Below are 142,054 nucleotides of genomic sequence, written 5' to 3'. Positions count from 1 at the left end.
ACAACATTGTCTTACTCAAGGGCTTAGGCCTTGTGCTATCAGAGCTATAGAGGTCCCTCTTCATGAAGAAGTCATCAATTTGTTTATTTGTGCAAATGGAGCTGGCAAAGTTATCCCATCGTGGTATGTTTTTCCGGAGGCACATGCAATCAAAGGTGGAATAAAAACGTCTACAAGAAGATTGTAAACCATGTTTAGAGTTTCCAGCAGAAGAAAATTATTTCCATCAGAGATGTTTTTCAAATTATCTGAAAACTCATTTTCTTCGGCACACTCTACCGCCGGATCAAAAAAAGTCTGCTCGAGGACGGACATGACCTGTATGAATCTGTTGAAATATTGGAATAGGCAACACAAAACCAAATAACTTTAAATGTTTTTTTTTAAGCGGACGAAACAAGACCATTCAGACATTACAAGTCGATTTTTAAGAGCTTTTGAACGCATGTTTACTGACAACTATAAAACTGGTTTGTCAGGCTCGCAGTTGGAAATATCTGATTGATGCAAAGCTGTTTCAGATGCATTCCAACATGCATGCTAATGCAACAACGTTTGTAACGTTCATTTTGATTAGATAAAGTTACTTTTTAGCTCACCTGGCCCAAAGGGCCAAGTGAGCTTTTCTCATCACTTGGCGTCCGGCGTTAACTTTTACAAAAATCTTCTCCTCTGAAACTACTGGCCAAATTTAACCAAACTTGGCCACAATCATCATTGGGGTATCTAGTTTAAAAATTGTGTCCGGTGACCTGGCCAACCAACCAAGATGGCCGCCATGGCTAAAAATAGAACATAGGGGTAAAATACAGTTTTTGGCTAATAACTCAAAAACCAAAGCATTTAGAGCAAATCTGACATTGAGTAAAATTGTTTATCAGGTCAAGTTCTATCTGCCCTGAAATTTTCAGATGAATCTGACATTCCCTTGTTAGGTTGCTGCCCCTGAATTGGTAATTTTAAGGAATTTTTGCTGTTTTTGGTTATTATCTTGAATATTATTTTAAGATAGAGATAAACTGTAAACAGCAATGATGTTCAGCAAAGTAAGATCTACAAATAAGTCAACATGACCAAAATGGTCAGTTGACCACTTTAGGAGTTATTGCCCTTTAAACTCAATTTTTAACCATTTTTCGTAAATCTTAGTAATTTTTTACAAAAATCTTCTCCTCTGAAACTACTGAGCCAAATTAATTGAAACTTGGCCACAATCATCATTGGGGTATCTAGTTTATAAATTGTGTCCAATGACCTGGCAATCAAACCAAGATGGCCACCATGGCTAAAAATAGAACATGGGGTAAAATGCAGTTTTTGGCTTATAACTCAAAAACCAAAGCATTAAGAGCAAATCTGATCGGAAGTAAAATTGTTGATTAGGTCAAGATCTATCTACCCTGCAATTTTCAGATGAATTGGATAATCGGTTGTTAGGTTGCTGCCCCTGAATTGGTAATTTTGAGGAAATTTTGCTGTTTTTCTGGTATTATCTTGAATATTATTATAGATAGAGATAAACTGTAAACAGCAATAATGTACAACAAAGTAAGAACTAAAAATAATTCAACATGACCAAAATAGTCAATTGACCCCCTAAGGAGTTATTGACCTCCATAGTCAATTTTTAACAATTTTCACAAAATTTGTAGATTTTCACCAACATTTTCCACAGAAACTACTGTTACAGATAGAGATAATTGTAAGCAGCAAAATTGTTTAGTAAAGTAAGATCTACAAACACATCACCATCACTAAAACACAATTTTGTCATGAATCCATCTGTGTACAATGTTTAATATTAACATAGACCAAGGTGAGCGACACAGGCTCTTTAGAGCCTCTAGTTTTACATGGCATCAATTGACAAATGATGCTATGGGACGTACGCGCAAGCAAATTTTTATTTCTTGTTTTAACGTGGTTTTCTGTCAGTTTCATTAGAATGGAGATAACAATATTGTATTTTAAGCTCCGAATGCATCAATTGGGGATTTGATGGTCGCAAATACCCGTTTACTGTCTCCGCTAACGCGTCGCCAGTAAACTTATTTTGCGACCATCAAATCCCCAATTGATGCCGTCGGAGCTTAAAATACAATACAGTTATCTACTAATTTACATTTGAAGAAACTCAACGTACTTTCGGAATGTCCCAAATCTATACCCGATTCACACAAAATGATTTTACATGATTGCACTAGTCTTTCTTACAAAGAACAATCGCTAGTAAGATTTAAACAAAACAAAAATTGTTAACACGATTTTTACCTTTTTGGCAAAGTTGAAAAATATTAAAAATTACGCAATAGTCTGGGACATAGTTAGACATAGTAGATACAATCGTTTTGTATGTAAATAAATTCGGATTCACATCAAATGAAAACGTTTTAGATGGTTTTATTCTGTATGAAAGTTACGTGACGACATGCTTTAAAATATTGTGCACATTATCTTACAGTCATGTCCTTCTGGTTAACCGACATACCTATATCATATGCTAAATATTTAACATATTTTTTTCTAATCGTGACTCCTGTGTTGTATTTACATCCTGTTTATACGTTTAAATGTTCAACTAAAGTACGAAGATGAAGAGCATTTAGGAAGAAATGTTTCGAAAGATTTTGCCAAATGCATCTTTGGTGATCAGTTCCTCGTGTAGACAATCCTAAGCATTTAAAAAAAAATCAAAGTTTTAGAAACAGTTAATTTATAATTATGACCATAGCAATGATAAAGGCATCTCAGTATAGATGTGATGACTACTGGTCTGGCGAATCTTTGTCATAGAGAAAATCTGTACCAGCAGTGGCATCGACTTATTTGTTGTAAAATAGATTCAAAATATTACCAGATCTTAAATTATGTACGCCTGACGTGTGTTTTGTTTACAAAAGACTCACCAGTATCGCTCGAATCAAAGCAGTTAAAAAACACAAATAAAGCACGAAGTTGGAAAGCATTTGGAACCAACAATTCCAAGAAGGTTTCGCCAAATACGGCTTGAATAAATCTATTCTAAAGTAGAAAATCATTAGTATTTTGAAGAAGAAAAAAGTTATGTAAACAATTTATTTATAATTATGACCATAAAATTGATATAGGTTATTCATGTTAACACTTCATGTCAACACCGTGGTCGACATTCTTACTAACTATCTCAAACCAGAAGTATCTTATCATGATCTTCTTGTTTAAATGAAAAGACTAATCAACTTGATATATATGTAGGACTCTAAAGTGCGATGGTCACGCTGAAGTGCAATGGTCTACGTTAAAGTACGATGGTGTCTCACGCTAAAGTGCGATGCTTGTTAATTTGTTTGCTAAAGTACGATGGTATATCATGCTAAAGTGCGATTGACCGAAACGGTAATGTTAAACGGCTTTTAAACGTTGAAGTACCTGGATGTTAAAAATAGTCTTTTTGCAAAAGATAGAATACCATATGTGATGGGCTTTTTAATTTACCGGTAAGCTTAAGTGATTGGTTTCTAAAGTTAAAAGATCGACCACGTAATAATTGTTAAAAAGGTAATTTAGGTGTTCCAAAATACTATATTTCCTGTAAATGAATTTTCTATAATTTGGGCGTATTATATATTGTGATAAATGGTGTAGCTACGTTGTAGTCTATCACTTATGGGAACACATCTGCTAACAATCGTCCTTGTAAATTACAAATTATTGTCGGAATGTGCAATATTTATTTGTCTACCCTTTTAATATAAATGAGAGGAAAGGCGATGTTCGCCGAGCTTAAATATCTCCCTTTTTTGTAGCGACTTCACATTCATGTTATATTTCCCTGCAATGTATAAACTAATGTTTTAGCTGACAATTTATAATTTACGCATGAGAGCATGTACCTTTATTTTTCTGACGTTACTTTTCAATAAAAACGACAACATTTCAAAGGTGACCACAAAGTTAACTGCCACGTATACAATTATTTAAATGCATCCGTCCGCTACCAATAGATAAAGAAAGGCAACAGTAGTATACCGCTGTTCAAAACTCATAAATCCATGGACAAAAAACAAAATCGGGGTAACAAACTAAAACCGAGGGAAACTCATTAAATATAACAGGAGAACAACGGCACAACACTGAAATGTAACACACACATAAACGGACCAAGCATCAGACAAAATCCCACGAGAATAACAAATATAACATCAAAACCAAATACATGAATTTGGGATAGACAAGTACCGTGACACGTCTTATCGCAATGTGAATTTACACTAAACAATAAGAGAAAACAAACGACGCAACGTCAAAATGTAACACACACAGAAACGAACAACAATATAACAATGGTAGACAATAGAAGCAGGATACACGATACCTATGCGTTATTCTATTTTGTATCTATATAGTAAAAAAAGCCAACTGCAGGACACATGCAAGTCCTTCTTCCAGCATCCGAAAAGAATCAACAGGCAGAAGCACGGTTTGGCCTGACATTAAGTCATGGACATTTGGTTTAAAAGTTGTCATAAATTAAATATTCTTAATTTGTTCTCCGGCATGTTCATGTTTAGTTTGTTTAAACGACTGTAAGCGTCAAAATCCAACTACGTTTCTTACGTCTATACTTTCGAATACCATCGGACTTTAGCGTATTGAGAAATCGCACTTTAGCGTCCCCATCGCACCTAAGAGTCCTACATATATATATATACATATTACGGATTACAAAGGTGTCGTGGTTTGTAATTGGATAACAACACAGAGATGTCAGTATATATTCAGGAAACTGCCGGGGTATATACGACGTTTTTATCCCCATTGGAACCTCAAAAACGTCATCATAACCCAGGTTACTATGTGACGTAGTCAAAAGCTATCAGACTATCAGAGGCTCACAGAGGGAAAATAATAACGTGCTCAGTCAATAATGCATTTTTATACAAAATCACGCAATTTACACTTTTGATACTTAAATTTAATAAATTATTACATACACGATAAAATTATGTTCACAGCAAATTAGAAAATCCTTCACGTATGCCGAACATATCAGGTTGGGGGTCTGGGTCAACTTATATATATGTGTTGTCAACAAATACCTGCACTGGAAAATAACATTTAGTTCCTTGGTAATCCGTAATATATGTGTAATTCAGGTATCAGAAAGGGTATATACTGTGATATTCCCGGCTAAGGGCTTATATCCCCTTCGCCTTCGGCTCAGGGGATATAAACCCTAAGCCGGGAATGTCACAGTATATACCCTGTCTGAGACCTGAATAACATATAATATTTGGAAATCTGTGTCAAGTGACACATAACTGTCATTACCAACTGTGGTGTTGACAACTAGGCTGTTGATACCCTCTAGGAGGAAACCTTCATCAGCACTGTCATTCACCCATTGGTTCTAAATAAACTCAGGGTTAAAATTTTGTGTACCAGATGTTCGTTTTGGTGGCAAAAGACACGGCAGTGAAGCTGGAATCAAAGATTTTAAAAAGACCAAATAAAGTACGTAGTTGGAGAGCAAAGAAAACCAACCCAAAATTCCGAAAGGTGTTGCCAAGTACAGCTCTGCATGGTTATCTACTCATTGGGTTGACTATCATTAGTTTCTGAAAAATTCTAAATTTTAAAAGATTGTTGATTTATAATTTTTACCATAGCAATATCAATATATGTTAACACAGCAGTGATACCATCTTGGAGGAAACCTCCATCATCAGTGTCATCGATGCACAAAGAGCAATTTAAAGACAAACTAATAAACACATAATTCATAAGTGCATAAAAACAGTTTAGGAATACCAAACCCAGCTGTCTAACACCATAAATATTTCAAGTAGTCTTCTAGCCGCGCTCGCACGGATTTTTTCTTCTTAATTATAAAGGAAATCACATTGCATTTGCTCTGATGCCGTCATTCTCATTAAGAGATTAATAAAAAGTTTTATAGAACAAAAAAAAGTACTAAAAGTAATATGGGTAACAATGGTTTACATGGTTAAGTAACAAGATAAATCGATCTTCATTATCCTTCTCCACAACGTCATTTGTTATAACCAAACGTGTCCTTTGCAATGTCCTAATTCTCCGCACTTTTTGACCTGCGTTGAAAATATAGAAAGAACTCTTGCCATCTACTAAAGACGACGTTTCTCGGAGAAAATTCATTTTAAATTTTATGTTTACCGTGATATCTTTACAAAGAAGTCATGCAAAACTTCAACATAAATTGAATGACCGATGGTCAAGACACGAAATAAATAGGGATACTTCTTAGAAATAAGTTGCAATCTTTTAATATATTGCGCTGTGGTATAGGCAGTATTCCTTGGCATTGTTATATTGTAACTTTGGGAACAACAGATTTTCTGTGGTTCCATACAGGCCTAAATAATCAAGAATTGTAATCAAACTACATTTTATTTATGTTATTCCAACAATTCAAATTCTGAACCAGAACTGCATTACCGTTACAAGGACATACATGACATACCTGTATAGGTAAATGCTGACATAATTATATTACACATCGTTAACTTAGAATAAACATGCAGATCCCGGATACTTAAATTATTGCGGTCTACTATTTATACATGTTAAATGCATGATAGTAAAAGTGTTAATCAATTATGGTTTATCAACGTGTGCTTTTCATCAAACAAGAAAAAGTAATAGTTTCAGTAAACTTATTTCAATAATACATGTGACTATATCAACATTGCATTTACAATGAGCATGACATTTCTAAGATAAAAGTAAATGAAAGGGTAATCTGATTTATCCTTTTAAAATAATTATCAGGATTATAATTCAGTACGTCAGACGCGCAAGAGGGACGAAAGATACTAGAGGGACAGTAAAACTAACAAATCGACAACAAACTGACAGCACCATGGCTAAAAATGAAAAGAACACACAGACAAACAAAAGTACACATAACACAACATTGAAAACTAGTTTTAGTATTAAACCTCTGCATTCAATTTATGTCATTTTTGGCATAAACGCTTAAAGACAAAGATGTCATTTTTAGCATTACGAGGGTGAATAAAAAAACATTTTGGATCTAGCGATTCAAGACTCTAAATGAACTCACCATGAGTACCAGGATTATAATTGTGTACGACAGGCGCGCAGTTAACAAATGACTCATCAGTGACGCTTGAATAAGAAAAGATTAAAAGGCAAAATAATGAACGAAGTAGAACTGCATTGAGGATTTGAAATAACGAAAGGTTTTATCAAATGTATGTACATTCGTATGTGTTTTTACTTTTAAACAGTAACCATGTGCAGCATACGTGCCAGGATTGATATGCAAAAGTGAAACTGAAATATTTTTCCAGAATTCCCAAAATTTAGGTCTCTTTCTTATTAAAGTATTTAAAGAAATACATTGCCTTCTGAAAAGGTTATGAATAGAGTATTTTTTTCAACAGACTTTCACGTTAGGGTAAAGATTTCTCGCAAAATCCGTTTTACAATTTGTATTTTTTCCACAAAAAGAACATTTGTTATGAAAATTTCGATAATACAACAACACTTGTGCGAGTTAAACTGTATCATATCAGTGGTTTCAAAAACAAAGTCAACGAGCTTTTATGTCACAAGCTTTTTGAGCTAGCACAAATATAACCAATAAGCTATTTGGTCTGCATAATGCATTATAACCAGGAACACTCATTGATATGTGTATGTTCAACATATCCCCACAACTATAGACTATGTCATCCGAAGAAGTCTGCCTTACTACCTATGTCATGTGTTAATAATGTGAGCTTACTCTGTGTTTACTTTAGCATGTATACGGAGGTTATACTCTTCGGAGTTCTAAATGTACATACTGTGTAGCACTATGTGTATGACAAATAAGTAGTTCAGTTAAAAATTAAAAAGCTAGTCTTGGAAATCGTAAATACTAGCCATATAACAGACTCTGTTTCAAAAGGTTTGGGACAACACAAAATGTATGAATTTAAAACTTTTTCGAATGGGTTTGGGCCATCATAATTGTCTAAAAACAATTAAACAACCTTTTTGAGCATCTTCAATACCCCACGCCCCTGCATTGTCACTGGGCAAACTCATAACTTCATTGACTCATTACTCCTACAAAATTCAACTGATAACATTTTTTTAGCTGCACATTCATGTCCTTTTTATTTGCAATGCTTAATAAAATTATGTTTCGTTAAATAGATTCAAGTTCGGGGCCACTGTTATAGAAACATACCCTTCTTTCAATTACATATTTACTTGACAAAACTCTTAAGCTACTTTTGCTGTATTTGGACGTTATTTATATCGATAAAAGATATATAGGGAAAGGGAAACAGTTTATCGACGTTTAGGTCAATACACCAAAAACAGATTTTTATCGGGAAATGGGACAAAATGCCGTTAAACAAGGTAAATTTGAATTTAATAATTTTGTTGTAAACATTTTTTTACAAAATTTATAAATTTGTTGTTCAGAGTACGAGCACAGAAGTGAACATTTATTATCATATCAAATATGGTACAAACTAGAGATAGTGAGACGATATATATCAAAAAATAATTGAACATTGAATTACAGAAATGCGCATCACAAAATGTGTCAATAGCTCATGGCATAACGAAAGTACGATTTGAGAGTCTTTGCAGTTACTGAAAGTTAGTTAAAAGCCAAAAACAATAAACAAAAAAAATAATCATGCATCTGAAACTAAAATCAATTAAACATGTTAAAACAAATCTCAGGAATTCAGTAGTTTAACGCCTTACTAGACAGTTTCAATATCTAGCCTCTTCAGCTGTTGTGATTCATGAATTTCTCATTTAAGGTTTACGACCCCTTCTGTAACCATGTAAATTACGAATTTATCAAACTGCAATAATTGTATCAAAACCGCAAAGATAATGAATAATAGAGATACACCATTTTGTACATAAACCAAGGGGATTTGATTGGATTTTTACGAACCGCATTTAGGTTATATCCTGGCGACCAGATTCTAATGGTGGAGGAAACCGGAGTGCCCGGAGAAAACCACCGACCTTCGATAGTAAAACTGACAATTCTAGCCAATCAAGATGGGAGTCGAGTGCAACCGAACGAGAGGGGTTCGAACTCATTACCCCAGTGTTGACAAGCTGGTGATCACAGTAGTAACTACTTAGACCACTCGGTAACCGAGGCCCCTATACTAAGGAAAAATTTCGTGCAAAGCATTATTATTTATTATAATACTTTACGTAAAAATGCCAGATTTGATTGAATCATACGAGGGAAATAATTTACTCTATCCCATGGACGGGTGGGAGATAATTTTATCAAATGTCGTGCTGACCAATCAAAAACGATAATTCAAAAGACAATGCATTGCATTTACATCCATTATTTTAAAGACAAGATAAAGTTTTACGTTTTTCATTGATCATTGTTGAAGTGAAAAATTATATTTAAACAAATTCATTTGACTAACAGGTCGAACAACTGATGTTCTTTAATCCTGCTGGTGTATATTCAGTATAATAAATTGGATAACATATAGCTGAGAGGATAATCAACAGATAATTATCTCGAAAAAACATAATCAAATTGGGCTTCCCCGCGATTGTCAATGTTTTCACGGGATGATATTTTGCTCTATCATCCAATCAGCTATGTGTTATTTCATATGATTTCATTGCATCTATTAAAAGAAATAGGGAATTTCGTTGCTAATAAAACCAAGGTTTACTTGAATTAGTCCATTGTATAATTCGTTTTAACCTATATCTAAATTATAATAGCAAAGTCAAGTGGGTCACATTGTCCTGATAAATGACGGGCCTGTACTTGCCTAACAAAAGATCCTTTTCATTTATTTCCCTTAGCGTTAAAATGGATTATTTGTATTCCAAGTAATTGGGAGGGATAATGATCATAATACTGACGGAAACGTATCATTGTTACCCTTTCGTAGCAAAAAACTGAAATAACTGAAAACGAATTGTTAGAGGCTTCTTCTGATTTTGCAACATCCGATGACTTTATTCAGGATTTTTACTGATGAACATCTATATGAAATACCTAAAGAATGCGCTGGAATAGCCTTACAAGCAATGCTGTTTTGTGTCTTCTTTAAATTGTACAAAGTTTCCTGATATTTAATTCATATCAGGTTGAGAGAAAAAATCGTTTTACCGTTTAAAGAAATTAAATTCCCAGAAGCCAGGTTCAAGGAAGCACTCTTGTTTTCGTAGAACTATTTTCCTTGTACGTAAACATTCACAACAGGATTTGTATCCAAAAACAATAAGATTAATAACCCTCATTCTAGGCATGTGACTCTCGGTTAAACTATAAGAAGAGACGGTGCTATCTTACCATAATTTATCTCGTGTCAAAGCAGAGTGTATGTAGTTACACAGTTTATCCATGCTATCATAGGTAAGAAAATATACTGTTTTCTAAAGTCAATGATACATTGAGAGACATTGCATGTACAATATTCAACATAATTATGCAATTTGTATTTTTGTTGAAAAACAAATAATTTAAATTTGCACATGGTTTAAATATAAATAAAACAAAATTTCTTGAAAACGTTTTTTCAATTTTTCAAAGTATGTCGATTCAGGTAATAAAATGGATATTAAACAATAAATTTAACGCTGCAAAAGTGTACATGTTGTCTGTAAATAGACAATAACTGTTTAGTGTCTTTAAATATCAGCTGTATTTGTACGAGGCTAGGAACAAGGTGTATGCGAGCTTTTAGCGAGCTACTACACCTGTTTCGAGCCGAGTACAAATACAGCTGATATTTAAAGACAATAAACAGTTATTGTCTTTATCCTGCAATTAATTCTGTAAATTGTTTGTGTTTTGAAAAACACGAAAACTTACATATTTAGCATTTATTTTCGATTTGTAATCCCTTGAGGCCCGCGTAGTAATATCAAAATCACACATTACGCTGAAGATGGATTCGCAAAAAAAGAATCTCGAATGGTCAATAATAATACATCGCTCAAGGTGAATAAATATCTATTTTAACATAACAACTAATTTCAACAGTAAAAATTAAAAACAAAACATTGTCCAATTTGAAACAGAAGTGTACGAGTTGTCCTACGCTTCAGACTTGACTTTCACTAAACATGCATGCTGAAATTGACATGGCTGATTTTGTAACACAATCATACACATTCAAGTTTTGAAATCGACAATTGTCATCGTCATTGGAATGCAAGTGGAATACACATTCTGAGGTCACACAGGTTCAAACAATACTCAGTCCGGCAGTGGGCGGAGCTTAGAAGCGATATCTGTATAGTATACAGATACAGCATAGCGATATCTGTAGGGCTGTATCTGTATAGTAGGACACCCAATTGCAGGATAAAATGGTTTATCCAATCATCATAGATCAAGAATATTATTATTACAATAGTTTTCGTTTGAATTAGAATTCCAATGTTTGATAACACTTAATTTCAATAAAGCAATTATCATGTCAGAACAAGTACAAAGTTAACATAGTATATCCTGAAATCCTTTCCTTTCAAGATGCTATACTATACATGTTATATCTACTGAAAATTCCGACGAACATCTATATAAATTACCTAAAGAATGCACTGGAATAATCAAACAATCAATGTTGTTTTGTGTCTTCTTTAAATTCTTTAAGTAACATAAAAAAATTCACCAAAACTTTGTTTTCGACGCTTTTAAACGTACATATACACACTTGAATAATTATAATTCATTTTTCATATACATGCATCATCTTTTACAATCCCGTCCACTTTTCCAGAATGTGATCTACCAAAGTAAACACATACAATCACTTATATATTTTTACCGACATTCATATGCAGTTAAACATGGTCTAGATGCTTGCAAAAATCATACAGATCTATGCGATCGTACAGTTACAACCTTTCGTTCTAGTCAAAACTGACCAAAGTATTATAAGGACAACACAAACACTTTAGATTTGGGAACTGACGAGAAGAGATGGTAAGAAAAACAGTCCTTACAAAGAAATGTATAAGATGGTGAGGTGAGTCTCAAAATTACAAAAACTGTTCCAGATTATACAAAACCAAAAGGTATATTCACAGAAAAAATAAGAAAACTAGATACTGATTAATTTTCATGTACCATGCTTCCAATATTAATATTTTTTGTTGTTCTTTTCAGGCGATACATTGTTCACAATGATGAATATATTTGGATCCGTTGTTATTTTCCTATCTTTTCATTTTGTAAAACTAGAAATATCGCAAAATTTTGCAAAATGTATTGATGAGTTTTTCTACCAGAAGACTAAACCAATGTTGAAAGGACTAGTCGGTTCAACCCAAATCTGTCAACGACTCGAAAACCGATATTATTACGCTACTGAATATGACACAACTAAGAGAATTCCGCACTATAGCGCATACACATTGTCGTTTGACAAGTGCGGCAGCCGTTTTAAGAAATGGTTTATTGAGCCTCAACTAGCCGACAAAAACAATTCAAATATGCTAGAAATCAACAAAGCAAACAACAATATAGCAACGTTCGGGAGTAAACAAGCAGTAAATATCGATTGCACGGGTAGCGGTTTTGAAGGGGGACATTTAAATCCACAGCTTTACAATTGCGAAACGGAGGTCAGTAGAAAAGCGAAAATACTTTAACCAATATCGCACCTCAAGTCTCCTCATTTAATCAAGGAATATGGAATGTTTTTGAAACCACTCTGTATGACATCACAAAAAGGGAGTGCAATTTTGTAGGAGCAAGACGTTATTTTATCACTGGCGTTCTACCAAGCAATAGTAGGTTCATTAGTAATGGAAGAGTGAATGTACCTGATCATTACTGGACAGCCGTGTGCTGTGATTCCTCACGTGCGAAGGGCGTCCTCTTTACAGAAGGATGGTCGGCAGGATTTATAGGTGAAAACAAAGCTGATCCCTCAGTTTCTATCTATACAATACAGAAGTTTTTACCAAGTTTTTCAATTAAACTCTTTGCAGATTACACGGATGTAAATGGAAACACAGTAGAAAATTGTCTGTTCAACAGTACTAAAGCGGACAATATTATAAACGAGATTGCAAGTACCGACACTCGCTTCATTATAAAATAGACTTCTTTGTTTAGGTAGCAACACACATCTCGTAAAAAAAAACCTTAAAATTGCCACTTATAATTTTTAATCACCCTCTTTTCCTTGCTTTCTAACAAATAATGCTTAATGTGTTATGTATATGGAAAAAAACATCTGCCATATAATTGATTTCCAATAATTAAAATGGTGTAACATGGCATCAATCTGAATGTATTTGATACAAAATAAGTGTTTTTAAAAATGTCCCGAAAGTCCCGAAAATTTGGTACAGAGATTTGTTTTAATTCAAATCCATTGATATCTTTTCTGAAACTATATTACATTTATCTATTAAGATGTCAAAAATAAATCATATACATTTCACTTCATTTTCCATAAAATTTAATTGAATATTTCGAGTGACAATTATTTGTTGAAAAACACTACAATAATTTCTTGACCTATGAGCGGTACGAATGAGCAAAAACGGTCTATAAAACATGCACCAAATAATCTTGAAGGTAACACAAAACCACTTGAAGGCTATAGTATTCTTCAGCTATCTTAATATCAATTTTATTGCAAAAAAACTATTATATCCAAAAGGTTCACCATGGCCAAAACGCCAAACTGAACTTCTCACTGTGAATTGCTACCTTAGGAGTATATATGAATTTATTTACAAGGTAGAATGTATTTTTAAGTGTGTTTGAATAAATATGTTCATTTATGTTCGTCTATTTAAATGTACTTTAAGATGTATTTATGTACTTTTGTTATATTCTCAATAATATGCTTATAGTATATACCTCTTGCGGTTGCATCATAAATGAAAGTAAGCTATCATTTTGTTTTGTTTAAACTAGTTTTTTTTTTTTTTTTTTTTTTTTTTTTTTTTTTTATCATTGCAGTAGGGTTATAATATTTTTCACAACATGTCTGCCATCTCACTGGTTTATATTGTTTACTAGTAAATATTTGTGGTTCCTTCAAAAAATCATTACTGGTCTTGCATTCTGGTACTTGTCGGGTAGTTGTATTATCTTGCCTGCACTTCAGTTGGTATTTGCATTGGTCAATAAAGATGCTTTATGGTAACTACTATACCGGTATGTGATGTTGTAGTATAATTATGCATATGTGTGACATTGTAGTATTTCTAGAAGAATGTAACTAGAGTTCAAATGGTGAAGTTAAAATCATCCCGTCGTAATTTTTACAGTCGCCATCACGAGTTGGTTGACCTTTATGTAATGACCTTTTCACATATGATATCGGATATGTTCCTTACGTCTCAACTTCAATCCCCTTCCCTTTCATGAATGTGACCTACCGAATGAGACTCTTTACCGAGTGTTTTATAACATGAGCAACAAGACGGATGTCACATGTGGAGCATGATCTGCTAACCCTTCCGGAGCACCTGAGATCACCCCCGGTTTTTGTATGGGTTCGTGTTGCTTGTTCTTTAGTTTTCTATGTTGTATCATGTGTAATTTTGTTTGTCTGTTTGTCTTTTACATTTTTAGCCATGGCTTTGTCAGTTTATTTTCGATTTATGAGTTTGGCTGTCCCTCTGGTGTCTTTTGCTCCTCCTGTACACTCCAATAACATGATTAATGAACATCTTATGCGGGTTTGGCATATCAACTAAAATCTTCATGTTTTTGAGAATCATTATTAACGTATTTCTCTATTATGTTAAGATGTACACTTATACTTTGACTTCGTACTTTATTTTTTTCCCCGGTATTTCAATAAAAAAAATCGACAGTCACTGGTGGGTCTTTTATATAAAACTTGTTATATACATTGATTATAATAACTCGTGGTTGTAATAATAAACGTTGTCACTTCCACGTCAATACGACGTCAATGAATATACAATTATGATTTTATTTCAAAAGATGACAGTTACGCAATGTTTGAATTGATTCAAATATTGTACGTAACCCATTACTATGTGAGATGGGATAACTTTAAGTTATATCAAACTAAATGCATGATCATGAGCAATTCCTTTGTGAAATTTTGTCTTGAGCGTTGATTATCAGTTCTTTTTTTTTTATTTTGGTGCTCACAAAATTGTAATAACATTCGCTCATTAAAATGTGGACACAAATATGCTTGACGTGGAAGGTTGTTTCAGAAGCAATCATTGAAATGTTGATTTTTTTCATAGATGTATACCCAACGTTGTCATGTATTCATAATGACAAACACCAATTTGTTCACCACTAAATTTGTTTGCATGTATCATCAGTCATACTTCAAGTTAGATGACAAACTTTGAACAAATGAAACCCAATGACATCTTATACAGAAATTCAGAGGTGTCCTTTGTTTTAAATAAACTCTATTCAAATGCGTACCAACTTGCATATATATTCTAGAGCAATCACACAAATATATAATTGAATTTTTCAATTATGACATGAATTGTAAATTTCCTATCAAAATGCATATACCATGTATACTGTTAACTTACATGTCCTTGTTCTATCAGGAGCCACTTAATTTCGTTTTATGATGTGAGCCGATATGTGCTAAACCTCATCCGGAACTACGACAGTCTCCTTTTGAGCTTCCGGTTGGCGTTTTATATCAATCTGTACGATCTAGATATGAAATCAGATATCAATATATCATGTATATAACATATTCAGTTTTCAAATTTTTGTTTTCCAAACTATTTAAATTATCCATATGCAATATAAAACATTTCTCTAAAAATCATAAAAAAAAATATTTACATTTATTTTGCAGTATTTTAAATTTGTAGGTGTACAGATTGTAAAATGTTTCCGTTTTTTTTTTTATTATTGATATGAGTCATTATGTACCTGATGCAACATTCGGTGTACCAATATTTAATGGTGCGTTTCCGTGTATATTGTCGAAGTCCGGTAAAACCTGTCGTTTGAAGTTGCATTGTAGACATGATCCTCGCCTCTCTTGTTCTCTTTCGACAACTTTCTATCTGTGACAAAAGTAACAGTTTTTAATGAATCTTAACTTGAGAATAGATATAGGAAGATGTGGTATTACGATCCGTAAAATCGATCATAATCCTTACTTTTGATTCACTTTTGATATTTTGGCAATAGCTGAGAGGCACTCCAAAATCATATTCAATTTCCTTGTAAAATACAACAACTATGACTGGATGCATGTGCTATCAGTGACACCCTTAAGGAACTAAATTGTTTGCTTGCGGCAAACAAAAAGTTTGCAGGAACACAGAAAATAGTGTTTGCGGAGGTTTGCCGCTAGCTGCAAACTTCCTGCAAATATTGCAGCTTTTTGTTGCAAGCTTGCGGCAAGTTTGCAGAAACATCAATGTTTGCCGTAAGATTGCCAGAAAGTTTAAGATAATAAAGAATGTTTGCCGCAATATTGCAGAAAACTTTGACCATTCTATATGTTTGCCGCAAGATTGCAGAAAAACTTTGACCATTATATATGTTAGCGAAAACAATGCAAGAATTACACAACATTGACTGGGCATGCCTAGTTGGCACTTCTTGGAAGCTAACAATTTGAAATTGTGACTAGGTCATGTTGGTTGTGTTTGGAAAATGCATTTAACATGTATACAAGAGATCAAGGAGGCATTTTGGTACATTAATATAGAATATGCAGTATGTAATTTTGTAAGCACAAATAATTCATGCATAGAACAGCATGTTTTAGCATATTAATTAACGTCATCATCATACATAATTAAGTATGCAACTATACATACATGTATGTGTGTTTGAAAAACTTTAGCTATTATATAAGTTTGAATTTTGTAACTGATGTACTGTACCATGTTTATTAAAATTATGCTCAGTTCTGTAATGCAATAATAACCTAGCTGACTTCTCTTGAACTGAATTTTAATGTGCGTATTGTTATGCGTTTACTTTTCTACATTGGTTAGAGGTATAGGGGAGGGTTGAGATCTCACAAACATGTTTAACCCTGCCGCATTTTTGCGCCTGTCCCAAGTCAGGAGCCTCTGGCCTTTGTTAGTCTTGTATTATTTTAATTTTAGTTTCTTGTGTACAATTTGGAAATTAGTATGGCGTTCATTATCACTGAACTAGTATATATTTGTGTAGGGGCCAGCCGAAGGACGCCTCCGGGTGCGGGAATTTCTCGCTACATTGAAGACCTGATGGTGACCTTCTGCTGTTGTTTTTTTATTTGGTCGGGTTGTTGTCTCTTTGACACATTCCCCATTTCCATTCTCAATTTTATTATACTCAATACACATTTGAGATTTATCCTTTTTCATTTCTTAATACAGGTATATGAAGTCATTTGAGAATTACCCCTGCCCCCTTTTTCAAAACTGAAATGCATGTATGTATTTCCATACATCTCATATGTTTGCAAGAATTCTTTCAATGACTGTTTGTATACAGACAGGAATTGATTTTTTTAAATGTTGCTGTGTAATTTGAAAGAGATAAATTGAATGTGTCCTTACACATTACATTTGTATATGTGTAGTTCTTGCAAGTTTGCCGGAAGTTTGCAACAAACAATTGCCGCAAGCTTGGGGCAAATCTAATTTGCATAATTATGTTTGCAGCAAGCTTATCGTAACCTTCATTTGCATTGTAAATGGTTGCGGCAAGTGTGCAGCAAATGGTTGCGGCAAGTTTGCACAGATGTTTGCTGCAAGATTGCGGTAATGTTTGCTGCAAACTTGCGGCAAGTGTTTGTCGTAGGGCTTATTTTTCGGTAAGGGCAATGTTGAAATAGTGCATTGAAAAACAAACAAATAGCTTCCGCGCTCCATACAAATTTGTTCGATCAACACTAAGTCTTGTACACCCAAATAAAATTATAAAAAAACCCATTAAATTCTATGAATTTTTATTAGAATCCGTAATTTTGACAACAATCGCGAGGCATTCAAATATATCATATTTTATTTCCGTGTAAACATGATTGGTAAAATACAATATATTTTAAAAATAATGCATTAAAAAAACGAAACCTCTTCTGTGAATCTAAAATTAATGGTTGTAGCATACAAACGAATTATGAGTATGGGTGATTCTTTTTTTTCGAGCCTTCGACTTTTGTCGAAAAAGAGAGACATACCGATTCTACATTCCGTCGTCGTCGTCGTCGTCGTCGTCGGTGGCGTTCACCGAAATATGCACTCTGTGGTTAAAATATTTGAAATTTTACTATTCTCGATTTGTACTAAACTTGGACAGAAGCTTGTTTATGATCATAACATAGTATCCAGTCAAAGTAAATTTTGTAAAAATAAAATCATTTGTATCGGTATTTTACTTATAAATGGACTTTAGTTTTTTTCTGCCAGGACACTATACATATACGTTGGGTAAAGTTTTTAGAATGTTTATTAATTTACTTATATTATCCTGGATTTGTACCAGACTAAGCTTGTTTATGATCTAAAGCTTGACAATGTGTCTAGAAGGAAATTTTGTTTAAATTTTGTACATGTTTATCCGTATTTTACCTATAAATGGACTAAGTTTTTTTCTTCCAATTAATATTACATACAGCCTACATCTGCAGATAAAGTTTTTTTTAACATAGATTCATAAACTATCCTGGATTTTTACCAAACTTGGACAGAAGCTTCTTACAATCAAAGGATGGTATCAAGAGGCCTATTTTGATTGATTTTCCCCTCAATTTTGTTGGGCCTACGATTAACAGCAAAAGTAGACGAGACACGGGTTCCGCGGAAACCGTACGAATGTTTATAACTGTATAGGAATGTTACAGCGTTGATTTCGGGCGCACATCTTTAACAATTGTGCATCGGTCAACGATTTTTACCCGAATAAAAGAATAAGATGTATTTAATTCTTAGAATGTTGCGTTTAACAACTGAAATTTTAAAACAAAAGAAAGTGGCAAAATTAGGTTAATCTAGTTTAGACCATTTTCTTTTATGCAAAAGTGGAAATGGGTGTAGGATTTTGAAAATAAACAACTCAGCCTTGATAATCACAAAAATAATGGTTTGTTCTGTGGTAATTTGAAAATAAAATATAACTTCCAATGTATTGAAAATAAATAACTCGGCAAGTCTGTTAAGCCATTTTGTAAATGCTATTTGTAAGTATGAGGTGGCACGAGATCCTTTATTAAATTCATCTTTTTTTTTCAAAAAAAGAATGTCGGGCACACTTCACAAATCTTTTAATAATAAGAGTATAAATATTATCTAAATATACTTGAAATTTCTGAAAGGAGGTGTCATTTAACTTGAGTTTTATTGTCTCAGTAACACTTAGCTAACTTTTTTCACAGGGACGTAACTTCATTGAGACAAATGACTCATCGACGAAATTTCAAAACCAAAAGCTTGTCTTCATATCAAATTGTTTTTACGTCGATTGTCTTCCAAGAACGAAGAAGCCCCTGTTTTTTTCGGGATTCGTGTTCCTTATTTATATTTTTATGTTTTTTTTTGTCTTTGTAATTTGTTTGTCATTTTAATTGTGTTTTATCTGTTCCAATGTTTGTCTTTTGTTTATTGATTTATCTTCTATGCATTCCTTTTGTAATTTTTTTTTTAGACTTGAGTTTTATTATTTTGTGCACTTTTTTTAGCTAATTTTACAACTTTTAAGTTAAAACTACTTTAAATTGTATCTCAGTTAGTAGCTACATCAAGTTGTAGTTGAAATGAATTATAAAAACTTACTTGACGTAGTTTATCACTGATAATCAGCCACCTCTTATCTTAATTTGAAAAATAACTACATAAGTTACAGGTATAAAATATTAAAATTCTGAAGCTGAAACACAAAAAACAGCAGCCATATATACATCTAATATGTCAATAACACGTTTGCTTAATCCTACATATTGGTCTGTAGATGTTGGTCCTAAAACCTTAAGACTTTTACTGAATCTTTTCCTTTTGCTTTGAGACCAAAATATTGTCAAACATTATCAAAACATAATTTGCGTTTTCATATTAAGAAAGGGTCTAGGAAACGCCAAGAAAGCATTTTGTTCATTTGTTCTAATATAGGTCCTTCAGCAGCTCAAACAGATTTTCATTTATTTCAAGATGTCATAATTATTTAGACTATTTTTTCAGAAATAAAGCTGGGAATTGCAATAATCCATGTACATGATTTTTGAAACAAAATATGTTTTAGTAAATATGCTAAAAAATAATTAACGTTCGTTGTATATTTATTATGTTGTTTTCTTTTGGGTTTAAAACTTATTTTATGTCTAGATGATTCTATGCAGATACAGATATCCCAAGTGACAAAAGTCTGTAAACCGGAAATGTAGCATTTTATTTAGGATAAGCTAAAGACCGAAAAAATCAAGGTAGCGTCATATGGAAATCAACACTCTATCGTTTTGAACACCATAATAACAGTCTAAAAATTCTAAAGAAGATAACTTAGAAGGACCCTTCAAAATGTTTTATGAGCTCCCTTTTGACCATTTGATTTCTAGGAAAGGGTAAGTGAAGAGAATAACAGACTTTGAACTTGTTTTTATTTTATACTAAACCACAGGACTTGTTTAGTGGGTCAGACTGACCCACTATACAAGCCCCAGTGCTTAAGATAACACTAGCAGTATACTGTACAGTATCATTAGGTTAGGAAAGTCTAAATACAAATACCGAAATTATACAAAAAAAAAATTCGTTGTACCATGAGCTGAGCTGTAAAACAAAGTGAGGATGAAGACACAGGAGTTTGAAATCCTATCAGTAAGGGGGTAAAAATATACTAAAGTCAACTATCACAGTAGAGCTTCTCTCGAACCCCCTTACTGATAGGATTTCAAACTCATGTGATGAAGATGAGGACCCACATGACCCAGCAGTTGCAATAATATGAGGCAGGCATTACCTGTAAATGGGGACGAAGTCTGTACGAATTATTTTTTTGTAACTTAAATATTTGTTAAAAAAAGAAACGGAAATACCGTAACGTTTCTGATTTTGGTTCTGTTGTAAGGGATTTTAGTTGTGACGTTAAAAAAGTTATGACGTCATATGCAATGAAAACAAAGAAACGCTATCATCAGGTAACGTTTTTTCATATGAAGGAATTATTAAAAATGAAATTGGTATTGTGTTCCTTCCTATTTATACTGGACTGATAAATATATATTTTACTCAAAGATTCATACAAACAAAACCGGAAAAAGGAAGTTCATTGTAGATTTCTGCGCAGGTCCAGGATTTCAAAACATGACAAAAAAAATTGAACAATTTTGAGTTCATTAGTACAATGAAAAATTCGGGAAATTTTCCCGAATTTTTTTTTTTATTGAATTTTCTGCTGTTATTGGGGACTTCGTCCCCATATTATATGCAGATGTATCAACTCCAACTTCCAAGCACAGGGGCTGGTTTAGGAATCAGGGACCCTTCAACCTGATTCACTTTCGCCCTACTGTTGGCCCTGATATCTGTTTGCCTAGTCCAAATAATTATGACATCTTGAAAGGCTATTATATTTTTTTTCTTTCAACATTGAAATATTACATGTCGAAAATGAAATAAAGAATCATTATGAAAAGAAGTGTGTGAAGTTTTATGCAATATTTGTAAACAAATTCTGAGATACAGAGTGACATGTGACCACCCATTTTTTTCTGTATTTTACTTTTAAATGGACTTAGATTTTTTCCAGTTAACATTACATACAGTCTGCAGTTAAAGTTTTCAAAACATGTATTACATTCATTAACTATCCTAAATTTTTACCAAACTAAGACAGAAGCTTCTTACAATCATAAGATAGTATCAAGAGGAATATTTTTATCGATTTTTTTCCTCATTTTTGTTGAGCCTGCAATTTACAGCAAGAGTAGGCGAGACACTGCGGGTTCCGCGGAACCCTTACAAATTATTTAAATGTCAATAACTCTAAAATTAAATATGGAATCACCACCAAAAGTATACAGATCTTTAGTTTGATATAGGTCAAAAGTGTGTAAAGTTTCAAGCATTAATCATAAATTATTTTAAGATTTGGGGCAACATGTGAAAAATACCACTCCTATCATGCCTGTTTTAATTACAAAGTCCTGTAATTCAAAATGTTTTAATCTTATTTTCACCCAAAAAGTATACTGTAACAGATTATTTGACCATCATGATTATGAGAAACAATTATGTTACATGAAAGTCTTATGAAATTTAGATAAATTTTGTTCTCAAGTTACATGTGTAAGGTGAAACATGTTTACACCAGACAGATGGACAGAAAGACGGAGGCCTGCTATTTTGCCTGACAATTTTGACATGCATATTAAAAAAAAGAAATAAGTATGATTCAATTAACTGGCTTTAATATAGTCCAAAGTAATATCATGAATATTGGCTTCTTGAAAGGTTATTTTATATTTTTACCAAGACACCTTTTCCTGTCGCAGCAAAATAAAAATAGCCTTTCTAGACATCTTAAATTATGAGATGTATTTTATTTTCAAGCTCCAACTATCATGACTATAGTCCCTGTCACATGTGTCACTTATCATGCTTAAATTTACATGTAACAAAGGTACCAGGATTGTAATTTAGTACGTCAGACGTGCATTTCGTCTACATATGATAAGACTCATCATTGACGCTCATATCAAAGTATTTATAAAGCCAAACAAGTACAAAGTTATAGAGCAATGAGGATCCAAAATTCCTAAAAATTGTGCCAAATACAGCTAAGGTAATCTATGCCTGGGATAAGAAAATCCTTTGTTTTTCGAAAAATTCAAAGATTATAAAATTGGCACAGTTTTTGTCAAAAATTATTAAACTACCAGCCACATTCACTCTAGGCGACTTAGTCCTTGACTCATGAACACCTACAACATTTACAAATGTATGTGGACTCATCATCTTAAAACTGATGCGTCCACAGATTCATTCTTTTATTGTAGTTGTATCAAGTTTTAATTTTTCAATTGTTATACAAATGTTAAATTAAACAAATATTTCATACACTTTTTCTTTTTAATTTTTTTTTTTTAAATTCGAAGAAAAAGACATCCATGCTATATCCAGTAAAATATGTGAAATTACAATACACTGTTAAGAAGTTTTCATGGGAGATAATCTAAAATCAGTTATCATTTATAATTATTATCTTCCCTTCTCTCCATTCATGCTATTTTAAACTTCAAAGACATATTTTAAGTGTTTTAGCTTAGTTATTGTAAATGTATTTGTGCCAATAAAATATTATCTTTTGCATACAAAAGCATCATTTTAGAAAAAAATCTTAAACTTGAATGTGGACATTTTTAGCTCATCTGGCACAAAGCATTCAAAGATGTTAATTGTCTGGCAAAAAGTAAAGAGCAGTCAAGCATTTTTACTAAATAAATAAAAGAAATACACTTTGATCTGTTTCAACATGTGGAATATTCATGATATTATTTAAAACACCTTGAATTCTTGTCCATTTCATGCCAACTGCATGATATGATACACAAAGAGTTCTTGAGGAAAATATGGGGGTCCTTAATATTATTTGTATTAAAAACATGACAAAATACTACAATAGGGCGGGACCTTTGCAAATTTTGTTGATCAAATGATAATGACTTAAATCCCTGGAACTCACTCATTTCATTTCCTTTTGAGACTCTACACATGATACATGTTCATGTAAAAATTATCCTTGATTGTTAAAATGAGACAGAAATAAGAAATGTATTAAAGACCAAATTTTAAAATCAATTTGACCAAGTTGGTAGTTTACTTTTTCTGATTCTTCATCAATTTGTCCCTTTCTGCACCCATTGTATAAAAAAAATTAGACAACGTGTGGTTTGTTTGAGCTCAGTACTTCATTGTGACGTTGAATTTTCTTGCTTTCCTCTGAATTTCCTATTGTGACGGCATGAGAAAGGCGACCATGCCTGATGACGTCACATAAAAGAACACATCTTTTTGCAGACATTAGAAAAGAAGGAATAAGTTTGCCTGCATTATGTTAGAAAAATATTAGAGAAACAGATTCCACCACCATACGATATTTATCCACTCTTGACAGTTAAATTTAATTTATTTAAAATTTTCAGGCAAGCCTCGCGTTTTAAATTTGAAAATTTAACTGTCTCGAGTGGATAAATCTCGTATTACACTCGATGCAGTGGTAGAATCTATATACATGATATATATAGGTAGTACAAGATCATCATCTGAATAATGATATATAAATATAATGATTTATCACAATGTAATTTTAAATAGGTGCTGAAACATGGAAGGTAGCTATTCCATTCCTAGTCATGCAGAGGACCTGACGAAATGTATGTATGAATTACAGCAGGATGGGACATTCTGTGATGCAGGCCTTGAGTGTAAAGATGGCGTCATATTTGTTCATAAACTTGTTCTAATGGCATGTAGAAGTCCATATTTGAGGAATCAATTGGCATCTGAAAGTCACGGTACAAGAGTTTATGTCAGTCTTAAGAATTATTCTTTAAAAATAGTTTGCTGTTTGGTGCAGACCCTATATACAGGACAGTCAAATATTTCCCAGGAGAACGAAGTAAATTTTAGACTTTTGTGTGAGACTATAGGGATTGACAATATAAAATCTGCGGCTGAAAATTTAATTCAGGTAGACCAAATTGTTAATGAAGTCGAAAGCATAAATCCATTTTGTGCTGTTCAAGTTGAAGAGGAAATAATAGAATACCAGGATGGAATCACATGTACAGCACGAGTGGCATCAGCCAATCATAGACCAGATGACAACTTCATTGACAGTACAAGCACTGTTGATAATGTAGAGGATCTCAACAATAAAATCAGTGATGTAAATCAAGATTTTGAAGTTGAAATGGAGGCTAACAAATCGTTGGATCTGCCCACAATAAGAGAAACCAGAAGCAACAAGAGAAGAAAAATTTTCCATAATGAGAACCCTTCCCAAGCAAAAGACAATGCCACCTCAGCTAACGTGGCTGAAATATTGACCATTGCAAAACAGTTGTCTGGAATAGATGAAGCCCAGCCATCTAAACCTGTTTCTACTTGTCTAGATCAAACTAAATCCAGTTTATGTTATCTATGTAAAAAAGAATTTGTCAATGAAGGGGAAAATGTTACAGAACCAAGCAAGACAGTGTGTACAGAATGTATGGTTTTATTTAGTGAAGTAACCAATCATGACCAAGAGATGGAAAGTAAACCAGACCAAACACAGAATTATAACAGTGAAGATGCTGGAGAAGACAGCGAAAAGGTATAAACAATGTTAATTTAAACTTTTTCTTATACAATTTTTTTTGAGCCTGCAACTTTTGTTCCAGGCAGCTCGACATAGGGATAGTAATCCCACTGCGGCGTTAGCTAACTTCTTAAAAGCTTTATATTTTTTTTTCATGTTACAAACTTTCCGTCAGTCACATGTCCAATGTCCTTGACATCATTTTTAAGGTTCAGTGCCTACTTGAAAAAAAGTTACATTTTTTTGTAATGTTAAATTCTTTCTTATTATAAGTAATTGGATAACTATATTTGGTATGTGCGTACCTTGCAAGGTCCTCATGCCTGTCAGACAGATTTCACTTGACCTCGACCTCATTTTATGGATCATTGAACGAGGTTAAGTTTTAGTGGTCAAGTCCATATCTCAGATACTATAAGCGATAGGTCTAGTATATATTTGGTGTATGGAAGGACTGTAAGGTGTACATGTCCAACTGGCAGGTGTCATCTGACCTTGACCCCATTTTCATGGTTCAGTGGTTATAGTTAAGTTTTTGTGTTTTGGTCTGTTTTTCTTATACTACAATGTATATATGCAATAGGTCTACAATATTTGATGTATAGAATGATTTTAAGGTGTACATGTCTAGCTGACAGGTGTCATCTGACCATGACCTCATTTTCATGGTTCAGTGGTCAAAGTTAAATTTTGAGTTTTGGTCTATTTTTCGAATACTTTATGCATTAGGTCAACTCTATTTGATTGATTATGGAAATATTTTATGATATATATGTCTGTTAGTCAGGTTTTATTTGACCTTGACCTCACTTTCACGGTCCATTGCTAAGAATTAAGTGTTTGTGTTTTGGTCTTTTTTTCTTAATTTATTAGCAATAAGTCAACTATATTTGTTGTATTGGAGAATTGTTTGCTGTACATGTCTGCCTGGCATGGTTCATCTGACCTTGACCTCATTTTCATGGTTCATTGATCAATGTTTCGTTTTCTTGGTTAATGTTGAGTTTATATGTCAGTTGTAATAAAGCTTTATATTTAGGTCTATCAACATAATATCAATGATTAGTAAAGAAGGCGAGACATTTCAGCGTGTGCACTCTTGTTAAACTTTTTCTTATACAATTTTTATTTAACCACAAAACATTTGCCTTCATCATGTTATCATGAATGTTGCTGTCAGAAGAGGTTAAAATATTTCCGAAGGAACTGTGAGCTTTAGCCCTCACTTGGCATCCTCGTCTGTTGTCATCCGTCTGATGTAAACTATTTCAAACATCTTCTCCTCTGAAACTACTGAACCAATTCCAACCACACTAATAAGCTGAATGATCCTTACACTATCTAGAATAAAGTTTGTGTTTTATTTTCTGTTTCTTCAAAAAACATGGCCACCATGGCTAAAAATAGAACATAAGGCATGTAGGGGTAAAATGCAGATTTTGGCTTATATTTCAAAAACCAAAGCAATTACCAGCAAATCTGACATGTGACAAAAGTAAAAACACAAAAATACTTAACTCCGAGGAAAATTCAAAAAGGAAAATAAAAAATCAAAAGTGTTCATTAGACATGATTAGAACAAGTTTTATCAGCCCTGAAATTATCAGATGCATCTACATTGTAACAACCCATTGTTGTGTTGCTGCCACTAAATTGGTAATATTAAGGAATTTTTGCAGTTTTTGTTTATTCTTGAATATATATTATAATTAACGATAAAGATAAACTGTAAACAACAAAATTTTACCAAAAAGTAAGATCTACATTATACCCCAAAAACAAAAAAAATACAAGAAAATACTAGACACTAAAAAGAAAGATAAATGCCAAATAATCAAGGTGAGGGGTTCAGGTCCTTGAGAGGCTCTTGTATTTAAAAATGTCCTGTACCGAGTCAGGAAATTGGACATTGTTATAATATTGTTCGTTTCTGTGTGTTGCATTTTAGTGTTGTGTTTCTTTGTTTGTAACCTTAAATTGTTTTTTCTTATTTGATTGATGAATTTCAAACAGAGGTATACTTCCTTTATTTATATCAGCCATTTTTATTTTCACCAAACATCTCTCAGACTGTATATATATACATGATATAGAAGCATTATATATGTTAAAGAGGACGTATTGACTGCTTACATGTACATGGGTAATATGGTAATCTTATTTATTAGATGCATCAAAGTAGAACATAAGGAATCTTCTAACAAAACTGGTTGTAACATGGTCTAATGTTTGTGGCCATAATTGAAATTGAATTATTTTTTAAACAATAATATGATTGCAAAAATTGATTTTTTTTTAAAGAATATTGGTATAACGTTGGCGTCATCGTCGTCGTCATCTGAAGACATTTGGTTTTAGCACTATAACTTAAGTATAAGTAAAAATATATCTATGAAATTTAAGCACAAGGTTTATGACCATAAAAGGAAGGATGAGATTTATTTTGGGAGTTTTGGTCCTAACAGTTTAGGAATAAGGGACCAAAAAGGGCCCAAATAAGCATTTTTCTGGGTTTTCGCACAATAACTTTAGTAAAGTAAGCAAAGAAACCTATGGATTTTTTTTTTAAAAATAGTCATGATAGTTTGTTTCCAGTTTTTGGAGAAACAAACAATTTGTTTTATACTCTGTTTATTTTCATCAAAAAATGAATTATTGGTGTTTTTTGATATGATAAATCTAACCGTGTACACTGTAGTTAGATTCCTAATTTTTGGTCCTGTTTTCAAATTGGTCTTAATTCAGGTCGAAAGGGTCCAAAATTAAACATAGTTTGATTTCAACAAAAAAATCAATATATGGGGTTCTTCAACATGTTCAATATGCTGAATCAAATTACCATGTATTTAGATTTTTAATATTTTGGCCTTGTTGTCAAATTAGTTCACACTGAGGTCTAAAGGGTCTTAAATTGAACATTATTTGATTTCATCAAAAAGTGAATTCTTGGGTTTTTATGATACATGTATGCTGAATCTAATCATGTATTTAGATTTTCGATATTGGACCATAATACAATGTAGGTAAATGTCAAATTTTGAAATGTTTCAGTTTAAGTTCTTAGACCACATTCATTCTTCGTCAGAAACCTATGTTTTGTCAACTATTAAATCACAATCCAAATTCAGAGCTTTATCAAGCTTAAATGTTGTGTCCATACATGCCCTAACTGTTAGGTTTCGACCTCTGCGGTCTTATAAAGCTGCGCCCTGTGGAGCATCTGGTTACTACTGCCATAATCCATGTCATCATTATAATAATGAAAGGTAATGAATTGAAGATTATTTTGTTTTCATGATAAATTATCAGGTAGGATCAGTTACATCATGTACATCATTCTACAGTCAAGGGTTTAACTTAAACAAGTAATTATCAGAGATATGTATGTGTTATTACAGACACTTTCATGAGTTGTCTACTCTTTTTTCCTTAACATATGTTTGTTATCAGTTAAATATATATATCATAAATATCTTATCTTTAATGGGCACTTTGGAATTCCTAAAATTTTGCGCAGTAGCTTGATATATTACCTTGATAACTAATTTTCTATTTCCATTAATACAATTTTTATCAACCACGGTAAACCAATGAGACAAGGCTTTTAAGGGCAAACTAAGCTGTGATAACAAGGCTTATAGTTATTACAAGCATAAAACTTACTATATGAGAGTAAATGAGACACTTGAAATCTTACGCAGTGCCTCATTACAAGCTCTGATCATCATTTCTTACAATGAATTGAAATACATTGTTATGCATGTCAGAGCAACGCCTTTACAGAGATACAGAATAGCTTTTTGTTATTGCAGGAATGTAAATATTTTCTGTAATAACATAGGTGTACTTTGCACGATTTGTAAACTATGAGCTGTTATATATACGACCGAAAATTTTGAAAAAATTTTAGTCGTATATTGCTATCACGTTGGCGTCGTCATCGTCGTTGTCGTCGTCGTTGTCGTCGTCGTCCGAATACTTTTAGTTTTCGCACTCTAACTTTAGTAAAAGTGAATAGAAATCTATGAAATTTTAACACAAGGTTAATGACCACAAAAGGAAGGTTGGTATTGATTTTGGGAGTTTTGGTCCCAACATTTTAGGAATTAGGGGCCAAAAAGGGCCCAAATAAGCATTTTCTTCGTTTTCGCGCTATAACTTTAGTTTAAGTTAATAGAAATCTATGAAATTTTGACACAAGGTTATGACCACAAAAGAAAGGTTGGGATTGATTTTGGGAGTTTTGGTTTCAACAGTTTAGGAATTAGGGGCCAAAAAAGGGCCCAAATAAGCATTATTCTTGGTTTTCGCACAATAACTTGAGTTTAAGTTAATAGAAATCAATGAAATTTATACACAATGTTTATGACCACAAAAGGAAGGTTGGTATTGATTTTGGGAGTTAAGGTCCCAACAGTTTAGGAATGAGGGGCCAAAAAGGGACCCAAATAAGCATTTTTCTTGGTTTTCGCACCATAACTTTAGTACAAGTAAATAGAAATCTATGAAATTTAAACACAAGGTTTATGACCATAAAAGGAAGGTTGGTATTGATTTTGGGAGTTTTGGTCCTAACAGTTTAGGAAAAAGGGGCCCAAAGGGTCCAAAATTAAACTTTGTTTGATTTCATCAAGAATTAAATAATTGGGGTTCTTTGATATGCGGAATCTAACTGTGTTTTTAGATTCTTAATTTTTGGTCCATTTTCAAATTGGTCTACATTAAGGTCCAAAGGGTCCAAAATTAAACTTAGTTTGATTTTGACAAAAAATAAATCGGTTGGGTTCTTTGATATGCTGAATCTAAAAATGTATTTAGATTCTTGATTATTAGCCCAGTTTTCAAGTTGGTCCAAATCAAGGTCCAAAATTAAACTTCGTTTGATTTCATTAAAAATTGAATAAATGGGGTTCTTTGATATGCCAAATCTAACTGTGTATGTAGATTCTTCATTTTTAGTCCTGTTTTCAAATTGGTCTACATTAAAGTCCAAAGGGTCCAAAATTAAACTTAGTTTGATTTTAACAAAAATTGAAATCTTGGGGTTCTTTGATATGCTGAATCCAAACATGTACTTAGATTTTTGATTATGGGCCCAGTTTTCAAGTTGGTCCAAATCAGGATCTAAAATATTATATTAAGTATTGTGCAATAGCAAGTCTTTTCAATTGCACAGTATTGCACAATGGCAAGAAATATCTAATTGCACAATATTGTGAAATAGCAATACTTTTTTTTAATTAGAGTTATCTTTCTTTGTCCAGAATAGTAAGCAAGAAATATCTAATTGCACAATATTGTGAAATAGCAATATTTGTTTTTAATTGGAGTTATCTTTCTTTGTCCAGAATCAACTCAAATCTTTGTTATATACAATGTATATTCACTTTTTACTACCAACTGATAAATTAAAATAATCTTTACCATTCAGTGATAACAAGCAGTTTTTTTTACATCTTAATATTTTATGATGTATTTAAATGAGTAGTTATTGTTGCAAACTCCATTAGAAATTTAATTGAGATTAATTTGGAATAAGGGAAAGGGGGATGTGATTAAAAAAATGGGTTCAATTTTCTCATTTGAAATGAAATTTCATAAATAAAATGAAAATTTCTTCAAACATTTTTTTGAGAGGATTAATATTCAACAGCATAGTGAATTTCTCTAAGAGAAAACAAAAATTTTAAGTTCAATAGAACACATTCATTCTGTGTCAGAAACCTATGCTGTGTCAACTATTTAATCACAATACAAATTTAGAGCTGAATCCAGCTTGAATGTTGTGTCCATACTTGCCCCAACCGTTCAGGGTTCAACCTCTGCGGTCGTATAAAGCTACGCCCTGCGGAGCATCTGGTTTTAAGTTAGACCCTTGACTGTTCTAGTAGCAATTGAAAAGTTTTGAAACATGTTTAGTGAACTACGCTAGTGTCTTTATACATGATTTTGGTTGGAGTTTTTTCCCTTTACTTACTTGTTGAAAGGGAATAATCTCATTGCCATACTGGCAATGACTTGTTGACTTTTATGACAAAAAATACACGTTGTACATTTAAAAATATTTTAATGATTTGAACAAATGTACAATATTTACATGCACATGCAAGTCAAATCATTTAAATAAGTCTTTTTCAGTTTGTCATGAAAGGTTTTACACTTGTAATTTTGGGGCCCTTTTTATACGACCGCAAAAATTGTAATTTTTTTGTTGTATATTGCTATCATGTTGGCGCTGCATCTGCTTTGTCGTCGTCCGAAAATACTTTTAGTTTTTCGCACTCTAACTTTAGTAAACATTGGTAAAACAGTCTTCAAACTAAGCCCAAGAATTTGCATCAAAATGATGTTGAATAAAAAGTGAACTTATCTCCTGCACCACTTACAAAACACAATATTTTCAATTAAACTGTCACATCAATTATATTATGTTAGTTCACAGATGCCACATGGCTTCTTTCTCAATTTATAGGTGACAATTGCAAGAAGAGATTAAAATAAATACACAATACCAATCAAGAAATGTATCTTTTTTTTCTTATATATATGTGATTTTGATTTTTTTACAAAATTTATTTTTTTCAATAAATTGCAAGATTAAAATATTAAAAAAAAACATATTTAAAAATAATTGGGTTTTCAAATTAATCTTAAAAGTCAGGATAAACAACATCAAGAACATTTCCAAAAAAAGTTAATTAAACACCAAAAATTAAGAAAAAAGGGGGAGGGTCAACCCCACAAGTGCCTGTGCATTTTTCCTAAACTTTTAAAGTTAACAATTTTGTGTTTCAAACATCTGTTTGTTGTAATAATATCAGTCGCCTTATCAGTATGAAATGACAGATTTATATCACTACTTAACCATTTTATAATTGAGAGAAGATATGAAATTTTCACTTTCTTGTGCATGGATGTTGGACTGAAAAGTGAATAGAAATCTATGAAATTTTAAAACATGGTTTATGACCACAAAAGAAAGGTTGGGATTGATTTTTGGGAGTTTTGATCCCAACATTTTAGGAATAAGGGGCCTTAAAGCCAAATAAGCATTTTCTTGGTTTTCAAACAATAACTTTAGTTTAAGTGAATAGAAATCTATGAAATTTTGACACACGGTTTATGACCACAAAAGGAAGGTTGGGATTGATTTTGGGAGTTTTGGTTCCAACAGTTTAGGAATTAGGGGCCAAAAAAAGGGCCCAAATAAGCATTATCCTTGGTTTTTATACAACAGCAAAATTTGAAAAATTTTCGCCGTATATTGCTATCACATTGGCGACCTCGCCTGCGTCGTCGTCGTCGTCCGAATACTTTTAGTTTTCGCACTCTAACTTAAGTAAAATTTGAATAGAAATCTATGAAATTTTAACACAAGGTTTATGACCAAAAAAGAAAGGTTGGTATTGATTTTGGGAGTTTTGGTTCTAACAGTTTAGGAATTAGGGGCCAAAAAGGGGTTCAAATAAGCAGTTTTCTTGGTTTTCGCACCATAACTTTAGTATAGGTAAATAGAAATCTATGAAATTTAAACACAAGGTTTATGACCACAAAAGAAAGGTTGGTATTGATTTTAGTAGTTTTGGTCCTAACAGTTTAGGCATTAGGGGCCAAAAAGGGGTCCAAATAAGGATTTTTCTTGGTTTTGCACCATTACTTTAGTATAGGTAAATAAAAATCTATGAATTTTAAACACAAGGTTTATGACCATAAAAGGAAGGTTGGTATTAATTTTGGGAGTTTTGGTCCTTACAGTTTAGGAATAAGGGTTTTAACCAATAATGTACTTAGATTTTTTATTATTGGCCCCGTTTTCAAGTTGGTCCAAATGGGGGTCTAAAATTAAACTTTGTTTGTTTTCATCAAAAATTGAATAAATGGGGTTCTTTGATATGCCAAATCTAACTCTGTATGTAGATTCTTAATTTTTGGTCTTGATTTCAAATTGGTCTACATTAAAGTCCAAAGAGTCCAAAATTAAACTTAGTTTGATTTTTACATAAATTGAATTCCTGAGGTTCTTTGATATGCTGAATCCAAACATGTATTTAGATTTTTTATTATGGGCCCAGTTTTCAAGGTGGTCCAAATCAGGATCCAAAACTATTATATTACGTATTGTGCAATAGCAAGAAATTTTCAATTGCTCAGTACTCAGCAATAACAAGAAATCTTCAATTGCACAGTATTGTGCAATAGCAAGAAATTATTAATTGCACAGTATTGCGCAATAGCAAGAAATCTTCAATTACACAGTATTGTGCAACAGCAAGTATTTCCAATTGCACAGTATTGTGCAATAGCAAGAAATTTCAATTGGAGTTATCTTTCTTTGTCCAGAATAGTAGTTGAATCAACCTATATCATTGTTTTATACAATGTATATTCACTTTTACTACCAAATGATAAATTAAAACAATCTTTACCTTTCAGTGACAACAAGCACATTTTTTACATTTTAATATTTTATGATGTATTTAAATGAGTAATTGTTGTTGCAAACTCCATTCAAATATTTGAATTGAGATCGGTTTTGCAATAAAGGAAAGGGGAATTTTAAAAAAAATTGGGGGGGGGGGGGGGGTAAATTTTTCACTTTTGAAATTTCATAAATAAATAGAAAATTTCGTCAAACATTTTTTTGAGAGGATTAATATTCAACAGCATAGTGTATTGCTCAAAGGCAAAACAAAATTTTTAAGTTCATTAGACCACATTCGTTCTGTGTCAGAAACCTATGCTGTGTCAACTATTTAAGCACAATCCAAATTTAGAGCTGAATCGAGCTTGAATGTTGTGTCCATACTTGCCCCAACCGTTTATGGTTCAACCTCTGCGGTCGTATAAAGCATCGCCCTGCGAGGCATCTGGTTAGCTTGTTGTTCTGTGTGAGCCAAGGCTCCGTGCTGAAGTAGATACATTGACTTATAATGGTTTATTTATTTAAAATTGTTATTTGGATGGAGAGTTGTCTCTTTGGCACTCACACCGCATCTTCCAATATCTCTTTAAAATGATTTATCAACCCAGTCAAACTCTCATGATATTTGCTGCTCTGAATATAACATTCATTTAAAAAGGGTTTCAGAAGCTTTTAGCCAATGTTTAGCTAAGAGTACGATTTTTTTCATTTTTCCTGGCCAGAATAAATCCTTTCTGAAATCTTCCAATTTTGCAACCCAAGGAAATTAAGATGTCTTGATTTTTAAAAGCAGGTATATACCTATGAAATACAAATTATCTATAAAAACAACTAGTAAAACACTTTCATAAATTTATTTATGCATGCACTGCCTAAACAGAGTAACACATGCTCCTTGGAGCATCAATTTCATCTTTAATTCAGTTTGAGTTGATTCCGTTTTTCCTCTTTTTAAAAATAAATTTTACCAGTGTTCGATGACATCTGTAATATAAGCATACGGTTTTAAACATTCATTTGTTATTTAAATTGGATAACATCACTAACATTTAAGATCTGCAAAAATAAATATTTGAAATATCAAATAAAACAAAAAGTTGCAATCTGATTATAGGACAGTGTTGATTTGGAAGAGGATTGTTTAAAAAAGACTTGTGAAGAAGAATCACCACTTCCGGACGACTTTTCCTTAGAAGAAGATGACAGTGATCCATTACCATTGTTACAACAACAGATAGTCGATGACATAAACGATGAAATATCTGACAGAAGGTTTAGAAATAAGAGCCAATCAGAAATAGGAAAGGATGAAACAGGTGAGACCAATCAAGAAATGTTATGGCATTGTAAAAAGTGTGAATTTTCAACATGTGATAAGAAGGAACAAGAGAAACACCGAAAACATCACTGTTACCTCGAACGAAAGCTCAGAAAGTCTGAACTATATAAATATCAAAAATACTTTTGTCATTTATGTGGAAATAGATATAAATCAGAAGACGGTTTGCAAAAGCATAAAAAAATCATGCATCCGGACAAGCCATTATGGATATGTAGGCTTAGCGGGTGTGCAGCTCGTTTTATGGAAGAATCTGCATTACAAAAACATTTGTTATGGCACAAATCACAAGGTCTTCTGAAATGTATGAAATGTGCACAGGTATTCATAGTTAAAACTGCACTAAAAAGACATGAGGATTATTGTGTCAAAAAACTAATGTTTAGATGCGACATTTGCAATAAAGTGTATAAAGCTAAAGAGAGTCTTTCAAAACATATGAGAAAAATACATTTTCAGGGAGAAACAGGATTCAATTACAGGGCATCTATAAAGTTTAGAAATAATATTAACAGTATGACATTTGAAAGTGATCAGAATAAAGAAGCAAATTTTCCAGTCGAGAATACATGTTTAAAAACCACAATGGAAGAGTTTAATGCTGATAATTATAATGTTGAGGAATTTGTTGACCGAGTGAATGAAATTTTACTCACTCAACAGAATGAAAAATATTTAAAACAAACTCCAGATGTTTACCGTTGTTCACATTGTGAGTTCTCAACAGAAGATAAGACACAGTATACTAAACATTACAAACACCATTATTACATTATTCGCAAGCAAAAGGATGCTGAACTCCAATCACAAACACCACATGATTTGAAAGAACATGATGGTATCTCTGATAATGTTAATGATATTGACATGGATGAGGATGAGGATGATACTGAGGGTATTGTTAAAACGTTGAATAATGCTATTGATAAGGAACGAAAGTCGAAAGTTTATAAATGTGAGAAATGTGATTTTTCAACGAAAGATAATAAGGATTACGACAAGCATAGACGCCGCCATCTTTATTTAGAACGAAAAGAAACACATCTTATTTGTAGATATTGTGGGTTGCACTACAGTAATAAACAAGCACTGAGACGACATGAGATCGCAACTCATTCCGAACAATCTTTTAAATGTGAGGTTAAAACCTGCAGTTGTGTATTTATGTATAAACATCAATTAGAAAAACACATATTAAATCATAAAAAAAGAGGTCTCCTGAAATGTAAGAAATGTAACAAGAAATTTCTTGTTAAAAGTAAGTTAACACTTCATGAAGACTCGTGCATAAGGAATATGACAACAAATGAACAATATCAGTGTCACTTATGCGGAAAACAGGTCGGGTCCAAATCAGGATTGTTAGGGCACATGAGGAAACATAATGATGGAGTTTTTGATTGCTTTTGTGGAAAAACTTTTGACAGTATTAAAAATCTTAATCAGCATAAAAAATGTCATAATGTTAATACGGTTAAATCATGTTGTGAAAAAGTAGTTTCCGATGAGAGTGAAGAAAGCACCGATTCAGATTCAGATGAAATAGAAGATAGCACATCTGAAAGTTCAAGTGCACTGTTTAATTCGAAAAATAATACAGAAAAGCAAAAAAGTTTTTGAATAATGCAAATTAAGAGTTCGTTATAGAATATGTTAATATCACAGATTGTCACAAAATAACATCCATTGACATGGTCGAATGGTAACAACAAATGCAATGAGGAAGATGTGAGAAAGGAATATGACATGGCGTTTGTGAATAAGGGGGTTAGTTGATATTGAAGAACATGAAGAATACACAAAATGATAGTGATATGCTAAACGCTGGCATGGAATTAATTAATTTCTCCGATGTTGTAAAAGAAAGATATTATTGACTCAACGTAGTCCTGCTAATATATAGACACTCAAAACAATAAAAAAGAAAAGTTCGAAATTTGTGTAAACATGTATTTTTAGCTATAGAAAGATATTATTGACTTAACGTAGTGACATTGAATACTCGGGCTAATATATAGAAACACAAAACAAAAAAAGAAAAGTTCGAATTTTATGTAAAAATGTATTATATTTTTTCTGATGCGTTTGACTGATATTGCAGAAATATCGACATAGGCGATCTGACACAGGCGATGGCAGTCACGTCGGTGTTAGCACACCTCTTTAAAGTTTAGTATTTCAGAAGGTACAAAATGTAGAACATGTAGATGACCAGAATCCATGTTTTGAATATATATGCCTAATGTTTTAAAGTTTCCGTCGGTCATTTGTTCATTGTTCTTGCTCTCATTTTCATGGTTCAGTGATTACTTGAAAAAGTTTTCTTTATTTGTCTCTTTCTATGAGTAATATAGCTATTTGGTATTTGTGTACCTTGTATGACATGACCTCACATGACCTCGACCTCTATTTATCAGACAGTATAGAGTATAGGGGATATGTCTGCTATATTTAATTTGAAGTAAGTGATTATTGTAAGTTGAAACTGCCATAGCCAATTGGCAGGTATAATCTTGATTTTTATGGTTTAGTAGTCATGGTAGATAAAGTTAAGTTTAATGTTTGGGTCTGTTTTTGTCGAGCCTTCGATTGACGTCGTAAAAGCAAGCCGTATTTGGTGTTGGCGTCATCGTCGGAAGCGGAAGCGGAGTCCACAACGATTCACTCTGTGGTTTAAATACTAATTACTTTCTAGAACTATACTGGGTTTCTACCAAACTTTGACAGAAGCTTGTTTATGATCATAAGATAAAATTTGAAGGAAATATTGTTTAGATTTTTACCTGTATATTTTTATTTTACTTCTACTCGTTCTAATGGACTTTTGTCTATTTAACGTTACATACAGTCTGCCGTGAAAGTTTTTGAAACATAAAATTTATAAGTTTCATAAATTATCCTGGATTTCCACTTAACTTGGTCAGTAGCTTTACAATTAAAAGATATATAGTACTAGTATCAGGATGAATATTTTTTTCCCTCGTTTATTTTGAGCTTGAGCAATGGAATGATTGTAAGTTCACATTTGTTTGGCTTTTATCACACAACCATGACTTCATTTTTTAGAATGGTTCATTTTTTTACATAAATAAGGCCGTTAGTTTTCTCGTTTGAATTGTTTTTCATTGTCTTATCGAGGCCTTTTATAGCTGACTATACTGTATGGATTTTGCTCATTGTTGAAGGCCTTACGATTACCTAAAGTTGTTAATGTTTGTGTCATTTTGGTCTTTTTGTGGGTAGTTGTCTCATTGGCAATCATTCCACATCTTCTTTTTTATATTCATTGGTCAATTTGTACACTTTTTTAGTTGACTTGGTTTCCAATATACTACAATGTACTAACAGTCGTATACGTTTCCTATCTCTAAAGCAAGTACTATGTTTTGGGTGTCGGTGCAATTTTTGTGAGAAACACGTTTAAGTTATTTTTTCTCCAAACATCTCCCAAATTGTATATAAGCATCAAAAAGCAAGTATTCACTGCTTACAAATGTGGTAATCTGGTTTAATATCAAACTCAACAAGATATTATAAATGAAATTTTCAAATACAATACTGGTTGAAAAAATAAGTAAAGTGGTCACATTTTGGTGACAGTAGTTGTAACTGAATTATTTCCAGCTTTAACATAATTAGGTAATATATATAAATAGATAGATGATAAAGTATCAAACATGATGAGTTTATTCAACTGTGAATATATAGAATTACTTTTACCGATTTTATGAGACATTTTTATAGTTTGTCTGAAAATACAGATGTCCATTTTGTTTTAGTGGTTGAAGACTATAAACCCTAGTTATTACACACAAAAAAATATAATTTTTCGAAGATATGCATTTGTATCATCCAACTTGAAAGACTGTCGTCAAGAACTTTAAGTAATAAAATAGCTACTCGAACACACCTACCCTTTTTTTGTGATTCATTACATAGGTATTTCACTTGACCAATATATTTCATCTTTTAGAACTGTGATTTTTATGGCCCAACTACGATAGTTGAGGGGCATTATGTTTTCTGGTATGTGCGTCCGTTCGTCCGTCTGTCCCGCTTCAGGTTAAAGTTTTTGGTCAAGGTAAATTTTGATGAAGTTGAAGTCCAATTGACTTCAAACTGGGTACACATGTTCCTTATGATATGATCTTTCTGATTTTAATGCCAAATTAGAGATTTTACCCGAATTTCACGATCCACTGATTATAGAAAATGATAGTGCGAGTGGGGCATTCGTGTACTGAGGACACATTCTTGTTTATGTTATAAAGTCAACCGGGAGCTTTGATATATAAAAATTTGTAAGAGTTCCGCGGAACCCAGTGTCTCGCCTACTTTTGCTGTAACTCCCAGGCTCAACAAAAATGAGGAAAACAATCAATAAAAATATTCCTCTTGATACTATCTTTTGATTGTTAGAAGCTTCTGTCCAAGTTTGGTAAAAATGTCAGGATAGTTTATGAATCAAATAAATGTTTTAAAAACTTTAACTGCAGACTGAATGTAATGTAAACTGGAAGAAAAACTAAGTCCATTTATAAGTGAAATTCAGATACACAGGTACCAAATATTAACAAGATTTCCTTTCTAGATACTAGCTTTTGATCATAAACATTAGCTTCTGTCCAAGTTTGGTACACATTTAAAATAGTATAAGAAAGTTATTATTTTTTTTTAAATTTAACCACAGAGTGAATGTGTTGTTTCCTGGCAGAAAACCTAAGTTCATTTAAAAGTATTAATACCGAAAAAATGGATTTATTTTTTTACAAAGTTTACTTCTGGATACTATCTTATGATCATAAACAAGCTTCTGTCCAAGATTGGTACAAACCCAGGATAGTTAAAGAAAGTTATTAAAATTTAAAAAACTTTAACCACAGAGTGAATGTAATGTTTCCCCGCAGAAAAAACTAAGTCCATTTAGAAGTAAAAAACAAAAAAAAATGGAATTTTATTTTTGCAAACTTTACTTCTGAATACTATCTTATGATCATAAACAAGCTTCTGTCCAAGTTTGGTAGAAATCCAGTATAGTTTAAGAAAGATATTCAAATTTTAAAAACTTTAATCACAGAGTGAATGTTATGTTTCCCCACAGAAAAACTAAGTCCATTTATAAATAAAATACAGAAGAAATAGTATTTTATTTTTACAAAATTCACTTCTGGATACTATGTTATGATCATAAACAAGCTTCTGTCAAAGTTTTGTAGAAATCCAGTATAGTTTAAGAAAGTTATTAAATTTTCAAAAATTTAACCACAGAGTGAATATTTGTGGACGCCGCCGCCGACGACGACGGAATGTAGGTTCGCTTAGTCTCGCTTTTTCGACTAAAGTCGAAGGCTCGACAAAAATGATAGAATCTGAAGCGAGACGATGTATGAAATATTCTTGCTTTGTAAGATACCAAGACAAATTATTCAACTCAAACACGCCCTTATATACAAAGGTGCACTGGATCTTCTCTTTTCGATACAATTGTTACCCATTTTTTTGAATTTTTTCTTGAGTCACATTATGGAAGTGCAGATACGAAAATTACTGAATTAATAGATTGATATGTTTTCCGTCCGTGGTAAATTTTTAAAAAGTCGGAGATTATGCATTTTCTACATCCAACGTGAAAGATATACATGTCGTCGACTTGATATCTAATTGTTCTGCTTACCTATGCACAAGACCAATTGAAAACCTATGCAAATGGTGTTTTAATATAAAACACTTTGTAATTGAGAAGAAAATTGTAATTTTGTTGGTTTCTATTAACTTTTAAAAGTTATCTCACTGTAGTAAACATTACATTAAGCATTTGTCGCCTTCTATAACAAAGAACTTCGATTCTTTTGTTTTATTTCAACCGAGTACCCGACTGAGTATGGTTAGGTTGAGTATATATTTATAAATTTTCGACTGAACTTGAAGCAATAAAATGGCTCAATAAACATTGTATTATATCTTTTGATCTCAATTTTTTTCTGTTTTTATCTGCGACTTCTTACTTTCTGCCATTATCATGATTATGCCGGCAGACAAATATATATATATTTCTATGTACATTTTGAACAATCTCATCGTTAACGTTTTAATCAACTATTTCGGTTATAAATTATTGGCCCTAAATATTCAGCTTTTAGTGTTCCTGAAGAAGGTTGACCCAGAACAGCGCTTCAGTCGTAACTTTAACATTTTGTTTTCATTTTTTATCAATTGCATGACTATCATGTGCACATATTGCCTTGTATCAATGATTTCAGTTCGAAGTATTTGTACGGTAGGATCACACTGAATTCATGGTGTCGCAATGCACGTTGTGCTAGTCATTTTCAAAAGTTTTATATCAGCGATAAATGGTAATCTCTTTGGGAATCTGATATAAAAATATTTTCACTACGGTGCCACTTTTTTTACTTGGATACTTCCAAGAGGGACTTTAATAATGGTACATACAAATATTCTGATCCACAATTCGATGAGAAAAAAATATTCTGTGCAAGTAGAGGTAAAAAAAAAATATTCTGGATCCAGATATTCACCATACCTTAATATAGTGTTAATTTTTTTTCAACTAAATCATGTGATAAATAGCGATGAAAACTTAATAAAATTGTTAGCTCTTGTTATTTGTGCATTTTTAAGTTATCGTACGACAATCAAATGTAAAATCACAAAACTACTGAACTCAGAGGAAAATCAATTCGGAAAGTCCATAATCACATGGCAAAATCAAATACTAGTAACAAAACGCATCAAAAACGAATGTACAAGAACTGTCATATTCCTGACTTGGTACAGGCATTTTCAAATGTAGAAAATGGTGGATTAAACCTGGTTCTATAGCGCTAACCCTCCCACAGTTTAACAGAACACAAAAACATCAACTTTGAGCAAAGAAAAAGAACACAGGTGTGTCCAGTCAGAATGTGCCGTGTAAAAGGAGTGCCACGCTTTTAAGTGCATGAGGAATTTTTCCATTTTTGGCGAAACACCAATGTTGCCCTCGAAAAACCTGTACAAGGTAAAACGCGGATTTTTAAGTCAAGTATTCACTTCTGGAACGCCGCTGAAAACTGGATATTTAACAGTCTAGTAAATATAAGAACCGAAATACTGTGAAAGTACTTTAATTCGTGGGTATCAATTTTCGTGGTTTGAGGAAAATTTACATGTTCGTGGGTTTTTAAATTCGAGGATTTTAGTTTTCAAAAAATGAAAAAAAATAACATTAAAGCCACTGTTCACAAATAGTCTAGATTGAGGAAATTGCAAAGTAAACATTGATCCGTGTAAGTCGTAGTGAAAACACTAATTAACCTATGCTAAAGTGATCAATAAATTACGAACCATTGAAGGTGTTAATTAGGCCTTAAACATGTCACCTACAGAAAACAGTAACATAAACAAATGCTATAAACGTATCTTGAATTGTCAAATAATTTTTATCAAAATCAAACCCAGCATGATATTATAATTTCCTATATGTACGAGCACAACGAGGATATTAAACGAAAACTTTATCATACTAGCATATCAATACTGGAAATCTTACTTTCATCGATCAAAAATATTTTTAAGTAAATGATCAAAAATTGTACAGTTTAGGTATTAAAGTCTTGAAGGATTAAATGGGTATAATCATGCATGCGGTTGTAGTTGTATGACTGCTATTAAAGAATTCTTAGATTTGGCGTTATTTAATATATTCTCTAGATCATATCAGTAATCAAACCTACCGATGGGGATCTTCCCATGTCTTGATTTTCTCACTGGTTGTTTTATTTCGTTGAACACTTGAATTCGTGGATAAAGTCATCCCCGAAAACCACGAAAATTGGTACCCCACGAATAAAAGTACTTTCACAGTAGTTGAAGAGGTTTTTGGCCAAGTGACGATAAACATATCAAAATTCATCTATAAGGGCTACTTTGCCCGAGGGAGTTGATTCCTATAAGTTTCTTTGTAATTTGTATGTGAAACAACCTATTTTAAATAATCGGTTTTTGGTTGCCAATGACATATTTCATGAATTTTCAGTAACAATCTAGCAATAAATGCAACAAAAAGGGATTTTGCTTGTTATTCATAGTGATGAAAACGTAATTTTTCAATTAGTTTTTTGAGGTCTGAAGCTAGCATATGTCAGTAACTGCTAGAATTTTATAAAGTAGTCCTTTGTTAATTTATTATCCTTGTCATTTTGATTACTTTCTTCTGTTCCCTATTCTGACATATAATTTGGATTTCTTTAAAAGTTCGTTTTGCTAGCGTATTGATGGGGGTTTGTTTTTTCTACATTGGCTAGAGGTATTGGGGTAAGATTGTGGTCTAAACATACATGTTTACTCCCGTCGCATTTGGGAGAGATCCGTTTGCGCCAAAATTGCGTCCTTATACCTTTTTTATACGACCGCAAATTTTAAAAAAATTTTCGTCGTATATTGCTATCACGTTGGCGTCGTCGTCGTCGTCGTCGTCGTCGTCGTCGTCGTCGTCGTCCGAATACTTTTAGTTTTCGCACTCTAACTTGAGTAAAAGTGAATAGAAATCTATGAAATTTTAACACAAGGTTAATGACCATAAAAGGAAGGCTGGTATTGATTTTGGGAGTTTTGGTCTCAATATTTTAGGAATTAGGGGCCAAAAAGGGACCAAATAAGCATTTTCTTGGTTTTCGCACTATAACTTAAGTTTAAGTTAATAGAAATCTATGAAATTTTGACACAAGGTTTATGACCACAAAAGAAAGGTTGGGATTGATTTTGGGAGTTTTGGTTTCAACAGTTTAGGAATTAGGGGCCAAAAAGGGACCCAAATAAGCATTTTTCTTGGTTTTCGCACCATAACGTTAGTATAAGTAAATAGAAATCTATGAAATTTAAACACAAGGTTCATGATCATTAAAGGAAGGTTGGTATTGATTTTGGGAGTTTTGGTCCCAATAGTTTAGGAAAAAGGGGCCCAAAGGGTCCAAAATTAAACTTTGTTTGATTTCATCAAAATTGAATAATTGGGGTTCTTTGATATGCCAAATCTAACTGTGTATGTAGATTCTTAACTTTTGGTCATGTTTTCAAATTGGTCTATATTAAGGTCCAAAGGGTCCAAAATTAAACTTAGTTTGATTTTGACAAAAAATGAATCGGTTGGGTTCTTTGATATGTTGAATCTAAAAATATACTTAGATTCTTGATTATAGGCCCAGTTTTCAAGTTGGTCCAAATCTGGGTCCAAAATTAAACTTTATTTGATTTCATCAAAAATTGAATAAATGGGGTTCTTTGAAATGCCAAATCTAACTGTGTATGTAGATTCTTCATTTTTGGTCCCGTTTTCAAATTGGCCTACATTAAGGTCCAAAGGGTCCAAAATTAAACTAAGTTTGATTTTAACAAAAATTAAATTCTTGGGCCTCTTTGATATGCTGAATCTAAACATGTACTTAGATTTTTGATTATGGGCCCAGTTTTCAAGTTGGTCCAAATCAGGATCTAAAATTATTATATTAAGTATTGTGCAATAGCAAGTCTTTTCAATTGCACAGTATTGTGCAATGGCAAGAAATATCTAATTTCACAATATTGTGAAATAGCATTTTTTTTTTATTTAGAGTTATCTTTCTTTGTCCAGAATAGGAAGCAAGAAATATCTTATTGCAAGAATTTTTTTTAATTAGAGTTATCTTTCTTTGTCCAGAATCAACTTAAATCTTTGTTATATACAATATACAATGTATATTCACTTTTTACTACCAACTGATAAATTTAAATAACCTTTACCATTCAGTGATAACAAGCAGTTTTTTTACATCTTAATATTTTATGATGTATTTAAATGAGTAGTTATTGTTGCAAACTCCATTAGAATATTTTAATTGAGATTAGTTTTGGAATAAGGGAAAGGGGGATGTGATTAAAAATTGGGTTCAATTTTTCTCATTTCAAATTTCATAAATAAAAAGAAAATTTCTTCAAACATTTTTTTGAGAGGATTAATATTCAACAGCATAGTGAATTGCTCTAAGAGAAAACAAAAGTTTAAGTTCATTAGAACACATTCATTCTGTGTCAGAAACCTATGCTGTGTCAACTATTAAATCACAATCCAAATTTAGAGCTGAATCCAGCTTGAATGTTGTGTCCATACTTGCCCCAACCGTTCAGGGTTCAACCTCTGCGGTCGTATAAAGCTACGCCCTGCGGAGCATCTGGTCTCCAATGCCACGTTTGCGCCACCTATTTTAAAATTACATGGTATCATTTGCGCCAAACATAAAACATACGATTGCACCAATAAGAAATAAAATGACTTTCCTCCTCCTTTTTTCGGACTTTGAACCGGCAGTTCACAAGGCATTTTTTTTCCTTTTCTGAAACATTCTTTCTACTAACTGCTGTTGCATGGGTATTTCCCAATTTAATGTGTTTAGAAGCTTGTAACTTCACTTTATTGTTCAGTTCATAATAATTCCTTTGGAATGCTTCTGTTCCATTACTGGTTACTGGTACGTGTTCTACTCTATTCTAACATATAGTTACCGCCTTCATCAAATTGAAGATTATGTCACAGGAGAAAACTTATTACAACAAGACATAGATAAAAAAAAATGTACATTTTTTTTTAATACGAAAAATTTAAAAATAAAATGTTTTGTATAATAAGATGCTTTAATTGAGTTAAAAGTGATGCTTTGAAAGAGTCTACTGAAGTGCAATTTACAATTATATCCGGTAGTTTGTTCCAGTCGGTAATATAGTTCTTGGAAAATAGTTCTTTTCTGTGCTGTGATGGAATTTGGACGCTGTTCGAATTAGAATGTCTTGTTTGTCTCTGAATTATTTATCTCACCACTCTAACCTTATATTATTATTAGAGATTTAGATCAACTAATTTGATGCCGGTTTAAATATTTTTTTAATAGATGCACGACTTTAAAATTTCTGAACACTGCTATACCATTTGATGTCTAATATCTATAATACTAAAATTACGAGGTCCAATTTGTCAGCCGTCATCACGTAAAAACGACGAATCAAAGAATTCAACTTTATATATAAATTATATAGTACAAAGGTGTAGATTAAAAATTACACCATTCCAGGCCCTTTTGTTTTCCAAGTACTAGTAATTAATATTGCCAATAATTAAGAAGTTCCGTGTCGAGTCCGATACCGATACCAATAGTATAGTCACCTGTTACCTAATACCTTATCTGTACGTTCCGCATCTGACAGGCGCACCACCAAACGGTGTATTCAGGACTATGCTATTTATACGGGTCATAATCACAGGGTTGACACTACTAAATTTCATCAACGATTGTCAAATTGTTACCTATTGTAGTATGTTTAATTTGATCAGTAAGACTTTCTAAGATAACAATACGAATACTAATCACAGTTCCAGTTCGACGGGGTCAAACAGAAAGATTTGAAAGCAGAGAAAACTCTGTATCTTATAATCAGCATGACTTTATCAGATGACAATAATAATACTGAAATAAGGCTTGCGCATAGTTAAATACTTTTATTCAGTCAACGGACCCGCGATATCACGGGTGTGTTCTAGTGTTTTATAAAAAAAGACGTCTTCTTTTAATTATTTATTTTATATTTAAAAATGATTTTATATAGTTCGTTCTATTTATTCCTGACTAACGATAATTATAAGCAGAGCCGCGTTTACAGGTACGTATACCCTTCTTTTCTCCCCTTTTCTTTTTTTTTGATACATTTTATTTTAATCAAAAATTTAAAAAACCAAACTGTCAAAAAGTGAAATAATCAAAATCCCACGTTAGTTTTAATATGTTCAAAGTTTGGTCAAAATTCTTAACTATCAAAATTAAAAGCGATATTTAGAATTTTAATGTTTCAATTATTTGAATAAAATTTCAAAATTTTAAAGCTGTTACTCAATTTGGAATTTTGATATTTTTAAAACTTTGATCAAATTTCCAAAAATCTAAAATTTCTAAACTTTTTAAAAATTTGAATTGATAAGTGTTACACGGACCATTCTGACGTAGTCGAAGGTAAATGTAGGGATAGTACATAATTTTAGTATAAGTTAAAACTCGTAACAAGTCTAAGGCATAGAAATGTTGAAAAAATGCCGCCCAGGCCTGTGTTCTGACCTTTGAATAGAATAGTAGGGTATATCAACTTTCCATTCCTGGATATAATTTTACCCAAAACTTTTTCGTAAAAGTGTCACAGATTTAGCTGCAAGGTGATTAAAATTGCATTATCTACAGAAATGCAACATATAAACATGTCTGATTTAAATAGCAAGTCATTACTTATCACATATAAATTACCCATATTATACAAAAAAATAATAACTCACTTTCATGTTTATTTCTGAACCCACCTAACCAGAGCGGGCATTTAGTTCTACACTTGTCGTTCGCCTAAACGTCCCAAAATTGGTATCCGTTCAAATTGCTGATTTTTTTCGTTTCCTTTCTCTAATTAAAGTTTTCCTTAAGCAAATGTTATGAAACTTTTCTTCTCTTTACACAAGTACTCCACATTCCAAACTAAAAGACAAATTGAAAGAGTTGGTATTGCTTTGCTTCATAAAAAAGAATGGCCAACGAAGATACAAGTTTCTTGTCTTAGGGAGGAATAAATCCTACTTTAAAAAGGATCACTCTGATTGAAACAAAAAGTTCTCTAAAACTGATATTATCAAGATGCTTCATTTCTTGATTGAGAACATATTTTTCAACAGACTGTCGGTATTCTAATGGGAACAAACTGTGCTCCCCTAATTGCCGACTTATTTCTTTATTATTATAAGGCTGACTTCATGCAGGAACTTTTTAGGAATAAAGATAAGAAGTTAGCAATATCCTTTAACTACTTTCCGCTATATAGATGATGTTCTTTCACTAAGTAATTCAAAATTTGGTGACTATGTGGAACGCATCTATCCCATTGAACTAGAGATAAAGGAAACTACAGATACAGTTAAGTCGGCTTCATATGTTGACTTAAATCTAGAAATTGACAATGAGGGTCGGTTGAAAACAAAACCATACGACAAAAGAGTTGATTTTAGCTTTCCAATTGTGAACTATCAATTTCCAAGTAGCAACATTCCAGCAGCACCTGCATACGGGTAATATATCTCCTAATTGATAAGATATTCCCGTGCTTGCATTTCCTATAATGATTTTCTTGATAGAGGGTTGCTTCTCACAAGGAAGCTATTAAACAAAGAGTTCAAAATGGTGAAGTTGAAATCATCCCTTCGTAAATTTTACGGACGCCATCACGAGTTGGTTGACCGTTATGGAATGACCGTTTCACAAATGATATCGGATATGTTCCTTACGTCGTAACTACAACCCCCTTCCCTTTCATGAATGTGACCTACCGAATTAGACTATTTACCGGATTTGATATCACATAAGCAACACGACGGGTGTCACATGTGGAGCAGGATCTGCTTAACCTTCCGGAGCATCTGAGATCACCCCTAGTTTTTGGTGGGGTTTGTGTTGTTTATTCTTTAGTTTTCTATGTTGTGTTATGTTTACTATTGTTTGTCTGGTTTTTTTTCATTTTTAGCCATGGCGTTGTCAGTTTGTTTAAGATTTATGAGTTTGACTGTCCCTTTGGTATCTTTCGTCCCTCTTTTATAGATAATTCTTGGTACCACAAAACTCAGGTAGCGTTACTTGTAATGTTCTATTATGTCCCTATATAACGTCATTATCAAGCGGGGGCATCCTCTGTGGGAATGGACACATTCCTCATTTATTTGTAATAGACCTCGAGTTGATTCCATATTTTCCACTTTTGAAAATAAGTTTTACCATTAATGACACCTGTTATATAAACATGCCGCCCTTGAATAATGGTGTTGACTTGTCATAAGTTAACACATGAAAAATACTAGTTTAATACCAAGAACAGTATATTTTTTTTATTGTACTGAATGCCTTATTATTCATGTGTATACTATGTTTTAAGAAGGACACTTCTAAAAAGTTATTTAAGTGGTAAATTAAAATAGTTGTGTTCTAACTGTAATGGCTTTAATTGAGCGTGTTTTCTTAACATATTAATAACCTCTTTAAAAAGCATTTGTGTTTGTCGAGTCTTCGGCTTTTGTCGAAAAATCGAGACTAAGCGATCCTACATTACGTCGGCGTCGGCGGCGTCCACAATTATTCACTCTGTGGTTAAAGTTTTTGAAACTTTGACAACTTTCTTAAGCTATACTGGATTTCAACCATGCTTATAAAGAAGCTTGTTTGTGATCATGAGATAGTATCCAGAGGTAAAAATAAAATTCCATTTTTTCCGTATTTTACTTTTAAAAAAACTATCCTGGATTTTTACCAAACATGGACAGAAGCTTCTTACAATCAAAAGATAGTATCAATTAGGAGGAATATTTTGATTGATTGTTTTCCCCTCATTTTGGTTGAGCCTGCGATTTACAGCAAAAGTCGGTGCGAAACAGGGTTTCGTGGAACCCTTACATATTTTTAAGATTGAAAAATGAAAAATCACTTAAAGAGGGAAACTCATAGATTTTTAATAATAACTAACATCGCCATTTCTTTAATTTAAAAGAATATGTAAGGAAAAAATAGTGTACACGAGAAACATCATAGTAAACAAAAAACCTATTAACAAGAACCTCACCCATATTGGGTTGGTCTCAGGTAATCTGAGAGGGTAAGCAGATTCTCGTCCTCCTGTAGAAACCTCCATATTGCTCATATTATTACGAACCTTAAAAGTCTAATTCTAAAACTTTGGCTCTGCAAGAATAAATTGTATTTAAAACTCTAAATGAAAAATAAATAATTTCAATTTAATTATAGGATATTGTCGATTTGGAAGAAGAATGTATAAAAAAGACTGGAAAAGAAGGATCAATACTTCCAGAACGCATTTTCTTAGAAGAAGGTGACACAGATCAATTACCCTGCTCACAAGAACAAATACTCATTGATGAATGTGAAAGCTATCAAATATCTGACAAAAAGCTTAGAAATAAGAGCCAATCAAATAAAGAAAGGAAAGAGTCAGGTGACACCAATCAAGAAAAGTTGTGGCATTGTAAAAAGTGTGAATTTTCAACAGGTGACAAGGAGGAACAGGTGAGACACAGACAACGTCACTGTTACCTTGAACGAAAACTCAGAATGTCTGAACAATGTAAACCTCCAAAATATTCATGTGATGAATGCGGAAAGGAATATGAATTAGAAAACAATTTGATTAAACATCAAGAAATAGTGCATTCGGCTAAGCCTATATTGAGATGTGTACTTGGGGGGTGTAAATCACGTTTCGTGGAAGAATCTGCTTTACAAAAACATTTGTTATGGCATAAATCACAAGGAGTCCTGAAATGTAGAAAATGTACACAGGTATTTGTACTAAAGGATGCACTGAAAAGACACGAGGATTATTGTGTCAAAAGATTAATGTTTCGATGTGACATTTGTAATAAAGTGTATAAAGCCCAAAAAAATCTTTCTGAACATATAAGTAAAATTCATTGTCAGGGGGGTAAAGGTTTCAATTATAAGGAATCTTTAAAGTTAAGCAGAAGTATCAACAGTATGGCTTCTGTAGTTGATAATAATAAAAGAGCCAGTTTAACAGCCGAGAATACTACTACGATGGAAGAGTTTAATGCTGATAATGTTGAGGAATTTGTTGAAAGGATGAATTCAATTTTACACAACCAGAGAAACGAAAACAAATCAAAACAGACACAAGACGTTTATCGTTGTTCACATTGTGAGTTCTCTACAGAAGATAAGACAAAGTATACTAAACATAGAACACACCATGCTTACCTTATTCGCAAGCAAAAGAATGCTGAATCACAATCACATACTTGTGATAAGTGTGAAACAGCACATAAAACTAGGCTTGCCTCGAAAGTTCATACGGAAAAGGTACATTCTTTGGTATTTGAATGCTTAGAGAAAGGTTGTTTTAAATATTTTTCTGATGAACACAAGTTGAAAGAGCATTTATTAGAGCATGAGAAAACTGGGTTAATACAATGTGGGAAATGTGCAAAATCCTACGTTACAAAACATGATTTGATAGAACATGAGGATAGCTGCTTTCCTATGGAAACTGGTGGTGAAACCGATGAAAACAACGACATGAACGACGATGATGTTGATAATGATGATGATGATAATGACGACATTGAGGGTATTGTTAAAATGTTAAATAAGGCTATCAATAAGAAAAGGACAAAGGTTTATAAATGTGATGAATGTAATTTTTCAACGAAAGATTATAAGAAATATAACTACCACAAACGACGCTATCGTCATTTAAATTCGAAGGAAACAAAGGTTTATACTTGTAGATGTTGTGTGTTGACCTTCAAGACCACATCAGGAAGGAGTAAACATGAGCTCACTTTTCATTCGGATCAATTTTATAAATGCAATGTTAAATCCTGCACTAGTGTATTTAAGTATAAACATGAATTAGAAAAACACATATTAAATCATAAAAATAATGGTCTTTTGAAATGCAAGAAATGTAACAAGAAATTTGTTTATAGAAGTAAGTTAACACCACATAAAGATACATGCATAAGGAATATGACAGAAAACGAACAGACTCGGGGTCACTTATGCGGAAATAGTTTAGAAGAAATTCAGCAGGATTATTAGGACAAGTGAGAAAAAATAAAGATGAAATGTTCGATTGCTTTTGTGGACAAATATTTGACAGCATTAAAAATCTCAATTAATATTTAAAAAAATGTCATAATGATCTTATATATGCTTGAACCGTTTTGAGAAAAAGAGATTTTCAAAGAGAGTGACGATAGTACCGATTCAGATTCAGATGAGATGGAAGACAGCACACAAAACCCAAACAAAAACAAAATCGTTTGAACTGAATGTTTTCGTGCATAAACATATGAAGAGTAATCCAGCGGCGGCGTGGACACAGTAGTGTTAACAAGCTTCAAAGGCTTTATTTTTCAGACTTAAAAAATCCTTTATACTTTGTCAAAAATATTTATGTTAGGAAGTGTTCGTCATTCATTTGTCCATTTTCCTTGGCCGTATTTGAATGGTAAAGATCTACCTTATTTAGTATATGAAATAATAGTACGTTGAATGTATGTCCATTTGGCAGGTGTCATCTCCCTTGGCCTTATGTGCAATGGTTCAGGTGTAGAGTGAAGTTTGTATGTGTTAGTTTATTTTCTTATATTGTATGCAATAGGTAAAATATATTTTGTGCATAAAAATATTTTACGATGTACATGTCAGTCTTACATGTTTTTATTATACCGTTTTTGTTTTTTGTTCTTTGATTAATTTCTATTAATTCAATTCTATAGGTATTCTTACTCATCCATCTGTATTTGGTGTATTGAATTGAATGATTGTAAAATTATTTTTTCATTTTTTCACCATTTTTTTTATGATTGAACCAGACAAAATCAAATTCAATTATTTGTTCATATGTCGTTGTCAATGCTCCTTAAAAGAAACTCATATTTATAAATAAAAATGCGGCCTAAAGCAACCAACAATCAATCAATTAATAAATAAAAAAGAAAAATATTTAGTATGCAAATGTTTCAAATGATATACATATATTTAAGGTCAAAATGCAAATTTGATATTGCAACGTATAATTCCTCTTTTGTCATTCATGTTTAATAAGACATAATTATATATGTTATCACAGTTAATATTGTATTGATAATTTGCTTGTTGACACTATGTCTTAAAGCAAGATGATTGCTCTGACACTATTGGTTTTTTCAAACGTTTTTACTGGTGACTATATTTATTTATTTATATTTCTAATATCTAACATGTCTAAGGATTCAGGGGGCAATATCTATATGAGTTAATCATGTAAATAATGTGTATAGTATTACTCAAATACTCGTGGATGAACTAGCACTTGCACTGTAATTTTCATATCCTGTAAACGATAATAGCCTTGCATACATGTGAAATAGTGAGAAAAAATAGATGACTTCAATAATTTGTACATATCAAACTTCAACATGTCCAAGGAAGCTTATGGCGTTGGTTTTCTCGTTTGAATTGTTTTGCATTGTCATTTCCGGGCCTTTGATAGCTGACTATGTGGTATGGACTTTGCTCATTGTTGAAGGCAGTACGGTGACCTGTAGGTGTTAATTTCTGTGTTATTTTGGTCTCTAGTGGGGAGTTGTTTCATTGGCAATCATACCATATCTTCCTTTTTTATATTCTTGAACTTACAAGAAATAAATAATTTCCCTAAGAAATATTGTGACAGAGGGGTGTTTTTATATTTGCGTCGTTTAATGGTATCATGCCGTCTGCGTCGTCGTCCGAAGATGCATTTAGTTTCCGGACAATAACCTTAGTTTTCAGCGCATGGATCTCTTTAAATTTTCACCAGAAGGTTCAATAGCACTAAAGGAAGGTTTGGATTGATTTTGGGGGCTATGGTCCCAATAGTGTCGGAATAAGGGACCTTAAAGAGGGCCCAAAATAAGCATTTTCAAACAACTTGTGTTTAAGTGTATGAATCTCTTTGAAATTATACCACAAGTTTCCATACCATGAAGGGATAGTTAGTATTGACTTTGTTTTTTTGTTTGCTCAATTTTGTTTGGAAATTGGGACTAAAGGGCCCAAAAAGTGGGAAAACAAGTTTTTCTGGTCAATAAACAATTAAGACAATTTAAAAGCAGAGTAAATGAGGTTATTCAAAAACATTTAACTTACAATGTTGGTTATGTTTTGATTTAACTTCCTTACACTACTTGTAAATTATGTATAAAGAAATGTAAGTTTTTGGAATAATTGCAAAAATGGGGGTGGTGGCACTTTTCATTTTTTTTCTTCAAATTTCTCAAATTCCAAATGTTTGAAAAGTTTGAAGAAAAAATATGTAATTGCACAATATTGCGCAATAAATTGTAATATCTTGACATTTGTTTTGTGTCAGAAACTCATATTACGTCAAAATTTGATCACAATCAAAATTTAGAGCTGTACCAAGATTTGACCATACTTGCCCCAAACTGTTTAGGGTTCGATCTCTGCGGTCGTATAATGCTGCGCCCTGCGGAACACCTGGTTATTGTTTATATTGTAGAAGTTGAGTTTCATGTTTTTATTATATTGTTCACTTTATCGTGATACCAACAAAAACTTGTTTAACCATGTTTAATGAAATTGAAAATTTCTAAAATTATCATGTTATTCATAAAAAGGTTTTAGGTTCTGTCCAGGCACTATAGCTTGTTGCCTTGATGTTTTGAAAGTGGTGTTAAACATAAATCAATCAATCAATAGACTTTGAGCCAAAAACCTTCACTCTTGCTGTACCTATAAAAAAGATAAAGAATTCTTTTTTGTTGTTGTAAAAAGACCTATATTTTTATCACTGTGGCATATACTCTTTGTATATCTTATTTACCTATAATCTTTATCTCAAAACACTATATTGAGCTTTTGTATGTTATAGTAAAAATGTTTCATTTATAATGTTTATATATCTATAAAAAGGGTAAGATGATATTGAAATATTGAATGGAATTGAAAAGTGACATTGTATTTTTAAGGATTTTGATTTTTTTTACAAATGTATAAGGAATACGAGTACAAATGAACCGACTCAATTTGACGTATGTGGAATCGTTTTGTTTTGCAGCATTTATTATTTACACAAGGAAACAAAGGGATCTTAATAATCGTGTGCTCTAATCATATTGAAAAAGAAAAGACATTTTCAAGGAAAATGAAGACATTACAAATTTTGATGATGACGAGGAAAGTACACAGTATTCATTTATTATATAATTACAAGTTCCGGGTCGAATCTGTTAGTGATACAATAGGATACATACAATAACTCCCTCCTTTAAAAGAAGCACCACCGTTGATTATGATGTAAAGGAGGACTTTAACAAAAGAGGGACGAAGGATGCCAAAGGGACAGTCAAACTCATAAATCTAAAACAAACTGACAACGCCATGGCTAAATATGAAAAAGGCAAACAGAAAAACAATAGTACACATGACACATTATAGAAAACTAAAGAATAAACAACACAAACCCCACCAAAAACTAGGAGTGATCCCAGGTGCTCCGGAAGGGTAAGCAGATCCTGCTCCACATGCGGCACCCGTCGTGTGGCTTATGTGATTACAAATCCGGTAAATAGTCTAATTCGGTAGGTCGAATTCATGAAAGGGAAGGGGATTGTAGTTACGACGTAAGGAACATATTCGATATCATTTGTGAAACGGTTATTCCATAACGGTCAACCAACTCGTGATGGCGTCCGTAAAATTTACGAAGGGATGATTTCAACTTCACCATTTGGAACTCTTGGTTGAATAGCTTCCTTGTGAGCAGCAACCCTCTATCAAGAAAATCATGATAGGAAATGCAAGCACGGGAATATCGTATCAATTGGGAGATATATACCCCGTATGCAGGTGCTGCTGGAATGTTGCTACTTAGAAATGGAAAGTTCACATTTGGAAAGCTGAAATCATCTCTTTTGTCGTAAAGTTTTGTCTTCAACCGACCCTCGTTGTCAATTTCTAGATGTAAGTCAAGATATGAAGCCGACTTAGCTGAATCTGTATTATCCTTTATCTCTAATTCGATGGGATAGATGCGTTCCACATAGTCACCAAATTTTGAATTGTTTAGTGGAAGAACGTCATCTATATAGCGGAAAGTAGAGTTAAAAGATATTGCTTACTTCTTATCTTTCTTCCTAAGAAGTTCCTGCATGAAGTCAGCCTCATAATAATAAAGAAACAAGTCAGCAAGTAGAGGAGCACAGTTTCCTTTTGGGATGCCGACAGTCTGTTGAAAAACACGTCCTCCGAACGTAACAAATATGTTGTCAATCAATAAATCAAGCATCTTGATAATATCGGTTTCAGAGAATTTTTTGTTTGAAATAGAGTGATTCTTTACAAAGTAGGCTTATTCCTCCCTAAGACAAGTTACTTGTAGCTATGTTGGCCATTCTTTTTTATGAAGCAAAGTAATACCAACTCTTTTAATTTGTCTTTTAGTTTGGAATGTGGAATACTTGTGTAAAGAGTAGAAAATTCAAATGTTTTAATACTGTTACAAGATGAAAGAGAGTTAGATTGTATGTACTCTAAAAGATCTTTGGAATTTTTAGGTATCCACATCTGATTCACGCCACCTCTAGAATAGGCAGTTTCACAATAACTTTGAAGCCCGTCTTTGATTGCTGATAAAATATATGTTAATAACTTAGAAAGGGGTTTCGTGGAGCACTTGGAATACCCAGCAATATACCGTTGTTTGTAAGGACACTTATGTAGTTTTGGTATCCAATACAATGATGGAAGATCCAGTTCTTCATCTTTGGTTGAAATACCAAAGGAACCAACAACAGACCTATGATTATCTAGGATTTCCTCTTTGGTAAGTGTCGTGAGGGTATATGTTGAGTTTCCAAGTGATTTGTCTATACCTAATTCGTTTATCAAGCAATTAATGTAATGACTTTAAAAGACAAAAACGATGTTATTTTGGGGCTTTGTCTGCGGGGACAACAACATATTTATCATGGAGGTCGAATAGATGTTTAGCAACATTTGGCTCTTTGAAGATTGACTTAGCATGGGCATTGATGGACCCATTCAGTTTCTTAACAAACTGCATAGATACATATTAATGTTAGTATTAGCCTAACCAATTTCCCAGGGTTGCTGTAACGGGTCTTACTACAAGAGAGTTAACCTCCCCCAAAAAATATGTGCAATTAAAAAAAACCACATACAATCACAAATTCAGCTGATTCACTTATCCTCAAAACATATAAAACTACAAATAAAGCAATTATATGCAAAATAAGAGATAGGGCCACCATAAAGCCGCACAAATACAATGGCACTAACAGAAAACCAGTAGGGACATACTTAAATTACGGCTAAAAGTAAGAAAACCAGGACTTATTGAAATAGAAAGATTTTAAAAGCAGAGAAAACTGAACGCCTTACAATCAACATGCCTTTATCAGATGACAATACGAGTACTAATAATCCAGTCTTAAAAAGAAGCCGCGCAGGTATAAAGTAGCAATTAAAATTGAGAATGGAAATGGGGAATGTGTCAAAGAGACAACAACCCGACCATAAAGCAGACAACAGCCAAAAGGCCACCAATGGGTTTTCAATGCAGCGAGAAACTCCCGCACCCGGAGAAGTCCTTAAGCTGGCCCCTAAACAATTAGCAATACACAGTTAGGAAGTTGGTTTTGAAATTCCGACCCGGTGAATTTGTCTAATAAGAAAGTTGGTGGACAATACAATTCATTGTTATATATATATATGCAGCTGAAGGATAATGAAACGTTCAAAGGGCTTTGTATGAACATGAAGATTGATTATTGCTTCCGGTTTGTCTGTTCTCAGAGTAAAATTTGTGGACAGATTTAAATGCCAATTTTTGCCAAAGGTTATAATGAACCTGAAGACAAACAGTGTCTGTTCATTTACATGAAAACGCTTTGACGAAATCTGTTAAAATTTAGAAATGTTTCCTGAGACTAAATGACGGTCAAGTTCAATTTTCACTACTTTAGCTTGTTTTTGTTGTTGTTGTTGAGTTGCAAAATGTAATTTAACTATATAAACTTGAACATGTTGAATTATTTTTCCTTTGAAAATATTATTTTATTATATAAATCTGATTTATTTACCTTTGAGCAAAATTAATAAATAAATTTCTTTTGCTTATGTTTATTTTGAGTTTATCCCTTTGAACAGTTATTAAATGATTTTTAAGTAATTATAAAAAAATGAATTCTTGGGTTCCTTTGATATTGTGTGTCTAACGATGTCCTTGCAGATATTGGAACATAATTATTCTAGTAAGGTAAATGTCTAATTTCATTTTTTTTTCAGTTTTCTTTGACCACATTTTGTGTCACATATCTATACTGTGTCAAATATTCAAATACAAAACAAATGGAGAGCTGTTTTTCAGCTTATATGTTGTGTCCATATTTGCGCAACTTTTCAGGGTGATCTCTCTAGGGAAATCCAGTTTGCTGTCACTCTTTCAGCATCTTGTTTATGAATGTGATTACGAAATGGAATGCATCACATTTCCTTTTTTTTCACGTGAAACTTTGGCTTTATAAGTCGATTATTTTCCTTATTTCAAAAACATCTAAATCGTATATCTTTGGAATCAGTGAAAAGAAAACTGATTAAAAGTCAATTGAAATTCGAACTGACTATTTCAAACCAGAAGTATCTTATCATGATCTTCTTGTTTATATGAAAAGACTAATCAATTTAATATATAATTTTTGGGAATCCGTGTCAATGCAAGTTAGTTATCTCCGGTAAAGGTTTTTGTTTTTGAATGTTTTTTTTTGTAATTAAAATGTTGTTCTTTGTCTATAAAAAAAGTTTGTTGAAAATTGTGTTGGAGGATTTTGGGGGAAAAATAATCTAGAATAATATAAGTAGATTATATAAACTAACAAGCAGATTTGAATTTCTCGACTCATAAATGCTACCTGTAACATTTTCCGATAGGCAGATGCTGTTCAACGAATTATTTATGCATGAAATTCAGATATTTGCTCCAATAGCGTATACTTTGCATTAAGAAAGATTATCGTGTGTTTAATTTTGATATAACTATTCTGTAGGGAAAAGAAGAAGACGAAATAGAGATGAACTATGAAGAAAAAATGATACTTGCATACGAGGCAGTTGTTTCAAAGAGAATGTCCTTTTAGGAAGCATGTACGAAATTCGAGATTCCTGATAGCACACTACACGATAGAGTGAAAAAAGGAAATCCTACGAAAGGGAGAAGAGGACAAAATACAACCAAAGCGTAAGCATGATAAATCAGTCACAAAACATTGGTTTTATTAATTTGTTGTGTGATAATTTCCAAAAGCTGAAAGAATTGAGGGTTAAACTTGCACAAATGGATAGAACCCAATCACGGTTTCAAGTTTTTTTTTCATATTTGTCTTCTTTAGTGAACAAACATGACTTATCAGATAAGCTCTACAGAATTGTCTTACTCGTGGCCTTATGCAATCAGAGAGGTCCCTTCTCATGAAGAAGCCGTCACTTTGTTTATTTGTGCAAATGGAGCTGGCAAAGTTATCACACCGTGGCATGTTTTCCCGAGGCACAATCAAAGGTGGATATAAAAAGTCTACAAGATGATTGTAAACCAGGTTTCGGTTTCCAGCAGAAGAACAATTGTTTCCATCAGAGATATTTTTAAAATATCTGAGGACTCAATTCCTTCGACACATCCTGCCACGGGATTAGAACATTCTTCTCGTGGACGGACATGACCTGTATGTATCTGTTGAATATTGGAATGGGCAGAACAAAACCAAATAACTAACTTTCTCCCTGCAGATGAAAACAAAACCATTCATCCATTACATGTTGATTGTTCAAGTGCGTTGGAACGTATGTTTACGGATAACTGTAAAGCTAGCGTGTCAGGTTCACAGTTGGAAAGATCTACTTTATGTAAAGCTGTTTTAGATGCATACCAACATGCATTCAAATTTGAAGAAATTCAGCGTTTTTTCAGACATGATTTGACAGAATTGCACTTTCTGTAGGCAATATCATATACAATCGCTGTTAAGAATTAAAACTAAAACTTGTAAAGACTAAGATACATTGAAGAAATGTCAGTGTATTCACAAAAGAAGGAATTTAATATGTTTGATAAAGAAAGAAACGTATTAAAAATACACAAAGTTCTGGGATCAATTTACAAAATATTTAAAGCCAAGACATAATTCCACTTGGACAGTAATTAGTAAAACATTGTATGTTGAAATCATTTTGTATGTAAAGAAATTTGTAATCCTCAGCAAATGATAACGTTTTTAGAATGGTGTATCCTGTATGGAAGTTACCTGGCGACATATTTTGCACATTATCTGACAGTTATGGCCCTCTGGTCAACCGACATACATTTATATTATGAATTAAAAATTGAAAATAATGTCTTTTCTCATGTTTGTCCACATAAGAATATATTTTTTTTCTATTCTTGACGACTTTATTTTATTTATATCCTTCTTGGAAGAAAAGGTCTGTTCTTGTTTATTCATGTCCACCCTATTATTTTTATGCCCCATTTATGGGCATTATGTTTTGCTGGTCTGTGCGTCTGTTCGTCTGTTGTACCGTCTGTCCGTTCGTTCGTCCGTCCGTCTGTCCCACTTCAGGTTATAGTTTTTGGTCGAGGTAGTTTTTAATGAAGTTGAAGTCCAATCACTTTGAAACTTAGTACACATGTGCCTTATGATATATCTTTCTAATTCTTATGCCAAATTAGAGTTTTGAACCCAATTTCACGGTCCACTGAACATGGAAAATGAAAGTGAGATTGGGGCATCCGTGTACTATGGACACATTCTTGTCTTTTGTAGCTTTTCTTTTATTTTCCCTTAAAATAACTACAAAAATTAGTATGATGTTTTAAATAATTATATGAACGAAGAAGAAACTTTAATGAGCAATCAACTACTACTAAAATCTGACAATATGGCCAAAATGAAAATCTACGAAAAGACAGAAAATAACAGACAAAACAATATTGCCTGTATAACTAAAGATTGAACAACGTAAACCCGTCAAACAAAACTGGGTTGTGTATATCTGAGGCTTCTCTACTAGTGGAAGTTGTTGTGTTTTTCAGTAAAAGATGAAAAATGTTGTCCTGCATTTTTCGTTGTAGACTCCGTTCTGCCTTTTTATTTTAATTTGAAAATGAAAAAGTTTTGTGTCCCGCCTTGACGTAGACAAAACACGAGACATCGGTATGCTGTTTCCGACGTCGGCGTCGTCAACAATGTATCAGTTGGTGACAACGTATAGTTTATGGTGAACCACAAGTGGTAGGTCATTCATAGTTGGTATGCAGTTGTATTAGCATCGGCCCTCTCATTTACATGAAAAATATGTTGTTATGACAACTCAATAATGGTCTATTGACTGAAACTTTTGCTTATTTTACATGTATTAGTTTGTGATTAAGTCCGTTTAAGAGGAACCACTAGTGGTAGATCAGTGATATTTGGTATGCATTTGCATAAGTAATGGCATATATTATTTCCATGAAGATTATTTAGCTCCATCTCCTTAGTCATGGTTTATTGACTTTGCTAATTTTGCTAAATTAACATGTATTAGTTTTTGATTAGTTCAAGGGGAACCATTTGGAATTTGATGCGACTGTCATACAAGTGAGAGGTTTAGCGCTATAAAACCAGGTTCAATCCACCATTTTCTACATTTGAAAATGCCTGTACCTAGTGATTTTACTTTTTAGTGGAAGACCAAAGTTAATTGATAGTCAGTTGTATAATCATTAGCACATCTCATTTCCATGGAGAATATTTGGCCCCTACCTCTCAGTCAGGGTCTATCGACATAGAAACGTTTGCTGAGTTTACCTGTATTAGTTTGTGATTATATCAGCTTAACATGAACTGTTAAACTAATGTTAAGTCAATGAAATTTTGTATGCATATTTAGTACCATTTGCAAGTATCGATTCCATGGAGATTATATAGCCCCACAACCTTTTCAGGTTCATCTTGTTCATTGACTTTGAAACTTAACATTACGCTAATATTGTCTGTGTTTAAGTTTCTTTAAAGGGCACGACTTATAATAAGTCAATGGTATTTGGTATGCAGTTGTATCATCATAGGCACATCTCATTTACATGGAGATTATTTAGCCATGTCTCTCAGTAATGGTTCATTGACTTTGAATATCTACATAACTTATGTAACATGCTTAAATATTGCTATTTTAATTTCTAGATTTGCATAATTAAACTAACAAAAAGGCGAGACATATCTCTGTGATAACAGTTTATGGGATGTTGTATCCTGTATGAAAGTTACATAACGACACTCTGTTAAATATTTGGACATTATCTGTCATGACCCTGTGGTTAACCGACATATATATACATGTATTATGTTTTAAAAAGTTAAAATAATTACTTTTTCATGTTTGTCACCTAATAATATCGTGATGGCTTTATTGTATTTACATGCTTTTCTTAAAAGAAGAAATATTCTGTAAATTCATGTCCACCCTCTCATTTACATTTGTAGCTGTTCTTTTAATTTTCTCTTGCAAGTAAAACAAATATATTAATATGATGTTTTGAATAATTATACGAACGATGAAAAACTTTAATGAGCAATCAACTACTACAAGTTGAAGAAAATAACAATATGGCAAAATGAAAATCGACGAAGTAAAAATAACAGACAAGTCAATGTACAGAGAAACTAAAGATTAAACAACTTGAAACCGTCAAACAAAACCGGTTAAGGTATATCTGAGCCTACTCCACTAGTGGAACCTGTCGTGTTTCTCAGTGTAAATACAAAATCGAGTTCGAGTTTGCATTTCGCAATGCCACACACATGAAAAGAAAAATAGTCAGGATATGGGGGAAATATACTCGCATTAAGACATAAAATATATTTTTTTATTAGTTGTAAGTGGCTTTGAACTAGCTGTTAGTAACTTTGAATACTCTCAGCTCAGTATTTGGTGTCTTTTTGTTGTTGGGATATACCCGGCCACGTCCACTCTGTGTTTTGTTAGATGTATTGTTATGTGTATCCATCTGATGAGTTAAGCCTTTTTCAACTGATTTTAATAGTTCTGTGTTTTGTGTTATACTGTTACACCACTGTCCCGGGTTAGGCGGAGGATTCTGTATGTATGTGCCTTTCCCAAATCAGGAGCCTGTAATTCAGTGGTTGTCGCTTGTTGATTTGTTACATATTTGTTTTTCGTTCATTTTTTGTGCATAAATTAGGTCGTTAGTTTTCTCGTTTGAATTGTTTTACATTTGTCATTTCGGGGCCTTTTATAGCTGACTATGCTATATGGGTTTTGCTTATTGTTAAAGTTTCATTGGCAATGAAAACACATCTTTTTTGTATTATGAATGCCGCTTTCCTACTTATTCTTCATAAGTTTTAAAAGAGCTAACTACAGCTAAGTTCATTAGTTCCTGCGGTGGAAAATCCTTTGAATTTCGAAAATTTAAAGTTTGTTTTGTATACAGTTAACTTATAATCATGACCAAAGCAATGATAATTCATGTCAACATAGTTGTTATGACTACTAGGCTGGTGATGCGCTTGTTGAGGAAAAACACGCATGAGCATCGAATTAGTTGTTCTAAATAAACTCATCATAATACCAGGATTCAAATTGTGTACGCCTGACGCGTGATTTTCTACAAAAAAACTCACAAGTAACGCTCTAATCAAAGCAGTTGAAAAAGGCCAAATAAAGTATGAAGTTGGAGAGCATGAGATCACAAAATTCCGAAATGTTTTGCCAAAAGCGGCTTCGTGTTATCTATCCCTAAAGTAAAAAAAACATTATTATTTCGGAATAGAGTTTCGTATTTAAAACAGTTGATTTATAATTATGAGCATAATATTGATACAAGTTGTTTATGTGAACACCAAAGTGACCCATCATAGATACCAAGATTTGAATTTTGAACGCAAGGCGTGCGTTTTGGTTTCAAAATACTCCTCGGTGGAGCGCCAACTAAAGAAGTTGAAAAGGCCAAATAAAGTACGAAGTTGGAGAACAAAGAGGATCCAAAATTCCGAATGGTTTTGCCAAACACATCTCTGGTTATCTATTCCAGGGGTAGAATTTCTTTAGATTCTGAAAAATTCTAAGTTTTGAAAAACAGTCAACTTATGATTATGACCATTACAATGATATTGCACGTCAACACAGAAGATTATATTCACAAATGTGACTCTTTCTTTGAAAAAAGGTGATGATTCTAGGAATACCTCGCATTAGTAAAACACTATAAATGAAAACGAATTATAAACAGTCTTGAAAAAGGCAATGACAATATTCATTATTTTGTCTAAGGAAAATCTGTATTTTAAAAATACATAAAGAACCTGATGAAATAGCGAAAAGAATCAATTTGGTTCAAGTATTCCTTAAACTGTAAGAAGCGTCCCGATATTTAAAACTTTTCAGGTTGAAGAGTACATTTTGTCGTACAAATCGTACTGTTTGAAGAAATTAAATTCCAAGAAGCCATCTTCACCGAAGTCCTTTGTGTTCGTAGAACTATCTTCCTACGTAAATATTCACAACAGAATGCCCCCACAGATTAAGATTAATAACCATCAGTCTATGCATGTGACTATCGGTTAATATATAAAAAGATATGGTGCTTTCTTCACATTATTAGCCTCGTAGCGAAACAAAGTGAATGAAGTGACACAGTTTATCATAGGTAAATAAATTTACTTTTCTCCAAATTTAGAAACAAAACATGTACAATGTTAAAAACAATTATGCAATAAGTATTCTTGTTGAAACGCACTCAAGCGAACATAACTTTTTAAAATAGAGAAAAATACTTAAATTAGTAATCATTTTATCAGATCGCAAAACGTGAAATGTACAGAAGCTGTGAAAAGAGGAAAGTATCTGAGATATAATTTTACCTTTCAAGATATTACCTGCATCACTTCCTCTACGTCTTTAACATGAAGAGACTGTTATAGTGATGTATTCCCAACTTATCTTCTTTTCTTTTTTTAAAAACAACAAAACCAAAATTGACTGTGTACAAAGTACTGAAGATTTAATTAAAATAATAATATAACTAAATACTGATTTATTGTATTTTATGTATCAATGTTCAAAATATCAAATATTCTTATTGGCGGGTTTTTTTTTCAGTCGGACTTTATATTGTACACAATGATACATATATTTGGATTCGTTGTGATTATCCTACCCTTTAATTTTGTGAAATCAGAAGTATCTCCAAATTTTACAAGATGTAAAGATAGATTTTTCTACCAGAATACTGCACCAACATTGAAAGGACTGGTCGGATCAACCCAAATCTGTCAACGACTCGGAAACCAATATTATTACGCTACTGAATATGACACAACTAACAGAATTCCGTACTATAGCGCATACACACTATCCTTTGATAGGATCGGCAGTCGCTATAATGGTTGGTTTGTTGAGCCTCAACTTTCCGACAAAACTGATCCAAGTATGGTAGCCATAAGCATGGCAAACAACAATATAGACACTTTCGGGAGGAGACCAGCAGTAAATGTCGATTACACACGTAGCGGTTATGATAGGGGACATTTGAATCCACAGCTATACCATTGCGAAACTGAAGACTGTAGAAAAGCAACAAATTCTTTAACCAATATTGCACCCCAAGTTCCTGCATTTAATCAAGGAATATGGAATGTTTTTGAAACCACTCTGTATAACATCTCAAAAAAAATATTGTAACTTTGTAGGAGCAAGACGTTATTTCATTACTGGCGTTCTACATAGTAAAAATAAGTCCATCAGTGATGGAAGAGTCAATATACCTAGTCACTACTGGACAGCTGTATGCTGCGATTCCTCAGGTGCGAAGGGCGACCTCCGTAAAGAAGGATGGTCCGCGGGATTTATAGGTGAAAACAAAGCCGATTCCTCAGTTTTTATTTACACAATACAGAATTTTTTACAAACCACCTCATCTACACTTTTTGCAGATTTTACAGATCAAAATGGAAACACAGTGAAAAACTGCCTGTTCAACCCGACCAAAGCGGACAACATTATTAACGAGATTGCTAATACCGACAATCGCTTTATCAAAGGGAAAACCTCAATGTTTAGGCGTGTGTGTAAACTTATTTACGATGGAGTTTGTTACATTCTAGGTTTGTTCGGATAAATCTGTCCAATTATGGATGTTCGCTGCTCTGTTTCAAAATAACAAGCTTTTTAAAAGACTGTTATAAATTGATAGTATATAAATAAAGTAAAGATCTAAAAAATAACAGAAAAAAATGAAGGGTCCATGTGCTTGTTTTCGAGATATTAGCCATATTAAACTATATGTACTAGTAATAAAATTATAAAAAGAAAAGTAGGGATTGCGTGGGAAATTTGTTAATGGCACTACATGAATAAGACCAGAGGATTCAAAGTATCTGGCAAAAATTCAGGAATAAAAGAACCGAACAACCTTATATCAATATATTACCATGTACTTTTAGATATAGTTATGTACTTTTGTTGTATACTTAATAATATTCAAGATACACGTTTTATATATTCCTTGTAGTTGCATTATTAAATAAGCTATTGTTTTGCTTTGTTTGCTTTGAAACTGATGTTGATTATAGGTGAGTCTTGATTCGATCCAATTGATTGAGGGAGCCTTCGTGGCCGAGTGATATAAGTGGTTTATCTATGATTAATACAATAAATACAAATATTGTGTACTTATTTTATATAGAAAATGATAACTGAGATATATTAAAGATTAATCTTTCATGCGGTAATTTGCAATTTCTACTTTACTTAATCATGTAGTCAACATATTATGTCCAGGCTTATCCTTATCAGTTTCATAGAATTAAGATATTCTTCAGTAATTTATTCCTCCCCTAGAGCAATAATCAGTCGGGTTTATTTTCAGAAAGTATTTGATTTTCACTTACATGAATGACCCTATTTTTAAAAGAACATTTTTCCATTTGCAGCAAAACCATTATGGTCCGTGTAACACTTATCAATAATAAAAAAAATATTTTTATCAATGTTTTAAATTATCAAAATTCCAATTTTTTTTTAAAGTTTTGAAATTTTGAAATTTTCACTAAATGATTAATATTTTGAAATTCAAAAAATCGTTTTTTTAAAAATATTTTTGAAATTTTGAAATTTTCACTAAATAATTAAATTTTGAAATTCTAAATATCATTTCTAAATTTAAAAGACTAAGTTAAGATATTTGATCAAACTTAAAAGTGCTAAACTTACTGTGCAGTTTTTATTATTTCGCTTTAAAGTTTGATTTTTTTATTTTTTATTAAAATATCAAAAACAGAAAACTGGCGAAAAGAGGAGTACCTTAAAGTGCGAAACGGAATAAAAGCGGAACGAAACGAACGAAAACGAAAAGAAATGATAATGAAATGAACAGTTACCGTTACTTTAAAGTGAATGTATAAAATAAAACCGAAAGCACAATTGTAAGCGGTGGAAATTGGATAACAAAATAAATATTTCTCAAAAGCGGAAAATTCATTTTAAAACAAAAAACTGGCTCTGATTAAGATCATTCTTAGTTAGGAATAAAAAAGCAAGAAATATATCAAAACATTTTTAATTGCAAAATAAATGATTTTTTGAAATAAATTGGACATCAGTTGTGATAACAGTATCCTGAAGTTTTTAAGGTTTTGCATTTATTGAGTAAAAAATTATTTTAAACCTTTTTAAACCTGCATCAAACAAGTTTATAGACGTTTTAAAAAATCTCTAACATAAGCTTAGCGTTTCAGATAAATAACTCAGAACTAGTTGGGTTTCCCAGTTCCCATTATTAAGGAGTAACAGTGAAAACTGACCAAATAGTATGGTAGGGTTGAGTATGTATATATTTTCCACTGAACTTTAAGCAATAAAATGATTCAAAACACGTGTATTCGATCAAATTTGATTTGATTTTTGTTTTATTTGCTTTACGACTTCATACTATCTGCAATCATGTTGATAGATAAAATCTTTGAATGCACATGTTGAACGATCATCTTTAACCTTTTATCGACTATTTTATGTATTTCGGTATTTATAAATTGTTGGCCTTCAAATATTCGGCTTTAAGCGTTCCTGATGAAGGTCGATCCAGAAAAGCGCTTCGGACACATGTAATTTTTACCGATTTGTTTTAATTTTTTATCGATAGCATGACGACCATTTAAAAAAGGCAAAATAAAGTTAGGCTCGTAGCTACGTTAACGTCAAAACGCCAGGGCGTGCACATGAATTTTTGAGGGGAAAATATATTGATTCAAATATATTAAAGGAACTGTTTAAGTATACAAATCCTTGATATTGTATATTTTGTCATTACCTGTAAAACTTTGAATCTACTGTGAATATTCAAATCAGATTACTATTGTTTAAAGTAATTTTTTGTCTGCTGGGATACAATAAGTGTGGCTTGCATTTTTGTGTGACATCTAACCATCTACGAAAATTCGTGATTTCATGCGTCCATTAACGAAATTTTCCCATAAAAAGGTGTAAAAATAATAAAAAATAAAAATAATTTCTAGAACATGTTTTTTTATATAAAGATGTTTTTAATTTTTGTTGGTCGATTGATTGAATAGCCTAACATCATCGTTTAAGCATACTCCTAAGAAACTGGTTTAGACACAGTGATATTGTTGACTTTTTTCAAAACTACTTCTAACCTTTTTTATTGGGAAAATATGTGTCATTTTTATCAAATTGGGAAATTTATAATAAACCATGAATTTGACTGGAACTTCAATTTGCAGACACCCTTTGAAGAGGTAACCCTCGTTTGAAATAAGACCCCTTATCGCCAGTGATGATACTAAATAGACCCTGAAATCTGCACATATAGTAAATTTAGGCCTGAAAAATGTTTAAATAGTGTTTTTCAGTTTGTATTCATCCACAATTTCTACTGAGGCTGCATTGTTTGGGAAAAAAGTTTTGTTTGGGAATAATTTAATGCCATCTTTTTTTCAAATTGAGATTCTTCTTCAGGGGAAAAGGCCTTTATTATCCGGTAATTTATGGCAAACAATATCACTGAGACATTTTTCTCCGTAACAAAATACCATTAGATTTCAAATCAATACAATGTGATCAACATGAAAAAAAATCCCAAATTATACTTTTAAAGAGAGGCGAAAGGTACATCCAAACTCATCAGTTGAAAACAAACTGAAAATGCCATTTCAAAATTGAATGGTTTTATACTAGTAATTTTGGGGCCTTTTATAGCTTGGTTTGCGATGTGAGCCAAGGCTCCGTGTTGAAGATCGTACTTTGACCTATAATGGTTTACTTTCATAAATTGTGACTTAGATGGAGAGTTGTCTTATTTGCACTCATACCACATCTTCTTATATCTATATACAAAAGATAAAAAACGACGAAAAGATTAACAACAGTACATAAAAGACAGCATAGAAAAGTAATAAGTAGGCAATACGAATCCCACCTAAAACAGGGCTGATTGCAGGTGCTCCAGAAGGGTAAGCAATCCGTTTTCCACATGTGGCACTCGTCGTGTTGCTCATGTCAAGTAAAAACTTTGTGATAAGTCTAATTCGGTAGGTCAAATTCAAGGAAAAGAGAACGGAATTGTGGTAACAAAAATGGAACATGTCAATCGTCATCAGTGAAACAGTCGACCAACTCATGATAGCGATCTTAACTTGAAATTTTCGAAGGGATCATTGGCTTTCAACTTCACCACTTGGAACTCTTGATTTAATAGATTCCTTGTAAGAAGCAACCACACTCAAGGAAATCATGCAGGAAAATAGTTCGGAAATATCGTATCAACTAGGAGATATGTAAGTAGTTCCATATGCAGGTTCTATTGGAATGTTGCTACATAGAAATGGAAAGTTCACAACTGGCTGGGGAAGCTGACATCATCTTTTATGTAGAAAAGTTTTGTTTTCAACCGACCAAGTATGTTTCTAATGATGAATTTTGAATGACGTACATAAATGGTATCTTTTTCAAGATAACACGTGAGGCTCCAGGGGTTTCGTCCTCTACACAGGGGTCATCTGCCGTGAGCATCAGGGTTCATTCAGACCCCTCGTCGAGGTTCGTACTACACTTATAAAAGGCCTTGCTACGCCACTGAAAGTCAAATAAAGTAAACGTTAACATTCTGGTTTATGAAATTTATGAAATAGTTGCCGCTGTACATTAAGCGCCTATATATCCAATTGTAGGTGTCGGCATTTTGAAATCGTGATTTGAAATGAATTTTGACTTGTATGCTCACGAGGGGTTTCTATAATGGTACATTTTTCCGGTACAGATCAATGAATTTGAAATTATGGGGGCGACAATTTAACATCAAGTGGGGTTTGGGGAATGCTTTTTTTTTTTACCAATTTGATGGAGAAAAAAATTCTGAATCAAGATTTTCCCCATACCTTTAACTGTTAAATTTTGAACAAAATAATTTAATTGATAGCATGGAAAAAGAAAAGAAAATTCTTTGAGAAGAAAAAGTTCTGACAAAACAACATCCATTCCAACCCCTTGAAGTTAAATGGATGCTTTCTTAGACATTGTTTGGACTGATGCTTGTAAAACGTATATGCATTTATCAAATATGTAGCTCCATTAGGGGTCCTAAGTCCACGTCTTTTTTTAAATATCGAATATTAATAAGGAAACGGGACTTTTTTGTGATAGTTCCGTATTTTTGAGTTATCGCACGACAATCAACTTTGATCAAAGTACAAGTACGCAGCGAAGTCTAGTCAGAATGAGGCGTGTAGAAAGAGTACCAAGCTCTCTTCACGTTAAGAACCCTGCAGTAACTCGTTGTTTTTATGCAAGGCAACATTTCTGTCCCTATTCAAAATACCCTCATTTGCCAGTGGCAGTTAAATTTGCCGATTTTCATCCTGAACGGACTTTTACAGGACATACGTATTTTATTTATTGTTAATTTGTTATCGTCCTGAACATGCATGACATATTTGCTATTGGCAACCAACAATTAATCATTTAAAATAGTTCGTAAATATACAAATTACAAAAAAACTTAGGTTTAAACTCCCTCGGGCAAAGTAGCCCTTAGGTGGATTTTGATATATTTAACTTTCCTTTTGACCACACACCTCCCAATTGTTTCGGTTCTTATACATACTTGACTTTCAAATATTGAGATTTCAGCGTTCTGTAGGTAAAAGCGCTAGCTTTACTTAAAATTCAGCGTTTTACATTGTCCTCAGTGCGAAAGCCGCGTATTCGTTCTGTACCTCCTTCCATATGACGTAACGGACAGAATATCAGGGCGATAATACCATAGTTCATATAGATGGCTCGCACATCGCAGTCTATCGTGGATTCGTTTATGTCGCGTACGTGTGAATTTTATTTGTTTTTTGAATTAAAAACAGTCAAACTGCGTAATATATTTATTGAATCTCTATGGTAAACTCTTTATTTAGATGACTCTTACTTTTAAGTAACATTTTACATGCGTTATTGACATAAAAATACCTCAAAAAGATTGGCCTACATACTTCACAGACTCCGTCCCAAAAAAAGGCCGGTAAAACCTGCCTCTAAAAATAACTGACACAAATGCATCCTACAGACTCTATAAATATAAAAATTCCAAATATGTGTCATATTGCAGAAGAATGTTTCTATCAACATGATTAATAATCATCTTATACCACCCCCGTGTCTTATACAGATGTGGCATGTTCAGATTATATAAATCCTTGGACTTCGTAATTTATTTGGTATTTTAATTTTTAGTCACCTTTGAGTCTTTCAAAGGCACGCAACTGACGTATAAAATTTTAAGTATGGTATATAAGATGAGTTTATTTACTTATCATTTATAAATTTACTAATTTTGTTTACCTTCTGTGGTTAGCTTATGCTGGCCATACTGTTCCAAATTACAATGTATGCGGAGCTCATTTTGAGGCAGTGTTGCATATGCACAAAAAAATAATGAATTGATTCAAGTTATCGCACATGAAAACGGCTATGTTTTTTTTTTAAGTTCATAATTTATATTTATTACTTTGCTTTGTCTTCGAAAAATTCTAAATAGTGTTATAATCCTGACCATCCATAAACTATTGTTGCCTAAAGTAATACAATAGTACAAACAAAACCGCTTCAGCATATAAAGCCCTATGAGTAATTGTGTTGTTCGTATTGCAAATGAAAACAATGCTTGGTAAACAGTTAATATATTTATGTAATAACAGATACATTTATTTTAAATTTTCATTGTACGATAGGATTACCCCCTGTCAATTTCCCTGCGGAAGGCCGGTGTTTCTTTTTCGGCACTCAGACTTCAATTTGATTGAAACTTACTACTGTTGATAAGAGTTTCGGCTAGATTGAATCGACTTGAATCGATGAAGTCTTCGTGGCATAGTTCACTAATTGGTTCATCTGTTGTTTCGCTTGCATATCAACACCTACGTTTGACTGACTAGAACAACCAGTTCGCCTACATAAGGTTCTCTCCAGGAACTCTTTCCCTTCTTTTAAAAATCGGTTGACTGTTCATACACATATCAAAAGTAAAAATACCGAACTTCGAGGAACATTCAAAACGGAGAGTCCGTAGTAAAATGGCAAAATGAAAAGCTCAAAGACATTTAGCAAATTTCAATATAAAGTGATGATTAACATTATAGAAATAGCAATCAAATGACAGAAAAAATAATTCAACATCTAAGAAAGCAAACAAATTAATAGACACATGTCATTGAATGAATGAATCTTTGTTTCAACTTATAACAAAGAACATGTTAAAATATGTGCATAGCTACAATTCTTAAAATACACGTTATATACATTGAGTTTCATAACTCGTGGTTGTAAAAATAAAATGAATTAATAAACGTTTTATACGTGTAGTTACGTCTTCAATGAATATACATTTATGATTTTCTCAAAATATGACAGTTACGCGCGCATTGCGAGATTTCCAACAATCAATATTTTATTGAAACTCGGTGTTCTGGACACCATTTTGAATGCCTCCTTGTGGTTGTAAAACAGGGTTATTGGCTACGAATCCTGAACTATAATCCTGTTGTGGTTGTTGGGTTGTAGCATTTCCAATAACAGGTTGAGGTTGTACGGATGGTAGATATTGATTTGTGATCTGTGGGAGTTGAACTGCCATCATCGTTGGTTGTTGTTGGAGTTGTGGTACATTCTGTTGTTGTTGAAAATTTGTTGCAGGTTGTTGATTGGTTGTCAAAAATTGTTGTGGCATGTTTTGCTGTAGATTTGGTTGTGCCTGAATCATTGTTGGTTGTTGGACGATTTGTAGTGGTGCTGCTTGTTGTTGAATATTTTGTTGTGGTGGATTGTAACTGTTGGTTACAACAGTTTGAACTGGTTGCCGTTGTTGGTAGGCAACTTGGTTTTGTTGTGGTATATTTGATACGGTGTTGTGGGTTTCCTGGACCATTATTGGTTGGTCAGATGCACGCACATTTTGGTGAACTTCTATGGCATTCCCAGTATCATGGTAATGTGTCCGTTGTTCGCCATTCCGACCATACCTCGGAGTCGTGACATATCTCCTATTACCAGTCTGTCTATATTCAGTACTTACTGGGGGTACCGACTGTTGATCTTCAAAGTTATCATCCATGTAGTTATCTAAAATGGAAGAATATTACATAACTCTAAATTGACAATAGTAAGATATAAATTTTGTTCACTGAACATAAACTTACAGAGCGATTCCCTTAGTAAAAGATTTGCCTTGAACGTACTGATATTCTGCTGTTTTGGGGATCACAAAATTTAAGAAGTTTTCTTACTTTAAAAAAAATCAAATCTCATTTCAAATTCTTTCTTGCTTCTATATTGAAGAACAATCACACGAATTTAGTTTACTTTCAAAATAAATTGTAAATTTCCTATCGAAATTGATTTATTGTTAACTAACATGTCTTTGTTCTACCAGGAGCCACTTGGTTTCGTTTTATATTGTGAGCCGGTATGGGGTAATCCTCATCCGGAACTACGACAGTCTCTTTCCAAGCTTCCGGTTGGCGTTTTATATCTGTGCGATCTATAAAAAAAAGTTAGATATGACGTGTGCAGTTTTCGTTGTTTTTTTTCCCACCCAACCTTTTTAAAGAATTTTGCAACATAAAATATTTCTCTATAAATCATAAAACATATTTGCATTTATTTTCCAGTATTTATTATACAGATTGTATATGTTACTGTATATTGTACTTATATTTGAATGTTGCGTTTCTGTCTCAACTTAAACCTACCGTTTGAAGCATCATAGTAGACCTGGCCCTCGCCTCTCTTGGTCTCCTTCGACAACTTTGTGTCTGTGACGAAAACAATAATGGTTAATAAATGTTAAAAATAAAGTATGACCTAATTATAATCATAGTATAGTATAACAATTACCCAGCATGTATCTTTTTTTTTTATGCGACTGTCATAAAAGTGAGCGGTTTAGCGCTATAAAATCAGGTTCAATCCACAAACTTTTGTACATTTAAAAATGCCTGTACCAAAGTCAGAAATATGACAGTTGTTGTCCATTCGTTTGATGTGTTTTATTCTTTGATTTTGACATTTTATTAGGGACTTTCCGTTTTGAATTTTTCCAGGAGTTCAGTATTTTTGTGATTTTACTTTTTTCATAAGAATCGATCAGAACTCGTACTTTTGATTAGCCGACAATAACTGAGAGTCATTCCAAGAGCATATGTAGTTTACGTATATAATAAAAAGCTTTAACTGTACATGCTATCAGCCGTAACAATTTAAATCATTATACTTCAGGGTAAAATACCACGAGGGTGTTAATTTATTCTATAACATGGCTGAGCGGGTGACAATGAATTGAATGTTACCCTCTCGTTTAGACCAATCAAACCTCTAAATTTTAAGGACAATGAAATGAATTTACATCTAGTAATTAAATACAATGCTAAAGTTCTACTTTTTGGCTCAGATTTTGTTTTTGATGCATTCAAATATCATATTTTATTTCCGTATAAACACGTCACAATGCATAAAAAAAAAAAAACGTCATTCAATTTCATAGTTGTACATGTTGTAGTATACGAAGGAATCATAAGTATTTGTAGTGTCTTTTTATAATTGTATATGTCTGAAATGCGTAACGGTATTAATTTGAAAAAAAAATTATAAAGTTGTGATCAATGGTGATTGTAACGTACCAGGTTCACAATTTCTAAAATTAAAAAAAAAAGAGTGGCATAATTAGGATAATCTAGTTTACACATCCGTCTAATAATGAATCAAGCTAACCATTGAAAATTGTCGCTAATGTGTAATTGACTATTGAACATAAATATTCAGTATGTATATACCATTATTTTTTGTGTCAGCATCATTTTCATTGATGTCTGATATTTTCTGACGTTTTATTTTTCTGCATTTCACGCACACAATGACGATTGTGATAATCAGCAGCAGTATTATAAACGTCTGAACCATAAGAATCACAAACGATCCTTTCCCCTGCTTAAAACTTGGAACATCTGAAAGATAATTTATCAAAATTGAGAATGGAAATAAGGAATTTTTCAATGATATGACAACCCGATTAAAGAGTAGAAAACAGATTAAGGCCACCAATAGTCATCATTTACCGCCATTTTCTTTGTTTGAAATAATATGATTATGAACTGGTGCACGTTAACGTTCATTGACAAATATTACAATGATGTCAGGTCGTTATAGTGTGACGATCGAACCTTCTTGTATTGTACTAGAGTGTCAAGTGCTAGTTAAAGGGGTGAAAGCTTGCAGGAAGATACACAAAAATGTATCGTACATTGGAAAATTTTGGCGAGTGGATATTTTGGCGGTTTTCTATCGAAAGGCATGTGTTTTATATTTGTGTGTGTAAATTTGGTGCTTTATCCAACTGAAATGTTTTAATTTTGGAACAGCAGTAGTAAGCAAGCTTATTCATATTTGCTTTTCTTTATCCGGTTATTCACAAAATATCATTGAATTTCTCAAACTATTAAAACGACAGAGTATGCCACGCTACATGGGCACATAATATGTTCTGACTACTGGTCGACTATTTTGAAGATAGATAGATAGATCGAGATTTTGTTATTTAAAAGTACAATTTGATACATGTAGATGGTTCAACTTCCTACGTAAAATACAATATATTAAGAAATTTGAATAACAAACTTCTAACACTCTTTAGGATCACACAGTACAGCATTCATACGACTTTAAATGTTTGATTACCGGTATATGGTATATATCAAAGATGTAACTGAAGAACGCGATCTTTCTTATTTGTGGAATTCCCTCAGTTATGTTTAGTTTGTATACATACAGGATTTGAGAGAATCAAGCATCGGTAAAATATCGATTCTAATCCAGTTGTAGTTAAATGCAGCTGATGAAGGTTAGTTTTGTATCAATTTTGTTTCTGTTAACCAAATCTCATTTTATTTTTAATTCCGGGCAAAATTATTCAGTATGCCGAGGATCTAGATGGACTATCCTCACTTCTGCATTCTACATTCTTTGATTTTTAATGCTTTTTTTTTATTAATTCTTTATAATTTTCTCTTTAATTCTCTTTTCCTTGATTTCTCCCATTTTATATATATATCTACTTACTGTGGCAGAAACTTGGTGCCCAATCGTTGCAATTGTTGGTGTTGCCATGAAAATTTCCAGTTGAGTAGTCTGCATAACACGACTGGAAGATCGAGCATTTATCACATCTGTACTCAAAAGCATCTTCATACTGAAAAAGACCACTAAAAAAAGTAAATTACCAAACGGCGTTTCTCGGTCTTAGCTTTTTCTCCTTTCATGTATACACTCGTTTTTAAACGAACACACTTTTGTTTTGACGGACATATAATTCTATTTATCAAGATATATTCAAAAATATAATTCTCCCAAAGATGAACTGGCCAGTTGACTGAAAAGGAATCGTTGAGTATACATGCTCATCCAGTAATAATATGTCATGGTTATATGTATATAAATACATGGCAGAAAAATGTATCAACACTTACCAGACATGTTCCTTGATTATTCCAACAAAATGAGTAGTCGTCATCACACATTTCCTGTACGGACTGTTTCGTTTCTTTAGAATTGGAATTTAAAAATGACACAGCTTTCTCTTTTTCCAATGATACTTAAAACAAAAAGAGATGAATAGTATCTTTAGTTTATCTCAAATTGTATTGTCACTTGTCGAAAAATGTACATTGTTTTCGATTTTACAAGAATTGGTCTGTATGACATAAATTCACGATTGTCAAAAACCTTTAGTTGTCTTTCGAATAAAGCATTTAATATGTGATATCTTATTATCAGCAACCTCGCTGTTATTATTATTACTATTGCGAAATTAATCTTTGTCCCGGTGACCCTCTTTGTGGCGTGCAATAGCCAAATATTACAGTGAGCACCAAATATTGAAGAAGCGAACCAAAAACAGCATATTTTTTTTTTTGGCGAAAGAAAGAACTAAGACTTCATAAAAAAAACACTGGTCGGTTTGGAGCAAGGCATTAAAATTAACATAATGTGTCCAGGTAAGGATACATGTGTTCCTGCCAAGTGATACCATATTTAAAGCCGACTCACGGTGCTAGTCTGTCACTTAGTGTAAAATTTTCATATTAATCAAATGTCCATCTGTATTTATCTCTAATGGTGGTTTTTATCAACCCAATGTTCCAAATCATATTATAGTCGTAAGTCGAGCTTTATGCTATCTTGTACAATCGAATTAAAAGTCTTTGATTTAATTGTTTAAATTTTCTTTACTTTTTTTGAAAAGTTGAAAATATTTTGAAAACGGTTGAAATGTGTGGTATGGCCTATTATCATGCAGAACACATTATAACTAAGAACCTCAGCCAGTTGATAAAAGTTAGTATCAGCATCCACAACAAAATAACAAAATTATCGCTAACTTTTGTAATAACATGTACCTGTAGAAGGAATTGTAGTCCCTTCATTCTGTATAATCAATGCCAACAATAGGCAAACTGCACCGAGCTGAAAGAGATGTAAAATGATTACATTCACATCTTATAGATTTTGCTACGTATTAAAAAATCTACACTGTCGCATCCAATGACGAAAACGATGTTTCCTCTATAGCTGGTTTCTACCGTAGATTTTTCAGTCGAACCATGCGAATTTGAAAAGACACCTTTTTCATTGATTTTGCATAATTAGAAGAAATAAATTTAAGTAAATAGATATGGTTTAATTGAGTGCAGCATGTGACATGGTGTATTTTTTCGTTCAAATTTAATTCTCAGACACCAACCCCAAATACTAATATACCTTCATTTATTAAAAGAAAGATAGTTCCGAAAGTTCATAATTAAAATAAATTATTATTTATTTCTTCATTTACATAGAAAACTTTTCAATTTACGGCCCTAGATAAAGATTTATTTATATCTTATATTATAGGTTTTAAGTTAACATTTTGAAGCATTTAAGACGGAACTAAGTTTTTATTGTATTTACTTTGAATCAGGATTGTAGATTCCTTACGGCTTATTTTTAATACTTTTCTAGAATTTTAGCAAATAGTCTTTGTCATGAGATTAACACTTTGACTCAAACCTATTTAGCTTTGGCAGATACAAACTTGTAGACAGAGATTTAATTAAGCTGCTATTGTTATCTGCCTGAAATGTAGGTAATTTCAATTAGCACTTTTGATCAGGGCACGCTATTTTAGGACCGCCCTTATTTTTAAGAAATGACAAATCCCCCCTATTTTTCTAAAAACCTAGAAATCCGATTGGTTAAACAGAAAATAATCCTAGAGGAAATTGAAATACTATTTCTCGGGAACAAATCACTTACTGATTTGTTTCCAATTAATAAACATCTATATTTCAAGTTTCTCTTGGATTGTTTTCAGGTTAGTGAAATTACATTTATTTTATTGTATTATGAAATTCTTTTTATATCTATTTAAAAGAAGTCTTGAGACATAGAAAAAGAGTTAGCTATAATTGTAAATAATGTACACTAGATATATGTATATATAGATCAATTAATTATCCTTCTTTTCATTGCGATTACATGTTCATTTTAATGAAAATTAAGAGTTCAAGCCTATCTATAAATAGCTAGATTAAATCAAGTCCGATAACTCATTTCTGTTATGATAAAAATAGAAAAGGCGCTTTGTAAATGAAAGCAAGTTTTTACTTAGGAAAAGATGTTTAGAATCATGGTAAGACTTGGTTGCCTAAAGCCGATTGGCAGAATTTCTATAATATTATCTATAGCAAGGTTGTCTTAATATTCTATGCGTATAGAATCAGTTTTAATCTAAATATTTGTGTAATAATGTTGGCCCACAGGTAGCCATTGTTTTACTCGTGAACTGAAGCAATAGAAACTGTACTGTTATCAGCTGATATAAGAAAATGAATATACTATTTTATTCCTTCAATGTTTTATCCTGAATAGTTTCCCCTATGACAGATTAAAGAATATTAGTAATTTCATCCCATGTTGAAAATGATTATCTCCCCTTATTTTGTTTGAATTATCAGTTGTAAAAAATTAATCTAGTGTATATAGTGTGTAATGCATTTTTAGTTAAAGAATCAGACTCATATCTATGTTGTTCACAGTGCACAATAACTTACCACCCTTTTAGCAGAATTTATACCTTGCAAGACACCCATGCATAAAAGTATGATTATCTCCCCTTAATTAGAAATGTATCAATTGTCAAATAAGTACTTATCTTATGAATAGAATTTTAACTACTTTACAAATTATAAAATGTAGGTCCACTCTTATCCGAAACTTAATAAAGGAGCTAGTCCCTCCCTTATTTATTATACATGTATTTAAATCCAGATTCTTTATGTTCATAGGTTATCTTTGCAAGGTGTGTCTTTTGTTTGTTTGTTGTAGATAGTTTTTGTTTTTAGTATATTTTTATAATGAGAAATGTTTAGTATTTTAAATACCACCCAGTAAATCTGAAAACTTATATTTTATTAGGTATGCATAAGTATGTTGCATTTGTTTCTGAATTTCACTTTATCGCTTTTTTTTCAGTAGTATTCACTACGTCTTAATGTTGATTGTTTGAGTTTCACAAATTAATGATAATGATGTGTATTACTAGATAGGTTTTGCTTTATACATTACAAATATGTATTTTTATATGTATCATTGATAATATCCATTAACCCATGATTTTAGTTTATAGCCTTTGTATTGTACTTGTATTACTTTTCATATATGAACACTTACTGATTTGTTTCCAATTAATAAACATCTATATTTCAAGTTTCTCTTGGATTGTTTTCAGAACCCCAGTGAAGGATCGCATTCGATTACTGGTATACCCAAGTTAACCCGACACAACACCCTTATCCATACAAACATCAACATCCGCAACAAACAAGCGAATTTCACACTCTGTCAATTGGTGGAGCGACTTAAAGATCCCTAGTGTAAGAGAATATATGTGGACCAGATCCAAAGGACCAATAGACCTACATCACTCGTGGATGATAAGTATGTTTCCAGAAAATGGCACCCCCACAACATCAGATGGAGAAACAAATCTGATACTCCAACAACCAGGAACTTCTGGCCTCCAACAACCAGGAACTTCTGGACTCCAAAACTCAGCAACTTCCAGCCTCCAACAACCAGGAACTTCTGGACTCCAACAACCAGGAACTTCCAGCCTCCAACAACCTGGACCTTCAGGTCACCAAACAGCACCAACAACTAATACTACAACAACAACAGTACCTACAACATCAACAGCAACAGTTCCAACAGTGAGTACTCATGCACCTGTCATTACATATCAACCACCACCTCAACCATCCAACCAACAAATACCTCCAGGTTTCCAGATAGAGCACAAAATTAATGTTCAAATAAAACCGTATGATGGGAAAGTTTCGCCAAGTCAATGGTGGCAAAAGTTTTTAGCTTTTATAACACTTCAGCATATGACAGACAAACAAGCAATATTATCATTACCGTTCCATTTAGAGGACAAACCAAGTGAATGGTTTTCAACCCTAGCTGATGAAGCAAAACAATCATTGGCAACAATCAAGACTGCTTTCATAAGCAGATTTCAACCTCAAGTCAGTTCAAGTATTAACTTGACAAAGTTAAAGCAGTCTCCAACCGAAAATATCGAAGATTATATTCATCGGGCAATTCAATACAATAAGTATAGGAGTGCCTCAGTACCGTTTTTGATAGAACTTGCTATTAATGGAATGAAATCCTCTATTGCCCACATAATTATTCCTCAACAACCACAAACTATTGAAGAGTTAAGGAAAATCGCATCAATAGCTGAAATGACAGTAAATCAAACAAAAACACTAGACGAAACCAACATCAATGACAGTGTCGAAAAATTTGTTGCATCAGCTGAAGCAAGACTCATGGACAATTTGGCAGAAAGATTTTCAAGTACCATCTCTGCAATAAATTCTTCAATGGACGAAAAAATTACCAGCTACAATCCAAATACCTATAAACCGGTTGAAAACAACCAATATGTTCAACCACAATACCAACCACAACTCCAGAATAACTATCAGCCAATCCAGCAATTCCAACAATTCCAACCACGCCAACAATTCCAACCACGTCAACAATTCCAACCACGCCAACAATTCCAACCACGTCAGCAATTCCAACCAAGACAGCAATTCCAGCCACAACAGCAGAATCGAACAAGATATCAACAAACCACGAACCAGACACAGCAATGGTCACCACAAAACCAGACAAACCAAAATACAAATTGTATAGGCTGTGGTAAGTTTTGTATATCAAGGTCCAAATGTCCTGCATTTAATAAGTTTTGTTTAAAATGTGGTAAACAAGGTCATTTTCACTATGTATGCAATCAGGGTAATCAAAACTTTCAACAGTCTGTCAATTTCCAATAGGGGTGCGAGCCTGCTTGTAGGCAACATAGGTCTATAGGTGGGCATAATGACAATCACAATCATAAGGCAATTGTAAATTTGTTGACAACTTTTCATCCTCAAAAGAGTACTACACAAGTTTCTGTTGGTGACACGAGAACTCATGCTTTGTTAGACAGTGGAGCAAATATTTCAGTTATGCATTCTAACTTTCTGAACAAAACTTCATATTCAAAAAACAAACTTCTTCCGCCTGATATACCATCTATAATTGCAGTGAATGGTGATCATGTCAGAATATTAGGCAAAATAAAAATCAAGGTCACAATAGGAGATAGAGACTATCAACAAATGGTCTATGTGCTTAACAAACTTCACCATTCATTGATATTAGGGGTAGATTTTTTGAAAAACTCAAAAGCACATTTGTGCTTTGACACAAACACAGTTACTTTAACAGACAACCCAAGCATATCAACTGTTATAAAAATGGACACAAAATCTGGTTTAGCAAGAGTCAAAAATGCTGTTATAATTCCTAAAATGTCTGAGAAAATCATATCAGTCAAAATTTCAAGACAAAAACATGGTGCAGAGGTTTTACTAGAACCACTTCACAATTTGGCTAGTCAAAACTTACTTGCTGCAAAATGTGTAGTCAAGGTAAACAAAAATAAAGGCTTTATAAAATTGCTAAACCCAACAAACAAAGATGTGCATTTAAGAGCAAACAGGGAATTAGCTACAGTTGAATGTTTACAAGGTGCAGAAATACACTGTTTTGATAAACCACAAGATGATTTGCACAATTTTTCTGTTTCATCTATGAAATCTAGCAACACAAAACAACCTAATGATATTCAATTTGATTTAGCAGATAGTGATTTAACAGAAGGTCAAAAGACAAAGCTAAATGCTTTCCTTAAAGAACATAGAGGTACTTTTGCTGCTGATATGAGTGAATTAGGTCTTACTACATCCTATACACATCACATCGAAACAATCCCAAACTCCCAAACAGTGAGACAAAATTTCTATAGACAATCCCCTCACATGGAGAAAGAAACAAACAAACACATTGATGAAATGTTGCAAAATGACATTATCCAGCACTCCACCTCCAACTGGTCTTCTCCAGTTGTTCTAGTCCGTAAAAAGGCACTTGGTAATGAGTCGGACAAAGTGGAATACAGATTTTGTATAGATTATAGAAAATTGAATCGGATATCTTTCGCACAAAATTTTCCTCTACCCCATCTAGATAGTGTATTCGATTCCATTGGAGAAGCTCAAGCAAAATTTTTCACATCACTCGACATGAGAAGTTCTTTTTGGCAAGTCCCACTAGACCCTGAAAGTCAAATCAAAAGTGCTTTTATCACTCAATCTGGTGTCTATCAATGGAAAAGAATGCCATTTGGTTTAAGAAACAGTAGCATTACTTTTGCTAGCATGATGTCTAACGTCTTAAGAGGGCTTAACTGGAAATCTGTTCTTGTGTATATTGATGACATCCTTATCTTCAGTCGCTCATTTGAGGAACATCTTTCACATATTGGCCAGGTTTTCACTCGGTTGAATGAAGCAAATCTTAAACTTCACCCTTCAAAATGTCATTTTGCAGTAAAACAGTTAAAGTTCTTAGGTCACATTATTTCTAGAGATGGAGTTGAAGTAGACTCAGAGAAAACTAGAGCAGTCAGTGAGTATCCTATCCCAAAAACCCAAAAACAAGTTCGTAGCTTTCTTGGCATGGCAAATTATTACAGGAGGTTCATCAGGAATTACTCCCAGATTGTGAGTCCTTTAAATGCTCTTCTTAGAAAAGATAAATCTTTTGATTGGACTGAGGACTGTGAACAATCTTTTCAAACGATCAAAAATGCCTTAGTCTCAGCACCTGTTCTTTCCTATGCTAATAGCTCTAAACCTTTCATCTTGACATGTGATGCTTCAAATCAAGCCATAAGCTATATTCTAGGTCAAAAAGATGATGAGGGCAAGGAATATGTCATTTGTTATGGAGGTAAATCATTAACCTCAGATGAAAGAAAATGGACAACTTCTGAAAAAGAATGTTATGCTGTGATTAAAGGTATTGAAGCTTATCGTCCCTACTTGGCAGGTACTCATTTCACCATAATTACTGACCATAGAGCACTTGTATGGTTACAAACTGCAAAACACACAGGTCGTTTAGAAAGATGGGCATTAAAAATTCAATATCTTAATTTTGACATAGTCCATAGACCAGGAAAAAGCAATGTTGTAGCCGACTGCCTTAGTCGTCGACCTTATGATGATTCAGACTCTTCTTCTGCTAATGTTTGTTCTCTTCAAAATGATATTCCATGTGATGAAGATGGTTATCAACGTGAGGTCACTTTTGTCTATGCAAATGATTCTGAGGACTCTTTTCCTTCTATTTCTGCTTTAGAGGTTGGTCCTGATATAAATGATATCATAGGTAACAATACATCTCTGTCAGAGCTACAAAAGAACTGTGATGATTTCAAAGAAATCTATGCATATCTATCTGACAAAACTCTTCCAGATGACACAAAAACCATTAGGCATATTATTTCAGAAAGTGCATTCTATTCCATTCAAAATAATGTGTTATACCACTGGTATCAAAGGCGTTGCAGAAATGTCCAAGAAGAGTTGCGTCACATTCTACAAATTGCTTTACCTAAATGTTTAAGGCTTGATGCTCTAAAATCCTATCATGACTCTTTAGCAGGAGGTGGCCATCTTGGCGTTGAAAAATGTAGATCTTCTCTCTTGCAAAATTATTGGTGGCCAGCAATGCATGCAGATGTAGTTGAATATATAAAGTCTTGTGACAGATGTCAAAGAGCAAAAAGAAACTATGATCCAAATAAACCTCCTCGGTCTCCAATGCCACAAGCAGGTAGATTTGACAGATGGCATATAGATGTTCTAGGTCCTATTTATAAAACTGCTGACAACTATGAATTCATTCTTGTAGTCGTTGACGCTTTTACTCGCTGGTGTGAGGCATTTCCCCTTCGAACTCAATCAGCAAAAGAAATAGGTACTGTTCTTTACAATGAGGTAATAACTCGTTACGGAGCACCAAGGTGCCTCACCTCTGATCGTGGAGCTGCTTTTACTTCAAAACTCATACGAGCTATCTGTGAAATATTTGAGGTCACAAAACATTACACAAGTTCTTATCATCCAAATACAAATGGTACGGTTGAGCGTCAAAACAGTACACTTGCTGCCTCTTTGAGAACATATTGCAATAATGATCAGAAAAATTGGCCAGCCTTGATTCCTAGTATAATGATGGCATTTCGTCGTGCCCCATCAAACAACACAACAAAATTCTCACCTTTCTACATGGTCTTTGGTCAAGAGATGAGGTTGCCCTTTGATATTGCATTAGAACCAAAAGATTCTTTGCCTCCAGACAGTAGACACTTTATACAAGAATTTCTATCTAACTTAAAAATGGCTCATGAAATTGGTCTGAAAAATGAAACAGAACAAAAGGCCAAAGATAAAGAGCGCCATGACCTCAAAGCCAAGATACCTGAATTATCCATTGGTGACCAAGTTTTATTGAAAATACAAAAAACACCAAAAGGTCTCTCACGCAAGCTTTATGACAAATCTGAAGGTCCTTATCGTATCATAGAGCTTGGCCCTAACTACACATATAAGCTAAAAAGACTTTCTGATCATCGCATTTATCCTTCCCTTATAAATGCCACAAATTTGAGACGCTATTACCCCCCTGGACCTGTCAGAAGAAAATATGATGACCCACCTGAAGCTGAAATTCCACAAAATAATGACCCACCAGAACAGAATGCAGATATCAATGATGACACACAACAACAAGTAGATGGAGATGTTGCCCTAACTCAGCAGAATCCAAACCCCCCAACTCAACAGAATCCAAAACCCCCAATTCAACAGAATCCAAAACCCCAAACTCTGCCCACTACAGACCCCAGTACAAAATATGTAGTTAAAGATCTATTGAAAGGTCGATACAAAAATGGACACAGACAAACTCGAGTAGAATGGGCAGATAATTCACGTACATGGGAACCAGATACCAGTTTTGACCCAGATATAATAGAAGAAATAGACCGCATATTCACCAAGAAAGGAAAACGCAAAAGGTCACTGTTTAACAAAAAGAATATATCCTTCCTCAGGCCTCAACATAAAAAGTCTGAATTCTCAGATAATTCTTAGGTATGATTAGCCCCCCTTACCCAGAAAGAAAATCTTAGATGTAGTAAGCCCCCCTTCCCCCATACACACAGGTATAGATGATATTGAATCCCCCATTGAACATTGTTTTTCGACCCCCAAACCCACACACCCTTTTACTGCGATAGGCTTAGACTAATACCGCTATGGTGATTTGATGGTCAATAGACACACCGGTTATAAAGACATTTTTCTGATGAGGAACATTGCGCATATCATTTAATTTTTTTCTACCTCGTTCATAGGATAATTCTTATCAGAAATATAAAATTCATTTTAGAATAACATAAATTAAATTTAGAGAGAAAACAGAATATTATGTGTTATGGTCATGTTTGTGTTAGTAGCTGGTTCTACTGTCTTAGTGCTAGATTGTATACTGTGTACAGGTATACTTTCATCGACAATCAACACATAAGTTTTTGTTACAATTAAAACATACTTTTAAATAAAAAAAAAAAAAAAAAGAAAAGATTAAAATATTTTTTTCATATTTTGTAGGTTTCTTGTTCGCTCATCAGAATAGTCTTCTCTACTCCATCATAGTCATATTAAGCCTCATCACAATACTGTTATCCCCCATAAATGGAAAACTCACCCAAAGAATCAACCATGGAAATGAAATTAAAGAACAAATCCAGTCATCTATTACCCAAGAATCATGGTTACCCACTTTCCAGATTGAGTCACCCAAGACCATCGAAGAACAACCCATATTTACACAAAAGTTTGAACCAGAGGCAACATGGCCTGATTCAAACACCATTCTCATTGTTTTTACTACTGGTATCTCCAGAATAGTAATTGTCTTTTGTATTTTCATGTTATGTAAAGTTCGTAAAATGGCAGTAACACTACTTATTTTACAACAGTCACTACAAATACATTCACAAACCATGCCATCATTCATATATCGCAATCCAAATGTCAAGGATAAATCTCCATCTATCATTGAAAAGTTGATGAAACAAGAGTTTTCGTGGAGCCATGTATCTGTTATTTTGAATACCATTGTATTAATATTTCTGATTTTTATCATATACTCTTTGTACAAATCAAAAAATCAAAAGTCAACAAAAGTCATGCTTGAAATAACTTCAGGTGGAAGTTGTGTAACAGTGCCAATACTAAGTTTGTCATTATGTCCATCCTATTACAATTTTCCTGTACCAAAAGTACATGATCTCTCAATTTCTGCATTTCCTCAATCAAAATTATTTGTTTCATGGTCATCATTTATTATTACAAACAGAGTTACTGGACAGACTGTTAAAATACCATCCACTATAGATATTAATATCATTACTCGTTATAAAATTAGTCAGATTATAAACCAACCATTTAATGTGTATGTTTTGATAACCCATCAAGGTTTTGCCTCCACACTGAATCCATCTTGTTTACCACAGTCTAATGATCATGTTGATGATGTTCATGTAAAGGTTGATGAAACAACCTCAATGTATCCAAAGCTTGATTGACTCAACAAATTGCAATATAACTTCTAGTGTAAAAAAAAAAAAAATAAACACTTACTATTTCATTTTTGAGTCTTTTATATATATATTTTAAACATTGATGTTCAATGAGTGTAAACGCGCCCTTGTTACAGTACTTTCATTTAAAAATAACCTTTAAAACAACTTTATGCAAATTGTTTTTATTTTTAAATTGAGTCAATTAGGCTGTTCCATAATTTTTAGAAAAATCAGGACCTTGATTACAAAACTAATCTCTGCATATGTGTTTTCTATATTTTAATTGGTATTGTCTATATTTGTATTATAATTTTTATGCTTTACTTTATATAAGAAAGATACTTCTGTTACTAGTTTGTTTTTTCTACTAATATTTGTGTATTGATATTTTTCAGAAGTGATATTAACATTTTGAAGCTTTGGGGTCCAAAGCAGTTGGGCCAAGGGGGAGTTGACATGGTGTATTTTTTCGTTCAAATTTAATTCTCAGACACCAACCCCAAATACTAATATACCTTCATTTATTAAAAGAAAGATAGTTCCGAAAGTTCATAATTAAAATAAATTATTATTTATTTCTTCATTTACATAGAAAACTTTTCAATTTACGGCCCTAGATAAAGATTTATTTATATCTTATATTATAGGTTTTAAGTTAACATTTTGAAGCATTTAAGACGGAACTAAGTTTTTATTGTATTTACTTTGAATCAGGATTGTAGATTCCTTACGGCTTATTTTTAATACTTTTCTAGAATTTTAGCAAATAGTCTTTGTCATGAGATTAACACTTTGACTCAAACCTATTTAGCTTTGGCAGATACAAACTTGTAGACAGAGATTTAATTAAGCTGCTATTGTTATCTGCCTGAAATGTAGGTAATTTCAATTAGCACTTTTGATCAGGGCACGCTATTTTAGGACCGCCCTTATTTTTAAGAAATGACAAATCCCCCCTATTTTTCTAAAAACCTAGAAATCCGATTGGTTAAACAGAAAATAATCCTAGAGGAAATTGAAATACTATTTCTTGGGAACAAATCACTTACTGATTTGTTTCCAATTAATAAACATCTATATTTCAAGTTTCTCTTGGATTGTTTTCAGGTTAGTGAAATTACATTTATTTTATTGTATTATGAAATTCTTTTTATATCTATTTAAAAGAAGTCTTGAGACATAGAAAAAGAGTTAGCTATAATTGTAAATAATGTACACTAGATATATGTATATATAGATCAATTAATTATCCTTCTTTTCATTGCGATTACATGTTCATTTTAATGAAAATTAAGAGTTCAAGCCTATCTATAAATAGCTAGATTAAATCAAGTCCGATAACTCATTTCTGTTATGATAAAAATAGAAAAGGCGCTTTGTAAATGAAAGCAAGTTTTTACTTAGGAAAAGATGTTTAGAATCATGGTAAGACTTGGTTGCCTAAAGCCGATTGGCAGAATTTCTATAATATTATCTATAGCAAGGTTGTCTTAATATTCTATGCGTATAGAATCAGTTTTAATCTAAATATTTGTGTAATAATGTTGGCCCACAGGTAGCCATTGTTTTACTCGTGAACTGAAGCAATAGAAACTGTACTGTTATCAGCTGATATAAGAAAATGAATATACTATTTTATTCCTTCAATGTTTTATCCTGAATAGTTTCCCCTATGACAGATTAAAGAATATTAGTAATTTCATCCCATGTTGAAAATGATTATCTCCCCTTATTTTGTTTGAATTATCAGTTGTAAAAAATTAATCTAGTGTATATAGTGTGTAATGCATTTTTAGTTAAAGAATCAGACTCATATCTATGTTGTTCACAGTGCACAATAACTTACCACCCTTTTAGCAGAATTTATACCTTGCAAGACACCCATGCATAAAAGTATGATTATCTCCCCTTAATTAGAAATGTATCAATTGTCAAATAAGTACTTATCTTATGAATAGAATTTTAACTACTTTACAAATTATAAAATGTAGGTCCACTCTTATCCGAAACTTAATAAAGGAGCTAGTCCCTCCCTTATTTATTATACATGTATTTAAATCCAGATTCTTTATGTTCATAGGTTATCTTTGCAAGGTGTGTCTTTTGTTTGTTTGTTGTAGATAGTTTTTGTTTTTAGTATATTTTTATAATGAGAAATGTTTAGTATTTTAAATACCACCCAGTAAATCTGAAAACTTATATTTTATTAGGTATGCATAAGTATGTTGCATTTGTTTCTGAATTTCACTTTATCGCTTTTTTTTCAGTAGTATTCACTACGTCTTAATGTTGATTGTTTGAGTTTCACAAATTAATGATAATGATGTGTATTACTAGATAGGTTTTGCTTTATACATTACAAATATGTATTTTTATATGTATCATTGATAATATCCATTAACCCATGATTTTAGTTTATAGCCTTTGTATTGTACTTGTATTACTTTTCATATATGAACACTTACTGATTTGTTTCCAATTAATAAACATCTATATTTCAAGTTTCTCTTGGATTGTTTTCAGAACCCCAGTGAAGGATCGCATTCGATTACTGGTATACCCAAGTTAACCCGACACAACACCCTTATCCATACAAACATCAACATCCGCAACAAACAAGCGAAATTCACACTCTGTCACATGTACAATAATTGTCCTGCCTTTCGAGTGTATTGGACTTTTTTCAAATTACGCATCTCATTACATTTTTTATAATATTGTGTACAGAAAAACGAAGAGTAATTTTCTCGCTAAATGGATTTGAACGAAATTTACCTTGCGTTTGAATTTTACTGACATTGTATATAATATATATACGTTCTTTCCTCTTACTATTAAAGAATCTTTGTTTTGAATCGACAGTTCTTAATTTATAGGTTTTTGAACTATTAACATTGTAAAAAGTTGAACGGTGCATTAGTATTTCTAAATTAACAGGGATCGTATTTCAATATCTAATAAGTAAAGATTTAATAATATGCAAACCCCCAACTGACATATCTTGTATTTGATCAGGGAAGTTGGCAGAACTGGACAGAAATTGATACAAAATAGATGACATCATTGGCTTTTGTGTCCATTGATCTTATATTCATAATGAAACACTAGATCAAATATAAATAAAATTTAATATATTTTATGAATTATGAAATTGAATACAGGTATATCAGATACATTTTTAAAAATGTAGACCAATAATGCCAAAAATAAAGCAGAGGTGAAATTCTAATCAATCTGCAATTTGCAGACTTCCAAATTAAGACTGCAGATGTATTTAACCTTTATTCACTGACAGTAGTCGATCAAATTTTAATTTTGTTGGTTCTTTTTGGCTAGTTATTATAGGTTTAATTGATCCAACGTATTGTGTACTATACATATATGGATATAGTTGTATTCTTTCCGTTTAGTCTGTTTGATTGTTATCTTTTTCTAATACTAGATCATTAGAATCGTTAAAATTCGCGCATCTCTAACTAAATAAGTTTTAAAAAAATCACCAAACCGCTGTTTAACGAACCTATAGTTTCACATCTGTACATTCCGGTTTTACCTAAAACTAAATATTAATATGACAGGTAGACCGGGCTTTTCCACTATTAAACTGCAGATTTTCGGCAAAAATTACAAGTAATCTAGTCCGCTCAAATTCTAGCCTTCTCACAAATTCAATTTCAACGGAAGCCATCGTTCCAATACTAACATAGTTTATCATTTAGATAGATTCGTTAATTTAATATAAAAAGTAGAAGATGTGGAATGAGTGACAATTAGTCACGTCGGCAATATGTATAAAAAGTTTTAACAATTATAGACCCAGCAAAGTAGGCCTTGAACACGGAGCCCGAAGTTTCCTCACACCAAAAAGTAAGCTATAACAATGTAATAAGGGCCCATACAATGACTATTGTAACGACTAATTGAAGTTCGCTTTAGTATGAACAATTAACATGACAACGAAATGATTTAAATGCACAGGAAAAAATGTAAAGGAATGGAGATTATATCAGGGACAATATGTAATATAGCTTATAGCGAAATGTACTCTTTCATGGGGTAATTAGCAATTTCTACTCTGTACCTAATCATCATCGGTTAATCCTCTAGTCATATATATGTCTCTGTTGTAGACAATATATTATGTCTAGGCTTATTCTTATCAGTTTCATAAACTACTCTATTACTAAGATATTCTTCAGTAATTTATTTACCCTTATTATAAATAAGACATATATTAAGCTTGATAAATTTTGCAAAGATTGGTGTCTCAATGTGAATACTAATAAGACAAAGGTGCTGATTTTCAACAAGGCAGGCAGACATGTAAAACAGATATTCACATTTCAGAATATAAATCTGGAATGTGTTTCAAAATACAAATACCTAGGTTTATATTTAAGCTCATCTGGTTCATTCAGTTATGCTCAAAATGAACTATACAAAAAATCCCTGAAAGCTCATATCAAATTAAGGAAAGATCTTTTATCACTTAATCCTGATGTAAAAACAAGTATTCATGTTTTTGACCACACTGTAAAACCTATTTTATTATATGGTAACGAAATATGGGGGATGTTTAATTCTCTTTCCTCTAAATGTAAGAAGGAAGATATATCTTTTGAAAAATTATATTCAGGTTTACCCTGTGAGAAACTTCATATAAAATTTTGTAAATTTATACTTGGGGTACACAAGAAAACAACAAATGCTGCAGTGTTATCTGAACTTGGAAGATTTCCAATATATTTTAATATTATAAAAGGAATGTTATTGTACTGGTATAGATTAGAGAATTTAGGTAATAATTTTCCTCTATTAAAAGAGGCATATACACAATCAAAGACACTACATCACATGAATATAACATCATGGTATGGTTCAATAAATGTTGTTTTTAAAATACTTGGTATTGACTATACAAATGCCATAAATGCTCCATTTTGTGAATCCTTATACAAATTTAAGAAATATATACAAACCAAGCTATCAATATTGTTTATTAGCTGTTGGCAAAAACAAATAGATAAATTTTCAGACAGTAAACTGAAAACCTACCTTTTATATAAAACAAATTTTGGTTTTGAAAAATATCTATCATTGATCAAGAATTTTGAACTTAGAAGAAGTTTTACTAAATTACGTGTATCTTCTCATAGATTACAAATAGAATTAGGTAGATATCAGGGTATTCCCCGAATTAACAGAATATGTAATAAATGTTCTTCCAATACTGTCGAAGATGAGGCTCATTTTCTATTTGATTGTAACAAATTTGAGGATGATAGAAATTGTATGTTAGCTAGAATTGCACAATATAATTCTTATTTTAATCATATGAACAGTCAAAGCAAAATTATTTGGTTATTTAGTGTAGAAAATGTTGAGTTACTTAAAATAATATGTAATTTTATATACAAACATCTTCCTTAGTGAAGATTAGTTAAAGGAAATCTATGTGTGTATATACATTTGATTGGACATAGAAAATTATATTCATCTGAATATCACAAACATACTAGCCGATTAAAAAAAAAAATAATTGTTAAGATATATTATTTATTCAAATGTTCTCATATCCTTGAGGCATCGTCCCCTGGTATCAACTGCATTCAAGTTACCTATGATGCTTCCTTGTTTGCTTTTGATACAGGTAGGAAAGAGACATTTACACACATTTTACATGCCTATGGCCCATAAGGTATCGCCCCCTGGTGTCAGCTGCCTTTAGGAAACCATAATGGTTTCCTATTTGCTGCTGACACAGGATGAGTCATGGACATGTTTAATTTCTACTTTCTTTTTGGCTAATTATTATATATTTAATTGATCCAACTTTTTGTGTACTATACATATGTGGATATCTATTTTTCTTTTTTTTTCTTTTTGGGCTGCTTGTTTGTTACCTATATCAACCACACTTGCAATAAAATGCATTAGTATTAAAAAAAAACATACTATAGATTCTTTATCTACGTATTCTTTAAGAACTTAAATAGTTCTCGTTTAACTTTTTTTTTTTATCTCATTGTTTGTATTGTATTATGAAAAAATTATTGATGTTGTAATGTTTATGCCCTTTGGGGCCCATAATTGGAAATAAAATATCTTATTTTATCTTATCTTATCTTATCTATCTGTATAATACAATTGTATTATAGGAACTTTCTGGTATAGAAAGTCCCTGATGTATCGCACCTGAGACTACTATAATACATTTGACACATATGTGTTATAGTAGTCTCAGCTCGCACGGATAATTTTATAGCAATAACTTGATCAGTCGTTTTTTTTTCAGAAAGTATTTTATTTTCACTGATATGAATGAACCCTATTTATGAAAGAACTTTGTTTTTCATTTGCAGCAAAGCCATTATGGATATATATAATATATATATATGTATGAATCGTGAAATAGATGAACGATGTCCATTACATGAAGAAGAAGAAGAAATTACGGAAACTATCGATGACCGTCTTTGTTTGACACTACAAGAATTTGATTATTTCCGGTAGAATTCGCGGCAAATTTTATAACACACAATTTATTGTTATTGATCTGACAGATTTGTGCAGTATCATTTAAAACCATAAGTCATGGCAGAAACACAAGAAATGGAGACAGAAGAGGCAGTTCCCCAGAAGCCTACTCCAAAAACTACATATGAAATGCCTTGGTAAGACAGAAAATTATGAAATATTACACATAATATTGAAGGCATATTCATATTGTATGAAAAAGTACATGTACCTGGAGATGATCTGTATTCCCCTCTGAAAATTAACCAAGTCTTCACGCTTAACCACGAGTACGACAGCATTGGTTTGCAAAATTTCTTTTAGGCTTGTTAAATTCTCTGAAAGCCTTAAATTGGGATAATCAAACTCAAATGTTAAAAAAAATGAGCGTCTGGCTTGAAGACTCAAGAAATTAAGGCTGCTAACCAGAGGATCAGATAAGATTACCGAAAATATACTTCTTTGCTCCATTCTATTTTCGAATATTATAATACAACAGGAACAAGTACCATATATACATCCCAGGCGGAAATGATTAAATGACATCAGGGCCTTTCATGGGTAGCAATTCCCTTTACCTGTCACGGAATAGAAGTTCCTTCATAATATAAGTTCTAAATGGAAAAACTATTCTGGAATATTATTTCCACAGGAATAAATATTACAGTAGATGTTCCTAACGGAATAAATAGTATAGAATAGTTGTTCCAACAGGTACAGGTATTATGACATTGTTTATAATAAAGTTTCCACTGGAACTTCTGTCAGGTGGAACAAATATACGTTGACATACCGTCAGGTGTCAGACAGCCATTTTCGGCTACAGTTAGGTTAAAATGGTATAAATGTTACTGTCATTAGAAAAAAAACCAATGTGATTGGTCAAAATCAATCAATGTTTTAGCTCACCTGGCCCAAAGATGGAAGAGAAGCACTGTTTAAATAGGTTTAATCAGTGAAAGATCAATATTAGGTAAATATGGTTTGCAGAAATACAAATATTTTTTTTTTTAGGCCTGAAGTAAAAAAATCAACTTAAAATTTGTTCTTTACAAATGAATATACATTATGTACATGAATTACATGTATGACTCATTTTACTAAAATACCTATTGAGCTATTTCTTTTATACAGTTAGTCCAATTTAATTTATTTTACAGGGTTGAAAAATACAGACCAGTCAAATTACACAGCATTGTTGGTAATGATGAAACAATTAGCCGACTAGAAGTATTTGCTAGAGAGGGAAATGTGCCAAACATCATAATAGCGGTAATTTAAGCTTTTAAGTTTTTTAAGTGATGAATAAAAATGTATTGGATGCTAAATATGAAAAAATAAACATTTGGTTATTATCAGTGACAGACTGTGTAAGGGATTGATAGCCAGTGGATTGATAGCCAGTAGAGGTAGTATCAGTGAGTCATTTATCTAAAAAAACAAAAAATATGCATGTACCTACCAAAGATGAACATCTGTTTTTACACAACCATTAACATGCCGCCTGTGACCATGAACCTCCAAACAGTGGGACCATGACAAACAGTAAGCTGTAAAATTGCTCATGATATATAATTTTTTAAAAACACTTGACTTGGTAGTTACTTACATTAACATGTTGATTTTACACTTTCATGATTTGATATGAAATGTTTTCGAAAAAGCTTTCAATTTAATCAATACAATTCTTAGCATTGTCAGTTTATTTCTATTTGCAGGGTCCTCCTGGAACTGGAAAAACAACAAGTATTCTGTGTTTAGCCAGAGCCCTGTTGGGAACCTCATTCAGAGATGCAGTACTTGAACTAAATGCATCTAATGAAAGGTAATGAAGAAAAGGAAGAGTAAATAATTGCCTGTAGTGTCTAAGGAAGTGATTCAAAGAGCTAACCTGTCTTACTGAGAAAAGGACTAAATAATGAAAAGGCAATCCATTTCCCAATCTTTCACTTCTCTTGATTAATGAAATGATGTATAATACAAAAACTAAAGGATATGGGGTATTGTATTCATCCATGACACAAAAAATGTAAAAGCACAGCAAAAAACACACTGAAAGAGAAAGCTTTGATTTTGTTGAGAATCATCAGGCAGAGTTCTCATTTAAATAGATATGGATTCAACAATTGAGTACAAAAGTGTACTAATAAAGACAGGAACATAAAAGTGTACTATTAAAGACTAGGTGTCATTCAATGTTAAAAGTAGTCTAGAAAGTAACCTAAGAATGTTGTAGGGCTACAATAGAGCATTTAGTTGTACATGTTGTATCATTGATCTGGATCTCTAAGTTTGTTTGAACCTTTTCCTACAAAATCTGTGAACATTAAATTCCAAGAATAATAATGCATTGTAATGAATTTATCGTAATATTCTGCACATTTTGCTACATTTTTGTACTTATCTGATTCCCAAGACTATCACAATTTTATTCAGACTTACAAGTTCTTGAAAAACTTTGTTTAGAAATAAGAATGTTGCAATATTGGGAATAAAAGTTGAAAATATTTTGGTGCAGAATTGTAATATACGAACCATATTGTTGGATTGAATCTTCTATATATTTTTTTTTTCTATTAAATTTTTATTTATACATGTTTCTTATTCTACAGAGGTATTGATGTGGTGAGAAACAAAATTAAAATGTTTGCCCAACAGAAAGTAACCTTGCCTAAAGGTCGCCACAAAATAGTCATTTTAGATGAGGCAGACAGGTAAGACTTTTAACAGAAACAGAAAAATTAACTGAAAAGAGAAAAAAATTGTAATAATTTTAGGTTTAATTCAAACTCATCTTGTATTATGTGGTATAAACTCTCCTTTTACAACATTGAAATGATTGTGCGCTCAGTATACCTTCCTTTTACTGTTATAGGACACTTATACAAAATATAAATAAAATGTTGATGGGTTGTATAACATAAAGTAAAAGTTGATTACTCATGAAAAAAGTTTAAGGAGTTGGAAATCTAAATCTAAAGTCATTGATAATAAAAAATATGACTATTATTTACATTAATTGCTTTGGTATGCTCCACATGTACTATGCAGTTTTACAATGTTGATAAACATTGAAACAACTATCTTCAAATGGCTCATTTGAACTGATATAATCTGTCTTCACATTGTTTTGCCCAAACAGTTATACTATGATAAACAAGATGGACTAGATTGATGGCATTTTAGCTTGAAGATAAGTGCCACATGGTTTTCTTGTTTTATTGAATCAAATAAGACCTGAGAAAAGCATATATATGTTATTATATGTTTTCAGTATGACTGATGGTGCCCAGCAAGCTTTAAGAAGAACAATGGAAATTTACTCAAAAACAACTAGATTTGCCTTAGCTTGTAATGCTTCAGATAAAATAATAGGTAATATGTATACTATATCAATCTCATTTTATAAATATGTATAAACTTAATTTATTTTAAAGTTAATTCCAGAAAGTAGTTTTATTATGTTAAATTATTAACAGTGATAAGAATGTCCAGGTAATAATTTTTGGATGCAGAGCAATCTCCCATAGTCATTAAGATTTCTATAACTTTTACAAGTTGGAAAGAAATTTGTTTCCATTCTTGAATTTCTCATGATTACATTGCTCTAATAGAGTGTTTTGTTGTATTTCTTTTAAAGGAATCCTTACTATTTATAAGTATAGTTTCATGGGCACTGGAAATAATTTTGTTAAATTCTGCCTATTTACATGTCTCCACAGAAATTTGTATGGCTTTGTAGTTACTTACCACCTGTGCACACAATATTTCTTTAAGTTCTTGAGGTAAAGGTTTGTACTCTTAAATTTATAAAAAGGAAGTTGGCAGACCAGAAAGAAAAAAAAAATCAGCATGTTTTGAAGGCAAATGTTTTTTGTAGAAGCATAAGGGGAGATATTTCAAGAATTTTAAGATTAATTTAAAGTCCGACAAATTTAGACAAAAAATAGATGTCCAACAAATGATAAAAGTTTTAAAGTAATTAGAGAAAGTTATAAGAGAATGCAAGAAAGCTTCTGTAATAAAAGACTCATTAGCCTCAGCTTTCCAGTTGTTTTTGTTATATTCTCATGGTTATTTTACATTGCTTACAATTACAATTGCTAACAATAACAGAACCAATACAGTCCAGATGTGCAGTACTGAGATATTCCAAACTAACAGACCAACAGGTGCTTAAGAGATTATTAGAAGTGTGTGAAGAAGAAAAAGTCAGCTATACTGATGATGGATTAGAGGCTATTGTGTTTACAGCACAGGGTGATATGAGACAGGTGAGGTTTCCTTCTTAAAATAGAATGTGTTGTATTAACTGCTGGATGGGATGAAGTACCAAACAAATTTGATTATTTTTTTGTAAATGTATCAATGAATTTAGGATTGTATTTCACTTTGTTTCTACATTGTAACATTTATTGTCCTATATTCTCAAATATATAAAGTCTTAAAAGTTAATCATGTGCAACAAGTCCTATCTTGTGAGTCAGTAAAAAAATAGTTGGACCAGTAAAATTTTCCTGAAAAGAGTTCTTGTGGAGAGTTGTCTCATTACAGCAATCATACCACATCTTCTTATATTTACATTTACAACATGTACAAGCCACACAAGGGTACAGAAATTTAAAAAAAGACAGATTTTCTTGCTTATAAGTTAAAAGGTTTTTCATGTGTATTTAGGTCAAGATGCTTAAAAGTCTATTATTTTTTTCTACCTTAAAATCACGGGATTCTGTCTTAGACCCTCATATATATTGTTTAATATTGGCATTGTCCATGTATATTTTCAGTACATCAGTGTAAAGCCAATCAACAGTTAAATCACATGGAAATTCATGATTATAATTAAATAAATATTCTTTCATTACAATATAACAATAAACAGATGTAGTATGATTCATCTATCCATTTTAGTTCAAATAAGAAAGGAAAAAAGCCTTTTAATGTCACCATACAACCTTGAACAATGAGAAGCACTGAATTACATGCTAATATACATTGCAGAAAATATATATCTTCGTTTGACAAAAAATGTTTGAGTTACATTGGTTTAAGGATATACTTAGGTGAGGTTAGGTGAAAATTTGAGAAATTAAAATTGATACTATAAGTTGGTAGAGCATCAATTAAGGATAAAGATTTAAGCTAAAAATATTGATGGGTCAAGGACCTTCTTTTTCCGAGATATATGAGATTTAAAATATGGCGGGAAAAGGCTGACTCAGACTTTACCTTGTATTTGCATCGGTATTATTTGGGTCTCAAGACAAAAGAAAGAAAATCAAGAATCTTCTAAAAACTTGGTAAATGATATTTCATGACCTATTAAGTTTTATATGAAAAAATGAATGGGTGTTATGGGGCAAAATATTTTACATTGTATTGTATGGAAAAACACCAAGGAGTCCAAACATTTGACACAAATTTCAAAACCTCACCTAAGTACATCCTTAACTTATACAGGGAAAACCTTATTTGGAGCAGCAAAATTTAGATATTGAGTAAAATGATTTTACAAGAGAAATTATTATTATGTTTACATATCTTTACAGGCATTAAACAATATACAATCAACATTTCAAGGCTTTGGTCATGTTAATAGTGAAAATGTTTTCAAGGTAAGTGATTTATATATTGAAGGAAGTCTTGGGAGTTTCTTTAATTTGCATGAATAAAAGTCCAATAGACAAAGATACAGGGGAATTTTGGTAACTAGTTTTGAATATTTTAAACAACTTGACAATGGTCTTGGGACAATAAGATTCATTAATAGCGCCACATAAGAATGAAGACCACTGTTACTTGTACAAACAAATCTTAACAAATATAATATTTTATTAATTTATTATATTTTCCTTGTCCTATCAACATTTGAGTACATTATGGATTGAAACGGTATGAGGACACCTCATCATGAAACGACTGAAACATTTCTATTAGCTTATCAAAAAATCGTTTGGCTGTTAAGATGTTTTCACATCAGAAATTATATAAACTTAACTGCCTTAATTCAGGGGTTTCCATCATTTGTGAAAAAGCTGCATATTATAATGTCATAATTTCTGTTTAAATCGTGTGTACTTTCTTATGCAGTTAGAAGACGGTCATTAATCATTATTTTCATGGATAAAATAAAAACACTGTAATCAATCGGGATGTGTAGACAATTATAATAAAAATGTTTCTTTTCAGTTTTTAGAAAAAGTTCTGATATAAGGGTCATTCTATGGTGGTGATAACAAAACCTGGGACATTCATAGCATTTTAAAAAATGAAAGAAAATATGATATCTGTACTTTTTTCTTATAGTTAAACCAATCGATAGTCCAACTTAATTGACAAAAAGATAGTTTAAAGTCGGATATTATTTATTTACCTGTTTTAATGCTAGTCATTATCAGAGTAACGCTTGTTACATGGTTTCCAACAAATACATGTAGTAGTAGCTATTACTATAATTAAGCTTGGTTTTTGAGTGAAAAGTGTTTATCTAGGATCCAGCAACAAGTTTTCTTTTCCTCATATATTGTATTATTGATTTGAGAAAATTTAAAGCGCATTTAATGCACCTGATTTAAAAGTACTCCACGTCCTTACTCTTTTTTCATTGTGTCGCTTTAGCTCTGAATATTTTTATCCCTTGTATAATATTTGTTGATAGAGTATTATCTAAACTAGTATCTTAAAACATCAATCTATTGATTTAATGATTGGAATATATCAAACTTTTTAATTTTCTGAATATGATAACGTATGTTACAGTGGACACGAATAACGAAGGTTACATTAAGTGTCCAAATGATAAGTGAATATACAAGTTTATTTCAATATCTAATCGAATTATTCATAAACCAAATCAAAAATGTAAATGATATAAAAACTGAAAACATGATGAAATATAAAATTGCTTATGTTGAAACCCATTTTTTCATTATTTTTGGACACAATGTAACAATCGTTATCAAAAAACTTTGCTAATTTTTAACCACTATGTAAATAACAGTAATGTTTTGCGAATTTATGAAGTCTGCAAGTGTTCTGCTTAACGTTACAGCGTTTTTATGTGATTTACAAAGAATCATATACACGTTGCAACTATGTTATGTAAATATTTCAATTTTATGTCAGGGTAATGTTCACCATATCCGTTCTTGCCCTTTAGTATGATATTGTGATTCCCTGATATTCATTACAAATATATGTATAGATAGTTTCCTAACTTTAAGCGTTTGTTTTTAATGTACTTTAATCAGAAGAAAAATAAAATATTGATATATAGTTGATTTTTTAATTGTGACATATCCCAAAGTCATGACTGCATTTCTCCTTTTTGTTCTTCTTATAAACCTGAAAAATAAAAGAAATATATTACATATTCATAAGATGTTTTTGTTTCAATCATGTAATCAATTTCCATTTCATTTAACTTAAAACACATATATATCCGTGACAAAGTATTGAATTTGTTCATTTATTGTGCTTACCTTCTGTGTGAAAGCTTAAGAGAAATTCAAAGACACCGAATAAAACGACTTAAAAATCGGAAGAATTAGACAATAAACTGACCACAATGATGGTAATTTAAAAGAAAGGTCTGGACCGACTTCAGGACACTCTGTAACAAGTGAAACTGATTGAATCAGGTAATCGGAAAGGTAGGCTTTTCAGTTCCAAACGTGGAACTTGTGTATAAATAGTATAATATTATTTGTTTAGCAGATGGCTAATTACCATTAAAGCTGTAATATTTCCGACGTCCCTTCATTTGGATAGTAGGTGGCAAAAGTTTCTTTATCACTTCATCATTGGATATAATATACTGTTGCTCATTCTCTATCCACCAAGTACATGCCTTATTAGTTGGACTCTTTTTTGAATAAAACTTGACCCATGGCCATTCTGTAACCTGTATAATATAACATTCATATTGGAAGGCATTTGTTCTGTTTGAGATTGAACCAATGAATGAAAAAAGAATATAATGAATTAGCCATTTAAACTTCACAATGTATAGCATTACTTATGTGAATTTGCAACCCAATTTAAAAAAAAAAACATAAGCTTTTAAAATTGTTCATGAAATTTTGTTGTTCTATCAAAGTACGTATACTCCTCTATTTCAGAAAAAAAGTTTCTTATTTTACATATATGCATGATGTTAAATTGCTTATGACTATAAAACAATAAGTTAAACCTTCATGCTATCAACATGCTGAACAAAGCACCATGCAATTGTATTAATTTCCGCCATGTGTACTTAGGGTGGACTAAGGTTTTGTTATTTTGGATCCATTCAACTTACAACAACTGGAAAACTAATTGCACCATGAGCAACAAGTAGATATGTTCCTGTGATCTGATAGCTGTGAGTGGTGATAATGTGATTGGTGAGAACATGAATATATGCATTAATAGTGAAATGGTGAGAAATTAAAATCAAATAAAGCTTGATGAATATGCTGAGATCATGAATGATATGAGAAAATGAAAAAGAAAAATGAATAAAAAATGTTTTTGTAGGATGTATCTATATTAACAATGCACATGACAAATAAACAACAAAAGAATTTATCATTTAAATATATAAATCTAAATTGTCTATCTTTTAATTATGAGTGATAAAATCTTTAACTATTTAAAAGTCTCACCTGTGTTGGTCATCCTCTTTTCTACAATTGAATGTTTTGTGCTCATCACTTGTGGTTCCATTAATTCCTGTGTTCTTATCATGTGGCAATCTATTGATGCATGTGTTGTGCTCATCTGTGGTATCATTGATGTCTTGGGGTTCATCACCAGTTATTGCAGTGGTAACTTGGGGTTCATCAACAGTTGTGCCATTGATGTCTTGGGGCTCATCACCAGTTGTGGCAGTGATGAATTTGGTTTCATCAACAGGTGTGACATTGATGTCTTGGGGCTCATCAACAAATGTACCATTGATGTCTTGGAGCTCAACACCGGACGTGCCATTGGTGTCTTGGGGTACATCACCAGTTGTGCCATTGATGTCTTGGTGCTCATCACCAGTTTTGGTTTTGATGTTTTTGGGCTCATCACCAGTTGCGCCATTGATGTTTTGGGTCTCACCACAAGTTGTGCCATTAATGTTTTGGGTCTCATTGGCAGGTGTGCCTTCGATGTTTTGGGTCTCAACACAAGTTGTGCCATTGATGTCCAGTGGCTCATCACCAGTTGTGGCATTGTTTTGGGTCTCTCCAACAGTTGTGTCTTTGGTCTTATCACTAGTTGTGCCATTGACATTTTGGCTTTCTCCATCAGTTGTGCCATTGATGTCTTGGGTCTCATCACCAGTTGTGCCATTAATGTCTTCGGGCTCACCACCAGTTGTATCATTGGTGTCTTGGAACTCATCACCAGGTGCACCATTGATATCTGTGATGTCAACACTAGTAGCGCCATTGATGTTTTGGGTATCTCGAACAGTTGTGCCGTTGATGTCTTTGGGTTCACCATCAGTTGTGACATTGATGTCTTGGGGTTCACCGTCAGTTGCGCCATTGATGTTTTGGTTATCTTCAACAGTTGGGCAATTAATGTCTTGGGGTTCACCATCAGTTGTGCACTTGATGTCTTGGGGTTCATCACCAGTGCCATTGATGTGTTGGGTCTCAGCACAAGTTGTACCATTGATTTCTTGGGGTTCATTCCCAGTTGTGACGTTGATGTCTTGGGTCTCAACAATAGTTGAACCATTGATGTCTTGGGGTTCACCATCAGTTATGCCATTGATGTCGCAGGGTTCATCAACAGTTGTGCCATTGATGGCTGTGTTTTTATCATTAACCACACCATTATTGTCATCAAATTCGACACTGAAAAAGGAAACAATATAAAGATTTAATAGCTTTTTTTTCAATATTTAAAGATTATATATATAAGTTTTCCCACTGTCTTGCATTATTATCTCATTACAAGTAATATATATATATATATATATATATATATGTATGTCTGTTTCATATTCTCTTAAAGCCTTGACAAATACCCCTGCACTGATTTAATTGTTTGAACTGTTTGTTATAATGCATAGTATCAATTTAAGTGACTGTACATGTGTGTTAGGAAACATGCCATTTTTTGAATTATTGGTTTGATATAATAATATAAAAGGCAGTTTACGATATAATTGAGTGTTTTGATTCATTTTTGACATTTTCCAAACTAACAGCAATGCGAGCTACTTACTTGGTCACAGTCTGCAATAGTGTCATCATAACACTGTCATCCAAAGAGAACGCTTCGTCCCCATCCTCAAGAAAGTCTATGTCAACTTCTGGAGTTTTTAGATGATATGAAGGTATTAGGGGAACAAAGTGATTTGGAACCCAGTTGTGTTTGGTCATATCGGTTCTTGTAGAGCTCCACATGATGACAAAAGGAGTTTCTTTACTTGAGCTTTGTATCAGGTTATTTCTCGGCAAAATTTGTCTGTTGAGTGTAAGCCTTGGTAATTGGGCTCCTAAATCTGGGTATACAGAATACATTCTAGTATTTGCACATGATGACAATGCAAATAACTGCCAAATTCCCATAAATATGCCACATTTGACAATCTCAGAAACTTCAGCGTCATAAATTCTGCTAATGACTTCATTGGTAAGTTTGTCGCCGGGTGTGTATTTTTCCGAAAACATTGCATATGTTTTTACAAGATTCTTAGCTTCTTTTTGAGGTAAATCAACACCTTTATTTAGGTATTCGTTATCAACATATTGGTGCTTATACAAACACATTTCCACCACGATACGCGCTCTTATTTCTTTGTGGGCAGTTTCATTGCCAAAGCAGGCGACACTAGCAGACCTAGGGAGGCAATTTCCATCTCCAATAACGCAAACTGGTAACATTGAGCTGAATAATTCAAGTCCGTCTCTAGGCATACAATCTATTGCTTGCCTGTCTGCAGCAAGGTTATGAGTCACCATAGCAATGTCTTTATCGACTGTAAATGGGTAACTGTGGAACATTGGACTTTCATTAATCTCAATACATTTTGCCTGAAGGTCATCAAATGATTCTGAGGACTGTAAATAAAGTAAAACCATCTGGAAATATGCACTACGTTCTTTCGGCCACTCATTATCAAAACGATCATTAACAGCCTCATCTTTGGTCCTTTTAACATATTTCTTGTTCAGGGGGACTTTTGTTTTTTTCCTTAAACTGTCATTCTTTTTTTTGGATTTTATCCCTTGTGTCTCATCTTTTTTTATCATATTTCTCTTTTGGGTCTTGTCTGTATTTTTGCTTCCAAAGTCCCTTTTGTTTAAGGGAACACTCTTATTTTTCTTTGATGTGCTTTCCCAATCATCAACATGTTGTAGGTTAATACACGTGCCATTGTGTGTAGTGCATTCTCTACAAAAGCAGCTAAGTAAACGTGTTGCCAATGTTCCGTCAGCTAGAGATTTGACACCATGCTTCTTTCTTGTATCTTTAATAGCTTTGACGTTAATTCGGTCTGGTCTTTGTCGTTGAATGTCTTTTTCCTCAACAAGAAAAAAGGCACGCTGTGTGTGGCAACATTTTTCATCGGTGTCTTTTGGTTTTGTCAAAGCACCCTTTGCATACATATAAAATTCCTCTGCGGTTCTAACTATTGTATTTCTAGATTTAACCGCATTTGCTACTGTTCTTTTTACAACCCCAAATTCTCCATCGCATGGACCTTTTCCATGTCTCGACCCAAAAAAGTGCTTTTCGATGTGGAATCCAAAGTCGTCTGATCCTTTTCTCAAATCCTCAAAAGGCGTTTTAGATTTGAATTGACTTGCAGCTCCATCTGAGAAGTGTATTTGTCTGTCGATGACAATGTTCTTTCTTTTCAAATACTCGTTTGCTATTGTATTGAAACAATGAACAGCATGACTATCATGTTTCCTATCTGGAGTGATGAAAATCAAACTTTCATTCATATTAGCTGAACACGATTGACAATGGTAGTATGCTACTATTGAAAACAAGGTAACTTGGCCATGATTCCAGTGCGCGCTCTGAGCCTCGTCTTGATACAAACATGTATAATTTTCGGCGAAATCCATGCAAAAAACAACCCACTTCTCAGGTACATTCTTTATAAGTGTGCTGAATTGCTCGTATTGCCAAGCTGCATTATGCAAATGAGCACTAAAAGGACCAATTTCGGCTGCTAATTCTGCCATGAAAAGAGTAACGTTATTCTTTTTCATCTGTAGCATCTTTCTTGTCTTTTTCACCCCTCTGTCTATTATAGTTTGGTTCTCCCATCTGTGCCACTCTAGAGTAGTTGATTTTTTGTTTAAAACATCAGTTAGGGATTTTGTAAATTTCTCAGGGCCACATTTATCGCACCTTCTTTCCAAACATTTTTTATGGTAGAACTGTGAGTTAAGCGCCTTTGAACAAAGGGTTTCTTTAGATATATCATAGCGATTCCTGACAATGCTTCTGTTTCCAACTACTTTTTCAATGGCTTTGACTTTAAGTTCAATGTTTGTGCAGTATTCACACAAACAATTATTGAAAGCATTCTTGTTCATTGTTTTAACGTTGCATGGTCGAAGGGAAGAAAATTTACTGAAACTGATGTTGCATTCTGCATTCTGTTCTCTAAACTTTTCATATGTATCTACAATGCTCACTTCCATTATTCTTTTTGGTTCCATGGTCTTCTTTGACACATGTTTTTTATCCGGTAGGCATCTTGAATTACACGGTTGCCTGAAAAAATCTTCAACTTTTTTTATTGTATCTTCGTCCAAGGCGTCACTTCTTTTCTTGTCAGTCCATACTCCCTTAATTTTTGAACATTTGTATGCAAAAGCCCACGACATACCATAGTTTTTTCTCATGTGTGTGTTACTGGACCAAACTATGCTTGATGCTAAAATGCGTCTCCTACTCAATGCCAACTTCGATCTTTTATATTTTTTACTTTGAATTTCATCCGTTATTTTTGCAAGGGATTGACTACACATTTCCAGTCGTCGTCGTTTTGATGGTGTTAATATGATTCCATCATTTTGCAATGCTGCCCTTTTTCTTGGGGTGGCCGATGCAGCAATACCAGCGAGAACACTTGCGAACTTGTTAGGTGAAGATGGCAGAGATTGTTTAGCGCGGTATACTGCTTTCCTTTCTGCCTCTTTGGTTTTGTACCCTGGGGAAATTGTTCTTGCTTCCTTTTCTTTTTCTTTTGTTGTTAGTTTTTTAACTCTCTTTTCGGCATAATTTAATCTTCTTTTTTCATTAACTCTCCTTCGTTTTTGAGCTGTCATGTTTTTTCTCTGCTCTTTCTTTTTGTCTCGCCAATACTCCCTCTGGTCTTTAACCTTTTGTCTCGTTTTTGGTGTTTTTTGTTGTACCAAGGCATCCTCTTGTGGCGTTTTTAAAATCAATGCAGATTTGTTCTTTTCTCTGAATTTTTGTACCCGAATTCTGGTCTTCTCACGCTGCCTCTCCCTTTGCTGGTCGCCTAACTTTGCCCTATATGCCCTATTTCTTTCAGCTTCTGATGCTAGATATGCTTTGTATGTGTCTGGATTTTCCTTTAACCTGTCTCTATATTCTTTCATTTTCTGTTTGGAAGATTTTTTCTCTAACTTCACTGTCGTTGTTTCATTTTGTATCGGTGTTGCTTTGTTTTTTTCCCTTCGACTGGACCTCAGCTTTACTTTCAGCATTGCTCTGAAATTTGTAAAAGCCCTTAGGAATTGAATCTACGTGAAACGATCGTTACATTAATTATTTTGATTAATTAAAGCACGGTTTATTATAATTGAACATGTAGAACTAAAGACGATGACATTTTTGTCGTTGAATTGAAAACGCGAATGGAAATGATTGGTTATGTAAGAAAAAAATCATCAATACAATTGTATGATAATCACATCACGATCGTTTCAAACGAAACTTTTGCTTGGTGTCTCATGTAACGATCATTAGTTTGCCTTCGTGTCAAATGTAACGATCTTTAAAACTTTAAGATGTATTTCTGTAACGAGCGTTACCAAAAGTAAATTTAATAATAATCTTATCATTTAAAACAAAAAATAATATCTTGTTTCAATATGTTAATAAAAGTTATACAAATAGAAATAGTTCGCTTAATTGTATTAGTTTATTGATTAAAGATAAGACATGATTAAATTACGATCGTTACATATTTTTTATTTCTGGTTTCCAGATGTTACGATCGTGTAAATTTGTGAGTGTCTTTCTGTAACGAGCGAACATAGTATGTACTTATTGCCATTCTAACCTTTTCTAACTTAAAATAATTATGTGTAACACTACTTGACATAACGCAATGTAATTCTATAGATAGAATGAAGCCTTGAACTCGTTTGAACTATTAAAACAGCTGACAGTATAACGATCGTTACAAATTTCCAAAAGAATTTGCTTCCTGGTTTCCATGTGTAACGAGCGTAAACTTATTTGTGTCCAATATGCTGTATCATTACAATATTATTAATGCATATCATCTTTATCTGGTTAACTTGTTTATATCTTTTTTTTTAAACAGTTAAACTCAACAATTTAAAAAGAATAAAGTGAAACCAGAACCATATAAACAAATTACAGTATAAAAATAGACATTGATCGTTACCTGTTTCGAACGTTTCAGTCCTGGACACAAACATAGAACAATCCTTTCTGAAATTCCAGTCAGAGCATCTGTGGTATTTTAATTCAATTAGGTTAAGTTGGGATGGGTTTTAGTGAAAGGTCAAATTTAATTTACAAAATATGTGATACAGTCATTGTTTTTTGCTATATATCGATCGTTACAATATGGACACGAAATGACCTACAATTATAAAACTGTTTACTCTGATAAATCTATGCACTAAAAGTATTAGATATGTAAGATACATTCACACGGATATCAGATGATTTCATAAATCATTTTGTCAATCTGTTATAACAATACCATGTTGAAAATTGAATTAGGATTCTCAGCAATAAAGTTGGACACCACTGTAACAAGCAAAACTGGCTATAGCAAAATTGAAATAATTTTAATGTTATAGCACTTAAAATACTAATTTCAGCTACAAATTGTAGCAGATACTATCACAAAACAAACTGGAACTTTCATTATGATATAAATTTTGAATAAAGGGATTATAATACAAATTTTACTTTTGCACCCAATCCATGTCCCATTACGATGCCAATATTTATCGGAAAATGCTGACATTTTTATTAAATAACATAAAACACTAACCATATTATGAGCATTTGTTATATTTTTTTATTCAAGTGATCTATGATTTATTCAAATACCAAGTTCTATTTAATAATTTTAATAGATAAACTCATTTTTATGCGATTTTCTAATGTACATCAGCTTGTTATCACCACCATAGAGAGACCCATAAATGAACTAAATGCAGTTCTTAATTTCATATTTCAAGGGACATAACTCTAGAAAACTAGAGAATTATCAATTTGTTCATTTCTGCAATATTTTGAATAAAAGTGTTTAATGGCAATACCTCCTGTTTCTGGACACTGAAGAATGTTCAAACAATCCTAGTACTGTTGATTCATTATTATTTGTTAGATACCAATTTTCGTGGGTTTCATGGGTATGGGTTAACCACAAAATCAAATTTCAATGAAATGCATATTTATAATAGGCTTATAAATATACAGAGATTGTCAAAACCAAGAAATCAAATATCCATGAATATGCAAGTTTTCAGGAATCCACAAAAAATAATACCCACGAAAATAAATCAATCCACAGTAATTAATTTACTGTTGCTTTATTGTTACCACATCTTTATTTCCAGGTTTGTGATGAACCCCATCCTGTTCTCATCAAAGACATGTTACAACATTGTGTCAATGGTAATATAGATGAAGCTTACAAAACAATGGCACATTTATGGAGACTTGGCTATTCTCCTGAAGATATTATCACCATTGTGTTCAGAGTCTGTAAGAATCACAGCATGCCAGAATTTCTCAAGTTAGAATTTATAAAGGTAAGAATTACAGCATGCCAGAATTTCTCAAGTTAGAATTTATAAAGGTAAGAATCACAGCATGCCAGAATTTCTCAAGTTAGAATTTATAAAGGTAAGAATCACAGCATGCCAGAATTTCTCAAATTAGAATTTATAAAGGTAAGAATCACAGCATGCCAGAATTTCTCAAGTTAGAATTTATAAAGGTAAGAATCACAGCATGCCAGAATTTCTCAAGTTAGAATTTATAAAGGTAAGAATCACAGCATGCCAGAATTTCTCAAGTTAGAATTTATAAAGGTAAGAATCACAGCATGCCAGAGTTTCTCAAGTTAGAATTTATAAAGGTAAGAATCACAGCATGCCAGAATTTCTCAAGTTAGAATTTATAAAGGTAAGAATCACAGCATGCCAGAATTTCTCAAGTTAGAATTTATAAAGATAAGAATGGTAGTATGCCAGAGTTTCTCAAGTTAGAATTTATAAACGTAAGAATCACAGCATGCCAGAATTTCTCAAGTTAGAATTTATAAAGGTAAGAATCACAGCATGCCAGAATTCTTAAGTTAGAATTTATAAAGGTAAGAATCACAGCATGCCAGAATTTCTCAAGTTAGAATTTATAAAGGTAAGAATCACAGCATGCCAGAATTTCTCAAGTTAGAATTTATAAAGGTAAGAATCACAGCATGCCAGAATTTCTCAAGTTAGAATTTATAAAGGTAAGAATGGTAGTATGCCAGAGTTTCTCAAGTTAGAATTTATAAAGGTAAGAATCACAGCATGCCAGAATTCTTAAGTTAGAATTTATAAAGGTAAGAATCACAGCATGCCAGAATTTCTCAAGTTAGAATTTATAAAGGTAAGAATCACAGCATGCCAGAATTTCTCAAGTTAGAATTTATAAAGGTAAGAATCACAGCATGCCAGAATTTCTCAAGTTAGAATTTATAAAGGTAAGAATCACAGCATGCCAGAATTTCTCAAGTTAGAATTTATAAAGGTAAGAATCACAGCATGCCAGAGTTTCTCAAGTTAGAATTTATAAAGGTAAGAATCACAGCATGCCAGAATTTCTCAAGTTAGAATTTATAAAGGTAAGAATCACAGCATGCCAGAATTTCTCAAGTTAGAATTTATAAAGGTAAGAATCACAGCATGCCAGAATTTCTCAAGTTAGAATTTATAAAGGTAAGAATCACAGCATGCCAGAATTTCTCAAGTTAGAATTTATAAAGGTAAGAATCACAGCATGCCAGAGTTTCTCAAGTTAGAATTTATAAAGGTAAGAATCACAGCATGCCAGAATTTCTCAAGTTAGAATTTATAAAGGTAAGAATGGTAGTATGCCAGAGTTTCTCAAGTTAGAATTTATAAAGGTAAGAATCACAGCATGCCAGAGTTTCTCAAGTTAGAATTTATAAAGGTAAGAATCACAGCATGCCAGAATTTCTCAAGTTAGAATTTATAAAGGTAAGAATCACAGTATGCCAGAGTTTCTCAAGTTAGAATTTATAAACGTAAGAATCACAACATGGCAGAATTTCTCAAGTTAGAATTTATAAACGTAAGAATCACAACATGGCAGAATTTCTCAAGTTAGAATTTATAAAGGTAAGAATGGTAGTATGCCAGAGTTTCTCAAGTTAGAATTTATAAAGGTAAGAATGGTAGTATGCCAGAGTTTCTCAAGTTAGAATTTATAAAGGTAAGAATCACAGCATGCCAGAATTTCTCAAGTTAGAATTTATAAAGGTAAGAATCACAGCATGCCAGAGTTTCTCAAGTTAGAATTTATAAAGGTAAGAATGGTAGTATGCCAGAGTTTCTCAAGTTAGAATTTATAAAGGTAAGAATGGTAGTATGCCAGAATTTCTCAAGTTAGAATTTATAAAGGTAAGAATCACAGCATGCCAGAATTTCTCAAGTTAGAATTTATAAAGGTAAGAATCACAGCATGCCAGAGTTTCTCAAGTTAGAATTTATAAAGGTAAGAATGGTAGTATGCCAGAGTTTCTCAAGTTAGAATTTATAAAGGTAAGAATCACAGCATGCCAGAATTTCTCAAGTTAGAATTTATAAAGATAAGAATGCTAGTATGCCAGAGTATCTCAAGTTAGAATTGATTCAAAGGCCAATAGTCAAGGGTATAGCTTAAACAAGTTATTAGAGAAAAAACAAGCATACTGTAATTGTGGGAATTTTGACAGTTATCTCCTTTGAATGTTTTTTTTTACAATTTAATGTTTATTAGTAGTATTGAAGAAGTGCTAAAATAATCCCCAAAAAATGTTAAATAGATTTTACAATTTTTTCTTTATTCAAGATAAAATTATCATCAAAATACAAGAAATTGGTATTAAATCACTACATGCCTAAACAATGATATAAAGGGAAACATGTAAAAAAAACACTTGAGATCTTAACAGAAATTTGAAAGTATCTGACCCTCTTTATGTTTCAACAGGTGAAAATAACTGTGATAACTGAAAGGTGTAATTACAGACATCGTTTCTTTGAACATAAACGGACATGTCTTATTTCAACACAATTCAAGACAGGAGGAGGTAACTGTTGTAAAAATTCTCAAAATAACAGTTTTCCTGTTATTTTATGTAACAACTTGTTCAGATTATACCATAGACTGTCCAAATTATGTGAATCAAATTGTACTTTAGTTGTAGAGTTTATTTTTTCACATATGCTTGGTAGGTATATTTTTATGAAACTAATTACATGAGATTACATATGCAGCTTAAATGAATTGAATAAATAATACCAGATTATTCTACTGTAATGTCCATGCATGTTTACCTAGTTCACCATAAATAATTTCAATTGAACTGTCAAATTTTTAAAAATAACACCAGTTATCCATTCAGTAATCTTGTTAAGGATAAAAAGAACAAAAGGTAACAAGCCAAATATTACAGCCTTATTGCATAACTAACAACTTAATCTGATAATAACTTCAAAACAATCTATTGATGATTGAATAATTTTTGTTTAAGTTATTTTAAATTGTTATACAAAACTATGGTTCAGAAAAGAACATTGACTTCAACATGTAATTATTTTAAATTACCCGGTACCTCAAAATTATTAGACACTCGAATTCATGGGCAATGATAATCCTATTACAGTACAATATTTGTCCTTTTTCTTTGCAATACTGTCAAGTGAAAAATTTCTTCTTATCCTCGCTTACTTATGTATAATTTTATGTATAATGCTAGAAAATATCCCATGCAATAATAGTTTGTACTAAGAGGGGGTCTCATTGGGGGGTTCCGATCCCTGATCCCGCTTACTGTTTTGTCAGATTCCCGTATCCCGCTTACACTATATACATAAGCAATTCTCATTTTTTTGTCATTTCCCGGGTCTCGCAAGTCCCCATTTCCCGTTTTCGTGACACAATAATTTCACGTGTCACGCTTTAATACAAAAAAATCGGCAATCCCGTGTCATGCTAAGACCCCAATGAGACCCACCTAAGAGACAGTTTTGTTGTGAACTGTGTTTAAGCTAATGCATTGAATTGGCAAAAAAACCAATCAAAACTAGAATTTGATTAGGATGAAAATTTTACAAGATATTCATCAGATAAGAAAATACCAAAATAAGGGCAAAATATCTTCATTCTATTTGAGATTTTAGACATTTTCATACAGAGATAGTTCTTCCGGTTAAAAAATTTTCATATTTGTAACTTTAAAATCAGAATGTCTTATTAATATTGTTAAGATATATATAAAGATATAAATATGAATATTTTTTTAGCACCATTTCTTTTTCATTTCAGGAAATAGGTTATACACATATGAGGATTGCTGAAGGAGTTAATTCATTATTGCAAATGGCTGCTATGCTAGCTAGACTGTGTAAAAAATCAGGAACGCCATCACTTTTAAGTTGAAAGTGTAACTTATTAGACTTACAATCATCACATCTTGAAACTCAAGAATACCATCAGATCTTACTGTTATTCTGTGGTTCTTTATAATCTGAACATTGAATTAGACAAAACAATTGAAAGTACTGCTAAGATTATCTTTGTAAATTTTGTTCATGTCAGAAAAGTAGGAATCACAATTATAAATTTGATTTGTGATAAATAAAACATGTAGTTCACAGATACTTATTATTCTCTATAAATGCACATGTACATAATTTTGAATCAATAACAGCTGTCTATTGTGTAATGGTATTGAATTCATTTTCCTGCATGTACATCCCTATTTGCCTCCCCTAATAACATAATTCCATGGCCAAATTAAGCAATGAATGTAATGATTGCATGTAAAACTCAACATTTGTGTGATATAAGTACCCCAATTAAATAGTGACATTTTTAGGCAGTTAAGCTGCCTTATGCGAGCACCCTGGACTTATGTGCTACTTAATAAATGCTGAAATATGTGCCATTGTTATTATCTAGCTGTCTACTATATTATTTATAACTTCTTGGACAGTTTGTTCATACTTTTCATTCTGGATTACAAAAATATGACCAGAAAAACCTTAAATGATCGTCGATTTTCCCAAAAGTTTTGAAGTTGCACATAGGGAGTAGAGCACATTAGGAATCCTTATGTAGTTTATTATCCCCTGAGCTTTTGGCTAAGATGTCAAAGAACAAATGTATGAAATATTTCATCGACGAAAATTTCTAAAGACAAGTAGTTAAGATTTCCCAAATTGCAAAACTCATAGGAATATTGTTTGTCGTCAATACGTAGTCAACTACGTATATAAGTTCAACTGATCACGCTGTTGGCGGCAATTTTGAATTAGAAGACGAAATTTTCGTATCTTTTTAATTTGGACGCAGGGGTTCAAATAAGCGGTGGTCCGGGGTCTGTGACCTTCCACTTTTGCAGTCGGACTTTCTACTTAATTACTAGCTACGCCCGACGGACCTTGAAAGAAAATCAAAACATAACTTTGCAAACATTTTTACCAAAGTTTCCTAAAAAATCGATCTCAAACTTATTTTCATCATTACTATTCATGACAGCGATGCTCAATTAGTTCAACCGCTAGCTTTATACAGAAAATCGCCGATAAATAATGTGTAAATCCGAGTAAATTGGTATCTCACTTTCTGTCAAAAACAACATTGTAAACAAAATGGCTGCCGCGAGACTACAATATCGGATCCGATTCCGGAAGCGGATAAGGGTAATCCCGGGTTTTTTAACTTTAAAAATCCAGATAGGTAATAAAATACAGCTATATGCATGGTAAATAGATATAAACACTAGAATTAAAAACAAAAAATGTTTAAAAGAAAGAAAAAGCAGAAAATATTTTGTACACCAATTTTAATGTCAAAATCCAATACAAGCATTGACAAGTGACAGCTGGGGACAGTTTATCTAACAATATATATGTTCCTGGTAACAGTATAATTTTTTTTATCTGTGATAAATGTTGGTAATGCATGTTAAATGCTTTTCAAGTTAAACGTATTGCTGCAATTTCAAGGGGTATTTTTGATAGGTCAGTTAAAATAGCTGGAAGTTTCTTCAGGAACATATATATTGACTTTATAGATATACTGTTCCCAGGTTTCTTATATATATATAAAAAAAAAAAGATGGGGTATGATTGGCAATAATACAACTATCCACAAGAAACCAAAATGACCAAAACTTGGTAACGGTCAAGATCCCCACCCCAAAACAATATATATATTCATGTATTGGACAATATAACAAATCATATGAAATATAGGTGGAGTTCGTGGGGCCACTCTACCCCTTTCTGTTTTAGAATTTATAACGGTCGAGATCCACAATCTTAAACAATATATATTTATGTATGGGACAATATTACAAATCAAATAAATTATAAGGGGGTCCCTATGGTCACTGTACACCTTCATGAGTGAGAACTTGGAAAAATTCATCACCCCTTAACCATATATACTCATGTATAAGACTATATAACAAATCAAATGAAATATAGGGGAAGTCCCTGTGGTCACCCTACCCCTCATGTTTAAGAATTTTGAAACAGTTGGGATTCCCAATTCTAAATTAAATGAAATATAGGGGGAGTCCCTGCAGTCATCTGATTCAGTGATAAAATTGGAAACAGTCGAGATCCCCACCTTTAAATTAAACCATATATATTCATGTATGAGAACTAATCAAATGAAATATAGGGAGAGTCCTTAGGGTCACCCTACCCACTCCTGTTTGATACTTAGAAACAGTTGAGATGCCCACCCCTCAACCATATATATATTCATGTATTGGACAATATAACAAATCAAATGAAATATAGGGAAAGTCACTAGGGTCCCCCACCCCTCCTGTTTGAAAACTTGATAACCGTCGAGATCCCGGACCCATAAACCATATATATTCATGTATGGGACAATATAAAAAATCAAATGAAAATAGGGGTAGTCCCAAGGGTCGCCCCACACCCTCTTGTGTGTGTTTTGAAAACGTGAAAAAAGATTTAGATACCAACTCCTAAACCATATTCATTCCTGTTTTTCATTTCAAAAAGATTGAATGACATACATGGTTAACTGCCTTCAGTGCTTACAGCGCTTTGATTTTTTTAACAAATTGTTTTAATTTTTTGTCACATATGGAGAGACATCTAGGCTTGGTGTCTACAATTGAATTGTTTCTGTTTAAGTCAATTTGATAGAAAATATTGGTGATAGATCAATGACATTTTTTTTTTATCAAGTTGCATTTCTATCAGTACAAATATTCAGATTCAATATTTTATATACATATACAAATTAGATTGATGATTATTTAGAGGTTTTGCCACCCTAGGTCATGGTGCAGTGACTTTGAATTAATTGGCAATTTCCATGTTAAGGTTTTGCTTATATCAGTTTGATAGGAACAGTTAGGTTGTAAACAATTACCATTCACCATTGTCCCTTCAACTAATAGCTAGATCCATACTTAATAGAAGAGGGACGAAAGATACCAGGACATTCAAACTCAACCATAGAAAATAAACTCACAACACCATGGATAAAAAAGAAAAGAAAAAAACAACATAGAAAACTAAAGACTAGGCAACACAAACCCCACCAAAACTAGGGTTGATCTCAAGTGCTCTGGAATAGTAAGCAGAGCGCTCTACATGCCGCACCTGTCATGTTGCTCATGTAATTACAAAAACAGTAAATACTGTAAATTCAGAAATTATTACACGTAATAATTATTTTAATTTATGTCGAGACTGCGACTTTCGTCGCAGAAAGCTCGACATAGGGATAGTGATCCGGCAACGGTGTTAGCTCACTTCTGAAAAGCTTTATATTTAAGAAGGTGGGAGGCTGGATGCTTCATACTTTGTATATGGATGCCTCATGTTACTGTTCCTAAGTTTCTGTCAGTCACATGTCCAATGTCCTTGACCTCATTTTCATGGTTCAGTGACTACTTGAAAAAAAAGTTAAGATTTTTGTAATGTTAAACTCTCTTTTATTTTAAGTAATAGGATAACTATATTTGGTATGTGTGTACCTTGCAGGGTTTCTTGCATGTCAGACAGTTTTCACTTGACCTCGACCTCATTTCATTACAAGGTTAAGTTTTGGTGGTCAAGTCCATATCTGAGATACTATAAGCAATAGGTCAAGTATATTCGGTGTATGGAAGCACTGTAAGGTGTATATGTCCAACTGGCAGGTGTCATCTGACCTTGACCTCATTTTCATGGTTTAGTGGTTACAGTTAATTTTTTGTGTTTTGGTCAGTTTTTCTTATACTGTATGCAATAGTTCTACATTTTGTGTATGGAATGGTTGTAAGGTATACAGGTCTCCCTGGCAGGTGTCATATGACCTTGAGCTCATTTTCATGGTTCAGTGGTCAAAGTTTAGTTTTTGAGTTTTGGCCTTTTTTTCTAATACTATATGCAATAGGTCGAACTATCAGTCAGGGGCATTACTTAAACAAGTAATAATTAAAATTACCTATACAAGTAATGTTGAAAACAAGGCTAATTTAAATATAACTTATATAAGGTTTTTTGCTGAATATTATTTTTATAGTTGTCCAATAATATAGATTTTACTAGCTTTAAATAATTTTCACAGTCATCTGGTTATTTTTCCCTTGATATATAAAAACTAATTCTTCAGAAACACTGATTAACTTTCTGACGCACTTATCTTTCATACCGAAACTTCTGGGTCAAAGATTAGTCTCTTGGGACTATCAAAATATTATTTTCCTCTAAAATCTTGAAGTTCGACTGATATAAATAGATAGATACATGTGAATTAATTAAAACCTGAAGTTATTTTTTAATTGTAACCGAAATCAATTACATATGTGCCTTAGATAAGTGTAATTGCTAATTTTTTCAAAAATGTATAAAATTACGTATTCAAGTAATATTTTTGTCATTATTTTTAAAGTAACCCTTTACCTCTATACTCCCTTCAAATCTGATAAATTCTTTATATTATGAGATAAAATGTTGTTTAAAATCAAGAAAACTACATTTAATCGATGTTACTATTGAAAATTAAAAAAACTCTATTAAGTAATTTTATTATTTTTAATAACAAAAATTACTAATATAAGTAATTAAAAAAAATAACTTGTTTAAGTAACGCCCCTGACTGACTATATTTGGTGTATGGAAATATTTCATGATCTACATGTCAGTCGTGCAGGTTTTATTTGACCTTGACCTCATTTTTTACGGTTCATTGCTCAGTGTTAAGCTTTTGTGTTTTGGTCTGTTTTTCTTAAACTTATAACAAGCAATAAGTCAATTTTATTTGTTGTATGGAAGAATTGTTAGCTGTACATGCCTACCTGGCATGGTTCATCTGACCTTGACCTCATTTTCATGGTTCAATGGTCAATGTTTAGTTTTCTTGGTTCATGTTAAGTTTATGTGACAGTTGTAATAAAGCTTTATTATTAGGACTATCAACATAATATCAATGATTAGTAAAGAAGGCGAGACATTTCAGTATGTGCACTCTTGTGTCATTTTCAACTGATTTTTGCGATATTCAGAAAAAATCCTTTTTGATTCATATAAATAAAATTCAAAATGTGAGTTTTAATTATTGCAATGATAACCATGTAGCATTTTTTGTAATTTTAAAAACATTGCAATAATTTCTGAACTTACAGTAGTCACATTTGTGATTGTGATAAAAGGATCTGAGTAAGGTATTAAAGGATAAACAAACCTAAAACTATGACAGATAACCAATGCAACACTTTTGAGGCAATCCCATTTTTAATGGGTTTTAACACTTCCTTTTAGTGTTCTATTATATAAAAGTGAGAATGGAAATGGGGAATGTGTCCAAAAGACAACTAACTGACCAAAGGGCAGAAAACAGCATATATATTGTAGACCATGGTTCATCAAATTTGCTATTTGCTGTGGTGTATTTGATCATTTTCAAATTCCTAATTTTAAATGCCCCCCCTGTGTCAATAAGTGTTACCTTTGATTGTCTGCATCCGAAAATTGGTTTCCGTCCCCAAAATTTAGTTTTGAAACTTGTACATGGTGCTTATATCACAAAACTCAGATCAAGTTCTAATTTAGATAGTGCAACTTTTGCAGTTCTCTAGTTTTGCCTCTTTAAAATGGTACATGAAAGCAGGTCATATGTTTTCCACAGACACTTTCTCAATTTATTTATTTTTAAATATCACTAATATATAAATCAAGAGGGCTGATGTAATGAGAAACAAACAATTCAACTAATTTTGTTTTTAATATTGTTCTAAAAGCCATTGAAAATAACAGTTAAACTGATAAGTGTCAACTTTTCAAACCTTCAAAAAAAGGAGACCCCTCGAAAGAAAAGGTGACTGATTTTTTCTGTAGAACCTTATTTTTATCCTAATATTTTGTCTAAAAATTAGATTTTTTTTCAATCAACATCCATTTGAATCCCATCACACTATTTTGTGTAAGGAATCAATGTTTTTACAAACTTGTCAATTTTTACAGAAGAAACATCTTAATGGAGATTAAACTTCATTCAAAGAGAAGAAAACTAGATGACAAAGGAAATTTTAAAATCTATTGAAATATAAATGAGAAGCTGCCAGTGATTGAAGAAAAGTTGACACTAAAGTTTAACTGAAAAAAATTAAGTACAATTATAAATGTACTATCATTAAAATATCTTTCTTTATAAACAGAATGACTTAGAAGTTTACACATAAAAATCACAATTCTACTTGTTCACTTGTTTAAATTATGAATAAAAAACATTCAAAATTCATGAAACAGTAACAAACAATTAAACCAAATGAAAAGGATTTCCAAAACAAGTTACAAATAATAATGCATATAATGCATATAAAGTTCAGTTTTTAAAAATTGTCCATACATAACAATCAAGCAAGCAAAATAATTGTAGTTGATTTAAAAGTAAGGAAAAAACAAGGATTGATAGTAGGATGCTTCATAATCTAGTGGCAAATAACACATACAACTTCATGACAATTAGAAAAGGATAACTTATGTTAGGTTCCTAAAATATCAAAAATAGGTCCATCTCCTTAAATAATTTGAAACTAACCAGTACATTGTACTGAGACATGTATATTCTTAATAAATACCAAGAATATAAGAGTATCACAATTATTGTAGACAAAGGGATTTGACAAAATTTTTTCTAAGTCTACTTTTTAAGGCTGAAATTGCACTGATGGGTTGCTTAAGCTGTGAGAAGGCCCCCAACAGACCTCAAATCAAACCATAAGATGTCAGGGCAATCTCATACTAGAATAAGTGTGCAGTATGTTATTAATAACTTCCCCTTATCTTAATTTTTACATACTTTAATAAACTGACATCATAAATAAATGCCTGCTACACAAAGGACTTGTGCCAAAAACTATTCATTTTATTCAGAAACAATTTATGTGGGGTTTTTTTAAGTGATACACAGCCTAGATTGTTTCTGGAATTAAGAATTGTTCTCATTTTGTTTTAAGTTTTAAAATATAAAATAACTATACATATATAATACATTCATTAAAATCATACAATAGAGAAAAGCTCTTGGAACACACTTGATGTGACCGACAAGGGATATACAAAATCTCATAAAAATGTGAGAATGACATTTTATGAAGTGAATAAAATGCATTGACCTGGTGTATATAATCAGTACACTTATATATATGTACAGAACACATTACACACCTTTTCAATACAATAAATGCAAGTTCAAAGGTCATAGAATGTTTTGAAAACTTAAAAAATATGTACTGACAAATTCACCACATTATTTGTACTGGACGAAGATAATACATATAAAAAGTAATTTATGGACGGATTGACTTGTAAACAAACATGAAAATTTGATTCCTTGTTTAATATTCAAAACAAAGCAATTTTTTGTTCGTTAAAAAAAGGCCATGCATTTCATTGACTTAACATTAAATATACATAGAACAAACAAATTATAAAAAAAAGCATAGAACCTTTAAAAAAATTATAAATAAAGGAATGTGTCGAGGACGGAATGATAGATATCAAAAGGTATCACAAATGTTATCTTTATCACAATTGCATCTGTTTTCTGTTTTAATAGTAAATAGCCCTACCCTACTGTAAAATAAGATTATAATAAGCTAGTTTCTTGCTATATATATGAATGTAGATCATTTATGTAGCATAAATAATAATAGGACTTCATAAACAAAAATATTAATGATAAAATGAAGAACATGCAAGTCATACACTACACAATCACACACTTGCACACATAAACAGAATGGACACATGATAACACACAACATTATCACAGCCGAACAATGGTTTATGGTAACACCTCCTTTCGTAATCTGGCTTTCTGTAAAATCTGTGTTCTCTTTCTCCTTTCGGCAGCTTTATTACCTACGGTTTGTTTTAGTGCTGGGAGGACGACAGAATCGTGATTTATGTAAGCTATATCTGGCCTGAAATTAAACAACATTAGAATCTTTAACATGGCTTAATAAGTAGTTTAGTGGTTGTCTTCCATTCATGTCTGACAAATTTGTTTTTCATGAACTGTTTTGTCATAAATTAGGATGTTAGTTTTTCAATTTATTTCACATTTCATAAAAAAATATTATAACAAACTATACCTGAGCTTTTCTCATACTGTAAATTCAGAAATTATTGCGTGCATTTATAATTGCGATTTTGTCATTGTTCACTTGAATGCGATTTTAATTTTTGCGATTTTGAGAACAGTCATGCTAAATTCAGTTAAAATATTACAAAATGCGAGTTTTAATTATTGCGTTTACAACCAAGTCGCATTATTCGCAATAATAAAAACCTCGCAATAATTTCTGAATTTACAGTAGTTGAATGGAGAACATTGGCTGATTGATATTGTATCCACTTCATTTAAACTCTGTTGACACTGTCAAAGACTAAAACCATAAAAATATAGAAATCATATTGACAAAATAATTATCACAGATTCTTCAGTGGGGTTGTTATATATATATACAACATTCCCTGTTATATTTTTGGCAGAACTATGAAGTTCTATTGACTATTGCTCCATGAATATATGTGTAACTAGTTTTTATGTATATGCTAATTTGTATTGATACTTACAATTTTCTGGACGGATTTTTAAGAGTTAATTTAGGTAGTGTTTTATCTTGTTCTTTGGCGTCGTCTTCTGCTATATAGGCCTTGGCAAGGAGATAGGCATCAGGTGTCCACTTATGGGAATACAAAACATCCCTCAGATCTGACTTCAAAGAATCCAGCTGGAATACAAAATGTAAAGATACGTTCATAACTAGATTTAAAGTCATTGAGTGATCAACACACTATAAACCCCCAGATTCCTCTTATGTGTGTACTATTGTCGAGACGCTGTCACACTGCCCATTATATCTTAAGTTTCAAATAAGAGAGAAAAAACAGGACTATGGTATAACTAACAAAATAGTTATTTGCGATAATTTAAGGAAGTTGACCTATTTTGATATCTTCCAGTTTGTCACATTATCTTGAAAATAGTTTATAAGGATTAACAGGAGTTATCTGTCCTTACCTCATGTTTTTGTTGTTCATTTACATGTTGAAGATGTCGTATAACAGCTTCACACTCAGACAATGCTGGAGGTCGCTGAGGATTATTGAACAATGTTATGTTCCCTGAAGTTAATTGTTCAGCTAAAGGTCCTCCACCTTGTGTGACCTGATATTGTAAAGTTTCTATCTTCTGTGACCTATAAAGAAAATTAAATAAGAAAAAAAATCAGTTGTTGGCGATATAAGTAAGAGCCAATGAGCCAGTAATAAACGACATCATACATATGTCTGGCTTACAACAATATATCATCTTGAATTTGAATTATTCTCTTTGCCGTGGATAGAAGACATATCTAACCAATGTGCTATCAGAAAATTAAATTTTATTTATTGAGACATTTTGACATATTTAGCCTGTGAGCCAGCAGTATGTGAAGTTTTCCTATCATCACCTCAATCTGAACTTTGATATTAGTCCATCTCTACTCTTTCAATTTTTTTTAATTTCAGTATCCATGATATTAGAATATTTGTTTTAATGTAATGTACAGTGACTTACTGTTTCTTTTTAACATCCTCTGCTTGTTCTAACAAGTTAGTCAGATAAGTATTACGATTCCTTGCTTCTCGTAATGCATGCTTTAATTCTTTGATTTCTTCTTCTAAAAATATAATCTTTAACTCATCTATTCTTTCTTCTGTAAAACACAAAATATGCCTTGGTTAGATATTTTAGTTTCTCTTTTTATTCAAGGGTTTTCACTTCTTACCAATGATTCTTATTTTGAATCCTTTGCAAAAATTCATGCAAATTTATGTATCCTTAAGTAAGTCTTTTACAAAAAATTAACCTTATGCTCCTTCATAATTTGTATTTTGCTTTTAGATAAATGTAGCAATTTAAGAAAAAACAAAACTCTTCTACAAACCAATGATCTCTTTCAATTGCAAAATTTTATTTATCTTTATTTAATTACAATGAATTTATCATACAAAGTATTTTATTGTGAAAATATGTGAGAAAGGCTAAAAAAATACTGTAAATTATTGCATGCATTTATTATTGCGATTTTTCAAGAGTGGACAAAACTGTGTGATCGATGAATGTGATTTCAAGAAAATCACCATACTGATGTATGTTTTGGATATCAAAATGCAAGTTCTTATTATTGCGATACTCACACAGTCGCATTATTCCCATAAATAGAAACCTCACAATAATTTCTGAATTTACAGTACACTGTAAATCGGCACTTTTGCTGAATAGGATGAAAAGGGAATGATATGATTTACTGTGAATAAGAGATATATATTTGAGAAATAATGTGGATTCATTATTATTCATGGGATTCCAATTTTCGTTGATTGCATTAGTACAGGTGAACCAGGAAATTAAATATCCATAAATATTCAAGTTTTCCTTACTCAATAAAAATGGGTCACAACAAAAATAAAAGTAACCTATTGGGTACGCTTAAAACCAAAAGTTATGAAAGACAAAATTCTAAATCTTTTAAACAAAAATGGACTAAATAGAACAGCAAAACCATAGATCTGAAGTTAACTTTGCAAGAGGGAATTGCAATCTTAGCCTAAATACAAAAAAAATAACTTATGTATTGGAAATTTACAGACAAAATATATTACTTTAAAAAAAGTCAAATTATCTTAGCACTATCTAATGGGTTCCTTGAATTTTTGACACTGTGTGCTATATACATGTGCATATAAAGGAACAGTAATCAATCTTACCCCGAGATCGTCCAGCAGAGCTAGTTATTTCTATAGTTTGTGAGATCAGAGAATTTGAGGAATATTCTGAAAATCAAATAATTAGTTGTTTAAAATGAAATTACAACAGTTAGCTAGAAGATTAGTCCACATCTTACTAATATTTTCTCAGTGTATATATCAAAATTGCCAAAAATATTTCAAATAACACTAATCCAATAAATTATTCATAGTATTTTGAAAAAAAATCTGTTTACACTAGCTTTATTGACTAAAACTAGTTTCTTAATCTTATGAATTTCTCATTAGTTTTTGTTGTCATTTTGTTTAAAAAATAATTTATGGTTCTGGCATTTTTCATGGTACAATTCAAAGTACTGATTGTGACGATCACAATCTTCTGTTTAAAAATCTTTCTATACATGTCTCTTAACTGTGTATATGTGGAATAATCTTTATGCAAAGTTAGAAGAAAGTTAAAATAATCAATAAACAAATTAAAACAACAGAAAACGGTTATGTGGAAAATATGCATATATTTTTCTGAATAAAATAAATTACGTTATATAATTTTTTCTTATTAAAGTTATAATTATCAAAATATCTCAGATTTTCCACAATACTGTTTGATTAGATAAAAAAAAATATGAAAAGGCAGTCATGTTAAACTTTTTAAAGTTAAACAGTTAAAATTGTGTTACAGTAAAAATGTAATTGACTCATGTTTTTGTTGGGAGTTATATTAAACAGCTGATAAATTTACATTTTTAAAAGTCTCAGAAAATGTAGTTAAATTGCATACATGCACCTAACTACACTACTTTCAAAAGTGTTTTTAAGTAATACTTGTGCATTTTTTACTGATCATAAAGGATATATAACATATATATATGTTTATTAAGGAAAATTTTATATAGATTTGGCTAGTTTTATTGTTGGATGAACCCAGAGTACCCCTATAAAACAAACAATCTTTGGGAGGAAAACTGACAATCCTATTCATTAAAAAACAGCACTCATGTCAAATGCACCTTGCCATGAGTAGGGGTCCATCTCAAAACCTTAGTGTAATCTTAAGGTGGTACCAAACACCTTAACTTAAATTAATATGGCTGGTTTAATTTTCATAGAATTTTAACAAAGTATTAACTTTGACCCTTTGACAAAGATCTAATAATTTCAAAAAATTTGAACCAACCGTTTTATCAGAAAAATTACACTGGTTATATAGCAGTTTCAGAAACCCTTATCTTGATCATTTAGAAACTTAATATTTCCTTAACAACACAACGTAATTAAAGCGTTTAGCTGATTTTACAGAGTTATCTCCCTAGGCCTGTAGTGTAAGGTACCACCTTAAGACCACTGTTGATGAATTCATTATTACAATTTTGACCTCTGTTACTCCAACTTCCCAGTACTGACACCACTTCATGGCCATAGTTATATGCTTATAAAAATGTGTGGATTTAGAACACTCACAGTTAATTTATGTGTGTATGCTTATGACTAACAAAATGTAAAGATTGTTATGTAATACATTAGATAAAAAAAAGTAGAATTAAAACCAAACCCAAATAAATAAAAAAGTTAGATAGTAAAATATAAAAGATTCTGTAAACCAACTCCAATTAGCAAGGCACACTTTTTCATTAGATCTGAATTACTTCTCAGAATTTTTCAGAACAAAAATCAGTTTAGTATGGTTCTACAAACAGCCATAAAACTCTGATATTTCACTGTAATAAAAAGCTAATTAAAGTTGGCTTACAGTTGTTATAATACAAATATTAAAAACATAAAATTTCAAACATTCTTCCGAAAGTTATCTACCTTTATCCATACCAGCACCACCTCGTGAACGAGATTCTTCTTTCCGACTTTTATGACTATTAGTACTAGCACTTCGTTTTTCTGACTGTTGTTGATTCTTTTGACTCATTATAATCTTAAACTGGAGATCTGAAGTAAAAAAAGGTGGACATCATGATCAATTTGGTGACATTTTTGCTCCAAGATTATTTTTTGTGATGCATTAATATTGATTACAAATTGTGATGCATTAATAATGAAATCAATTTGAAAATAAAAAAATAAAGTGCAACAATTCTAATGATGTATTTATCAGACTCCATGCTGAACATTTGAGTCCACAAGCCAGAAGCTCAATTTTTGAAATTTTTCATTGGATTCTGTTGGTTTGTATAGAAGAATAACACAAATCTGAGAGCAATTTTACACATGTGAAGACTGATTAATGTAGTTATAATTCAATTTTGGATGTGACACGTTTTCTGGTTGGCTGACGTTGTTTTGTTTATCAGCTCGTGACTTCAACCATGTTTTTTCATGCTTTACTCCGGTTTAAAATGGAATTTAGAATTAAATTATAACAAACAACCGTTATATTTTTTTCTGTCCATCTAAAATTATATATAAAATGTGGTGCACATATTTGGCATTCTTGTATAATACTTCCAAACAGGTATGTGGAATAAACCTAACCGTTCCTACAGATTTCCTGTTTTAATACCTTTGTTTTCCTTTTTCAGTGCTTCTATTTCTTCATGTAAACACCTAAGGACTTCCTGATGTTGTTGTTTAAGGAACCCGATACTCCTCTCTAGATGATGGATTCTCTGAGTAGGATTCATCTCCGTTACATCTTTATCCTCTTCACTTTCTTCATCCTTCTTTCCATCCACATTTGGATTGTGTTTGTCCTTGAAAAAAAATTACAAATATTAAAATTACGCCCATTGTGATGAAAAATAATTGTACACACTCTACAGTAGATTAATGTTTAATAACTTATATTTATTGACACTTTTTTATGCATAAAACCAACCAAACTTGTAGAGATTTATTTCATGTTTGGTTTATTGTTTTTAGTGACCACAAATTACTTGTTTACACCTCATTGGGTCTCTGGTAGACAGTTGTCTCATTCCAATCATATCCAATCTCCTTATTTATACCATAAATATAAATAATCAAATTTTTGACCTAAATGATGTAAATAATCAAATTTTGGACCAAAATGATGTAAATAATCAAATTTTTGACCTAAATACATCTTCTGATTGGCAGAGAGAATTTTGTTTATCAGCTCATAGACATAATTTTGTCATGTGACTGTGACATGATCAACACTAATTTAATTATTTATGTCTCGAACAATGGAATTTAATTCTTAATTTATAAGGAATAATTGTAATATTCTGTTCCGTCTATTTGAAATAACATTAACAAATGTGGTGCACAATAGTGAATAACTAACTACACGCATTATTCAGTGTGAACCACATTTTTCATGTTAATTTTCCATAGACAGAAAAAATATTTCAGTCATTCCTTAAATATATATACCAATTTACCTTGACAAACGGTTTTGGATAGCGTCCCCTGTCCAGTGTGTTGATGCGTGACCACTGCGGTAGATTACTGAGTGGTGGCAACTGGTTCATGGATAGATCAGCTATCTTTTCTTGTACTACTCCTTGCTTGATCATACTACACAATCTGTCATGGTTGTTTCTTCATAAATTAGCAATCTACAAATATATAAAAAAGTTTTACACATTTTGGACCTGATTTCCATATTGACCTTTCTGTGGATTCATTATTATTTGTAGGATAACAATTTTCATGGACTTCATGGGTACAAATTTAACAAATTTAAATGTTCAACAAATTGCAAATTTGCTGTATGATAATGCAGACATTTGAAAAACCAAGAAATCAAATATCCACGAAAATGCAAGTGTTCCTGAATCCACGTAATTGGTACCCACGAAAATAAATGAATCCACAGTATTCATTTTCTTTTTCAGGTATAGGGGCAACTACAAAATGTATGTTGGTAGCCGTCTAGATAGGCTATCAGGAAGTTTCAGCCAATGCTTACTGTTTAAACACCAACACATTATGAGCTTCATTGAGTTCATTCAACATATTAAAAAATTCAGCATGTATTTTCTCTATACCAGGTACACAAATAAATTTAATATTTTTACAAAATTATCTAAAAAAAGGCATTTTTTACCAGTCAATTCACCATTTGTCCATTGTTCATGTAGTTTAAAAAATGTTTTACAAATTTGAATTCAAGCAAAGATTTACAATATATTCTGTACATTTATAATAAAAACAGTGAATGTGCTGGCTATTCAGACAATAGCAAGTTAATTGTCCCAGGCGTGTAAGTAAATATTTTGTGTCTCTGGGGACAATGTTCCAATTAATAAACGAAACTTATTTTATGGATAATAATTCAGCCATCATCTAGTATTAAACCAGGCCAATGATCCAATAACTTATTATACATGATATCATGTATACAGGTACTCACAGTACTTGAAAGATATGAATATTATATGAAAAGTAAACTTACAGTAGAAATAAATAGTTAATTGAACAATAACACACCTGCATGGTGCTCCATATGATTCTCCTACTTCAAATGTCCTGAATTTATAAAGTACCCCAGTAACAAGTGATCATTTAAAGTGCTCAACCATTATAAAATTCCTAATATTTACATAGAAGAATAAGGTGAGATTTCACTAGGTGGATCTTCCTGACAATCAAGTGTCAATTAATCAATAATTAATTGAAGTTTTCATCAATTATTACTTGTTTACTATTCTCTATAGGATGCAGCCATCAAACTTCCTACGGCTGGTTAACCACAGTGAAAAGTAAGGTGTTAATTTTGGTTTGTATCAAAAGCCAAATCACACTAAATTATCTCCTATATGGACAAGTGTAATTAGACTATAACCATTATTATTATGAAATAATTCTAATACTGTAAATTCAGAAATTATTGCATGCATTTATTATTGCGATTTTGTCATTTAAGACTTAAATGCGATTTTAATTTTTACAATTTTGAGAAAAATACTGTTAAATTCATATAAATTATTTCAAAATGTGAGTTTAAATTATTGCGTTTACAACTCAGTCACATTTTTCGCAATAATAAAAACCGAGCATTAATTTCTGAATTTACAGTAAACAACTAAATATAATGGAAACATTACTGTGAATGTAAACATGTATACATGGTAGAGGATAAGATACAATTTATTACATTGACCTTTTTCATATTGACCAGGGTTTCATTCAGAGACCCTGATTTAGCCTGAAATGTACATTAATGATTTTTTAGGAAAGTCCAGAGACTGACCATTTTTGGCCATGTAGACCCAGTTGTTCAATCATTAAATTCAATTGATACCAAATATGGTGGAACTGTATTCTAACTTCTAAATGCTGATACAGTTGTGTATACATATTACTGAGAATTGAAAACTCCCATTTGATTTGCATGAATTGTAATTATATAATGTTTAATAAATTTCATGTGAACATATATTTAAGACTGTATTGTTCTTATTATCTAACTTGATTTACTATACATTAAGTCTACATATATATTTATTGTAAAGACGATAAAAAAATCTTTTTTGTTGATTTATGAAATTGAAAACAATCAGATTATATCATCTACCTTTGAAATTGAAAACAATCAGATTATATCATCTACCTTTGAAATTACAACAATGTTCATGATATACAATGTATATAAGCACTTGCACAATGGCAGGGGAGATAAATCCCTTTTTTTTAAACACCTGCACCAAGACAATCAGCTATTAACGTATCACACCATTCTCTTTAAAAGTCCACATGGAAAATTATTAATATAAATAGGATTAACATATTTAACTATCAGAGAAGTTCAAATAATATAATATTTACCTTTACAAAATAAAGAGACATACTTGATTTATCTGTTTGAAATTTAAGTAACATATTTTAATTCAGGTATATATAATTTTGTACATGTACATTTGTACAAACCAAAGGACAATAATCTTTCCTTTCTTTGAGTAAATAATTGCATTCCTTTTTCTATATATATATAAATCCATTTTAATTGATATTACATATATTCAGAGTAAAATACATGTTTATATAGTTTATAGATTATTACTACTTGGTCTCACACCCCTGATAAAGATTAGTATACAATCATTCAAAATCAAAATCATTCATATATTACCAATTGCAAAAATTTTCTATATACTTTCAGTTACTGATAATACAGCAAAATTCTGTAAAGAATAAAATTTGTACATGTATATTTTACTAAATTACAACAATATAGGGTTATTGCATAAGTATTGTACTGAGTAGAATTTTATATTGCACCAGCTTGCGAGTGCAATATATGTTCTACGAGGGACAATATTCCCTGATATGCATGCAATAACCCTTTTATCGTATCTATATATAGCAATATAATATTTGAAAGTAAAAAATGGTTTAAACTAAGATTTTGACGTTGATAACGTCATGAATTTTAAAGATTTATTGCACTAGTGCAATATTGTAATTTATTGCATGCTAATTTTGGGTTACTTTCTGTAGGAAATATTATATTGCTATGCAATAATTGTGAATATTAAGCTGTTAACTTACTTGTATTTAAATAATAAAAGGACGATCTTGAACTAAATACTGGTCGAATGTTCAAGATTTTTTTCAGTTAGTTGGAAGAAGTATGACCATCTAAATGTCTTGAGAACACTTGAAGGACATTATCTGCCCAATTGATCTTCTAGTTCTAAGATTGATTGAATGGAGTTTAACGCCAGTTTTAATACTATTGGGCTAATTCAAGACGTTCAGTATAAATTGGTCAGGTTGAGTAAGCTGTATTTCCTGCAGAGAACGAACAGCCTTCAATATGAAAACTGATGTGAGTCAATTAAAATTGGACATGTTGGAACTAGTGCACCAGCACCTTGTGGGATTTGAAATGACAACCTAGAAGTCATGTCAGTGTTGACTGGCTATTCATGTTAAATAAAGAAGATGGACTACTTAGAACCCTAAGTCAATGATCATGCCTTTTCCTTTTAAGATTTTTTTTTCTAATTTTTTGAGTGAAATTCCTTGAAAATGTTTAGAAGAGAAGAACTCAGGACAACAGAAATAATCATAATATATATAAAATGTATTAGTACTGCATTCAAATTTGTAGTATACATATATGCATGTACATGTACACCTCAACATGCTCAATACAATAAATACATGAAATATTAGTATCTTATGATAATAATTGAATCCATCCACAGTATATACGTTTTTGTAATTGTCATACCATATGTATAGTGAAAACATAGTACAACCTTTTTTTTTTAAATAAGATTTCAATTACTGTTATCAAAGATGTTTTTCAATTTATTTTTTTATTTTACATAACTAGTGTGTTTTCAGTTCTTTAATATATACTGCACATGTTATACCTTATTTGCCCATCATGGAAATATAAATAAACATGATTTTTATCCTTGAACTTCCATGACCAATGAAACCATAAATAATTCACTGCAGTACAAATTAGTACTAAATTCATACACAAGTCTGTGTCATGTATTTTAACAGTGCATGATGATATTATGATATGTCACTGATCAACAGGTCATTAATAGAACTAATGATTTAATTGGCTAACAGCCAGTGTTAATTAATTTTAACAAAAATATCTTTGTTTGAAAAAGCTTAAATTTAAACCTATTAACCTCCATATTTCAGGATATATATAAGTATTGACCCAATGTCTGGTAAAATAGATGTTTTCAAACCGATTTATTTTTCATTTCTTTTTATTATTTCCATTTACATGATTTATCATTATTTTTTATTTTATCTTTAAATGCATTTTGTATATATATATATCTATCAGTTTTATAGAAGACCTGTAATATTTATTCAATTTGCACATTGTTTTGCTTAAATCTATAAGAACCAAACCAATTTCTTCCAGATTAGGGGTAAGGTTTGGTGCCAACAAACTATAAGTTCAACCCTGCAACATTCTGTATGTGCCTGTTCCAAGTCAGGAGCCTGTATCTCAGTGTTTGTTTTTATTTGCTGTATATCATATGTAATGATATTTGTTTTTAATTCATCATGTTTTGTACATAAATTAGGCCTTTAGTATATATTCTAGTTTGAGATGTTATAGCAACCTTTGTTGTAATGGTTTTGCTTATTGTTGAAGAAAAAATAGTGACATATTAATGCAATGTATCCTTAACTCTGTCTTACTTACAAAATGTCAGATTAAAAAGTCATTTGGTCAGACAGGTACATGTATTTTCATTTTTTTTTCATGTTTTTAATTGAAAATAAAATGTCAAATTTCTATATAGAGATACACCACAGCTCAGGTGGCTTTTTTTGTCCACCCATTCATATTTGGAATGGGCACTGGCCTGACTGGATGGCCAAACTTATAGCTTGTCCACTCTGCCCATCCATAGGAGTGGGCATTCAATTTCTTTTGTTTAATCAAAGACTTGCAAGTACAAGCCATGCAAGTGGAAAAAGCAAAATCGACATGTACACGGGCTGTTGTGTACAAAATGTATATAACTTTTGTAAAACTAAACATGCTAAAAGTAAATATAATAAAGCAGACAAAGTTTTTTTGTCTTTACAGGATATTGCAAATTGTTCTCTACCAAGGAAATTACAGCTTAAGACTTCCTAGTACTTCTAGTTCATATAGATCTACTTCTACACATGAGGTGTACATGGTGTAGGGTTTTAAAACATTTCAACTTTTGAAAAGATCCTTTTGAAAAGATACTCTTGTAATTTTGTAGTTCTAAAAAACAACAACTAGTATATCATGACTTACAGTGAATTGAGCTGCAATACTATATATACAAGGTTTGGGCCCATTAAAACGTTTAATCCCGCTGCAAATGTTTGCACCTGTCCTAAGTCAGGAATCTGATGTACAGTAGTTGTCGTTTGTTTATGTAATATATACGTGTTTCTCGTTTCTCGTTTTGTTTATATAGATTAGACCGTTGGTTTTCCCGTTTGAATGGTTTTACACTAGTAATTTTGGGGCCCTTTATAGCTTGTTGTTTGGTGTGAGCCAAGGCTCCGTGTTGAAGGCTGTACTTTAACCTATAATGGTTTAATTTTTAAATTGTTATTTGGATGGAGAGTTGTCTCATTGGCACTCACACCACATCTTCCTATATCTATGTACATGTACATGTATAGAATCATAAATTTGGGAATTATATTCAGTCTTCATGCTGAGTGGCAGCCCAGGCTAGTAAAATTGCTCTCGGGCCTGTAAAAATCATATCTACAGTGACAGGCCAACAGAATCTAATTAACAATTTTCAAAAGTTGAGCTCCGGGCCTGTAGATTTAATATTTCAATGTGAAGACTGTAAAGTAACATTATTGGCAAAAATCATCAGCTGTGTTCCATTATTTACTCTATAGTCAACAATGACATTTACAGCAAATTCAAAACCCATCCAGGTCAAAGGGAGAATACAATTATTATGTTGTTTTATTAAGCATGATGTAGCTTCAGACACAAGAGCAAATCAATATAAGATGCAGTATGGTCTCAAGACAAAAGTGGCCTGGATGAATATGTGCAGATCTACATGTAATGTACATACATGTACTTACATGTACATGAACAATATATCATAAAACGGGTCTCACACAAAATAGCAAAAAAAAACGTCAAAATATTGTCTGTAGCGGTATATAATCTAGTAAAAATTGAATCTTTTCAAAACAGCAAATTTTCAACTATCAGTATCAAGACTATAATAAAGTTACATTTTATAATTTGCTAAAATTTTCTTCTTGTACATTGTAACTGCTTTTTCTTCAACATGTTCTAGTTGCTATTGTCTATAAATAGTGGGACGGTTATAAAACAGCTAACAATTTAATGAATGCACCCAGGGACAATAAACATGATAAATAACTCTGATTTATTATCATGATTATCCACTGAACATGTGGAACAAGCTTTAGGAAAAATGGTCACAAAAGATGCAAAAAAAATCAAACAGTGGTAATAAAGACATACATCACGAAATATAGCAAACTGTAGTTCTTGTGATGTGATGAGTATTTAAAACAGGACATTTGTAGGATGTACAATGTTGTAGACCTGGAGATGAAAAGTTAGTCCTTATACATGTAAGTTGAGTTAGAGAAGATCTTCTTTGGCTCAATTTGTTAAAGTGCTGCCTTTAGATCCCTAGATTGAGGATTCAAATCCTGCTAGTACCATCCATGTATTTTCACAACAATAACATAATAGTTGACTAGTTGTGAAACCAAGTATCCTATCATCATGATCATATATAGACATATTTTTTTTTCAATTTCCCTGTCCCCTCAATCATATCTAGCTAACAATACACATCAGAGCTCAACAATTATGAGATTGTTTTTAATCCCTTGTACCTATAATAACAAATCTGATATATAGAACTCACCCAAAACATAAACAAAACAAGTCAATATTTGTTTTCAATCCATTTTCAGCCTGCAGAACACATTTTTGAAAATATATCGTCTACAAATCAAAGTTAGAAGAATGCGCACAAATGATTTAAAACAGTTTAACAGCGATCACCAACTTCCATCAAATTCCCACAATGGCATGTGGCTTTTCATATGCAAATAATGTACGACAGGTACGCCGTATCTATAGAAAATATTTGACCTCGAAAGTGTTTCCGGTTTTACATTTTGGGCCATTCACATTAGATATCGGTATTAAAATCATATTGTTTGATAAAAAAAAGTCATTTGGGGATGTGGGGAAATGTCATACTTGGAAATTATCAGGAATTCATCTCTTAAACTGGTCTTTAAAGTGATGCTGAAGAGGAAAACTGGTTGCTAGCCAAATGATAATCAGGGGAGATAATTTCTGTAGGAATCTATCAGATAACCGATGAGTTTAAAAATAATACACTACGACGGACGTTAAATAATACATGAATTATCTCCCATGTAAATGCCGTTAACAGTCCAATCAAACTAAGTTTGAACCTCATTCTCAGATTAAGACATTCTGGCATTTAAATTTTTTATTAAGGGGTGATGCAGATAGGAGTCCTCTAAATTTTTCATCTATTTGAAGGTGATAACTGATATTTATATTGCTAATTAGTTTTTAACCAGAGGATATAGTGTGATGATAAAAATCAAAATGGAGATATTATATATATAGTGTCTTTAACAATATTTAAAGTGTAAAATTAATATATTCAACTGCTGTCAATATATATCAATTAAATTAATTTGCATTGAAGTCTACAGTATGGAAAATCTAGAGGATTCTTATCCGCATCACCTCTCAACATTGGTTACATAACACAAATGCTAATCATTGATTGGTCAGTTACATGTTGTGATGTCACTGTAGATCTGAGAATACTAAATTGCATCAGAAAATGTTTTAATTATTAATCTATAGCATTAACTTAAAAACTGAGAAAGAAAATTTCCGGACCCTGAAATGGTCTATTTCGAAATACCGAGCTTACAAACACCCGATCCCGATAAAGGTCCTACCCCCTTTCAACATTGGAAAGGGAGATAACTCTGCAAAAATGCGTCTTTTTTGTCATATTTTTTTTTTTTTTTTTTAAATTCATGTACTATATAATTCTATGATGGGGTAATAAGTTCGTATTTGACTATCTATAATACTAAAATTACGAGGTCCAATTTGTCAGCCGTCATCACGTAAAAACGACGAATCAAAGAATTCGACTTTATATATAACTTATATAGTACAAAGGTGTAGATTAAAAATAACACCACTCCAGGCCCTTTTTCCACGTAATTAATATTGCCAATAATTAAGAAGTTCCGGATCGAGTCCGATACCGGTACCAATAGTATATTCACCTGTTACCGATTACCTTATTTGTACGTTCCGTATCTGACAGGCGCACCACTAAACGGTGTATTCAGGTTTAATATGCTATATACACGGGTCGTATACTAAATTGTCAAATTTAATCAGTTTAGACTTTCTAAGATAACAATACGAATACTAAAATCTGGACTAAAAATAAGGCGTATAGGTACAGTTTTCAATTTGTTAGCCGGCATGACAAGGCCGTAGCGCATGTTCTTTTAAAGTGAGGCATTTCGCCGAGCGGAGCGAGGCGAAAAATTTTTGGGCCCTTTTTTTTTAGCGGGGTTCGGATGCATGAAACGGAAGAAGCTTATTTCAGCATTACTATCTAAAATAAAAAACCAAAAAATATATAACAGACTGAATGCGTTTTTTTTATTAGCTAGCCTAGTAAGTAACAAAACAAGTTTCAACTCTGTTGGTCAACCAAAACTTTCCGATTCTCCTATGACCTGTACTATCCAAAACCTTCAACACACGTCCTGATGTATATATATATATTTATGTCCAACAGCAAGTTATAAGCTTCTAAAAGACGAGAACATATTATAAGTTTTAAGTCTTTGGTCTGACCTACCGTTCGGGGTTCGAACCCACGGCCTACCGTAATATAATCAATGGAACACGCTAGCATACAACCAGACAATGCTAATGATAAATAATAAAACAAAGAAACACAAAAAAAATATTTTCAAACAATACCAAAAATATATTTCATGCTTTTATTAAAGATAAATAAAAATCATGAATTGCCTTATACATTAAAGACTTCCATATAAAAGGCGCTTCATGATTTTGTTTAAATTAATAATAAATAATCATTATTTTTTGGTCAATGAAATATTTTATCGATTTGCATTTGCGGCATTTTTGTTGTTCAGTGTGTAAACATTGGTAGATTCAAAAATAAACCAAGAAAGTTATAAGCCAGCATACTTATCGGGATGTTTACATTCACGAGTTTCCCTTTTCATATTTTTTTCTCTTTAAAGAACCCGTCTTCAACCAGTTTTGTAACGACATAAATAAGATTTGTTTCAATTTGTGTATTTTGATTTGTAATCGGGACACTTAGTTTTGTTACCGTCACCGCTATGCATGTAAAATAATTATATTCAGAATCGCTGCTGCAGATTGGAAACACTGTATGTAGTGTGCCGGTAAATAGTTTGAAACTTGAAACTCGCATATTGATAATGTAAAATACTTGAAATTAAAAAAAATTGCCACTTCTAAAGTTTGATCGTCGTTTCAAAAGTGAGGCATTTGCCTCATTTGCCTCCATTACGCTACGGCCCTGCATGACGTAAAACAGCGAATCAAAGAATTCAACTTTATTTTGAACTAATATATGACAATGCTGTTGATTAAAAAATACTCCATTCCAGGACCTTTTGTTTTTCAAATAATTAATATTACCAATAATTGATAAGTTCCAGTTCGACGGGTTCAAACAGAAAGATTTGAAAGCAGAGAAAATTGTGTATCGATTCGTATAATCGGCATAACTTTATCAGATAAAAATACTATTAATACTAAATTAAGGCTTGCGCATAGTTATATACTTTAATTCAGTCACGGACCCGCGATACCACGGGTGTGTTCTAGTATTATATAATCTTCTGCTCATGAAATGTACAAAACCAAATTAAAGTGTTATTAGTATCTTTTTTGGGCACATTAAAGAAATGGCAAATTTCATGAGGCCTTGTGACCATTTTGAGAGAAAAAATATGTGAATATTTGGTATTGTTTATACCTGTAAATTATATTTGTTCACCATCTACCTTGTTTAAAAAATCTTTATATTATTTTTTTAATTTGAGATTATTTTTCTTGATGAAATGCTGTCAGAAAGATTAATAAATGGTCAACAAATGAATTGTGAAATCTAGATTGTAGCTTGATAAAAGCTATGAAAACACCATTGGAGTTGTTTGTTATACTCTAAAGACGGCTAAAATATCAGGAATCAATACATTTTGTAGAACAGAAGCACTGAGTAAAGTTATAATTTTGAATCTATTTTTATTGATATTTCTGTCTTGTTTGCAGACTTATGATCTCCAATATCTATGCAAATCTCCATAGGAACTTTAAAATCATGATTTTAAGGTTTCCTCAAGGTAGATTTAATGGGACTTTTTTCTGTGTATATTTGGGGTATAATACTAAAGATTAAAACTTTAAAATCTTCTGTTGCAATAACTTCCAGGTTATGGTAAAATTTATGCTAGATTGACTGGACTACGTTCAAAATGTGTCACGTCTCGACGATGATGCTACCAAGGATTTGTATAGTAAGTGGTAAAAGGTGTTACTATACAATCTTTGATGCTACTGATTATAAATTCAAAAGAATATTTTCTAATTATGAACATTTATTGTAATAAAACATAGTGTCATATATTTATTATAACATACAAAATTTAAATGTATGTTGTCGAAAAATATATAATTTATTTGTATGAGCTTAAGCAACAGGACGAAAAGAGAGGCTACGCCTAGCTTTTCTCCTGTTTCGTAGCGAGAACAAATACATTTTATATTTTCCGACAATGTCCAAATATTGTGTTTATCCTGAAATTACTCACAACACATGAAAATTGAGTTATGAAAATCTAAATCATAGGAAACCGAAATATTCATATAACCGGTTGCTCAACATGAAAGTGGGATAACAGGGGCCTTTATTTGTACAAATACAGGTACAACAAAACTTTATTCATGTTATTTGTATACTTGTTATATATTTGTCACAGTATACTTGTTATTTGCAATGTACAATAGTTGGCTAAAAAGCCTTATTTTCCGGATAAAATGTAATATAGCAACAGTATCTATATAGATGGGAGTTTTGGCCAGCACTGAGTAATTTGAAATTTTTCAATGGAATATATACATTCAACAAATAATATCGACCCCCTACAAACCGTGAATTGAAAAAAAATGTGGTACACATTCTCCATGAGCATGTACAGATGATGCAAGTTCACAAGGAAAGGGTATACAAAAAAAATACAAAAAAATGAGTTAACAGTAGGACCGAGTCATGATATCTTTACGATATTGTCAATACATTCTGAGTCATCTTTCTGATAACACAGTGATCTGTGAAGCAATATATATGGATTATCTCACAAAAAGGACTTTCTAGTAGGAGACATGGAAGAACAGAATATAAATTTCAGAAAATAAGAAATGATATACTTTTATAAACTGTGACATACCTAGCTACGTATACAGCACAGTTAGGGGGACCGAAACTAAATGTGAAGCATATATAAAAGGAATTTTATAGTTAAACGACTTTTCATCGTATTATAAGTACATACACTTTTTAATTGTAAAACAAATGATTTTTAATATAAGTGTGTGTGTGTTTGGAGGGGGGAGGGGATAATATTTCACTGTATATGTATAGAGAGAGCACTGCAACATATTCTTAACCGATGGATGCATTAATGTACATGTACATAGAAAATGCAGATCACACTACATACTAGCGTATGGTTTCTCTACAAAGGGGGTTAAAGATACAGAGCCTGGTAATACAGTAATTAATGTATTACGTTGAATCAAAACAAATAGGAAAAAATCTCCAAGCTAACAGTAATGGTTGTCTCCGAAATTCAGAATTTTATTTAAAATATCATAAATTTCATATACAAGAAACATGTAGCATTCTCAGTAAAATTAATATGGGGGGGGGGGGGGGGGGGGGGGGGGGGGTAGCTATTTTTACAATATTCTGCTTTCATTTTTAATATCGATATTATGACCATAAATCAACGTTGTTATCTGTGATAACGATTACATAACAGAAATCAAAATAGTTTATATTTCTTACGTGAACGTGTGGATCTTTAGAAGTCAAATATCTTCCTGTTTTTTTAACAGGAATTTTCACACCGCGGCTGTGACTTAATGTGATATACCCTGTTCACAGGTACGTCTGAATCAAAAAATGTTTGTATTTTTTATAGTTTTATTTCATTTAAAAAAAAATGATATCTGAAATATTTCATTTTGTAATCTTCTCTTTTTTAACAGCAACTCGCTGATTTCAGATTGTTTTAATTCCTGTTAAATTTTACCACCAACTTTCAAAACTTGGGGCGAGTAAATTAAGGCGTTTTGTAGTGTATTGACACTTATTAGCTGCCAATTGGATCATAGGCTGACCTTTCACTATGTCATGTGATTTATTTTTGTCGTTGCATTGCTCTAGCACTCAAGCATTATGCAATACAATACTTTATGTCATAACCATTTAATGTAAACTCAGTGTTCGTGCAAATAAAAATAGTCTATTGCTTAATGTAAAACAATCTAAAGAGAAAAGGTACAGCCTCAGCCTGTTGAAGGCCGTACTTTGACCTATAATTGTAAACTTTTTACACATTGTGACCTGGATGGAGAGTTATCTCATAAGTTGCCATACCACATCTTCTTATTTATATCATGTATTACTATACAATACTGTTAGAAAAAACAATTATGATATACAACAACAAAGAACAACCACTTAATAACAAGCTCCTGACTTGAGATATGCATGTACAGAACGTGGTAGCGGGAGTTCAACCCTCTTAGCCCATGATCCTTAATTTCCAATCAAGATAAAGTTACACTTATTATATTTTTATCATCAATATTACACACTATATCTTATTTATTCAAACGCTAATATCATTCACATTTATGCTCAGATAACCTGCTTATTTATAAATATTTAAAATGATATCATTCAAATAACGATTATTTATAGATTATGGTTGGTTATCTCAACGAGATTGGTTTTCTGAAAATTACAATACTAATTAATATCAAATTGTGGTAGTAATTAGATATAACATCAAATAACAAAATAAACGTAAGAACAGATGGTGGCATACATACACAGGACATCAACAAAGAAGAGAATGAAACCAAAATTCGCTAGAGCCGGTACAGCAATAGTGAGAAAAAGCAATCGAGTTGAGATGCATGACCAATGATAATCTATTTATCTCTATTTTACCTATGAAGACGTTGTTAATTTCCTTGACCACTGCACGTGTTTCCTTAGTTTCTTGCGATAATTTTCATATCACTGGACCCGACGAGAAAGGAAATAAGCAGTCAGCAAGATCAAAGGAAACATTTGTTAAATAGCGATAATAATGTTTATCTCATTGGATTGTTTAGTTGTAGCTATTAGATCCAATTGGATCTGATCCTGTATTCGTATATAGCATATCGCTAAAACAGCTTGTCACCAATTTCCTACAATACATAAGCAACATTATTGGTGAAACTGCATAGTGCATCGGGGACAACTTATACATCCTATAACTGAGTTCCCCATTTGGTCGTCAGTGTGATTCGCTTTTGGTCTTTCACTTATAATAATTATACTGTGTTGTGTTCGGTGATCTTTAAATGTAAATGTAATTTTTGTGTCTATTGGTAATAAACGTGTATTGATTTCCACATGTTATTTTTAAATATGTTTCAGGGCTTTCGTGAGAGAATTACTCGCGAAAAGCTCTAAAACATGTGCAAAAATATTTGTAACTTTCAGTCAAGATTTAATGTCATAGATCTTCGCGCGCCGTTGCTACATGTT

At 32.2% G+C, this 142,054-nt stretch overlaps 5 protein-coding genes and 1 long non-coding RNA gene across 10 annotated transcripts; 4 read left to right on the top strand and 2 right to left on the bottom strand.

The window, feature by feature from the left end:
- The first annotated feature begins 20,369 nt into the window (after nucleotides 1-20,369).
- On the top strand, nucleotides 20,370-51,993 carry LOC134699388 (zinc finger protein 99-like). Of its 2 annotated transcripts, none has more exons than XM_063560990.1 (3): nucleotides 20,370-20,540; nucleotides 24,295-25,297; nucleotides 49,890-51,993. In XM_063560990.1, the coding sequence occupies exons 2-3, from the start codon at nucleotides 24,305-24,307 to the stop codon at nucleotides 51,717-51,719; spliced, it is 2,823 nt and encodes a 940-aa protein (XP_063417060.1). In that variant the 5' UTR covers nucleotides 20,370-20,540; nucleotides 24,295-24,304; the 3' UTR covers nucleotides 51,720-51,993. The 2 variants fall into 2 exon arrangements, with proteins under 2 accessions (XP_063417060.1, XP_063417059.1); XM_063560989.1 differs by lacking the exon at nucleotides 49,890-51,993 and adding an exon at nucleotides 34,819-41,362.
- Nucleotides 51,994-64,355: 12,362 nt separating this feature from the next.
- Nucleotides 64,356-66,283, top strand: LOC134699266 (uncharacterized). Its single transcript, XR_010103541.1, has 2 exons — nucleotides 64,356-64,392; nucleotides 65,435-66,283. It is a non-coding gene; the product is annotated as an uncharacterized LOC134699266 (long non-coding RNA).
- Nucleotides 66,284-78,852: 12,569 nt separating this feature from the next.
- LOC134699227 (uncharacterized) lies at nucleotides 78,853-88,609 on the top strand. The gene is made up of 3 exons (XM_063560837.1): nucleotides 78,853-78,966; nucleotides 80,065-81,551; nucleotides 86,420-88,609. Exons 2-3 carry the CDS (start codon nucleotides 80,222-80,224, stop codon nucleotides 87,397-87,399), a joined length of 2,310 nt encoding a protein of 769 aa, XP_063416907.1. The 5' UTR covers nucleotides 78,853-78,966; nucleotides 80,065-80,221; the 3' UTR covers nucleotides 87,400-88,609.
- Nucleotides 88,610-93,876: 5,267 nt separating this feature from the next.
- LOC134699208 (replication factor C subunit 2-like) lies at nucleotides 93,877-114,228 on the top strand. 2 transcript variants are annotated; one of them, XM_063560815.1, is made up of 10 exons: nucleotides 93,877-94,070; nucleotides 95,073-95,184; nucleotides 95,631-95,737; nucleotides 96,525-96,626; nucleotides 97,187-97,287; nucleotides 98,029-98,186; nucleotides 99,462-99,527; nucleotides 109,716-109,863; nucleotides 110,005-110,051; nucleotides 113,698-114,228. In XM_063560815.1, the coding sequence occupies exons 1-10, from the start codon at nucleotides 93,991-93,993 to the stop codon at nucleotides 113,809-113,811; spliced, it is 1,035 nt and encodes a 344-aa protein (XP_063416885.1). In that variant the 5' UTR covers nucleotides 93,877-93,990; the 3' UTR covers nucleotides 113,812-114,228. The 2 variants fall into 2 exon arrangements, with proteins under 2 accessions (XP_063416885.1, XP_063416884.1); XM_063560814.1 differs by lacking the exon at nucleotides 110,005-110,051 and having other exon boundaries at nucleotides 109,716-109,910; nucleotides 113,698-114,227.
- Nucleotides 100,127-108,636, bottom strand: LOC134699263 (uncharacterized). The gene is made up of 5 exons (XM_063560872.1): nucleotides 108,524-108,636; nucleotides 104,119-107,598; nucleotides 102,558-103,745; nucleotides 101,641-101,815; nucleotides 100,127-101,256 (listed from the first exon to the last, which is right to left on the bottom strand). The coding sequence occupies exons 2-4, from the start codon at nucleotides 107,592-107,594 to the stop codon at nucleotides 101,743-101,745; spliced, it is 4,737 nt and encodes a 1,578-aa protein (XP_063416942.1). The 5' UTR covers nucleotides 107,595-107,598; nucleotides 108,524-108,636; the 3' UTR covers nucleotides 100,127-101,256; nucleotides 101,641-101,742.
- Nucleotides 114,229-119,615: 5,387 nt separating the features above from the next.
- Nucleotides 119,616-135,448, bottom strand: LOC134699209 (coiled-coil domain-containing protein 74B-like). Of its 3 annotated transcripts, none has more exons than XM_063560817.1 (9): nucleotides 135,346-135,448; nucleotides 128,030-128,206; nucleotides 127,186-127,375; nucleotides 126,486-126,614; nucleotides 124,674-124,739; nucleotides 123,481-123,619; nucleotides 122,941-123,118; nucleotides 122,493-122,650; nucleotides 119,616-121,837 (listed from the first exon to the last, which is right to left on the bottom strand). In XM_063560817.1, exons 2-9 carry the CDS (start codon nucleotides 128,162-128,164, stop codon nucleotides 121,699-121,701), a joined length of 1,134 nt encoding a protein of 377 aa, XP_063416887.1. In that variant the 5' UTR covers nucleotides 128,165-128,206; nucleotides 135,346-135,448; the 3' UTR covers nucleotides 119,616-121,698. The 3 variants fall into 3 exon arrangements, with proteins under 3 accessions (XP_063416887.1, XP_063416886.1, XP_063416888.1); XM_063560816.1 differs by lacking the exon at nucleotides 135,346-135,448 and adding an exon at nucleotides 135,005-135,217; XM_063560818.1 differs by lacking the exons at nucleotides 124,674-124,739; nucleotides 135,346-135,448 and adding an exon at nucleotides 135,005-135,217.
- Nucleotides 135,449-142,054: the final 6,606 nt, after the last annotated feature.

The sequence above is a fragment of the Mytilus trossulus genome, unplaced genomic scaffold (assembly GCF_036588685.1).
Source record: "Mytilus trossulus isolate FHL-02 unplaced genomic scaffold, PNRI_Mtr1.1.1.hap1 h1tg000050l__unscaffolded, whole genome shotgun sequence".
NCBI lineage: Eukaryota > Metazoa > Mollusca > Bivalvia > Mytilida > Mytilidae > Mytilus > Mytilus trossulus.
The sequence above is the reverse complement of the archived record's forward strand: the minus strand, read 5'-3'. Positions and strand labels throughout refer to the sequence as shown.

Bases quoted from the DNA above. Each gene is read 5' to 3' on its own strand.
- LOC134699388 (XM_063560989.1), top strand. From the start codon at position 24,305: ATGGAAGGTAGCTATTCCATTCCTAGTCATGCAGAGGACCTGACGAAA. The intron at 25,298-34,818 runs GTATAAACAATG...ATCTGATTATAG, and splicing joins CTGGAGAAGACAGCGAAAAG to GACAGTGTTGATTTGGAAGA.
- LOC134699227 (XM_063560837.1), top strand. From the start codon at position 80,222: ATGTGGACCAGATCCAAAGGACCAATAGACCTACATCACTCGTGGATG. The intron at 81,552-86,419 runs GTAAGTTTTGTA...CATATTTTGTAG, and splicing joins TACAAATTGTATAGGCTGTG to GTTTCTTGTTCGCTCATCAG.
- LOC134699208 (XM_063560815.1), top strand. From the start codon at position 93,991: ATGGCAGAAACACAAGAAATGGAGACAGAAGAGGCAGTTCCCCAGAAG. The intron at 95,738-96,524 runs GTAATGAAGAAA...CTTATTCTACAG, and splicing joins CTAAATGCATCTAATGAAAG to AGGTATTGATGTGGTGAGAA. The intron at 99,528-109,715 runs GTAAGTGATTTA...CTTTATTTCCAG, and splicing joins ATAGTGAAAATGTTTTCAAG to GTTTGTGATGAACCCCATCC.
- LOC134699263 (XM_063560872.1), bottom strand. From the start codon at position 107,594: ATGCTGAAAGTAAAGCTGAGGTCCAGTCGAAGGGAAAAAAACAAAGCA. The intron at 103,746-104,118 runs GTAAGTAGCTCG...TTCCTTTTTCAG, and splicing joins CTATTGCAGACTGTGACCAA to TGTCGAATTTGATGACAATA. The intron at 101,816-102,557 runs GTGAGACTTTTA...TATATTATACAG, and splicing joins AAAGAGGATGACCAACACAG to GTTACAGAATGGCCATGGGT.
- LOC134699209 (XM_063560817.1), bottom strand. From the start codon at position 128,164: ATGATCAAGCAAGGAGTAGTACAAGAAAAGATAGCTGATCTATCCATG. The intron at 122,651-122,940 runs GTAAGGACAGAT...TTTGTATTCCAG, and splicing joins ATGAACAACAAAAACATGAG to CTGGATTCTTTGAAGTCAGA. The intron at 121,838-122,492 runs GTAAGTATCAAT...GTTTAATTTCAG, and splicing joins AAAAATCCGTCCAGAAAATT to GCCAGATATAGCTTACATAA.